Source organism: Chaetodon trifascialis, chromosome 4 (assembly GCF_039877785.1).
Source record: "Chaetodon trifascialis isolate fChaTrf1 chromosome 4, fChaTrf1.hap1, whole genome shotgun sequence".
In the NCBI taxonomy this organism is placed as follows: Eukaryota; Metazoa; Chordata; class Actinopteri; order Chaetodontiformes; family Chaetodontidae; genus Chaetodon; species Chaetodon trifascialis.
Window position 1 is genome coordinate 17,574,173 of NC_092059.1, and position 125,474 is coordinate 17,699,646.

At 41.2% G+C, this 125,474-nt stretch overlaps 4 protein-coding genes across 9 annotated transcripts; 3 read left to right on the forward strand and 1 right to left on the reverse strand.

The window, feature by feature from the left end:
- Window positions 1-1,493: 1,493 nt before the first annotated feature.
- Window positions 1,494-8,380, forward strand: LOC139330476 (GTP cyclohydrolase 1-like). Its single transcript, XM_070961397.1, has 6 exons — window positions 1,494-1,764; window positions 2,075-2,184; window positions 7,551-7,606; window positions 7,766-7,797; window positions 7,895-7,979; window positions 8,251-8,380. The coding sequence occupies exons 1-6, from the start codon at window positions 1,494-1,496 to the stop codon at window positions 8,378-8,380; spliced, it is 684 nt and encodes a 227-aa protein (XP_070817498.1).
- A 3,857-nt stretch (window positions 8,381-12,237) lies between these two features.
- LOC139330104 (phosphatidylinositol 3-kinase regulatory subunit gamma-like) lies at window positions 12,238-25,593 on the forward strand. 2 transcript variants are annotated; one of them, XM_070960840.1, is made up of 12 exons: window positions 12,238-12,832; window positions 16,112-16,865; window positions 19,142-19,294; window positions 19,728-19,833; window positions 20,065-20,163; window positions 21,416-21,596; window positions 22,073-22,198; window positions 22,374-22,516; window positions 22,685-22,861; window positions 24,452-24,523; window positions 24,907-25,068; window positions 25,222-25,593. In XM_070960840.1, exons 2-12 carry the CDS (start codon window positions 16,613-16,615, stop codon window positions 25,409-25,411), a joined length of 1,662 nt encoding a protein of 553 aa, XP_070816941.1. In that variant the 5' UTR covers window positions 12,238-12,832; window positions 16,112-16,612; the 3' UTR covers window positions 25,412-25,593. The 2 variants fall into 2 exon arrangements, with proteins under 2 accessions (XP_070816941.1, XP_070816942.1); XM_070960841.1 differs by having other exon boundaries at window positions 12,780-12,836.
- An 8,668-nt stretch (window positions 25,594-34,261) lies between these two features.
- On the forward strand, window positions 34,262-37,809 carry ifi30b (IFI30 lysosomal thiol reductase b). The gene is made up of 7 exons (XM_070961196.1): window positions 34,262-34,503; window positions 35,662-35,850; window positions 35,976-36,047; window positions 36,136-36,225; window positions 36,422-36,574; window positions 37,356-37,424; window positions 37,693-37,809. The coding sequence occupies exons 1-7, from the start codon at window positions 34,363-34,365 to the stop codon at window positions 37,750-37,752; spliced, it is 774 nt and encodes a 257-aa protein (XP_070817297.1). The 5' UTR covers window positions 34,262-34,362; the 3' UTR covers window positions 37,753-37,809.
- A 208-nt stretch (window positions 37,810-38,017) lies between these two features.
- Window positions 38,018-110,303, reverse strand: pde4cb (phosphodiesterase 4C, cAMP-specific b). 5 transcript variants are annotated; one of them, XM_070961880.1, is made up of 16 exons: window positions 109,863-110,303; window positions 56,243-56,434; window positions 55,334-55,375; window positions 54,026-54,062; window positions 53,187-53,260; window positions 53,058-53,107; window positions 52,665-52,777; window positions 49,505-49,598; window positions 45,175-45,347; window positions 44,988-45,086; window positions 44,599-44,763; window positions 44,310-44,409; window positions 43,762-43,916; window positions 43,409-43,531; window positions 42,854-43,036; window positions 38,018-42,298 (listed from the first exon to the last, which is right to left on the reverse strand). In XM_070961880.1, the coding sequence occupies exons 1-16, from the start codon at window positions 110,063-110,065 to the stop codon at window positions 41,711-41,713; spliced, it is 2,391 nt and encodes a 796-aa protein (XP_070817981.1). In that variant the 5' UTR covers window positions 110,066-110,303; the 3' UTR covers window positions 38,018-41,710. The 5 variants fall into 5 exon arrangements, with proteins under 5 accessions (XP_070817981.1, XP_070817985.1, XP_070817984.1 ...); XM_070961884.1 differs by lacking the exon at window positions 109,863-110,303 and adding an exon at window positions 78,230-78,818; XM_070961883.1 differs by lacking the exon at window positions 109,863-110,303 and adding an exon at window positions 69,916-70,367.
- Between the last annotated feature and the right edge of the window lie 15,171 nt (window positions 110,304-125,474).

Consider the following 125,474-nt stretch of genomic DNA (forward strand, 5'->3'; position numbering starts at 1 on the left):
GGCAGGTGGTTTGTCTCTGGCTCAAAGTCTAGAAGAATTCAATGAATTTTCAGATACTTACTTTAAGTATGTTCAAGTCCCTGGAATGGTCAATCTGTTTGCGTAATTACCACAACAGCAGTTTATGGATCTGTGTTTTTTATAATCTCAACACAGTGTGGACAGACATCTTCAAAATTGTGTTTCTCATCAGTTTTCAAATTCTATGAAGCAACAGAGGTGACAAAAACAAAACGAACAAAAAGAACAAAAAGCACAAGCACAAACCCATGTTAATCCATGGAAAACGAGTATGCAAAATACATTCTTTTCGGTCACAACACCACAAGATACAAACAAAGACCTGAGCTTATACTCCTAATGCTATCATGGAGCATCTCTGTTCCATTTGCCTCTCTGCGTCAGAGAAACTTGTGATTGTTCAACTTCCAAGTATTACTGCACATAAGCTCAATGTGATGTTTAATATGTCTAGCGAGGTCATGAATGTAACTGCCAGGACGAGTACAAAATTTCAGCTGCATTGATCCCAACTGGGTATATAGTCCGTCCATCTTCTTTAGGCGTTCATACAGATCAAGGCTGAAGCAGATTACATTCAGGCAAACACTCAAATTCAAACCTCAAATCCAACCAGCAGGGTCAGGTTTAAAACCCAAGACCTTCTTACTCTGAGGTGATCGTAATGAACAGGTCTAGAAAATTGTGAACAAAAGACATAGACAGATGACAAAATAAAATGGTTAATTCCTTAAAAATGCATATTCCTACTTCAAAACAGCTCAGTATTTTGTGGAGCATTCTGTCAAATATGACACTAACTGACTTTGCATTGTAAACCAAGACTCTTGGGTAAAGGATCAACACTGAGAAGGCAGTTTAATGTATTTTCTATGGCCAGCTGACACACACAGACACACAACACTAAGTCGACAGTGATAGATATCAAGCAGTTTACAATATCTGACAATGTTATATTGGCCTATAATCATTTTCTAATATAAACACAAACGTTAAGCACACGCGTCTATTATTGTTGCGAATTATCTGCTAAATCTCAATCCACGACATCTCACTGCCCCATAAAGACAAAGGCTTCAAAAGCATGTAAAGGCTTGCATGTGAGCAGTGGTTGTTCCAAGTACTCAAGATGTGGTCTGTGATCTGATTTCAGAACACAAGACTTCTAGGTATTTCCACTCAAATCACAGGATCAGTCAAATGCTGGCATTTGATGCAAGGGAATTTGAAATTGATTTGTATGGTGACGTTGTCAGTGTGGAAGCTTAAGCCTACTCAAGAGACAAAATCAGACAATTATTCACATGTAATCATGTCCTGCATGGGTGTCTTGAGGCTCCTGTGACACTGTAGCCTGGGGGCCCCAGATCAGGCTTTAAAAACCAGCGGACCACAGAGCCAACAGCGTACCACTGGCCTTGTTTCATTGTGTCCTGCAGCATCTTTCACGAAACGTAGAGCAAAGAGACAGAATGGAGAACCACCAAGCTTCAGAGCTGATTGGGGTAGTTGCTGAGCATCCGAACATGTGCGTCAAGTCTAAACATAGTGTTTTGTGCAGAGAAGAGAAGGATTCCAAGGATGCTGCAAATGCTGACAAGCAGTCTCACATAGAGAAATCTTACACCACCATACTGAGTGAGCTTGGAGAGGATGTCAACCGAGAGGGACTTCTGCGTACACCACTGCGTGCTGCCAAAGCCATGCAGTTCTTCACTAAAGGCTACAAAGAAACAACCCAAGGTGAGGATAGACTGGTGCTAACTTGATTCAAATCTCAACACTTTCACATGTAAAGACTTTCCATATTAGTTTTGAAGAGAACATTTTGACATGCCTAGGAGACATTTTACACCTACAGCCCCACCATATGTTTAAGGCTTGTTGTCTTGGTCTCATTTCTGATTTATGAAATATTGAATGTTTGTAAAAAAACAAAAAAAAAAACACAAACATTTATTGCTAAATGATATGTCTTGGAAAAATGGATAATTTGTCCGTCACTCTGTCACTTTTGATTTCATTCTTTGCTTCACTGACATCTAATCCACAGATATCTTAAACGATGCAATCTTTGATGAAAACCATGAGGGGATGGTGATTGTCAAGGATATCGAGCTGTTTTCTCTCTGTGAACATCACCTGGTGCCTTTCTTTGGCAAGGTAATTATTCAGGGTCACTAAATTGTGTACTGGTGAGAACCCAAAATCCCAATAATGGATTTTTGAAATGTACTGGCTAATCTTTCTTTCTTAATATAAAGATACATCAATACCTTTGTTTTGGCTGTTCAAGAATTGTGACCAAACTATTAAGTAAGCCAGACATTTTACAGTCAAAAGTCTTTGAGATTTTCTACTGCAGTTGTTTGTTAGTCAAGAAATCAGAAAAAGCTTTATTGCCAAGTATGATTTTACAACTGACATCTAAAAAATATCAATTCCAACAAATCTGTAAGAAGCTTGAATCAATCTGACCTTCACAGACATGCTTATTCTGATCTGACATGTATCACAGAGAGTATTTTAATATATACTGTGTTAAATAGCATGTTACCTGGCTAACATGTGGCATCTGAAATGAGTGATGGTGTGCTGCTGTGATGTGTTATCAGTGGCAGGGAAAACTGCCACATTACCTCCCCCCTCTTCTGGCGCAGCCATGGTGGTCAACCGAGACAGGTAGTCTGCCAACAAGTTGCTCTTGCCTGATTTGTGCCTGATCCTGAAATTGAAAGGTTGCAAATCAAGATACCATCGTGTGATCCTAGCATTGCGATCCTTCATTGTGTTGATCCACGATAGAGCTCTGTGGTCTGTCTGTAAGTCAAACTGAAAGTCAGGACTACAGAGGATAGGTGGGGAACACATGGCATTCTTGAGAGCAGTAAAAGACTGCTCACATTTTGGGCCCATCTTACCGGGTTAGGTTCTCCTTTTTGAGTCAGATTAGTCAGGGGACTGGCCAGAGTGGAGTAGTGGGGAATGAAGTGAGAATACCACCCTACAAGGCCTACGAATGACCTCACCTGCTTCTTGGTGCGTGGGCGCTGGGCTTTATGAATGGCTTTGACCTTGTCCACAAGAGGGCAGATGTGACCTCCTCCTAGCTGGAACCCCAGATATTGGACTTCACCCTTGACCCACTCACACTTCTGAGCATTGAGGGTCAAGCCAGCCCTCTCAATGCAGGTCAGGATCTGTCACAGATGTTGGAGATGGTCCTCCCAGGGATGGCTGAAGATGACAATGTCATCAAGATAGGCAGCACTGAAGGATTCATACCCTGTGAGAACAGCATCCATCAACCTTTGGAACGTCGCAGGTGCTCCGTGCAGTCCAAATGGCATTACTGTAAACTGGTACATCCTGATGGTGCACGGAAAGCGGTGTACTGCTTTGAGGTCTCCTCCAGTGGGATCTGCCAATACCCTTTGCAAAGGTCCAGTGTGGTTATGTACTGGGCAGTCACAACACACTCCACCAGGTCATCTATGCGAAGCATGGGATAAGCAGGAGACAGCATTAACCTTCCTGAAGTCAACACAGGGCCGTTGAGAGCCATCCTTCTTGGGCACCATTACCATGGGACTGGACCACTCACTCTTAGATGGCTCTTCTGGACCTCATCCCTCAGGGGCCCCACCAATCGTGTGCTGGATCAGTGTTGTTTGCCCTGGACCATCTCGGAACAGCCCCGGAATCTCCCGAAACAGCATTTTCAACTTCTGTTGGTGTTGTGAGGGCAGGTGCTCCAGATGAGGGGTCCATGGCTGGAGGAGATGTTGCAGGTTAGAGTCAGACTCACCATCTTCCTCCTTGACCTGAAATACCAGTAACACCTTGGCAGGTTCACGCTACTTCCACTCTTTGAGCAGGTTGATGGACTGGACTTGAGCCTCTTCATGGTACTTCTCAAGGCGTTCCCGCATTTGGACTACGTAGGACAGGATACCTTCTGCTGCAGGCTTCTTAGTTGCCTCCCACTCCTTCCTCAGGAGATCTAGTGGCACAGGCCATCCATAAAGGAGCTCAAATGGGGAGAAACCAGTTGATGCCTGAGGCACCTCCCTGTAGGCAAACAAGACAAAAGGTAACCACTTATCCCAATCACGGCCAGTATCAGAGACAAACTTACGCAGCATCTGCTTCAGTGTTTGGTTGAATCGCTCAACCAGACCATCAGTCTGGGGATGGTAGGGAGTTGTCTGTATGCCTTTGATGCCCAGTTCCTTCTGCAGCTGTTTCATCGTGCCAGAAGTGAAGTTTGTAGCTTGGTCCGTGATGATCTCATCTGGCACCCCTACACGTGAAAGGAGCTGGACAAAGGCACCAATTTTTTTTGATGTCTTTATGCTTTGGAGAGCAAAAGCCTCTGGGAATCGTGTGGCATAGTCACAGATCACCAATATGTATTGGTAACCAGCACTACTCTTCTCCAGTGGACCAACCACATCCATGGCTATGTGCCGGAAAGGGGTACTGATGACAGGTAATGGGTGTAATGGAACCTGCTTGGCTTTGATGTGTGTGGTAACCTGACACTCTGGGCATGTGGTGCAAAAATGTTTCACATCGTTAAACATTGTTGGCCAGTAAAACTGTGACCCCAACCTCATGTAGGTTTTCTGCAGCCCTAGATGGCCTGCCCATGGTACTGTGTGTGCTAGATGTAAGACAAGAGGCCTACAACTGGTTGGCACCACTAAGCGTTTACCTGCATCCCCCATTGCATACAGAATGTCATTTTCAATCATAACCCTTGGACTAGAGTCTTGTTTCTCCTCCCCATCCTCAACCTGCTTGTACAAGAAAGACAGAGTAGGATCAGACATTTGCAACTGGCTTATGTCATTGGGAATGTCCCAGTTGACACTTACAGGCTCAGGATAGTTTTCTACCTTAGTGGGAGTGCCTTGCATTTTCTCAATGCAACGACGTTGCCGTGATTTTCTCGGGCCTTTGGAACCACCCTCACACAGATCACCATCAAGATCTGGGAGGGGCTCCAGGCCAGCTTTAACGTGGGACCTTGTTACCATTGCACACTTTTCGGCGTTCTGTCTTTTTCCTGCAATTAGGTCTCGCAGGATTGGCAAATCTCTCCCCAGAATGCAGTCAACAGACAGATGATCAATAACCCCCACTTGTAGCAAAAATGCCTGTCCATCTACAACTATGGTCACCTCAGCTGTGGGGTAGGGTTTCTGGTCCCCATGAACACATTCAATGTCAGCTTTCTTCCCATAGTCAATACCACTGTCTGTCAGATAGCATTTCTTAATAAGTGACATGGTACTCCCATTGTCTAACAAAGCCAAAAGCTGTACCATTGACAGTAACTGCATGAAATGAGTCATCTTCTGAGCACAGGTTACCTGATTCTCTAGACACCTCTTTGTGGGGGATATAACAGTAACCAGACAGTTTAGGCTTTTTGAGAGGGCAGTCTGAGGCCTTACGGCCAGGCTGCTGGCAGTAGAAACAAATGATTTCCCCACGACTGGTACTAGCCTGCCGTCCACCTCTGCTGAACCCCACATTCCCCTTAGTCTCATAGTTGATACACTTCTGACCTTCTTGTCGGCTGTCCCCTTGTCTTCTGTTGGGCTGGTGCTGGTCAGTACTGGCCTTCGGGCGTTGACATACTGGGTTGCAAGATTCGCTGACGCTAAGCTGGTGGTGGGCTCTCACTCTTTGACCCATGTGCGGATGACGAGGGGAAACACCCTCAGCAGCTGCTCCAACATGATGGCTTCCCCGATGTCCTCCACGCTGCACTGATCTGGCTTGATCCAACGTCAATACAGTCCTCTCAAGCGTTGGTAGGTCTCAGTCGGTGCCTCTCCCAGGGGTACAGCTGGATCTCTGAAGCGCTGGCGATAAATCTCAGGGGAAATGTCAAACTTGGCCAGCAGGGCTTGTTTAAGGTCTGGATAGAAGTCAGACTGCTCTTCTTCCATGGCAGAATAGGCCTCCAATGCCTTTCCTGTCAGTAAAGGCACAAGTCTGTAGGCCCACTCAGTCTGGGGCACGCCCAAGTTCTGGCAATCTGCTCAAAGCGGGGGAGGTAGTTTTCAATATCTTCACCAAACTGGAATGGAAGCAACTTGGGGTCCTTCCGTGGAGCTGGTACTGGTAGTGGTTGCTGCTGTAGTGCTGGTGATGGCTGCTGCAGGGTATGAAGAGTTGCTTCAGACTGAGCCCGTACTCGAGGTTGTGGTGTGGGGAGTCCTATTAGGGAGACGTCGCCCCTGACTAAAACAAGCTGCTGGTGTAGGCAGCTGACTGCCAGCTTGGATGACTGACCGTAGATCTTGGAGTTCCCCCAAGAGGGCTTCTTCCCTGTCCCTCTGAGCACCCATAAACTGGCATAGCAACACGACCATCTGCTTGTGTGGCGTAGCTGCATGAAAAAGCTGGGATGAGGGCCCCTCCTCATCCTCATCCGTCTCCCATTCATCACCCTCTGTAACTGGTTCAGCTGGTTCAGGATCTCTTTTAAATTTGGCTGTCTTGCACCTGGTTTGTATTTTCCGTTGGCCCCCCATGGGGACCTTTCGGGTGGCCATCCCACCACGGCCACCAAATGTCACGTTCTGACCTAGAATGGGGGTAGTCTGGCAAAAAGCTGACTGGAAAAAGTGTAATTTATTCTCCAAACTCAACAAAAGGTAGCAAGACAGAGTCTGTTTGATGAAAACAAATAAAGTGTTTTGTTGCCCGTTTAAGACAGTCCATGAAAAATGGGGCAAATAACAGAACAAAATGTAGCAAAAAAACAAAACAAAACAACTACTTACAAAGAATCACTGCCAGGTCTACACAGCACCACAGCCCTTCTCTAACTGCTTAGGCAGTGTAGATCCCTCCATTTAAAGGCTAGGCCCCTCCCACTGGACCATACCATCTTTAATTGGAATCAATCAATTCAACCCCAGATCATCTTCCATATTAGAACCCATTTCCCACATCTATTTACATTTATTTACCCTACACCAAAGGAGTCAAAGCATCCCCATAATGCCTGATTTAACACTCCCATCAAGTAGTAAGGTGCAGAACAATGGACTGAGCATTCTCCCTACTTTATACTCAGGCACTATAAAAGACAGCCTGAAACTATGCTCAGGTCTTTTGTCCCTGCCAGGAACCAGGAAGCACTGTGGTAAGAAAAGAACATAATAAGCTACAAACAAACTCATAATCCACAATCTTTAAATAATAAAAAGTACATTCAAATGATAATTATGGTCTTGTGTGTGTCTCTATAGAAGAGACATTCTTTGTGTGTTTCTCTATAGAAGAGACATTTTTTGTTCTTATGAGAACAAAAAATATAGCACAGGAAACTTACTGAGTTGTTAAATACGGCTCAGTGTGTGCACCCAACAAACTATTAGTAGCATGTTACCTGGCTAACATGTGGCATCTGAAATGAGTGATGGTGTGGTGTGCTGGTGTGATGTGTTATCAGTGGCAGGGAAAACAGCCACATGCATTAATAATACTTTGTTGAAATATTCCAGGCTCACATAGCATACTTCCCAATCAAGAAAGTGGTTGGCCTCAGCAAGCTTGCTAGGTAGGTGACTGACACACACACACACACACACACACACACACACACACACACACACACACACACACACACACACACACACACACACACACACACACACACACACACACACACAAGCTTGCAAGCAAAGACATTTGATTGTCGTCATTTTTGGTTTTTCAGAATTGTTGAGATCTACTGCAGGAGGCTTCAAGGTAAAACAACTGCTATAATACTTTTAAGCCATGTCTTCTGCTGTAATCTTATTTTTCTTTTAATTTCATGGTGTGTGTGACATTTTATGTGTCACAGTTCAGGAGCGTCTCACCAAACAGATTGCTTCGGCCATCTCTGAGGCATTGGAACCTGCTGGAGTGGCTGTGGTAATTGAGGCTGTGTGAGTATTTGCTTTTTTCATTCATATTTGACTTGGCTCAAAGCTGTTTTCTGGTGATCTCTTTAATTTTATGTGCAAGTATTAAACTCTGTCATGGCTACTTGGATATTGGTAGGTGCATTCACAAGCAGGGTGCCAAAAGATGATAGTGTGGACAGCACCCAGATTTATGTTTTAATTCTCATTTTTAACTAATGGGTTCGGTGCAAATCAGTAACTTATTCTTTGGAATTTCACAGGAATTTTAAACACCTTCCTTTGTCTTTTTCAGCCACATGTGTATGGTGATGAGAGGTGTGCAGAAGATTAACGCCAGTACTGTTACAAGTGCCATGCTGGGAAGATTTCACGATGATCCCAAGACCAGGAAAGAGTTCCTTGGCCTCACAATGAGGAAGTGAATAGCTTTTGGTTCAGCAGGCAGTTCAAATGTGGGAACTGCTATAACAAGCAACACTTGCTGATTTGTGTACCTCTGCCAGTTTTACTTTCAATAAATATCTGTCTTTGGTGGTGACTGTTCTCAATCTGATATTTTGTGTGTATCCATCTTGTTTAAATGTGAGATACAAGGAGCGTCTTACCAAACACTGGAATGTAAAATCACAGAGTGGCAAATTAACAGCTGCTGGTAATATATAATTAATGCAATGGTTACATGGTGCTACAAGAACAACTGCCAATGAAAATGTACATTGATTGTTCTTATTTTCTTCTATGCTTATCCTTACTCTATGTTTTAAAAGGACAATCTTTTCATTCCAGGTGGTGCTGCATGCCCTTCATGCTGTCATACAATGATGAAAGTGGTAGAAATAAATGTGATCCTGTGCATTGTAGAGTGTGATCTTACAATATTTGTTTTTTGCAATGGATGATAGTTAAAATAAATGGATCAACAATCAAAACCAGAACAAGACCCATTTTGAAAATGTAAAAAAGTCCTTCACTGCACCAGTCGCCACGTCTCAGAGGTACAACCATACAGGTTGAACATGCAGGTTTTGGTAGGATTCATCTATCTTTACCTTTATAAATATGGTTTCTCATCATTGCCTGACATGCAAGTACCTTTATGCTGGCAAATATACAGTATGACCAGCACTGGAAAATCATGACACACAAAGTAACATCAGAGTCATTTTAAGGCAATGAGAGTCTCTCATATACAGGCAGTAAACGCTGAACAGCTAGACCTTCACATAATGAATATGAAGAATGTATCTACATGTAGAAACACAATATTTCTAACCACTTTCCATCTTATTATCATGCAATTAAACTTGATGCCAAAGTCACCATCATATTCGGATCACTTGCTCAACAGCTGTTGAAGACCAGCAAATCATCTTTGAACAAAATCAGCAATTATGAGATTACCAAAGACACAAGCTGTTACAAATAGTAACAGATAATGTGATGTGGTATATTTCCATTACTTCTGCTTCAGCCCAAATAAACTCCTTACTTAAAAAAAAAAAATATCCTGCAGGAATTTCAATCAGGCTTTAGAACTGCTCTGACTAAAAGAATCAGTGACTGCAGACTAAATTCTGATTCTGGTCCATTGTTGCTATTAGTCCATTATCATTATTATTATCTCTGACTACACATGCTGCCACTTGGTAACATCATTAGAGAGCACAATACATGTTTCCATCGTTATGTGGATGATACAAAACTACATCTGTGCTGAGACAAATGATGCTGCAGTTATGGACTCCATTGCTCCATTGCCAACAGTCTTTTTGGCTAACTAAATGTATAAGAAATAATTTCTTGAAGTTAATCAAGGATAAAACTGAAATCCTACTAGTCTGCCCATAAACAAAAGCAGAAATGCTGTTTAATAATCTGGGGAGATAAACTCGCTGGATTAAATCTGAGGTTACAATGCTTGGTGTTATCCTAAATTCAGATCTAAACTTGAAGTCCCACATCACCAAGGTGATGAAAACTTCATTTTCCTCCTTACAAACATAGCTAGTGGGACCATTTATAATTTAAAAACATGCTGAAAACCTGATTCATGCCTTTCCGGAAAGCTGAATTGCTTAGTATATCACACAATTTACTAGCCTCCTGAACAAAAAACAAAACCACGGAGATTTCAGCTCATTCAAAACTTCACTATTAACTGGAAGCAAGAGGAGAGGGCACATTAGTCCAGCTTTAGCTACTCTGCACCGGCTTCCTGTAACATTCAGGATTGATTTTAAGGTCTCCTGCTCATATACAAAGCCCTTAATGAGCTCAGACCAAGCTACATTGCTAACTCCCTCATTCATTATTTGCCTTCAAGAACACTGTGATCATCTGCTGCTGGTTTACTGGAGGTTTCCAGTAACAGCTGAAAGAAAACTGGGGATGCAGCCTTTGTCCATTGCTTCCCAAAGCTCTGAAACACTCTATCTACAGATATCAGAGAAGCAGCTCGCAAAATATTAAAACTTTATGTCTTGACTTTAGGCATTAACTAGCTATGACCTTACTGCTAACATGCCTGAAACTTCTGTGCTTTGCCTCACACTTATGTACTGCTGCCCTTCTTTTAAAATGTGTTAGGCACTTAATTCCTGTTTTTATGTGTCTTTATTATTTTTAGTATTATTATCAAGTATTATTTTATTTTAATTTTTATGTTCATGTTATGTCCTTAAGCACTTTCAGCTGCATGTCTTGTATGAAAGATGCTATACAAATAGTATTATTATTATTATTATTATTATTGTTAGTATAACATATTGAAACCACATGATCCATCCACTGGAGCTGACACTGATTTTAATAGGGTGGAAAATTTAATTCTCTACTTTTCTTTGTATGTTTTACACCAAATACTGAATTGTCAAGATTCAGATTTGATTGGAAATTAGGGCAGAGCAGAAAACATTACATAATATTATCCTTTTGATAATGTTTTTGTGATTTCAGAATGTTTTTCTAAATGTCTGAATAGAATTAAAAATCTAATGACAAACCCTTTATAATTTGTGGATTACGGACAGTAAAATTTGAATTTGATTAGCTGTATAATGTGCAGATTATTTAGTGTAGGCTTTGTTTTGTTTATGTTTTCTTTTAACATTTATGTGAGGCTGTCTTCACAGACGTGGAGATGATTTTCCAAGATATTTGTTCTGATTGTGTCTCAATAATCACATAATAGATTAATAAAGTTAGACATGACAATCAAATTCAACATCCAACGAGTAATCAATGCAAGCTAATCAAGAGTTGAGATACACTAAAATCACAACCATCCTAACCTGCATTGCCTAACAGCCTTACCAGCAAGACTTATGAGCAGATATTTAGGAACTACATGCATTTTAGGACAGGATTTATCATTCCTTATTCCAGTAAGAGCCACAGAAGAATCTAGGAACACAAACATGTAGTGGATGACAATTATGACAATAATAATTTTGCCTTTTCCATGAAAGTTGCATACATCTATTGGGAACCATGATATCGCTTTTTGGGTTCTGTGAAAGCAGTTATTACAGCATAAGAGCATGATAATAATAACATGCAGATGATAATGTATAACAGAATATTATGCATAAAACATAACAAATGCATTCGTCAGCAAAGGAATAGCCAGCATGCTTTAAAAATGTCTTTTTTCTTTGCTCACTTGTCGCAATTCGTTTAATTTTTAATGCAGGGACCTAGTTTATTATAGCAGAACCTGGTAGTATAACATCACTAGAAACAGGCTGTGTTCATGAGCTACATTTCACCTAAATAACAAAAAAATATTTCAGTAAATTGTCCAGGGAACCTAAATGCAGTGAAATCACAACATGTATCTGTATTTCATCAACATCAGAAATCCAAACAGACGATGTGCTTTCCTCCATCTCTGTCTGTTTGTAACTGTACTGGCTGGGATATCATGGAGGGAGTAGGGTTGGTGGGGGGCTGTGTCTGCTGTTTTGTCTACAGTGCCGTAACATTTTTTTAACCAGTTACTTCCACACCACTTCTTTCATTATGCTGATCTGTGAAGTGGAACGTAACGCTGGCGGAGTTGAGAGGTCAGGGGCTCCCGCTGCCTAGATACATACAGTCTAATATTAGAACATTTCCTTGATTTGTTAGCAGCATCTCTGCTGACTCCCGAGCACATGGCAACAGGCCGGCCAATAGGATTTCAGGAGACCACTAAGCCCCCTGCTCTGTATAGCAACAGTGGCATCCTTCCCTTATTTATTTATATAGGAGTTTTTTTTTCCCACCGACTCATTCTCATGCCTCTGTCCCCCCACTGTGCAGCCACACTGTGCTCTCAAACTGTGAAAAAGAGTTGGGGTGTGAAGAGTAGTCCTGCTCATTTACTTTTGCCAGTCCTTTACCTGCATAAGATCTAAAACCTACGTCATTTTTTTTAGATTTTTTTCATACTTACATATATTTTTATAGGTTTGTTTTATACTGCACCCCACGGATTGGTGGAGTTTTTTCCTATATATTGGATGAAAAAGTAAAAACAAAGTGGGAAATGTCTTGGAAAAAGCCTGATTTTCATGAAGACAGGAGCTATAATCGAAGAACAGGAGAGGGAATACCCAGAGGAATGGCATCGTGGGAAAATGTGGCACTCAGAGGGGACGGACAACAACCAAATGGAGAGGATCTTTAAAAGATGGAGGACACGGGGAGAAGCAGTACGGGATAAGAGGGGTGGGGGGTGGGGGGTGGAGGGACATAGGATGGCGTGAGGACCGAGGCCTGTGGTTGGTTTGATCTGAGCCACGTGTGCGTCCAGCCACGTCTCTTCGCCGCTACACGGATGTCGTTGAAACTCTGGCTTCCCCTGCTGCGCGGTCCCTTCTGCCTTGGCCCAGGTAGGTGCGTACTGTCCCGTCCTGCTGAGTTTCCTGATGATGTTTCATTTTTTCAAGCTGTTATCTACATCAGAAGTTGCCATTTTGAAAGTTCTGTGCATGTTCAGTCTTCATATCTCTTCATCATTACAAGCTCAGGAACAGGACGATGGAGAGCTTAAAGGTGTTGGGGAAATATGGCGTACATCAGCCGTCCCGTTTTTGGGATACATGAGGATTGATAAAAGACTATGGCCAAATATTTAACAAACGCCACGTTCAGATGATTGTCATCATCGGTAAACGATATACCTTTATCTGTAGGATGGTGGACTGACGATTTTAATTGCCTCACACTCTGTGGAAGTATGTGACATTTCAGCAGAGTGCTGCTGTAAAACACAACATACGAAAAGAGATTTTTATGACTCCAACTTTGCTTCTCACCAACGCTCTACCTAATGCATCCACCAATGCATTAACAGTGCATGAGCCAAGCAAACACCACTCACTTTGCTTTGATTAGGTCGCCATTAAAACACAACTGAGTTTGAGACAGCACATTTTTCTGACTTAAAAACAAACATAGCACCACATATTGATACCAAAAAAAGATTAGAAATGACTCCCGTTGAGAAATAAACAAGCTGTCTGTTGTCCCAGATGGACGAGACAGATTTTTAGGGACATAAGTATTATAAACATGAGAAAATGGGCTTAGGTGATAAGGATAGCAGGACTTTCTCCAAAATTATGTGCATTTTTTCGCATCGTCTCAACAGGAACTGGACACAATGTACCATGAACATCGAGCCGTGAAGACTTCATGGCTGCGTACCATTCTAAGTATTTTGATGCTGACGCCATTTCCAATGCTTCGACTTTTGATCTGCAATGCTGCATCAGTCACTCAATTTTGATGCTACTGTGTAGTTCTTTTATACTGTAGAAACACAATGCAGTCTAAGTCATCTGTCAATTAACAATGCTAATACAGATAAATTTGAACTGTCTCGTAACCCGTATTTTCAAAGCTTTTCAATACGTCTGACACCTAAAATCAATGCTGACAGTATAAAGTTGTTCAGATTTAGAAATAAAAAATTGTCATGTCTCACTTTTCGGTTAAAACCTTACCCATTGTGATCGGATCAGATCAATCGTCGACAAAAATAAAAAAAATAAAAAAATTAATGAATTAAATAAAACAAAATCTGACCTCTCATTACAATATATTTTGACTGAAATAGTTTCCTCTTGTAGAGCAGCAAGGTGATACCCCCACTTCTCACCCCTTCAATAGGATATCACATTGTAAAGGGTATAGGAGGATAATAAACTGCTGACTAATCCCAGATGCTTTAAAGAGGATTTGGCCACAGTCCCATTGAATTCTTTACCATGTAATGGGTTTTATGATATAACAGTTATTATATAAAAAAAAAATAGTCAACAGACTTGCCAAAAAGCAAAATCCCATGAAATGAAATTCCAAAAGGCAAAATCCTATACTCCCTATGCTCCCTCCCTAGACATGCAAAGACTGTCTTTGCCTTTTACTTTGTAGGGCGAGACCTGTGAAGTTAAAATGAATATCTTAAGTGAAAGATACACTTGAGGTGTCGTCTTTGGTAAAGCAAGAAATCACTCTGAGAGAATTTATTTTAAGGCTGTAAAATGTTGATTCTGAGAAACATATAAGGTTCATTGCTGAAGCAATGTGATTTTCATTGGAACATATCATCTGCTTCACTTATATTCCCAGTTATTCTATTACAGCATATTTTGTTGCTATTTGCTGGCAAATCAACGGAGAAACTGTTAAGGAACAAATAATCTGACAGGAATGTCCATTACTTATAAATCAAGTGAATTGCATGACAAATCAACAAATTTCATCATGTAGAAATCATTTAAAAACACAATACTGTCATTAAGCAGTCACACTCATTTATTTGAAGCATTGCCCACGATGATCTGATAAAGACAGATTTGTAAATGTATATGGAACACAGCACGACGTGAGGGAAAAATCTCTGATTGACAAATTTTTACTGTCTTAAAACTTATGGTGTTGGATCATTTCAGAGCATGCACTTGTCAGTAACCGCAGTGATTGAGTTTGTGGGAAGCCCCAACAAGTAATGAGACTGACAATGCCAGAGGTTAAATTTAAAAATTTCTGGGCATCAACACACTGGGCAGCAAGTCTAGAAGGGGCAATAAATAAATGCCCTTTTCAAATAGAGGTCCCACAATAATACTGTTAAAGACGACTCAGAACCAAACAATGCTGAAATAATGCTGTCCCAGTGCATGATTTTAGATTGCATGCCAGCACTTCAGAAGCAAAAAAGGCATGATGTGCAACACAGCATCTAGTGGCTCTGACTCCCCCATTTTACACAGATATCAATTTGGCTCTGTTACTACCTCCGCTGTCAGCTTAACGGCAGAATAACCATGGCCCCAATTTTGTGTTTGTACATCTTATACAGAACGGAAAGCCGGAATAATGACAGGACATTCCTGCCTTCAAGAGGCTGCATAAAAAGGGCTGTCCCAAATAGCAAAATAACAGTAATATATCAGTATAGGGCAGTGATTGCCTACTGGTGGACCATGGGCCACATGCGGCACACCAAAGCTTCCTATAGGCCACAGAGTGAATTCAGAAAACACATGTGGAGGAGGCTATGTTGCTCCTGAGGGTGACTGTTGATTAACTTGCCAAACCCTGGGAATACGCTGGAAAGTCCACAACTCATAGTTCACCTGTTCTATAGATCTGGATTATTTTCCAATGCCATCTTCTCTACTCTGTAGACCCACCATCAAACCGCCCCGCTCCCAGGCTGCTGGCGATTCCCTGACAGCTGACAGCAACGCACTGGCAGAACTGTGGGAGTTAACGCCGGAGTTGTCGTAGAATCACTAAGCTTGTTAGACACGAGGCATTGCTTGGGTTTATTTTTGTTGGTCAACTGTTGTATTGAGTCCCAAACTGAGTATTTTTGTTTGCTTCCTTGGATCCCAAAGGGGAGCTTTTTGTTGAGATAAGAACTTATTCATAGTTGAACTATGGGTTTGTATTGAGCACTGACTGCCACCTTGGCAGAGGCGTGACAGCATTTTCCAGTTCAGTGTCTGCTTATCATGATGGATTTTCCATTTTTTTAGGAGTCTGTACACACTGGTGTAGGCTTATAAAATAACCTAAATTAACCTAAAAATTAAAAAAACACTTATTTTCCCATTCTACGGTACTAAGTGTTAAACTTTGTGCCTTTTTTGTTTTAGGTTTTCTGATGTGAAATGACGCTCGAGTCCTTGAGGGAGGAATCAGACAGTCATGCTTCAGTCTGTCACTCTCCAGTGGGTTTACAGCTCAATAACTAGTGTCAACGTATCTATGAAGCAGCTAATCAGCTGTACAGTAAACAGCTGAGCTTGTTCTGGGTAGCTCCCAGGTATGAATCCCTTTAAGCAAATGACTGTGATGCAGAACAGTGCTTGACTATAGAAAACTCCCACTGAGTATACAAAAGTGAAAACACAGTATCCACTGGCAATGTCATCGCTCTGCTCTATGATGAGGTTAAACCGGGGGTTCAGGCTGAAGAACATGGTTTACCTCCACAACACTGGGCAGCCTTGAACTCACTGCTACCCTCTCTATCCTCAGCCATGAGTGTAACTATAAGCAGATAGTATGTGATCAACAGCACTGTGGCATCTACCATCCTGCTGCTTCACCACCTCAATAAAACGTAGCTGGACTATTCAGTCTGTTTTGTGAAAATGGCAGAAGAGGGTTTCCAGCTCAGAGCAGAGGACAACGAGCTCCAGGTGGCTGATTTCCCAACGTCATCACTAGCATCCCTCCATCTCAGGGACGAGGCTGTGGTCATCAACGAGAGCACCAACCATATGGTGGATAATCCTGAGCCCCATTCTGTATTTCCCGTGATGATGTCAACACTGTTTAACCAATCACGACAGCAGACAGACATATCCATGGCAACTAGGTCTGAGCCTTCACCAGCAGTTCAAGGTAAGATTGAAGTGCTATAGTAAGCATTTTAAGTATACACCAATATAGGTTTTAATAATAATGGTAATTATGATGCACTTAAACAATTCTAGTGAAAAGATGAGAAAATGTTGCAGAAACAATCTCATAACAGAGGTTTTGGTTTGATAAAGTGTCTTTTCATAATTTTTTGTGTAACAAAGTAGAAGATTTTCAAACCAAACTAGTGCTGCATTTAATGAGCCTTTAGCATGTCTTTAGACATTCTGTAAGGAAATGTATCTGATGCTAATTTCTTCATGTCGTTTGGGTTAATATGCGTAACTGTTAATGCACCGTGTGACAGTATCACTTACGGTAATTACTCTGCTATTTCAGTCTTAGTGAGAGATGGTAATCATACATTTACAAAGTGAGGTGAAGTTATTTCATCGGTGCTAAACCAAAACTTTGGCGAACCTACGTAATACATTCAACAGTTTGAATCACTGTGGCATTGTTTAGTTTTGAATGAATTCAATTTAATATGAGGCATTACTTTCTTAATTCTTTATGACTGCAAAGATATAGATGTATCCATTTGCTACAGGTCTGATTGGCCCCTCTTGATGGCACTGTTGCCACTGAAACTGTCACTGAGACTCACTAATCACTAAAAGTCTGAATAGACTGTTATGCTGCGACTGACAACTGTTTTCCCTTTTACCCTTCTCTCATGCTGTCCTCCAGTTTAAATAAGTTCCCCAAAATCCCTGCATTTACCTTCTTTTAAAAGGTTAATGGTTGACTGTCTATTTGATGCGTTTGTTACATTCTCCTCCAGTAAAGCAGGTGGCAGTATGTAGAACATTTGGTGTGACATCTATTGATGAGGAGTAATTCAGGTGAACCACTCACAAAGCAAGAAGAAGAAAAAGAGAATGAACACAAGATGGAAGGAGTACCGGCCAAAAAGGCCAATAGTTTGTGCAAGTATCTCACCAAATGGGTGGAGACTTACCTGTACCTAAAGAAGAGCAACGCCATGCTTTTTGTAAAATAAGCCACAGATTTTAATGGATCACACAGAGGGAAAAGTGACAAATCTGCCAAGCATAAGTGGGGCCAAGAGCTGCAGAAACATGCTACACAAATGACTGTATTCATACTTTGTCATCCATTTTCATAATCACCGTCTCCTACCAACTGTCTCTCTTGTCAGTAGCCTCTCTCAAAATCACAAGTGAAGCATAGTGTGTAAGTGATGTGTACATATCCTAAAAGTATTACATAAATAAACTAAGTGCTGAATTTATCTGCCCTTTTGTGTTTTCATTAATATAATACAGGGATGTTCACAGCTTTTCACTTTCAACCAGAGTCTAGTTCTGACTACCTAATTGTAATCACTTAATGTAGGAACTAGTAAACACGATCCTTGTTGCTCTGATATTTTAAAGCAAGTGGCGGCTAGTGCTGATTTTAGAATTCACTGTGTGTACCCCTGTCTAAATGTAAGGGGTATGTGGACAGTGTGATATGAATATCTAATCATTTCAGATTTATTAGATGCAGCTTTTATTAGGTTTGTATGCCAGGCAAGTTTTGACAGAGCGTCACCATTTGTGGGACCTAGGTTAATGAGTTTATGTCCATTCTAATTTTACGACAGCATTCGTATGACTCCTCTAACATACAGCTGTCTGCAACAGCGATTTAATGCATCTCCAGGCATGCCATCACAAGTGCTGAAGGGATGATTTACATCAACTGCTAGCGGCACGCCTCTCACAACACACATGTATCAACATATGTGTGCATACCCACATACTGGTGAATACAAAAAAAATCACAAATAAATGTAATGCTTTCAGGAAATGTCTGACAGACAGCTTCTCACCTTTCCCTGCTTCCCTAACACCACATTAACACACACATGGACAATAAACAAAAACAGACACAGTGGCACATCAGCTCCAGTCCTTCAGGCCAATATGACATCTCGGCGAAGACAGCTGTTGTTTGTTAGGCGAGGTGGGGCGAGGTCGAGCACTAACCAGCGCTGAGTCTGGCCGAGTGTGCCCGAGTGTTGAGGAGTGCCCGTTCTGGTATTTTAGGCAGTCAGACAGTGTCACCTGTCAGCAGACTAGTCTGGACAGAGTCTCCCACATGGTGCAAGACTAAGCAACACAACGATATCTCCCTCTGGAGTCCTTGTCAGTGGGCCAGCAGTGTGTGCTGAACAGCCACAAAGTGCAGATAGCCACATACAGACTGGACTCAACTGACATCAGAAGTAACACTGGGTCGCTGTACAGTTGATGTTGCAGAGTTCTTGGAGCCTGAGATGGGCCAAAACGACAGTGAGGCTCAGTCTCACACCCTGACAGCGTTCCTGCAGGACCTTTCCTCCCCTGTTGATCATGATGATGTGTTTCCTGCCCTAAGAACCAACATTGCCAAGGAAGGAGGTACTCTCCAGCATCTCTTTGTTGTGCTTGCTAGAAGTGTAACAGGTCTTTCGTAGCATATTTGATCACTTTGTTCCAAAATAAGGGGACATAACATATGGTCTAGCATGAGAAATGTTAGCACAAAGTGCTGTAGCTTTTATTCCAAATACAAGCATCCTTCATCTTTCTAGCTCATTTACTGCCTCTATTGTTTTGTAGGATTGTCATTTTAAAAATCAAAACTTTAACCCTGGAAACTATCTGCTGTTGATCAATAAGAAGAGTGAGCGAAAAAAGGATGTAGATTATGATGGATTATCTTTTTTGAAAGTAATTCTTATACTTAAGAATGAATGGAAGCAAAAGGCATCTTTGAAACAAAACTAGGCCCTGTTTTTTGTGCTTGTAATTCTGTGTCTGTAACCAAAATCTTTATTGCCTTTGTGGTCAGAACTTCAGCCCAAGACCAACATAACCAAAGCAATGGCAGCATGTTACTCCAGTTCTGATGACAACTGTCTGTCTGATGCAGAGTGGTACTGGGGAACTATCTCAAGGTACTGAGTACTCTCACATGGCATGTTGATGATTTGGATGTATCACCTGGTAACGTAATACAGAACATTAGTCAAATTCTCTTTGATGCTAATTTGTTCACAATTGGCAGAAATTGCAGAACTTTGAATATATCAGTTGGAGGCTTTTGAAACAAATGTTGGCGGTGAGTTGATTTCCTAAAAATCAGACAAGAACTCACTGAAATCTTAATGCCCTTTGTACTTGTCCAGAGAGGAAGTAAATGACATGATGAGAAACACTCCTGATGGCACATTCCTGGTCCGAGATGCTTCCAGTAAGGTTAAGGGGGAATATACTCTCACACTAAGGTAACTACTTTTAAAATCTATGTTGTGACACAAACTTTATTAACGGTTTTCATGTGTTCATCACATGATGAAACTTACATTTTATGACGTGAAACTGGCTGTCTAATACAGTGTTTTAGCCTATGAGCTGCTAATATTATAATCATTATCAGTGCTCTGTATCTCGTGGGAAGGCTATGTTCACCCCAAATCCAATAGGCGTATTTGGAGGTCAGTTAATATTTCCTGCTCTCAAAGTCTAACTTTAGTTTTCTGGGTTTCACAGTCTTAATTTAGTTTTAGTGGTTTTAAAATGAAACTTTATACAGTTCCTGGTTTCTGTCCAATTTTAGTTGAATCAGGACAGACTAGGTTTCAGATATAAAGCTTTGTTGACTAGAGCTTGGCGCAGACTCCGGTGGTCAGCAACATAACACCCTGTCTACAGATGATGCCTTTCAGTCGTGTTTTTCCAGTCATCAGTCACATTTGTCTGAAGGAACAGACATGCTCCAGCTTTAGTCAATGCTGTCTACGCTGTCTACCTCACACTGCTTCATAGACATAACTGTGACCCAAAGCTTTTCTTAGGCTTTAATTCTATACTTTGCTCATTTGCAGGCAAATGTCCATACACTGTTTATTGGGCTGTGCAAGTTAACACTCCACAACAGTACTGTGGCTGAACAGATCCACATTAGACGTAATGGAGGAGTAAAGTTGCCAATCTGCTGGCTTCACTCTGCTGTCAATGTAGAAAATGCGTTCCTTTGGTCAGTAAGATGACATTGTTGGTTGGATGTTGGCATCCAGAGGTCAGTGCAAGACTACAGTTGGGTATTGAATACAATGCATTTACATCAGTGGGTTAAGCCCAATAAGAAACGGCTCTCATATTTCCATATTTGAAATTCATCCCACACTGCTCCCACAAGTATGATGCTGACCGGCTGCTCCTGTCTGCTTTAGAGTAAATATATCTCACACCAGCAACACTTGTGCGAGAGTTCTACAGGGCCTGAGAAATTTTTGGATCACGCAACAGGCACGTGAAATTTTCACTTGCCAAAGTGTTTAAAGAAACCAGAATATTTGCCAAGCTCCGTTCTTTCTCATTTATTTCTAACTGCTACTTGCTGCACCATCAGATATTTGCTTTGATGGGGTGGGTAGGTGGTTGCATAAAGCTTTCCTCTGTAAACAGAAAGTACAGCAGTGCTTTCAAAGGGAGTATTGGCATCTCTGCATGACAGTCATGCTTTGACTTTTGCAGAAAAGATGGCTCCAACAGACTAATAAAGATCTTCCATCAAGAAGGGAGGTACGGCTTTTCTGAGCCACTGGCATTTCCCTCTATGGTGGACCTGATCCAGTATTACCAGAACAAGTCTCTGGCCCAGTACAATTGTAAACTGGACACAAGACTACTTTATCCTATATCCCGGTACCAGCAGGTGAGTTTGAGACCTCGAGCTGTGAATGTACGCTGTCTTATATTACAACAACAATTATTTTGCACTTCTGTGATTTTTTATTTGTACAATTACCAAATATAAAAACAAAATCTTTTTCAGTTTTTTAGGCTTATTGTTATTGTTCAATTCAATTCAATTCAATTCAATTCAATATACCTTTATTAGTCCCACGAGGGGAAATTCCAAATTCCATTGTTGCGGTTTTACCTGAAATTCTGTTGACCTCCGTGTGGTTTTGGCAGCATTAGAACTAGTGAAAGGGAAAATGAACATGAAAGCAGTTCATTTCAAGGATGTTTTAAAATTGTAAAAAAATTTTAGTAATATTGGAAAAAAACATGATGTGTTAGAGTTTGAAACCTTCAGTAAAGTTATTTCAGATCAGACTAATTGCATCATAGGAGCTTTAAAAATGGACCTGGCCCTAAATATCTTTTACATTCTTGTTTGTATAGCAGCAGGTTGTGATGGAAGTTGACATTGATGCAGTTGGAGAACAGCTGAGGATATTTCAGGAGCAATACAAAGAGAAGAGCAAAGAGTATGACCGTCTGTTTGAGACGTTTAATAAAACCTCTCAGGTACAACAGCATCGTAATCATCAAGACTTCATTTTACTAAATAAATCTGTGGTTTTATTGGTTAAAAGTAATACATTTGGAATAAATGTTTTTCTTCTGAATGCTTTACCACAACAGAGCTCTGACTGTAAAGCCTCGACTGTAAAAGTAAAGATTTGTTTCCACTCCTCTCCAGGAGCTGCAGAGCAAACGGACAGCCATAGAGGCTTTCGGGGAAATCATTCGGATCTTTGAGGAGGAGTGTGAAACTCAGGAACGCTACAGCAAGGAATACATCGACATGTTCCTCACATTAGACAGCAGTACAGAGACTGACAAGTATGCTTCAAAACACAAACCCTTTTTTCCAATTCCAAAATACCGCATTTTGTGTAACTCAAAATATCTACTGCTGGCCATGCTCCTTCGCCATGCTCACAGCAAACAAGCAGACTCTGAACTCAAGTTGTTCCTTCTCTTCTTCCTCCACCTCCTTCCTTCTCCAAGGATTCAAAGCAATTCAGACGAGCTGCAGTCGAGGGTGGAGGAGATCCACAGCAGCAAAAAGAAGTTGGAGGAAGAGCTGAGGGGAAAGGCTCTGGCTCACATGGAGGTCGACAGGAAAATGAACAGTCTGAAGCCTGACCTTATGCAGCTGAGGAAGATCAGAGATCAATACCTGCTGTAAGTTCAACCCTTCAGCACCTCATGTTTCAATATTTTCTGTTTAATATCTATACATTAAAAGCAGTGCAGCAAGTTCACAAAAAGGTTTTGTGCACAGCATGTACCACAGAGCAAGATGTACTAGCAACTGCAAGACAAATGTAAAGTCAAAATAAATTAACCACAAGTGATAGTGGCCACACTCCTCTGGATGCACTGTATCAAGCAGGTATATCAGTCTTAGAACTGTCTCATAAATCTGTCTGCAAATCAGGTGACCTCACATGGGATCCCAAACACCAGTACAAATTAGGTGCGTTAACATAATTAGCTGACAAGCAATCATGAGATGAAATCCATCTGCGATATCACCGATAACATGTTTAGTTCCAAACAGTCTGTCACATACCAATGACACAGCTGAGCTGTAAACATAGAAAAGGCAATCAGCTGTTCTCACCAATGTTACCACAGCTGTGGATCTCCAGGATGCCCAGCAATTCACCTTATCATGACCTTTAAAAAAGCTGACTCTTGTTCTTCTCTGTCTTCAGTAAATTCAAATAAGCAGATTATGACTAGGCCAACTATTCAGGTTATGATAGGCTGTGAATGACAAGCAGTGTCTTTACACAGATGGATGCAATTACTTTCAAATGGAGGAAGACCTGAGGTCTGATAGAGCTGCTGACATTATTACTTTGCATTAATAACTCTTAATGGTAGAAATTTCACTGTGCCCTCATTTCATACAAGTGTGTCGTGGCAATGTATAATGTGACTGCTGCACTTTCAAAGCAATACAATGGACAGACACTGATGTGAACTGCTTCCAATGTCCCAAACCAATGGGAGAAATTCTGTTCAAATGTCTGATTATGGAGCCTATTTTCCCATGTTTCTGTGTCTAACAGGGACAACAATTTTTTAAAGTGGTCCAGTATTGAGTGAGAATTCTGTAATGTAATCCCTTCAGGCACCTGTGCACCGTCAATGTATGCCCACTAAAAGTGTTTGTTTTTGCAACTGACAGGCTCTGTGTCTGACATTATGACAAGGATCCCTACAGAGGAAGACCTTTTTGTAAGAGTAAGATCCTTTAACCAGAAACGACCGTTATAACGCTCTCACCAACTCCACCAGACTTCATTTATAAAAACAGTAGTTTTCTAATCATAAAACACACTTTATTCAAACTCATCAGAAATAAGCTGAACACATGAAGCTAAACAAAACCATCTTGGTTAATCCTTACACTATTACAACTGTCACCACCAACTAGGATTCTGTCAAAATAAACGCTTAATTCATGACCGAATTAGCTCTTTGAATCCCTTGCCCTAAACCACACTGATTAGCAGCATGTGGGTCTCAATCATACGGCACACTAACAGGGCCTCTGATCAGACAGCCTCACACCGTGTGTATGCAAATTTACCTATAGACGGACACGTGTAACCGGTCAAAAAAGATTCTCGTGGTAACCTTAACAATTAACCATTAGCATCCCTAATGATGAAACAGAACTGATAGGGTAAATCTTACAGAATGTAAGCATGTCATTTTCACACATTACAGCCTTTTTACTGTGTGTTGTCCATGTTTCAGTTGGCTCACCCAACAAGGCACGACACAAAGTCAGATTAATGACTGGCTGGGCATCAGGAATGAAGAGGAAGAGTGAGTATCCTCATTTATCCAGGCCAACTGAACTTACAGTTTTTTAATTAAAACAGAAGTGTCTTTTGTTATTTCTATTTGTTTCTACCTCAAAAATAAATGGCATGAATACATTCAAACACAAGGTACATAATTTTTTCACTTATTCACGTAGTCACCAATGCTTATGCGCATCCAACATTATCCAACATTTTTGTCCTCACACTAACCAATTTGCATCAGGTAAAAAGCCCAGGTTCAGTTGCTCACGTTTGTTTAAATGACAGTTCATGACATTCACCTGTCAAAGCGTCAGGGAAAAGACTATATTGATAGCTGGGAGGTTTGAATTGTAATATATTTCCTACCTAATCCAACTCTACCACCTCCCCATCACCCCTCAGCCCATACACCCTGGCAGACAATTCCCACCAAGAGGAGAGGAGCTGGTATGTTGGCAGTATGAGACGAAAGGAGGCAGAGGAGCTGCTGAAGGGGAGGAGGGACGGGACCTTCCTCATCAGAGACAGCCAAACTCAGAGAGGCTCTTTTGCCTGCTCAGTTGTGTGAGTACCATCAGATTTGCATATCATTGCCTGTTTTGGATTTAAGGGTCCAAACTACCCTAACAAAATCCATATCATTATTATTATTGTTGTTATATGTTTTGTTGTAAATGTTCACTGTGCATAAAGAGTGATGGATTTCCTCTCATGCAGGGTGGATGGGGATGTGAAGCACTGTGTGATCTACAGGACATCCACAGGGTATGGCTTCGCTGAGCCCTACAACCTGTATTCATCACTGCGAGAGCTGGTCCTCCACTATCGGCACACATCCCTGATCCAGCACAACCAGCAGCTGAATGTAACCCTGGCCTGGCCCGCTCTCAGCCAGCAGCCCAGCTGAGACACACCAGCATGCCACCCTGATGGCATTTTCCCAAAGCTTCACTGTATTAGCACTGAGGACGCACCCATATGGACACTGTTACCAGCCTGTAACGGAGCACCGGTTAGTGTTTTCAGCATATGAGAAATGACGCTCAGTTTTGGATATCTAAAAATCCTACACTGGTAAGATGTCACTGTAAAAAAAACAAAAAAAAAAAAAACAAAAAAACACACACACACACAAAAAACCCACTACTGAACATCAGTCAGTGAAATTGCTTTGAAACACATTTTGAACAGCTTTTCCACAGTAGTTTTAAAGGTTATTAACAGCTTTGTCATTTAAACACAGTTACATACAGAATGTAGCTCCTGACAGATTGCAACTCTGTTCTAATTGTCTACTTTCTTTAATGCCATTATTACGAATATTAAATATCCCATTTACTCGCCATCTGCACATACAGCTTGCAAAACACAATCAGGATTAAGTACTTAGCGTTTAACACTGAACTAAAACTGTTGCAGCAGTATTGAGGGAGTACTGAATTATTACACCAGTTCTGGTATCAGCGAATTTCCGAAATCTGTGCTATATTAAAGCTTTCAATACTGCTTGCTTTTATAAGGAGAACAATCAGAGAGATATAATTTAGCTGTCTGAATATAAAAAGGATGAAAATTTCCCTGGTGAAGAGAAATTCATGTCAATTATCCACTTTCTTTTCCAGAAGGGCAAGTACACGAAATCCTAAACATTTAAGAAGCAAATATTAAGTTTCACACAGTATCCAAGTCACGGTCTCTAGATTTGGCCAATCTTGCCTCAAACATTTAGAAAATATTCTTGTCCAACAATCCAAATGAACGCTCCTTATCATGCTACAGTATGCCTGGCATCAGCCAGCACGTAGTGCTACAAGCCAAATTCACTTCTTAAGCTTTGAAAAACTGAATTTGTTGCATCCATCGACAGTCTCTTAAATCCATATAATCAGTGCAGTTGCAGAGTTAGGTGCTTTTGGGGAACTGAGCTCAGGATGGGACTCTGCACTACCCAGCACACATGTATTATGGGTAGCGTAGAAACTGCAGAGACACACAAGCACTTTATCCAAAACAAGACAACCAGAACACACACACACACACACACACACACACACACACACACACACACACACACACACACACACACACACACACACACACACACACACACACACACACACACACACACACACAGAAGTGACAGATGTGCGTTCTACCACTGATTTCACATATTATTGGTGGTTGAAAAATTTGATCAGGAATTTAAAAGTTATTTTCTTACTGAGATCTGTGAATCTAGCAGTTTTCACATTGAGATTTTCGAGAGTGAAAGCACTCAATACTTATGTCCTGTCTTCATTGTGTACATTTCTTCAGTATCTTCAGCACATTACAAGCGAGACAATAGAAATTCATGGATTCTACCTCTGGGATGTATTTATGCTTTATAGCATTGTCATTATAGCATCTTTAAAATTATTCTGAAGGAAGATGTTGATTTTTGTTTGTTAAAAAATGGGACAATCAGGGTAAAGTTTGTGGAATCTATGTTCGCTTGTTAACACTTTGAAGTGTTACTAATAAAATATGAGTGGGTATTTACTGTGAAGCAGCAGACACGAAGCACAGGCGAATACTGAAAGCATTTCCGTGTGTTACGTACATGTAAATGTACAGTTACTTAAGTATTGTATATGTGAGATATCAGTCTGGTTCAGGTCAATCTTTGAGGAGTCAGGCTTTGTTTTATATTTCTTTACCTTTTGTGAGATTTTGTTTGGAATCAGTGATCCAAGAGCTTTAACAAGTCTCTGGAGCCTGAAGTAGATTGATAATACAAGTCTTTCAGATTTTTGGTTCTGGTTGAAAAGTGCCCTTAAGTGTTTCTGTTCCAGCCGCCATAATTTCCTTTGTGTTACTCTCAGGACAGATGTCTTGTCCCGTACATAAGTACAATGATGGGTGTAAACAACAATGTTATGATGAACCGAACACTGAGGTTGTATCTAGCTGAATACAAGGCTACAATAGTACCCTGGAGTACCTCAAAGAGAGTATTATTATCAAACTTAGTTATTTTCCTACAACTGACTGCTTTTAAGCATCACATTTGAATAACTCTGTTTTAATTATTTTGTAAAAGTGAGTGTCTAAAAGACCTTATTCCCCTAGTAGTTGCCACACTGAATTTACATCACACTTGGTATGAGATGAGATGACATGAAATAGGCCTATATGCCCATTGTTTAAAGTTTCTGTAAAGTTTCTACACAGTATTTAAAAATGGCTGTTAAGAACAACTGTTACTTCAACACATAAAGACTTAATATGTCATACTGACTGACCAAACAGTTGTAAAATTATCACCATGACTGACTGAAATTTGCAGGTTTTTTAGTTAGCTTTTCTGGTTAATTAGCTACTAGATAACAAGGTATGATTCCAGCTATAGTAGCGGACCAAACAGGTATGTTACCAAACGTGATGAAATCATCATATTGGATTTCACTTATTTGATAAATGTTGCCACACAGTTCTCCTTAAGTGTGAGGTTAATTCAAAATGGTAATGGAAAACCACATCTATAATGAAAAACCTCTCATTTATATTAACAACTGTTTACATTTCAGGCTTATGCAGGTCCCTCTAGCCCTGAATTGGTAACAGGGACTCCTTTCAGAATATTTTTTGAGAGTGGAAATGAAATGGCGCTTATGGGTTACAGTGAATCATTCAAACTATTTTTATAGGGGATTAAATACAGCATAGTTGCTTTGGGTTGCCCATTAATTTCAAGCATATACAAATAGTAAATTTGGTCACAGGCTTGATTACAATATTTCATTTTTGTACACATTTTTTCGTGATTAATGGGTCACCTTAAATGCGCTTCTCTGTTTGCGGTTGTTAGTAAAACACATGCTTGATGTTTGTTGCGTACATACATCGGATCAGTTTACTGACATGAATGGAGTTGGAAAAATTGTGTCCGATTGCTACATTGTGGCGGTAAAAAGGTGTAAATGTTTGATTTTGCATGCCACCGTTGTGCAAAGGATTACTTAGATATTATATGTATTTACTAATCATAATATGGACATTACGGCTGGGTACTGTTTGGATACCAGCTCTGGTACTACAGGTTCACCACCGGCTCTAAAAGATGTGCTTTGTTACCCTTCTTTGATGGGTTAGCCATATTCTGTGAAGTTTTTTTTTTTTTTTAATTTTTTGCTTTGTCTCCATCATTGGGTGGTCAGCAGTCATTGCTGTAATTGTCTTTAAACGCATCTCTCCAAGATCACCTGTCAGTTATACAGTATGAGAAATTTCTTCTTTCTCAAAGTCTTTGAAAAGCCTTCATGTTGGGTGTTGTCTCTTGAGCTTGCCACCACATGGATTTGAGATAAAGTGTTGCACACTAGTAACAAAGTGCTGCTTTGCACAGATTGTGGACAGAGTGTGCCACAACCACTAGATGGCAGTGAAAGCAGGACTTTAAACCTGTGTGTAGTTACTCTCTCTGGTCAGCTGTTCATGCTTTTTTGTAAAACCCTGTGCTTATTGAAGAGCAGTACTACACTGTGTAAAAAACAACTATCTGTGGTGTCGTCTAAAAGCAAAAAGAGGAAATACTACTACGTGATTCATGCCAGCTGTCATCAGACTGTTGAGCTTTCGTCTTTGTTGAATTTCCTGTCTTACAGGATGTTAATTAAAATGCCATTTTTTTTCATCTCATAGCAACTTGTTACACAGTAAACATGGATGGAAGCACCTAAAAGACAGTTATTACGTAGGCATGTAGGTTGCACGTCTGGCATGTGAAACGAAATAGTAGGCATCGGTCTCTTGTCAGTTAAGATATCTGTATTTTTTGACTTTTTGCACACTGAACAGATTGAGTGTTAAACTAAGTCCATAACTTAAAATACAAGTGTATGTAACATTGTGAACTCTAAAAGAGAAACTTTACATATCCCAGTAAATGTTTGTAGCAGAAATACAGAAAAGGTATCGAGCATATGTGCACAAAGATGGACTATACCACCACTCTGTGGGGTTTTGATTTAAAGCATAGCGTTTGCACACAAGTATCTCATGTGAGGTGGAGATACTATGACTGTCTTCATGTACATCCACTTGAAGCAGGTGGACATGTGGTGGTGCTAAATATGGACAAGTTGCTGATGAGATTGATGTATCATAGCACTGATAAAGCACTAATAGGAGTTGAAAAGAATTCTGTCTGTAATGAGCTGACTACTTTGTAGTGATTAGTTCTAAAAAGTCAAGACATATTTGTATGTGCACAATTTGGTCTTTTTCTGTTGTTGCTGTCTCTTTTTATAACTTTACTGTTTTATCATTGTGCAAACAAATATTAAATAGAGATATACCCAAAATGGTTACGGTTTCATAGGGGAAAAATTGGTGTCTCATAAAATGTGTGTCATGATGTAATTTCAGATAAAATCACGTTTAGTTCTCTGTCCAACCAATATTTATCTCAATAGGTATCCAGGTACTAGCTATCTTGGTAAGCTAATTAGCTAACTTGCAAACCTTTCAACATCATAAATGCCATGTTTATGACTAAATCAGAGGATAAATAAGTGATTATTTATTTTCTTATTTTCAGACTCCTGTCTTCTTTATTTGAATTTGCCAGTACAGTAGCATATGCTCCATAAAACCTTCCACCAAGAAGGCTTCAAATCAACAAGATTTGGTCATACTCCTGAAATGTTGTGCTACATACAATGGATTTATGGCATGGAAGACAAAAATGGAAAGTCTGCCTAACTGGTGCATGGTGTAGTAACGACAGCTATAAACCTTTGATTTTAAACAAATAAGACCCAGTTGGATGCCTTCAGGAAGGACTTCCTGTTTTGTTCAGCAAGTCAGTTTTTTGGGTTGATGAGATTGACTGAAGGGCTCATTATTAGAAGTGAGAAGTAGGATATGACTGAATGACAACAATGGTGTATGTGTGAGAAAAGGAAATAACCTGAAAGCTGGGATTGTGGATTTGCTTTTAAAAGGTTCAATTTTGATACAGGAGACCAGGGTCTGCAACTTGTCTCAAAACAATAATTGCTTTTTGTTTTTGTTTATTCAACCATGAAAACTATCCTCCCCCAAACTTACTGAAGTAGCTTTACTTGCCTAACTTTAATCTTACTGTTATTGGCTGACACTAATATTTTAGGAATAACTCATTAGAAACTGTTTGTGTTGAATGTTCCAAAAATATTTGATGGGAATGAAATTTTGAGTCTTTTGCAGAACTGGTCAAGATCAGTGGTGAATGTGTTGTTATACTGAGATGGTTTTGCTTAGATACACAGATAGATACAGTTAAGTGAAGGAACTAGTCATGTAGGCACAGTATAAGTAGTATAAGATGGGTTTGGAATTATGTTGGAGATACGTTTTGTAAGCATAGGAATAGTTATGTAACTTTGATGTGGAGATGCATAAAGTAAAGAGGACAGAAGTGGTACTTGGCTATCATTCAAAGGTTTGTCTATTTCCATCATCTTTCTTCCATGCCATAAACAGTGGGATCTAGTAGTAATATTTGTCAAACAGAAACAACAAAACTTTGGGAGATTAGTTTGTTTTCACCTCACCTGGATTTAAATGGGAAGCTCTGAAGTTTTTTTTTTTTAATGTCTGAAATTTTGAGCTGTGGATATGATCAAATACCTCTTCTTCTCTCTGCATCACATTCAATGTAGTACTTGTTAAGATGATGTTTCTGTAACTTTGACTTTTAATTTTTCCATTGTGGCTATATGGATGTGTCTTTCTGCTTTGATCTAAACCATTAGCTGTGAGAAAATACTGCTATTGTAAATGTTCATTTACTGTACTGATTATGCAATAACATTCAGCTTTACTGAAATAGCTTGTGTTTTCTTTAGAAGTCCTATCTGAGGAAAATTGATGGTTTCAAACATTTTTTGTTGGTGTAAAACCTGACTTTACCCACTTCAGAACATCATTGTTCATGTATGCACTTTCAGATCCCCAAATAAATTTGAAATGATGGTTTAATGATTTGTGAGTATTATTTGACATGACGGCCTGGATTAACAAAGTATAACCAATATACATGTGAAATACCGTTTACTGTTTAGATAATAAGCCTAGAGAAATATTCATTTAAAGCCTTGAGACACCACATACTGTACCACAGGAGGACACAGTGTTTGCCTTCCACTCCTCTCTAAAATATACAGTGATGGTATGTTTCTGTGAAGCCTCCAAGCACATACAGTACTATATACAATTGCCAGTTTATTAGGTACACCAGGCTAAAAGTAGTGCAGTTTAACAGTTGTTCAATAAATACTCCCTTCATGACGGGTATTATGTTCAGTTTTCATTGTTTAGAGGCGTTGATTTAACTGAGATTAATTTGGAGAACATAGAAAGCTGTTTCTGACAGTTGCATACCTCGTTGCTTTTTGGATCCTTTGTGAATAACTGGCTTGTGAGGTCATCAAAGTCAGCATCCCATGGGTTCACATGTCAGCTCTTCAACAGAGGAACGTATGTCAAACAAATGGCAATAATTAATTAATTAATTAATTTGGGGCAAATGTCTTACTTTGTTGCATGGCAAAAGTTAATACAACAACACTATAGTTTGCTAGATTGGTTACATTAAACACATAGTTTAAACATTTACTGCACATATTATTAGGTTAAAATGCCATAGATTTAAAGTATTTTGTTAGACAAAATCCTGAACTCCACATACGTACATCCCGTGAGCACTGTTTTAACATTAAAAATTATGGTTCATTGTACAGACATACAACATCATCATGTGCCAATGATGATGGGTGCACCGCGGGCCTGTCAAACTGCATTAGACACAGCTGTGATGACAATCATCTCACGCACATTGAAGTTGTGTAATCACAGTGAGATCAATCTGAAATGATTGTTGCAGTCCATCACTACTTCAGCACCTTCAACAGGGGCTCAGTAGATGGAGCGGTTGTCCACCAATCAGAGGATCCCCAGCCTTGCCTTGAAACTGAACCCAATATTGCTCCTGAAGCTGAGCCACTGGTGTGTGAGTGAATGATTATTGCTCCTGATGAACAGGTGGCACCTTGCATCTCTGCCACCACTGTACGAATACGTGTGTGAATGCGGCCTTGTGTGCATGGTAAGCCTAAAAAAAAGCATTATGTAAAAACAGTGCATTATATAAATGTAGTCCACTCAACAAAACAGCATCGACCTGCCATTATCCTGTTTCAACCATTAGCAAAGAGCAATGACAGGCTGCCAAACACTGAGCACCATAATGATGAAATATAACCACGTAAACCACACATGAGCGTCAGAAACTGAAGTGTGAGGGAAGCTGTATTCCTCGCCTGTTAGCTAACCACACAGATAATCCAGGACAGAGTCTTCCAAGCCCTCTCTTAGCAAACTGAGCTAAAAGTGAAACTCACCACATCATCAGACAGCCAGCTGAAGGTCATGATATTCTCCAGTCACAGAAAGAAGCCCGCTGGTTATAAACTCTTTCAGCAGACCCAAACTGCTAATGGCGAGTAAATAATCCATTCTTTTGAAGCAGTTTGGTCCAGAAGTAGCAGTGCAACAGGTGCTTGGTCAGAAAGTCAGGACTGTGTTCTGGGGAATAGTTATGTCGATAGCCAGGCTGAGGCTGATAAGTCCCCATTCCCTGTTTTCGGAGTAGCTTCCATCCCGCCATTTCAGTTAGCATGGAGCCCCTGCTGCTCACGCTCTTCGGCAGCGCGTCGTGGACCGTGGAGTCCCCCCAGCGTCGCCGAAGAAACACTCGCTCCTTCCCATGTGGACAACTTCTCTGCCATCGATAAAACATTCGCTCGGCTTCGACCAAACATCTGCTGGCGAACGTTACAGGACGTGAGGTTAACGGATCCTGGACGCTTTCTGAGCGACGCAGCAAACATTTTGGTTTTGCTAATTCGGTGAATATTGAAAATTAAAACCAAGCGACTAAGTTGTTGAACTTCATGTAAACAATTCAAGAGATTTCGAATCGATTCATACGTTTATAATGTTACAGTAACGAAATCCCAACTGGCTAAACCAGCCCACAGGTGAATTCAGTTATATACGCTTTAAGAATCCTACGTCCAAAATGGCGTCATTTCTTCCCTGCTCAGTAAGCCGCTCATCTCGTCGACGTTTTCTTTATTCTTTCAGAGAAAAAAATATATATTTCATGGGTTTTTGTATCCGTAATCTTAGTTAAACCTGAGTCTACTATAATACTGACTTGGAATTTTTTCACCATCCTTTTGTTTTGAAGCAAAGAACAACATTTTCCATTACTATTCAATAACTACAGTTCCCATAAGGCCTTGCTCTTCTCTAGAATTAGGGGTTAAAGTACACACACATTTTTGTCTTTATCTGCTCATCTAATTTTACGGGAATTATGAGTGTGTATCCTTGTAAACCCTGTTCTGCTCATGTGGGACCACTAGAGGGAGGCCAATCACCATAACAAAAACCCAAAATACACAGGATGTCAGGTGGTGCCTTTATGCCGTTTTCAGTGGTCATAATGCTGCTAAAAGTTAACTATTTTTGTATATCATCATGCTTATTTGTCGGATTTGTCACTAATACCAATACTTTGTTTTCCACTCTTTAACTACTAGTATTGAACTATTTAATCAATCCCACTTTTGAACAGCCACAAATTATTGTTTTTTTCCCCCCTATTTACGGAATCAGAAGTAGTCTGAGGATCCGTGAAGGCAGCAGCAATCAATCACACCCGGTGTCACTCAGCTGATGATGGGACTAGTTAAATGCGTCTCATGGGAGGAGCAACTTCAGTCATCTATCCTCGGTGACTGAGTGGACTTTCTCCTAAATCACATCATGAAGCTGTCAGGAGTGTTTGTTGTGTTTTTGCTCCTCCGTGTTGACCGGGGAGGCTCCGTGATGTCTCATCCCAAACCGTCCTGCCGCTATCCTCCATCTCAGTGGTGCCGATCCCTGCAGATAGCGATAGAGTGTAAGGTGAGTAGAATAAACTGTTTACGAGATCACGGCAGAAAATGCTCAACTGTTCACATTAAATAAAGCTGAATGGCCCCAGAAGATGACAACAGTATTATTTTTATGAGATAATAATGTGGAAGCAAAACAAATGCAATTAAAACTAAAAGTAGGGAGAGATTGCATTTTGAAATTTTTATTGTGCTTCACTCAGTATTTCCTAATATGTTTTTGATATGATAGAAATATGAAGTGTTTTATACAGCCAAATACTGAAAGATACTTTCAATTTCCTTTCCACTTGGCCTATTTTATTATAAGCTGTTTGATTCTTATTCTAATGAGGTTTTAAAACAGTCATTTAATGTCCCCGTCAATGTATGAAATCCCAAAAAGTTATTTTTATTCATAACTACTGAGCACAATAATATTGTTATTGTCCCAGGCAGGAAATGTGGAGTTCAAGTCTGACTGGTCCAGGTTTAAATGAGAGTCATGCTTCAGAAATTGAACACCAGTGGTTCTTCATGTGACCGGCTGGAAAATGAACAGTATAGTTTGTTTTGCCTTCAGTGTGGAGGCTTCATAATCATACTTTAATTGATTAATTAGATGCTGAAACTTGAGTTTTTCATTTATACTTAAATCCAATGAGTATAAAATGCCCACTGGGAAGACTCCAGAGCCTGAAGTGATGTCTTAAAAATGCCTGTTTGACACCACCAAAGTTTACAATGAAGCCAAAGACAAGCTGTAATCAGTGACTCAAAGCTGTGTTAAAACTGAATTCATGGTCCCCGAGGACAAAAACAGGATCTGCTCCACTCTTACTGACATTGCATACAAGATAACCCCCCCTCTTCATGACACACTTGTGTTACTGTGTTTATTTTGTAACATGATTCTACAAACTTTTACTCAGTAAGCAGTCGGTGTAATGAGTGATCCTGCCTCAAGTAGTTTTTTGTTTATTTTCTCAAGAATCCCCTTTATTGTCCTGAAAGAACATGTTATTGTTACCAAACTAGAAAATGTGTGAAGATTTAAAAAGCCTTTTGCTACATATTATACAGCGTTCATATAGTTTAGCTCACAACAAGGACCATGACTTGAATCTCTTTTAGAAACTTATATGAGAACATATTTTTACAAGAAGTTGCTGTCCTGTCTCTCGTGTAGGTTCAGAAGCAGTGTATGGAGGTGAATGCTATCAGACCAAACCAGTCTGTCGTTCCAGTTTCTGTCACACTGTACTATGAGAGTCTGTGTCCAGCCTGCAGAGTCTTCATCGGCCAGCAGCTCTTCCCCACCTGGACCATGCTGCAGGACATCATGACTGTGACTCTGGTCCCCTATGGGAACGCGAAGGTGCGCTGATCCTCATGAGAGTCTCTGAAAGTGGAGAAATCTCTGTTATCAGAGGAAATCTTTGTCTCAATTTTTGTCCACATTTGGACTGTAAAAATCTAAATATCATCATCGTTCTGTTGTAGGAGCTTCCATCAGCGAACTCACCCTTCACCTGTCAGCATGGAGAGCCTGAATGTAGAGGAAACATGATTGAGGTTTGCATGTTTCATCACCTGCACTGCACCGCTGTCATATTTTAATGAATGCAGAAACATGATGTCTTTGATGGATGCTGTCCCTCAGGCCTGTATCATCCATTTAACGGGACACTCAGCGTTTCAGATCATCTCCTGCATGGAGACGGCTGCAGATGTTCTCAATGCTGCCCAACCTGTGAGTATCTACAGAGTATTTGCAGAGCTCCGTGACTCCTCTTCTGAAAAAAAGATAAGTTAAAGTGAAATGTTGTGTAAGACTTACAAAACATATGACAAAATATAAATGCATCAAAGTGAACAATGACCAGTGATGAGGTGTCTGAAGAGTTAAAAACATGTACTGTTGCTGATGCTCTGTCCTGTTGTCTCAGTGTCTCCAGCTGTACGCTCCCTCTGTCCCCTGGTCCAGTGTTGACTCCTGTCTGAACGGAAGTCTGGGAAACCAGCTGATGCACGCCAACGCTGCCATGACCAGAGCGCTGAACCCCGCCCACACGCACGTTCCATGGGTTACCTTCAACGGGGTAAAACAGTGATGGCACACAGGAGTAATTTAGATAGATAGATAGATAGATAGATAGATAGATAGATAGATAGATAGATAGATAGATAGATAGATAGATAGATAGATAGATAGATAGATAGATAGATGAATTTGATGCCAGCAACACTTTTCAAACAAGGTGGGACAGGACCAGCAAAAGACTGAGAAAGTCTAAGCAGGAAAATGCACAAGTATAAAAAAGTGAATGTACTTGGTGCTTGGTCCCCTGTAACTGTTAGGATATTATATATTATGATTTACTGATTGTTACACTTGCATTAGTTATAATTTCACTGTTGTAGCTGGACTGCAGATTCTGAAAACTCTGGTTAATTGTGACAGATTTGTTTTCAGTTGTCATCAGTTTATTAACAGAGGAAAATAATCAGCAGATCAATCCACAACAAAAATGATCATTAGATCAGAGAATTTTCTTCATGATCATTTTGTAGCAGAAAGGGCGTGAAAGCTTGAGGTGTTTGCATACTGTCGCACTGTAAACTGCACGCTGAGGTTTAACTGTACAAATGTGTCTTTGGACCTATATTATCTCAATCGAATGAGATGAAAACAGTCTTCAGGGCTCAGACTGAAAGTTCAAAAGTAAACAACAAACTCTTTGTGAAGGTCAAATAATTAATTAATCTCAAGCAGTCTCAGAATCATCCTGAAAATGTAGTTAGGGATTCAGCTGGACAAGACGAAGCTCTGTACTACTGACAGTCATGTTGACTAAATTCATCAAAACTGTTGTCTTTCAGGAATACACAGAAGAGAATGAGGACATGGCGATGTCGTCTCTTTTCCATTTGGTTTGCCGCCTCTATAAGGTGAAGACTTGCCTGGTTTTCTTTTTGTAGTTACTGTAACTCTGCTTTGGGATATTTGAGGTATTAGTACCACTAGAAATACATGAAGGAATCTTCTGACACACTAATAATTAAAGGTAGCCTTAGGGAGAAAGACTATATATGTTTGTTCTATACATTTGTCCATCAATGCTAACATGCAGGAGTGTGCCTTGTCTCAGCGAGCAATGTCTTCTTTGAATGAAGTGACTGTAACTGTGTGTGTGTGCGTGTGTGTGTGTGTCCTCAGGGGGTGAAGCCTCCAGCCTGCACTGGAGCCCCCGTCAGACTGAACAGAGGCTTCTGCTGAAGAGCTTGAAACCACAGGAAAACGACTCGTCATAACACACATACAGTAATGTAGCAGATAACACCATCACGGTTTTTGTGGGAGTAGTTGATAGAAACAAGGATGTGAAATCCATTTTCTATGTGCCTCCTGTTCTTTGATGGGACCAAAGTGGAATAAATCCATCTGGTTTTATACAAAGCTGTTGACTGACATTATTCCCATTTAAAAACCTGTTTTATCAAGTCGATCTAACAAAGAAAGAAATAACAAACACAGCCAGTCAAATTTCCATATAATTTATTGGCATTTTCCATTTGAAACACCCTGAACTCCCAAGACTCTTTTGGCTTAAAAGAAGAACAAAATATTGTTGTTTCCTTTGACAGAACATTGGAGTGACAGATGTGTACATACTTGTAAAGGATACTTGATTTTTAGGCTCCAGAACATAAAATCAAAAGTCCTATTTTACAGTACTTTGTCTCAACAGACACGTTTGAAGAATAAATATCTTTTATAGAAGTTTGCACGACACAGAGGCTGAGAAAACGAGACAGCATGAACATTAATGGTGGCAGTATCAGCGCAACACAATAACGGAGCGACAGCAGGGACCCTGCTGCTCGCCAACACATTTAACACTGTATGGCACTGATGTCTTCCTGTAAAGAGCCACAGCGCTGTGTTTAACATGCCCATGTGACGCCTCAGATCACTGAGCTACAAACGGTACATTCAGCTGACTGCAAACTGAAATCAGTTGTCGTCAAATGTTTCAAATCCACAGAAATCCCACATGATGAAAATGCCGTGTTGAACAAGGAAAGTGACACGTTGTATAATGAGAGCTTCGAGTGATTAACATGTATGTGATTTTCTGCTCACGGTGGCTGTCACCGTAACTACACAGTCATGACTTCCTGTGTCACAGGACAGCAGCAGACTGGATCACTGCTGTGTGACAGCTGTCACAGAGAAAGAAGCACAAATTTTTATTTAGATAACAAATAAAAGATCTTTATGTTTTCTCTGCTTTTCTGATAGAAATTGTACCAAGACCATACATCCTGAATACACTGATCTTAAGAAGCAGTGGTGGTGATAATCTTTGAATGACTGTGGATCAGTATTTTTAGATATAATACAAAGTCCTGACATCTAAGTGCCTGTCTGAGGAAGGAGGCCTGAACTGGAGGAAATGTGCTTTTTAACCAGTGTTATGCAGGGGCTGTGTTACTGGTCAATTCCCCAACTTTTCAGAAAGAGACTAAAAGTTTAAATCCCCGCTAGGCTGCAATCTTCATTACATAAGAGAGTGCTTAAAGTAAAACAAAAATAACAGTGAAGGTTTTTTTAAAGGTTTACTGTCAGGATGACTCTGAAGAAAAGGTCATGATGGTCAGAAAAGCTAAAGTGTTCAGCTGCTCTCAAAGCAATCTGACATTTCTTGTGCATAAACTTTGGCCTGTTGCTGGCACTAGACATCAAGTCTGGGAATTAAGAGTGTATTAAAAAGTGAAGCTGCTGAGGTTTAAATGACATTTCCATTGTGGAGGGATTTCAACACTGAAAGCTAAACATAGTGCGTAATCAACGGAACGTTGCATAATGTTTTACGTTTTTTTTCTTAATTTCTCAGATTATCACTTGATTCACAGCAAATCATATTTCTTCTGTCAAAATGATGCACTGACAACAAGGATACAGTCAGAAATGGAAAGTTTTCTGTTTGTATCCTGATTCTTGGCAGTTCCCATTTTTAAAGCCTGGAAATGAGCATCATCTTACTTTTCCAGTCTTTCAGAACTGTAGACGTGTCAAATGACGCTGTGAGGATCGGCATGTTAAGAACAGCATAATGGTCCTTTAACAGTAGGCTCCAACCACTCTATCACACGTAAGGCTGATCAATAAAGCTTACTAGCTGAGTTAATGAATACTGTTAGACTAGTGTTTTCTACTACTGTCTGACCAGGAAGTGCATCATATCTTGTGCAATGCTCGTTTGCTTCCTGGTCTTTCTACCTCAGTCACGGCGACAAACACTGCTCTAGACTGAACGTGGACTTGGTACAGAAAGGGTACGCCTGAAACTACACACATTCTCCAGTCTCAGCTATCTGGTTAGGAAAGGGCTGAACAGACTGATCATAAGTTGCACAAAATCTAATAAATTGTATGCTTTAAATACTGTTAACATTCATAAAAACTAACACTATAAAGTCATTGACTTCGATACAATCATCAGGTTAAAATCTCTAGTGTAAAAATGTACAGCACCGTAGGCTGGCAGGTGTTCGTGTGTTTACAACACTTATGGCACACAGTTATCCCAGTCGAGCACTATCTACCAAATAAGACTGATCATCTGATGAACACAATCTGCTCAGTCTGAACTACAGGCCATTAAACTGTGCTCCCTCTGATCTCCACAATCTGTCGGCAGGAAAGCAACTCTACGGTGACTTATTTGGATCCTCACTGATTCAGGGAAAGTATATTTCAAATGACAATTTCGAGCAGAAGTAGAAAAGGAACAATCAGACTCATTCATCTTTGGGCATAAATAAACGGAATGAAGCCAACATTCAGGGAACTTTGCAGTCCTAAATTTGCCTTAAAGAGGAAAGTGCAGATTTGTTTTTGAGCTGACAGAATTGGCTGCACCTGTTTTTGATAATAATGGCGGCATCAGTTAGCAATAAAAACTAAAACAAAAAACACAAGGAGTCTTGTAATTCCAGTATTATCTTACCACCAGAATGCTGAATTTTGGTGGCCATCAGATCCTCTGTTAACAATGTGGAAGTTAGTTTGTGAAATCCTGAATCCACCGACCAGTTACTCTCCTGCCCGGCCTTCCAGTACCTCGAGCCTGACGACCTGTACTGAGTTTGTGTGATCAGTAGGCCTACAGTGGGTGAAGCCCTTTGTGTGACTGAATAGAAGAGCTGAAGGGCAGAGGCGGTAAAGTGCTACTGTGGACCGGAGGCACCCTGATAAAAAAAATGCTTTTCAAGCACATAGACACAGACGAGACCAGCAGATGTACAACAACGGAACGGTTCAAAAATCAAAACCTAAAACAATGATACCGTTTCAAATCATCTCAGGTAAAAAAATAATTATATAGGTGGTGTCCTGTATTTTCAACAGGTGAGACTGGGGCTCAGTCTTCTTCAGTGTTCAATCTCTGCGGTGCTACGAGCTGGTTTAAATATATATTATTTGATTGCTTCGGTTGCCAAATTTTCTATTAAAGGGTTGTCATGAAATGTAGAGACACGCAGGTTAAACAAAGTCTCAGTTGTCTATGGAGGTAAATCAAACAGGAAAGACGGTTTGGGGTCGGGGGTCACATCAGGGGTACCCACTACATCCGTGCTACATTAGATTTATGTTTCTCTTCATACCCTGAGGTTTAGATCCATCGATCTTTCACTGCTCATCTACATCCTGTATTTGGTAAAATGATTCATCGCTCACATCATTCTTGAGCAATGAATCCACACTCACTTAATCCGACCAAACTCTGTAATTTCAAATCCTAAATTAAAAATATGGTGCAAAATCATTTCAGAGACCCTGTCAAACCACAGCGATCCTCGTTCGCTGCTCGTGTCTGAATGTCACAAACAGTTATTTTGGAGGAAGACGTTTCCTTTACCTTTTGTTCTTGTTAAGAGTATCACACCTTGGCTGCACTCTTCCTCCCAGTTAAAATGCAGCAGTCTTTGTCTGGGACACTCCGAACTGAAGCTACAACAAAGCAGGACGGGACACAACGGCCAATCAGGCGATTCTTCTTGTTAAAAGATGAAATAAAACAGAGGGGGGAACGTCCCTCTGTTCTCTAGAGAGGGTGACTCCAGTGTAAAGGGACTGTTGTGATTTTACAGACTTTATTGAAGAAGGCCTGCCCTGCCTCCGTCCTCCAGGACTCATGTCTGTCAGGCGGGGCAGGTTGTGCTGGTTGTTACGTGCCCATTCGCAGGCAGGCCACCCCGTCGCCCTCCTGGCTCAGTTCTCTGTCGGCCCCCTCCCGTCCCGGGGAGGCCAGTGTCCTGTGGGGGCTCCTCACTGACATGGCAGCCAGATTCAGGGTCCGAGACGGGTGAGGCGAGGGAGGGCGGTACCTGCTGCTCCGGGGGTCTGGGGACAAAGAGTGGGAGGAGGAGGAGGAGTCCCGGTGCCGCTCCACACCCAACTGGGACTCCTCCTCTAGGGGGCTCTCTAGGTCAGACTCCACCTCCTCATCTTCCTCCTCCTCTTCCTCCAGAGTTAGTTCAAACTGGAACTTGTCTCCTCCTCCTCCTCCTCCTCCTCCTACTCCTCCGCCTTCTCCTCCTCCTGAAGGGACGGCCCCGCCTGCTCCCACAACTTCTCCTGGCCCCACCTCAGTACTGTGCTCCTCGGGGCTGCAGGGCGACGGGCTGCGGGGGATCATACTCTGGTACCATTCCCTGTTGTCCTCCAGCGTGTCCAGGATGTCCTGGGCGTCAGGGTGCACCAAGTCTGCCCATGTCTCCCACAGAGGGTGGACAATGTAGTCGATAAATCCCACCTAGACATAAAAAGAATATTAATAATAAACAGCTGAAGTAACCTGGACCATAAACCCTGTCTGTGCTGACAGCTTTCTGCTCTTACTGCAGTTGTTCAGCTTGGATTTGTATGTTGATGTATCTGCAGACATTGATAATAAAGTAAATACGCGACCGTGAAACCAAAACAACAGACTGCAGGGTATACAAACAGTAATGAAGATTTTGCCCGTTTTCACAGAAAACATGCAGAACTCATCACACCAGACTGCGTACGTGATTAAAAAAAGTTGATACACAGACATGCTTTGTGCAGCCAAAAGTGCCAAGGATACAGTGTCAGTGCTACATGTCAGAGTGATGCAAAGGTTGACTTCAAATCTGAAGCTGAATTTCTGAGTCACGTTGGAATCAGATTTTGAGCCCCCTATGAAAGTATTTTACATCTGACATATTTGTGTCTTTGTTGCTCTGAAAATAACCTTAAACTCCTTGAAGTTTATAACATTTCTCTTTCCTCTACCTCTGTTATATCTCTGCTTCCCTCTTCATCCCTGTGTGTCAGCAGGCGTTACCTGGGTCTTCTCTATGGAAGCGTTGTGTTTGTCACACATGGGACTGATCTCCATGCCTTTGTCCCGCTCTCGGTCTCCCTGGGTGAAGAACTCCACCATGATGCGGTCCGTCCACCGCCGGTAAAGCTCTAGTGGTTTGGTTGGGTTGCTCAGGTCGGCACAGTGGACCATGTTCTGCAAAACCTGGAGGAGTCATATACAGTCAGATACAGTAGATATTTTTTAACCCTGTCCTGACTGCCAATATGAAAACGATGCACAGTGTGGAACAGTTCAGCTCTATACAGGTGCAATGACTGCATTCTTCCAGCAGGTAGCAGCACTTTCACATTATCTTTCAGTTTGTTGCCAGTGAAGGAAAAGTTAGTGCTGCTGCCAATTTCTGGAATCTACACAGCCAACACAGTAATCACACACTGAACCTCACTCTGTTCACTGATGCTGCAACATAATATGAAACTGAATTGTGTGAAATAGCTCCAGTATATTTATCTTTTTTGTTGAACTGTACTTTTATTTAGCATGTCTGTTGTTCAGTATAAGCAGTGTTCTCACCTGGATGCGGTCAGAGTAGTTGTCTAGCAGCAGGACTCCCAGACTGGTCACCTTCTTGGTCTCTACCATCGTCTTCATGTCCGCCAAGAAGTTCATGTGTTTGGACATATCTGTGGCGAGCACCTAATGACATAAAAACAAAAAAAGGAGATTCAACACATCTGCAGTCAACAAGTGTCTCTTGATATTGTGCTACCAGCCAGTAGACTGTCTGTCTAAACAAATAGATAAAGCTGCTGTATCAGCAGTCTCTTACTGTACACAAAAAAAGTAAAAAAAAACACTGTGAAGTTCAGGTACAGTACAGATTAAGTGGTAATCAGTAAGTCGTGTAAAAAGTGCAGCAGTCTCACCATGTCGATCACCATCTTGCGGAGGGAGTCCCTCTGTTTCTTGCTGAGGTTTTGGAAGATGTCACAGTTGTCTTCTTGGAGCAGTTTGAAGCCCACAGCCAGGTGGTGATTCTCCAGCACCGAGGCATCGTTATACATCAGTGCCAGCTCTGAACCTAAAACCACAAAACAGGACGCAACAGACAAGACAATGTGCTCTAAAGAAGGTTGACCAGACGCAGCTCAGGTGCACCTTAAGTAGAAAGAGGCCCACATGCATGACCAATTACTGAAGCACAAAGCAGTCAAAACTGTTCTTAATTATCTTAAAGCCTTTGCCAAATGACTGTTGTAGTGTTTTAACGTAAACCCTGTAAAACGTTTTAACTTTCCGATCTTAAAAATGTACTGAGGTAATCTGTATTTTACAACATTTCATTTTGTCTAAAAAAAAAAAAGAAAAAATCGGTCAGACGAATTTTAAATTCCTCAGCTGTATAAAATGTTGATGTTTTTGTTGACTTTGCAGTCTGTTATGGTATTTGTGTACAGAGACAGGGGGAACCTACTGGTGTTTATTAGGAACTGGTTGGTGACTCCAGGGTGGTCGACATCATGGATGGCACTAGCAAACAAAGCAGCCATGATCTCCAGGTCTGTGAACACGGCCTGGGATCAACAAAGAACACAAAGCACATTCATTTAGAACCATAAGCTGATATCATATTGTAACTACGACTTACTTTGAGCAAAAACTCAAGTGTTCTGTCCACTGACTGCTAGTGGTCTGCTGCAGAGAGAGAGCCTGGAGCTGTTTATGATTATTAGCTGTGTCCCAAAATCTGACCAGAGGCACACCTCTAAAGCAGGGGTGGACAGGAGGACGTGGGTGGACTGCACCACGTCAGCTGCATGAATGTTGTTGTGATAAGCCACGTCTGCATGGTAGTGGTCCTCCAAGGTCATCATGAAGGTGACGAAAGTGTCGTTTGGAATCTTAAAGGTTTTCAAAAGGTCTCGCTCCTAGCAGGGAGAGGAGGAAGAGGAGACAACCAGAGGGATGTTAGCAACAAACAGTTTTCCTCCTCTGTGGCGCTGATTCATACAGCTGGAAAAGTTTGCCTGCAACCAGTGGATTGTTGATTAATCCAACCTGGTGGGTCAGAGTGTAACATGCACTCTAGAGGCAACTTTACTGATCCTCATGTGAAAAAACCTGAGTGAGTAGAGCTGAGGGATCCTCCTACCTGGAAGACGGAGTACATGATCACCGTCAGAGGGCGGTTTCCAGAAAATTCTGCTATCTTGAATATATCCAGACCCCAACGATTAATGTCCTCGATCTCCTGGAGAAGTAAAACGGGACATCTGTAGGACACAGTATGTTTGTGTGTGTGTGTTTCTGTTTGTGTGCAAACATGTGCGTGGACCAACCTTGGCCAGCAGACTCTCTTGTGGCGTGCTGACTCCAAAGCGAGGGATGCAGGTGGGTGCTAAGCTCGGGCTCTGCGTGGCCTTTTTCACACCACTGATCTGTGACATCGGCCTCTTCTTCTTCTCCTTCTCCTTAGAAGGTGGGGACAGGATTTCCACATCATGTTGCTTCTCTGCATTGAGTACAAACAGACATGGACGCATACTGTTAAATATATACATCTGAAATGTTCAGACTTTACTTGATTTTTGTCAGCGTGATATTATCAGTCAGGATGAGGTCCACACAGGTCCAGGTACTCTGACACAAGTACAGCAAATTCAGAATATATGACCATCTCTTAAATTGAATGAACCTTAATTTTGGGTAAGAGGAGTGCAGGTTCTAATGCACACATGTTTTGAAAATATGATCTGACTGATTTTATGTGCACCTTGGTATAGAGTAACCAAGCTAACATAAATCATATGATGTGTCTTTTAGCTATTAGACACTTTCTTTCTTTTCCTCCTGTTCTTTGTCTCACCTCAATGTTGTCCAGTGTTGGTGGACAGATTCAATAACTCTAACTGTAACTGTCTGTGTAGGGGAACTGTCCTTTTGTTTTTTTTGCATTTTGTTGGAAATATGCAGACTGAAGATTACACTATTACATATTAGTAGCAAACCGCATGATGTCTGATTTGTATAATGTCCAAGTAATTGTTCTTTTTAACATGTCTAATCCTACGTGTCTAACTTTGTTTTACAAAGTTAAGAGAGCCATGTGAAAGTCAAACCTGATGTTGCCTCACACATGAAAGAACGATCCATCTATATGGCATACAACTTGTTCATCAAACACTGATGCTGGATCGATTCTCACTAATTCAGGTACTGGAAATGCACTTGAACTGAAAAAAAGTGGATCGTTGCAATCACATCTTCTATCATCAGCTACTCGACTATTACTACTACCACTATTTATTTCATTATCACTACAGCTCAGATTATTATGCTGTCAGTATTTTAGAAATGATAGCAGTATGCAAGCACAATTACTACTGCTGGTGACAAATGACAGCAACAGTTAATACAAATTCTGCTACGAATGCTACAGCTGCTACTACTGACAATACTGCCGCTGCTAACAAAACAGCATGAACTACCATTACTATTAGTACAAGTTTAAGAGGTGTTACAGCAGTTACTACTAGCACTACTGAACTTCTACCATTACAACGGTACCTCAACTGTTACTACTACAATCACTACAACTGCTACGAACATGGTACAACTATACTTCACAATGCCCATAAGTAGTACTTGAAAATTGTATGTAGACATACAGCTCGTAAGCACCACTGTACGTACACGTCTCACATGAAGTGTGTAACAACATTAAGCCTGTCCTCTCCTCAATAAACAAACTATCAGTGAGGAACTGGACAGAGTAGACAAACGTGTCATTTCACTATATCAACACAACAGTGTGTCTAATTTGGACAAGCATGCATTTGTGCTTCTTCTCAGCATAACAGAACCTGACCTTGGAGGTTTCCTTGCTCCTGTGATCACATTTGGTATACTGTATATCAGCATTTTTGAGGCAATATATTAGACAGAGGCAGTATATAACGTGTGTAAAATCTTAGTGCCATGTAAAAATAGAATTCTAAATAGATTTAACTGCAGCAATATGTTGTTGTGTACAGTTTATACTGTATATAGACAATGGTTTAAAGGTGGGTTGACAAACAGGAATGTCAACAGGTATAATTAAGTCCACTTCCTGACTTCTATAGTCATGTGTGTGACTGGACTGTATGGCAGTACAGAATACCAGAGGTCGAAAGCTAAGGATGATGGGTGAAACCTGTCAGGAGCTCAACGTTGACTTGAGCCTGAGCTTGATGACGAAGCGCCTCTCGTGTTTTTCCAAATGTGAGTTTGAAAAGGCTTCATCACGTCTACAGGTTGGAGATATTTTTTAAACCACAGCGGAGCTTGTAATCCTTTACGCAAAAACACACGGAAATCATGAAAACAAGGTTTCCACCAACAATATCCACATAATCTCCATATGATTTGTTGACACCAAAGTGCTGTCCCAGCAGACACGATGGTGTTGAAAATGACTCATCCTTATTTGTAAAAACCAAGGAAATAATGATCCCACTTTGACATCAGAGACAGCCTGTTTTACTTCATGTCCACATATCCACGTTCTTTATTGGCACGGCTGGAGTGACTGCTTGAACAATATCCAGATCTGAGCCCAGATACAAGCAGACGCCACCATAAGGATGCAGAGCGACCTGAGTGACAGCGTCACATGAGGCGCTGTCTGGCCTCTCTCACCTCTCTCACAGTGCTTCCTCTTCCTCACACCCAAAACCATGGTATTCATTTCCAAATGCAGCCGGGCTTAACGTAGAGGCACTCATATCAAAACGGCAGCTAATGGATGGCTCCATCCTCATTCGGCTGGACCTCCATCCCACCGGCAGGGCTGTTGAAGACTGAGCCTCCTATTGATGCACACGCCGCCTAATAATATTGCACCCGGTTGCTACGACAACGCCACACAATGTGTCCGGGAATGCTGTCTGTCGCCGCGCCTCCTTCTCTTTTAGGGAAGGAAAAATCCTCACCTTCTCCATCCATCCCTATTAACACACAGTCCTCTGCTCTCTTCATGTTTTCATTTAAAAAAATCTTACGGTCTTAAATATTCCTCCCTCCTTTTTTCTTTCCTTGTCTTTAAAATGCTGAAATTCTCCTCTCCCTGTTTCTTTGTGAATCCTCCTCCTTCCTTCAATATTCACTTTTCTTTTTCCTTTACTTCCTTTACATTGCCTCTTCCATTCCGCCCTTTTTAAAATCAGTCTCTCCTCATCTTGCCTGTACTTGAACTAGAATTAGCACCTGGTGGTTGTCTGCCTCCACTGCTGCTGTCCAGACTCATACAATACGTGTAGTGAAGACTTAGCAGAAATTTAATAGACATGCTGTATTCAAGGAGAGACTATTTTTCCAGAGGAGGACAGAGGACTGATAGAGAGCTTCATCACATGGTGCAACAACAATCACCTGAAGCTCAACATCAGGAGAACCAATGAGCTTGTGGTCGACTACAATACTACAAATATGGATGTTGCTGCAAAGAAGCTACAAACTAAAACGTGGACACTTCACACACATCTTCAATCCGGCAGCACAGAAGATCCAAACAACCAGCACAGTTTGAAGGTGAACAAACAAGGTCTGTGTCACCAATTCAGTATCTGACCAAATGTGAAATATGGTCACAGTCTCTCCTTCTGTTCTTGAGTTATGGTGTTGAATAATGGCCAGAAAAGTGTTTTTGCTGAACATTATGACGTCACAGTGAAGCTAAACTTTGACCCCTTGGATCTAAAATCTCATCACTACTTTATTTTATCCTATGAGACATTTATGTGAAATTTTGTCATAATTAGCGTATTGATTCTTGAGCTGTGGTTGAATGGTTGTTATGTGACCACCAAAATCTAACCAGTCCATCCTTGAGAGCATGAGAATGAGACGGATGCACGGATGGACGGATGAATGGACGGATGGACGGGCAGGCAACCTGACAACATGCCTCCGGCCATTATGCCTGTCGCTGGCACTGAGGTATCAAAGTCCTTCCTCTCTCACTGGTTTACTTTTAAAGCCCCCTTCCTGCTCTCCTCTTTCCTGCCCTTTTAAAGCTTTTCTCTGCTAAAAAAAAACCATCTTTCTTCTTTGCTCCAGCAAAACATAAGTAAACTATTAGCCATCCTTTAAAGATCTCCTTTCCTTCTTCATATACACCAGGCTGGATGACGTGTCATCATTTACAGTACATGTGCTGAACAGCAACATATGGTGTAATGCTCATGTAATACAGCTGACAGCAGAACGGTCGACGAAGCTCTGTGATGCAATTATGCAAACTGTTATGCAGCACCAGAGTCACACCTCACGGACATGTTATGAAGCACAAAATATATTTTAAGATATTTTGTCCTCCACCAAATTTTAAATCAAATGAATGTAGACTAATAATTTGAGGCACCTCTCCGTATAAGGTAATATAATAAAACAGCATCACAAACAACAATCTTCAAAATTGTTGAATTAAGTTGAATTAACATTTCTCTACAATTCTAACTGAATGAATATAGAATTTGTGGCAGGGCTGTTGTATTAGCGTGCATCAGTTTCAGTTAAATGGACCTAATAAACTAGCAGTTGAGTACATATTTGTATTTTAAGGCCCAGGCTTTGCCTTCCTCAAAGTGAGGGTCTTTTCATTCATGCATATAACGTACTAAAACTCACCCAGGAAGGTGTTGGCGATGAACTCTGACACCTGATTCCCTGAGCGGCTTGTCTCTGAGAGCTGCGTCAGCTCGCGGTTCAGCATCCTCTTAAACTGTGCAGACACAACAAAACCATAAACAAAAAACGTGGTTAGTCCAGTTACACTGCAAATAAAAATGTTCAAACACGTGCACAGACAAGGTGCATGTGTAGCATGGTTAACATCGCTATAGCAGGAAACCTAATTCTGATACTTTTATGCAATGATACATGGAAGAGTACTGTGTTTAAATAAAGAAAGATCACGTTTCCTTCTGTTCTTCTTGTCCCCCTTTCCCTTTCTTGAAGAGGGTAACTATTTTGCAAGGGATTTTCCCTTTTCACTCCTTTCACCATCTGTCTTCAAATCAGGAAATCTGCTGTTAAAACTCACCTCTACAGACAATATATGCATATTGCATGTTATGATTCACATTCAGTCATTACTTTGCTTTTGCCTGAGTTTGTGCTCATCATTTTTGTTGTGAACTTGTAAGATATTTCATCTCTTTGTCAGGGCATTTTTAAAAAGCAATATACATAAATGATTATGCTGTGAGTGTGGAATAAAGTGCAGTTAGATGTAATATCATATAGTTTGAAACAACATAAAAAACATGTACGCATAATGAAATGGATGGAAGTGCGGACACACTGTAGGTTGGAACCATGGCAAATAATGTGTTTTGCTGTACATATAATAATATACTATAATACATAGAAACGTTGACCAAGTTGGTCAGGCTGCACAAAACTACATTTTCACAGAAACAAGCTGACACAATTTCATAGAGACAAGATGCTCCATTGTCTGTGCTGTGGTTTGAACATTGAACAACATCACGGAGGGGAACTCCGCGATTGCAGCTCACGCAGACTGATGCTCACAGAACCGCTGTCATTTCAGCACTTTTATTTCTGTCTATACAGCCCGCAGTCTATGAGGAGCCCTTTAGAAATGCACTCATGTTTTTCTTAAACATGTATTTGCTCTTCTTTTAAAATAATACAGGACAAGCTGTAATCTCTCTAACTATGTTGTTTGTTGGCAGACACCGGGCAGATACCTGCATTGTTGGCAATAAAAAAAACCCCAAAACACTTGTGATATATTCAGGAGAAAAAGTTTTTAAAAACAAAAGTGTTCATGTTTTCAGTTTTCATTGAGTTTTATTGCAGCGGTAGCTTCCACACTGATTATGTAACAGCTCTGGCATGTGGTGGCTGAGGGAGGAGGGAGGGGATCGGTGTGAGAGAGAGATGCTGCAGTGGTTACACGGTTACTATGTGACACACATATGGACGCACACAAAAACATACACACTGACATGGAAGACAAACCTGTAGCTTTAACCAAAATGTGTCTGTTTAGCATTTGGCTGACTGTAGCCTCTCAACACAACTGCTCCCACTTTTGCTGAAGCTCTCTGCACACCATTTTTCACACACAGTCACATGCATGTTTACAAATGACATGCAACATATTCCTGCTGCTGTAAACCAAGCCACTGCTCTTAAGAATCACTTTTACATTACAAAATCATGACAGCTCTTTCAACATGTCTTTAGTCTTTTCCTCTCTATTTACACTCATGCATACATGCATAGACAGACACACAATCTCAACATTCAGCCCGTTTGTAGATCCAGTCCTGTGTCAGATCTGACACACTCAGCGTTCAGCCCCCTGCAAAGTCTGCACCGCTGATCAATAGATCCTGATGTAAACAGGGCAAGCCAGCAGCACTCTCTTTCGCTCACCTGTCTGAGTCTCCAGCACAGACAAACGCAGAGAGCCGACACAAGCATGTCAACCCACGCATGTTGATGTTAAAGGTCGCTAAAATCCACAACGGCAGGCAGACAAGTTTGCTTGCTAAGTGACAGGCTGTAATCTGCTCAGTCAGCTCTGCTCCACGCTCAGCAGGGACGGTCTGAGCATGCAAAGAAGTCCGTTTGGAAATAAAAGTTCCCACAGTCCCATGTGCTGTCCTGGGGCTGGGGGTAGGAGTGGGGGGTGGGGGGGAGTCCCAGGGGAAAGGTGGTGTGGGGTGGGGTAGGGGAGGCTGGGGATGTGGTCTACAATCGGGGGAGAAAGGGTGTGACTGCAGTCGCCCATCCAACTACTGTCACACAGTGTCAATGAGAAACATGAAGAGGGAGAGAGAGAGAGAGAGGGCTGAGAGGAACCCTCCTCCCCTGCCCTGCACGCAGTTCCCTCCACTCTGTCCAATCACATTCATCCGGCTTTAGGGGCTGGGTGGAGGAGTGGGACCTGATTGGCCGAGTGGGAAATGGGGGAGGTCTGAGAGTAGCCGCCAGATGGAGGAGAAAAGCAGGAAGGAGGGAATTGAGGAGATGCTGATTAACTCTTTCAGCGGAGAGAGACGCCATTCCTGAACTCTGTTTTTTTTTGGCCGTGCTCACAGTGCAGCTGCATGTGTCACAATACCTGATTTTTTCCCCTCATGTGTGACACAGATCTATTTTCCTAACAAGTATGAAAAGGAAAAAGCTGAGAGGACTTGATATTTGTCAGTGCTCTGCACACTAAGACACACTGATTCTGTTTTCTGCTGTTGAAACATCAAAGCATATTGTGCTTATTTACTTAAGGTATACTTAAGGTATATTATAGTTCAGCCTCTCATACAGTGCAGAACAACTTCAATATAACTTCACATTTCAACAGTTGTTCTTTATCTGGTTTCAGCTGCCTTGACATTTATCCAGTTACATGTGTGGGTGTCTGACAAGAGGAAGGGAGAGGAAGCGTCAGTTATTAGAGAATGAGTGAATGTGTGACATGTAAATAGTTTACTGGAGTATTAAAACAGCTGAATAAACTATTGCATTAATAGGGACCATTGCAGGACTCTGCATCTCAGTGCAGGTGTGATTTGCTTCGTCTAAAAACAAGCTAAATGTTGTTTGATGGAGGACCAGGTTTCAACCACCTAATTGTGATACACTTGCTTACACTTAACTTGCACAAACCGATTCAAGCACCTCAAAGAAGCTTTTTTTTTTTTTTATAAGAAAGGCTCGAGATATGCGATGACATGTTAGGAGACAACTTCATTGACCCACTGAGGGTTTTCAAAGAGTCTCTCTGAAGTCTGGTCAAATGTCACCTCACCTTGTTGGATGCCATCTCGCTGACTGAGTGTCTCGTCTGCAGCGTCTCCAGCTGGTCCAGGCACCAGTCCAGCTCTTCCAGCGTCTCCACTGCCAGCTTCTGGTAGGGCTCCTCTGAAAAGGTCAGAGGTCACACAAACACATGTTACAGGTCAGTTGTGGGGCTGCTGTGAAAACATGCATGCTCAAGTGATTCAGAGGTGTGGCATTGCTACTGTGAGAAGCTGCTTCCTTAACTAAGAAATGTTGATTGGCTTGTCAACAGAGTCACAGGAAGTGATGTGCTTAACACCATGTCTGCACTTTGATGCACCAAAAACAACGCTATGAAAATATTTGCAGTTTTTATGTGGGAAATCTCAGTGTCCCGCCATACGGGGATATTAACACTGACCTGTAAGACATGGCTTACACGTGGATGGCTGGTTGCTGCTCGTCGGCCGCCTGGAACAAGGAACAGATGAGGTGTTAGTAGAATAGGAATGCAGGCAGTCAGTCATCCAGTCTGTTTATTTGCTCTTACTTGTTTGCCACACGATCTTGAAGATGTGTCAGAGCAGCAAAGTTGCTTCTCACTGTTCGTAGACTGGCAAGAACCTAAAAAGGGAAAAAAGGAGGAGTGAGCGAGATCTCGATGGAGACACCTGCAACATGCCCCCCTTAATATCTGGAGAAGCCCGCCACACAAATCATTTCAGCGGCTAACAAGTAGTTTCTTTACTTAGTTGACTCTTTTAGAAGCACAGCTGAGTTTCACTGAAGCACATTTTGAGTTACTTTGACACACACAGAAACACAGACACCAGTTATTGAACTTTTTTGAACGTCTAGTCTGATGGCAGTACATGTAAATCAGCCATTAACTACCAGCAGTGGTTATTTTCTCAGCTATTCGGCACTGGACTCTGAAACATCACATGATGGAACTTCACTTTTGATGCTTTCTTCTAATGTGGCTTTGAAAACATTAGCATTAGTAAGTTTGTACTGTATTTTTGTGGCTGATAAAGTTTCTCAAATTATTTTAATAACCAGCTGCAGGTGGGCCAAACTAAACTTTAGATATCAGTTTGGAAATATAACATGTGCACAGATTGTGTTAACGGGCAAACACTGAAGAGCACACACACACACATAAAGACTCAGAACAAGCTGTTCAGTACAAAGAGAATGTGTGTGGGTGTTTTCTGTGAAAAATGAACCATCACTTATTTCTCAAAGCGGTGAGTAAGGGCCAGAGAGGAGCTGTGTGAATGGTCTGGACAGAGCCACACTTACAGTTGGACAGTGTTAGTTTGAATGGAAACACTGTATGTTAGAATTTAATCTGTTCAAGAAGAGCTCATACACAATGCTACTAACCTGTGCAAATGGAGTCACTATCATGTCTTCTCCATGCCTGTAAAAACCACAGACAAACACAGACAGACATCTGGTGAAAATGTGTGAGAAGCACTGGGACAAAGGGGAAACATCATGCAATTAAAAAAAAAAAAAAAAAAAAACTCCAAAGACAAACACACAAATAATGAGAACAAATATGTTTGTTTGTTGTCATCATCTTACTGTGAGGAAGGCTACAGTTGGCTCCAACTCATAGCTGGTCTCAAATATCACACTGGATATAAGGAGTGGAGGTTGTTACAAATATTTCTTAGAGGCAAAGATGCAGATTGGAGTAAAACCTCAGTGGGCAGAGCTATAGAACCACTGCTTCACATCAGTTCAATATGACTCAAACAATTATCTACCCATTGATGTTTAAATGAACCATTTACAATAAACCTGCATTAAGTGATATTTTTAGGATACCTGCCACAGAAATCCACCGGCAGATGTGTCAAAAAAAACAAAAAGACAAATTAAATGATTGCTAAAATTGCACCGTCGCATTTAGCAGCTAAATGCATCTAAAAGGCAAGTGAAGATTGAAATTATCTTCAGAAACTTGTCTCCAGTAGGATGCTAATGGTGCTCTGTGTCTCGATGTGTAAGTAGGCAATTATTTGTTAATAAGTCACACATGACAACTTAACACAATATCAGGTCTGTGTCTCTACGAAGGTCTAAAATCACTTAATGCACATTTCATTCTGCTCTAACAGGTATGCCTCTAAGATACATATTTGTTTAGCTGGAACTATGTGCAAGTGAGGAGCTGTGTTCATGCATTGGGTGCTGGGAAAGCCAACTTTTGGAGAGATAGAGCCTTCTGGAAGCTTTTGGGTCACAACATGCACCTCATAACCATTAATACTGCAGGATGCTGCCAGTGAAAAGTCCAGTGTCAAGTCAGCCTGCACATCACTGTCCAGCAAACATTTTGACACTGAAATCAAGGCCTAAACATCAGAAAAACACTCTGATGTGGTTTTTACTGTGCCTCACATGCAAACTGGTAAATGTTTGTACTCCCTTGGGTTCACTGCACATGGATGATACCAGATCAACATCTGTCAAATGTTTGCTGGACCTTTTTCAAAAACTTTGCAAGGGTGATAATTCTGGAGATAAGTGTCCAAGTTATGCTGTAAAGGTTGTGGCCAGGGAAAGATGGCGTGTAAGTGGGGGGTTGGGGGGGGGGTGGAAGAGGTGGCAGTTTTGACTCATAACAACATGGCAAAGCACAGAGAGGCAGAAAACCGCAGCAGTCTTCACACTTTGTCTCACCGAGGTAGCCAATTGACTTCCCAATGCTTCAATCCCTCCTCCCTTCAAAACAAAGGAGCGACAGCTATTGGTGGTTGAGGCCCCATTTAAACTCTGGCTTCAAACAGACTGCTAGCTGCACAGAGAAATCTTTAGCTGTATAAACAGGCAGAAACTGGGTGAAAATCTACATCTGAGCTAAGAGTATAACTTTGTGGTACGTTCCAATTAAACTAACCGCTCTGCTGTTTACACTGACAAATATGGGCTTTGCTACCAAAAGCCTCTTTAAAGCCAGATGCCAAAAGTGCACTTTTCAGAGTGTAAATAAGGCCTTAGGGGTTTACAGAAATACATATTGACAATAAATTGCAGTGTTTTAATAGCAGCTCTACTGTAACTGTATCAATGCATGTGATCTGATGCTATGTACTGTAGATATATTGTATACATGGATCCCGACTGAAAGAGCCACAATATTTTCAAAATATGTTCTAAAAATGTACTAAATGTATCCCATATTGGTAACAACAACTGAATGATTTATTAAATAATTCATTATTGACATTATTTTTCATTGTGGAGGCAAACTATTAATGAGTGAAACACAGAGATTAAGTGATTTCTTGGTATTCGGCAGCACCTATTCTGGATCCTGATGAGAAAATAAATAATTAACCTTACACACACATCTTTAACAACAATATGTCATCATCAAATTAATAGGCACTTGCAAGCCTTCCATCACCTGCTGTTTGAAGCTGTTTCTTCGTGAAGGGTCTTCCAGAAGAAAGAGCTTCAAACCTAAATTCAAAATTTCTCTTCAAATCCAGCTCAGCAACACCACGATGTAAAGATCAGCATGAAGTGGGGCTGAAGGCTAGTTTATTGGTGTTAAAATGATACAGAGAGTATCTTTCAAATACTCACAGGTCGCTGGCAGTCGATGAGTTGCGGGACATGGTTTTGGGCGAAAGGTCAAAGTCTGAGTCGGAGCGGTAGAGGAAAGACTCGCGGCGCTGACTGTGGGGGAAGTTGGCCTGAAGTACCAGACCAGAACCTGGGCTAGTCTGAGAGTCCAGTGGACTGCGACCCACCGACAGGCCATTCTCCACATCAAAACTACAGAGAGTGCGAGAGAGAGAGAAGAAATACATAAATAATACTGTTATACTTTGTGTTATTTCCATCTGAAAATTAGCCTGCAAGTCAGACTGAAGTCTTATTTTGTTTCACTTTAAAGGTTGTCTGGAACCAGGCTACCTGTTTAAACAGCATCATGACTAATGTTGCCACGATTACTACTGCTAATGTTATTAGTACTATCACTATTGCTCCTCCTAATGCTGCTGCTGCTCTTACTAATACTACAGTTCAGAAACTACGACTGCAGCTACTACTACTGCTGCCAATAACAATAAACTTCATTTGCATACAATATTATCAGTGTTACAATGTGCCATAACAAAAGCAGCCATCAAGCTGAGAAAGAAATCAGAACAATAACTGACTTAATCACACATCACGCACATCACGTAAATGAACAGAAGTGCATCTGTGCACATGGAGGCAGAAAAGAGAAAGCTAAGATAAGGATAAGATAAGGCTAAGACAAGCTTCTGCAGAGTGAGTGGAGCTGGAAGTGCAGTATGTTGAAGGGTGTGTGTCCAAATATCAAAGGTTTTTCAATTATAGTTTCTGACATCAAAAGCATCCCAAATAATCACAATGAAGACAGTTAAACATGTAAAGGAACACATGAACAGTATGTGTGCATATTCATGTGACTATAGGAAAAACAAGCACACAAAGCAGCGTCTCCTTGATGCTGGCTACATTCAAACCTTCTGAATTGACCGCAAGCGTCTTTTTAAGCAGGTGACCTTGTGATTACTTGCTTTTCGCAACCAAATGCACACATTCCCTGCACTACCTCTGTATGACGTCAACACTGACTTCATGCAGGGTACGTCAGTAGAGCTACTTGCCCATACAGCCGCCCCCACCACTCCCACTTTCGCCCCATCGCAGCCACCACACACCGACAGGCACTCCTATTGTACTTAATGTCTATGAGCATCATTTTAAAAAGGGGATTTTATTGGTATTTTCAAAAACGCTCCCATTTGCCAGCTGGATTTAGTCCAACTCCTGGAACCAAACAGTGTCACAGCTCAACTTGGCCCTGATTCAATCCTTTTGAAATCCTTCTAATCATGATGCTGGGTCTGAATTACAGGGTTCAGTATTGGAAAGATTCACTCACCAAATTCCCTTTCACGCAAAATGTCCTTTAAGCCAAACTAGATTTTTTTTTATACACTGTGCAACCACAAAACAGTAAATATAGAAACACAGAAAAAACAGGGACAGAGGAGAACTTGACTTTGATTTTGTCTGAGTACACAGAAGGAATTGATTTGGTAGTGGAGGCTTAAAGCTTATCGGCATGCAAATAATTCCTCTATGCTGATCTCCATGCACTTTTTTCTGCCACACTATGGTCCACATTCCCTCAGTGGGACTGTGCCTTGCTCAAGGACACGCAGACTGGACTGATCAGGGGGTATCATTCCTCTGACAAGACTGAAACCAGTGACCTTTTTGGTTGCAACTATTCACTCTTCTCTGACCCAAATTCCACCACCAATGCCCTCTCCATTATTAGACAGTAAGAAGTCATTGTTCCATGATTTAAATGAGATTTTAAAGCACCATTAAGTAGAGACCTGAGTGGACGTCTTAATGCATTTTTAGTTGGATTCATTGTGTCCTGTTCCTGTTATAGCCCTCCCTCCCCTTCCCTGTTCATAACAATAGCATACGGAGCACAAATAGAGCAATGGCAGGTTGCTTCTGTGTCTATTTTTAGCTCAGCGTGCCTCCAGCGCTCCAGCAATAGCAGTGCCTGATAAATGAAGGATGGCTATTATGCAATCGATGCTGAATGAAAAGCCCAGTTCACAGAAGCAGAGAGAGAGAGAGAGAGAGAGAGAGAGAGAGAGAGAGAGAGAGAGAGAGAGAGAGAGAGAGAGAGAGAGAGAAGAGACTGAGACTGAGGAGAAGGAGAAGGAGGAGGAGGAGAGGTGGAGGAGAAGGAGGAGGGGGTGGGGGTGATCAGGAGGGCTGTTTCCAGCACAGTGATGTGGCTCAGCTTCTCACACCTGATTGGTGTGACGTGGCAGAGAGGGGCAGTGCTGCATCAGGGTTTACCTCAATGACAACACCCCCACACCACCACCACTACTCCTCACCCAACCCAAACCCCACTTTTACACCCCACCCTCCCCCTGGCTCAGTGTAGTCGGCCGTGACGAGGCTCCATCAGAGGAGACCAATGACGTCAGAGGCTATAAATAGATCTGCCTGCCAGGAAAGAGGGGAACGGGGAGGCTTGTGATGGAGCTGATGTAGATAACCCCCCCACCCCTACCCAACACCACCACCACCCCAGGCATGATTTCTCCCCTCCTCATGAATACATATATAAAGGATTTTCCGTTTATCTAAAGTTTTGATTGGTTGATGTTTAAGTGCTTCGAGGTTAAGTAGAAATACACTGTTTTTCCTCCATTCTTACACTCCATCTTATTATTCAGCACAATCTCTGAATGAGCAGGTGGGGCATTGAAGCATGTTGCTCAAGGACACGTTGACTGTGCATGGCCGCTGCCAAGACTGAATGCGGTCAACTGGTACAGTGGTTTGTCCTTTAGGTAAATCATTGGATTACATAAAAAATTACACGACAGTTGTGAATTTAAACTATCTCTGTCGCAAAGGCAGTTTACATTTTCATTGATCTGTCATGTCTGCAGTTTTTACAGCCTCACCAGTAAAATTTGACCTCCTTTTTCCTTCACATTTTTTTCTCATCAGTGTGGGACAGACTATTACGACAGTCATGGGACACTAAATCTTTCCTCTGAAACCCAGACTTATGGCATAAATTTTGGTGTGAGCAGCTTTTTACGGCAAGGTGACCCACCACCTCCAATTACCGGCTTTAAATGGAGAATTAACCTATGAATATATTTTCAAACATTGACATGAGTCACAGCTTTGCTCAGAGGTGGATGACACTGACTGGATGCAGCAGCTCTTTAAGACCACAACAATGAATTCATGTGAAGAAAAGAAAAGCAGGTGAACTAATTGTGATTTTTGGTGGCAGAAGATTTTTGCACATTCAGACAATTTTACAACCCACACACTCACAATCCTCATTGAGCTCTCCAGCAGCTGCACTTCACCACAGCTTGCTGCTGTTCTCATTCCCATTGAGAAGTCACAGAAACCAACAGGCCTCTTGTTGGGAGCCAGCTCCCACTACTGAGGAAAGTACGGTACTGCAACGTCTGTCGCCAATGCATGAGTCCTGCTCTAATACAAGAATCTTTTGTTCGCAAAAAAAGAGAATCAATTTAGAATGACACACAAGTACCTAAACCCCAACACATTTCCAGACCTGTGTAGTAAACATATGACCTAATAAAATCAGATTTCTACCTTTCTCTAAAATCTCTACCCATAAACAAGGCTCTGCTCAACTCTTGTCTTTAGTATCCTAATCTGACCAGACCTGTGTCTAGATCATGTGAGCTTATTTATTAATTTAATATTATTCTATGATATTTTGTTTGCAATTTTCATTTCCACTCCAGCAGGGCTGAACCAGCCAATGCAATAAATATGTCAAATAAGTTGGAACATACAGTCATTACATGATTCTTCTGTATAGTAATACAATTGTACTGTGTGCTTTAATTTCCTCCAATCACTAGTAAAATAGAGCAGTATTGGACAGACAATGCCTGATATGGCTCCTTGCGGCCATATTAAGTCTCTGCTGCAGAAAGGAAAAGAGTGTAAGTTGTAAAACAAATGTAAAGGATATTAAGGAAACTAAAGAAAGCCAGAAAGAAAAGCTGGAAAATTGCAGTTTAAGTCATTTAAAGGCTGTCATAGAGAGTATAAACTACGCCGTAGATGGAGCCCAACCAGTCTGGGTTTTTAAGGCCAATACGATTATTTCCAGATTGAAGCTCCAGTTTTCGTGGAATACTCTGCATTATGTCTGCGTATTTTTATTTTCAGTGTTTCACCTTGTCGGGGGGGAAAAAATCCTATTTAACATCTAGACCATCATAAGACAGTGAAGGTTGCACATCCCCCCTATAAACCGACAGACAGACAGACAAGCGAGCAGGCTGGCGTCTTGTTCAGCTGCAGCATACAGTGCATAACACGTTGACCTTGGACTGTCTCCTGCCTCCAGCATTGTTCTCCATCTCTCTGACGTAAAACACAGCTCCCCTTTCTCTCTTTAACTCTGTTTTACTAAACTTTTCTCACACTCACACGCACACACATGCACACACCCACCCACCCACACACACACACATCCCTCAACACATTCTAAACTCTGCGTTTGTTCCCAGGATGTTTAGCTTGATCATCATCATCATCACCATTCGGAAGAAGAGGAATAAAAAACAAAAGAGTGTATTTTAAAAGTGGAACTCAACAAAGTTTCCCTTCCATTATTACTTGGGATACGTGTGGCATTTGTCTTTGCTGGAAACTGGGTGATGACATTGATTAAAGATGAAACAATTGGCCAATTAATTGATTAGCCAGCAAACACAAGTTATTCTGATACTTGATTAATCACAAGTCATCTTTTGAGCAGAAACATTCCCTACTTTGTGCTTCTCAGCTGTGAGGATCTGCTGCATTTCTTTATCTTATGTGACAGTAAATATTTTGGGGTTTTGGACTGTCATTTCAAGAGTCACAAAGGGCTTCAGAATGGACTCTTTCCACCTTTAGAGATCATATGTTCATTTTAAAACGTCACTATACAAATGCTCCTCATTGAACAAGCTGTTGAACAAAGGACTTTGATGTTAGGCCATGCCCAAAGCTATCTTCAGTTAGTTTTAAAGGGTTTTCTTGGGGTTAGCCTCCTCACTAACCTCAGGATGGGAAATGCAAAGCACGACCAGTTCCAGTGCCTGCGTGTTTGTGCTCATGGGATCCAGGGCCGAGGGGTTTAAGGAACTTTTTGTTATGTGTGTGAGAGTGATACAGAAAACAACCGTCATGGCCAGATGTTATTTGATTGCCGATGACACAGGCCCAGGGTCAAAGGGCAATCCACACACACACATACACAAATACTCCCTCCTGTTTTCTTCCCTCGCAGCGTGGGAATTGGCCGAGGGGCCTAAAACATCACACCAGGAAGGAGGCGAGAGGTGAGGAGGAGAAGAGGAAAACAGACCCGGGAACAGTTTCTGAATGTGTGTGTGTGTGTGTGTGTGTGTGTGTGTGTGTGTGTGTGTGTGTGTGTGTGTCCGTGTCTGTGTGTGTGTGTCTGTGTGTGTGTGTGAGAGAGAGAGAGAGAGAGAGAGAGAGAGAGAGAGAGAGAGAAAATGGCTAAAATGGATTCATGTTCGTGTCAATGTGTGCGTGTGTGTGTGTGGGAGTGAGAAAGTTCAGGGAGTAAAGGGGGTTTGTTTGCTTTACACCTCAAGCCTATTGTACATTTGATCTGAAAGAAGCAGAAAAACAACCTGCTTCCCCCTCATCCAGCCCCGTGCCAAACAGTTCTTTCCTTTCACTGTCTCTGTATGTGGTATGTACACTCTGTACATTGTGTGTGTGTGTGTGTGTGTGTGTGTGTGTGTGTGTGTGTGTGTGTGTGTGTGTGTGTGTGTGTGAGTGTGTGAGTGTGTGGTTTGTGCACTCTGTGTGTGCCTATATACTCATGGCAGCACACTGGGAGGAGATGTTGGGCAGCAGGGCAGGACAAGAACAAGCAAGAAAATGACTTACGCAGAGTGAGATCTGTGCAAATCAAGGGAAATGAAAGACAAGTAAAGACTCATATCCAAGCTATCCACTCTCTGTTTGAGAGTTAATCACAAACACACCCTCTTCAATGTCTCCAAAAAAGCTTAACAACAACAGCAAAAAGTGCTCTTGGGCAAGTCACTCTTGGGAAAGGTGGCCAGCTGTTTTTCAGGAGGAATAATGACACACTGTACACGATAATACAGGAAATAATATCGCAGAAACGGTTAGGCGGCAAATATCTCGAAGATATCTCTGCAGCCACAAAGGCCTGAAGATGCTGGAGCTAACATTAATGACAACTGATAAGATAAATGTAGACAGAGGCCACACACCAGTGACGGTGAGGAAGCAGAAGAAAAGGGATAAAAGCTGCTAGTTTTAGCACATTAAGTCAAAGATGTTTAGAAATGGCTCACTGCACTTTTCACCTCACGTTTCCTTATTTTAACAAAACAGGAAAGACGACAGAAGGCAACACAAAAGAAAGTGTCCAGTAAAGCACTGTGTTTTCTGGTGTGCTGGATGTTCACTTTCACTCAGAGCACTTTCATTTTCTGGACCCTACATCCTAAAGAATTATGCAGTATGTATGAGACATAAAAGATTTTTTTTTTATATTTTCATACATTAACTGTTGTTACAGCTGCTTCTTGTTGTTGAGACCCTGCACTATTAGAATGACTGCAGCCTTATTATACGTCTACTGCACAGAGAAGAAAAGTGAACATTTCATTATATGCACAGATCATGAAATACTGCTCTTCCTTTAAGAAAAACTATTTCCACTGTCACATACACCCATACTGGACTGACGCTGTGCCACACCTCCGTGACGAGCCAGTTGCTCTTTCCAGCCACCTGACCAGCCACTGTGGATCTCTGTCCAAACAGACTGAGCACTCTGTGTCCAACATTAACATCTGATCTCAGAGCAGCTCACGTCTCTCTAAATATAGCCACGGGGAGGGAAAGGTTGCACCGAGTCAAACCAGCTGCTGTGTTTATTATTTTTCTGTGTGACCTTTGACCTACCGGCAGAGGAAGCACTTGTGCCTTTGAAAACAGCAGACCTCTGACCTCTGATTGCAAGCACAAGAAAGAAAAGAAGAAATGATACTGTCAGCTCCCTGAACATTATCATTATATCAGACAGAAGACTAGCAGTTCCAACTTTGGTGTGTCTTGTACACTTGGCAGGGTGGAGGTTGGCCAGACCTGCAGTGATTCAGTGTTTGCTCAAAGGCACGTGTGCAGGGTAGCTGTTAGCTGTCTGTGGTGCTGCATTTAAAAGGCCGTCTACCTGTGCAACAAACGCACAAAAAACAACATGGCCTGTTTAGCTGACTGGCCCTTTAAATATGAATGCAACTGGTTCAGTGGTGAAGTGGTTAAGTTTTTGGAGTGCAGGGCGCCTCAAAGGTTGATTCACTCCTCCGGACGGGTATTGATCATGGAGTCTATGTGCAGTGATTAGTTCTGTCCGTCCAGCTGGGGAGAAATCCATACAGTGGCTGATCAGCATTAACATCATTAGAAACTGGTTAGGAGGGTAGCACACTGGGCCAGAACCACCCAGAACCACACAACACACACACACACGCACGCACAGGCAGTGTGTGATTATGGCCCCAGCAGTAGAGATCTAGATTTGGCTCCAAAATCGACCTGAAAATCGAACAACCTTACATCACACTGGTGCGCAACTGGACAGGCTGGTTAAGGGCACACGCACACACACACGCACACACACACACACACTCAAACACTCAGTCTCTCTCTCTTTCTCTTTGCCCAGCAACAGGCCATGCTGAGTGCTCCTCTAATCATGTTCATACAGCACTAATTGGTGCCTTTTGGTATTCTGTGATTAAGTCCAGCGGTAAGGCAGGAGTGTGCCACTTCCTCTTCTAATTAGCTGAGGGCAACTCAGGAGCAGCCAATCACAGTGCTGATCAGCGGGACACAACAAGATGGAGACAACAGAAGAGCAGTGTTTTCTCCGAGTCGTTCTCTGCCGTTTTTGTCTTGATTGTTTTTAGGTGCTGAGAAGCACTCTGAATCTTATTTATTGTTACCATTACAAATAGTAAGAGGAGTTACTATTATGGAATAGAATAAAATACATTCTACAAAAAGCACTGTTTTTCAAAACTGTTTTTGCTGTCAGTTAAATTCATTCAGCCACAGTGGAGCATCCACTCAGGTTTTAGTGCTACACAATTTCCCTGCCTAATGTTACATAACATAAAAATGATTCCGATGAGTCCGTCGCAGTGACGCATACAAATAAATTTGTACATCTGCGAAAATAAAAGAGCACTGGTATCAGATCAATACTCAGTATGAGCAGATCCTCTGAGCTGAGGTGCTGGTACTGAAAGAGAAAAAGTTGGATCAATGCATTCCTACATTTTACATAAATGATTAATCATGCTTAACTATTTTTAGCATAAATAAGCTGACACGAGCTTCCTAAACAGACAACACTAAATGATATCAGGTGTCCCAGATATTCAATGCATTGATACTTGATAACTGCAGATACTCGCAATGGTATTGATTTCTCAAATCTGAAGCAGAACCTGAGCCTGAGTTATTTTCTGTTCACATTTTCCATTTTTCGACATTATCGTTCATATCCCTGCATAAACTGATGACAGCATGTTAGAAGAAGTGACACTCTGATGCACCATCATGTCATGGTGCCGATGTCTTCTCTCTCACAAAATAAAGTTGTAGAAAGTGCCGTCCAACACGCAGCCTTTCCCTACCTGGCATCCAGTTGTGTAGGCAGAGCCGTGAAGTCTCTGTAGGTGATTGAGTTCACCTGGGACAAACAGCGGGGGAGCAGGCTGCATGTGGATGCCTTATTTCCTCAGTCCATCAACCACACTATTGTCTAATCCTGCCACAAAATAATGGAACAGAGCCTCTTTGTGAAGTGCCCATCTGTCCTTAAGTTGATCATCATTCCTGGAGTCGCAGAGATGTCAGGATAACACTCAGTCCACTATTCTAGCAGGGATACTCCGCAAACGTACACACACACACACAGTGTCACACGAACGCAGTAACACTTGTCTGTTGACGTCAGTAGTGGTTTCATGGCTGTCACTGCAATGCCGATCGACCAGCTCTCAGGCCTGCAATTATTCCCGACCCAACGCTCTGTGCGCTGCAGTTCTGTTTTTCCACCAAATAAGAGACTAGAACAAAAAGGATGCTGTGAAACACCCTAAAACGATACAAGCCGGAAAACAGCTGGCTGAGCTTGTGGACGCGGTGGGACTGCTGTTGAGGAGTGTTTGTTGTAGGAACGGAGAGGAGTGACTCCAGAGACTCAGGGCAGAGGCGTCCTGCGGTCCAGAGGGTTGAGGCATCAGAGGTGAACTGGCAACGATTTGGGATCCAGTCCAGTGAACTGCCACTGTCAATATTTCCCATCAGTCCTCACCAAGGGTCAGGACTCTCTGCCACAAGATTCCAGTCAAATGTATTGTAATATATGTATATAATAAAGAACTGGAAGAACCTATGACATCATCATGACATCACATATCACAGCTGTGAGGAACATTGCAGTATATTTGTCAAATGGCAGGACGCTGGACACGAACAGCTGTCTGTAAACATCAGACCACAACCAATCGACTGGGAACAGTGCCAACCATCTGTGAGATGAGAGCGTCTGTGACCTCCCGTTCATATACGACACACACGACACAAGTTCCACACTACTGACGACAACTGAGCAAACTCCACCCTCTGAGGAGGACTGTGAGATGTGGTTGAAAGCTCGGCTAAAAGCTAGTGAGTGGACCTTGAGTTAAGGTTTTTCTTATTTTGGCCAGTAAAATCTTTTCATCCTTTGGTAGGTGAGCATGGTCTGTTCTACATAATATCTTTAAAACAACTTCATTCTACTGTGTTTACAATCCCATTTCTCCTTTAAACCGAAGATGAGGATAATTTGAATTCTTTCTCTGCCACCATACTCAAGCAACGTACAAAAACTGCAGCAACACTTGCAGTATAAATAACACTACAAGTTCTTTATACTACAAGTATTCCTGGAGATTTGTGCTCTTCAGACTGCTTCCCATCTCTGCACGTCATCTCCAAGTGCTGAGGGGAAAAACTTCAAATTAAGGATGCAGTCCAATTTATTGTACAAACTGTTTTAGGGGGCGGATATGTAATGCTCAGCAAGATATCACAGAGATATGGGAAGCAGAGTGCAAGAGCTGCCTGTGATGAACATGGAAATAAATTAGAACAGAGGGAGGTGGAGTCTGCGGAGGTAGAAATCCATCAGTACAGGTGAGTAAAAAATGTTTTATTGAACATGTGTTTTGATTTACGCTGATGAGTGCTGGGAGGATACCATTAATCCTTCAACCCATCACTCTATCACTCATTATGACTTCCCATGAGGCAGCTGTGTTGCTTTGATCTTACAGTGCTGAGTAACTTGGTGGCTGATGAACTGATTTAAACAAACAGCTTCATTATCATTGTTATTATTATTACAAGAATGATGAGCTGCTAGCTCCTCTTTCCACTGCGTGAGTCAGTGTCTAGTTGACAGCAGTGATCCCTGCTGGGAGCTAAACCATGATGAGTGAGTCAGAGTCTGACATCATCTTCATCCCAGAGGTTACAAGTCTACTGATGAAAAGAGCAATAATAGACAAGATAGGCCAAGACAGAAGTGGTTCATATGAAGAAATGTAGTTTTGTATGGAAAAACTAATATTGATAACCTGAAATGATTGTATGTTTGACACAGAGAGTTACCTTACTAATCAAGATGACATTAAAGCCAAAATAATATAAAAATCTGAATTGCTATAAAGCACTTTAAAGTACTTCAGGGCTGCAAGTAAAGATATATATATATATATATATATATATATACACAGTATATTTAAATTTTTTTTAAAAAATCATTATTTTTTCAAAAGATTGTGAAACATGTTCATCCCACTTTCCCAGAATCCAAAGCGAGGTCTTCTGACCAACATTCAAAACCAGAAGGTATCAGATTGACAAATATGAAACAGAGAAAAGCACCGAATGCTCACATTAGAGAAACTTTATAATGTTTGGATTTTTTTCAAGAATTAACCAATTTTCTGTAGATCGACTGGTCACTCCATCGAAATATTTTTGTCCTGCCCCCAAAACATGCAACAGTGGCCACAATGGGCTAATACACACAGAGATAATATAAATGTTATGGCAAAATTTCAGAGTGGGACAAAACATTTTACTACAAGGTGTAAATGGCCTATATGACAGGACAAGCACAGGGGAGGGGGGACACAGTACATCAGGACATGATGGGGTCAGGGAAGGGAAAAATGTGACAAGACAGGAGAGGGTTTGAGGACGGGACAGAAAGTGAAATGACAAGACAGAATATGGCACAATGAGTAAGTGAGTCATATTACACAACTGAACTTAGAAGAGATAACAGTAAGTCCTCAGCATTTCACATACAGTAAAATCCTGCCTCATCATAAGCCTGAAGGCAGAAGCTAAATGTCCACACTGATGGACACAAATCTCTGCCAAAGCTAACTGTAAAGGCTCAAACTTTACGAGGTAAAGTGATGATGATGAAAGCAGTATGTTTCCATCTAGGAATTAATGGAAACTACACAGGGTGCCGGGTTAAAGCGATGGTTATAGTGTGCACTCTACTTCTCTCTGCTGCTTTCTGACTGTGTTATTACACACATGTGGTTGATCCATCAGGCCTATAAAAATGTCTGACTCTGCGTTCATTAGCAGTGTCCCTTTGAAGGTTTTTTATTGGTGGGTTGACATTTTAAAGACACTTTGATCCCCCTCCCCGCTCGACAAGGCTGACGTCGTCGTGACTTTCTGAAAAGCCGACTGCAAAATTAGTCACATTTCCTTCTGTGACTCTTCAGGCAGCAGACACTTTCAGGTATACTCATCTGGTGTGTGTGTGTGTGTGTGTGTGTGTGTGTGTGTGTGTGTGTGTGTGTGTGTGTGTGTGTGTGTGTGTGTGTGTGCTCATGTATTACTCATCTATTTACACAGTCACATGTGGGGACAAAATACAGGTCCCCACAAGTATAACCATTACATTTTAGGGTGCAGACTGAGGATAGGGTTATGGGTTAGGTAAAGTTAGGTTAGGTTTAGGGTTAGGAATATGCAAATAGTGGTTATGGTTATGGTTAGGGTCAGGGTAAGTCTCCAGGAAATGAATGTAAATCTGTGTAATGTCCCCACAAGTGATGAAAATCCCCTTTTTCACTATTGCATTTGCAATAAGAGTTAACACAATCAGATCGAGAATTATGAGAATTCCCTTTGTACATTTTTCACAGCATTAGCTTAAAAATGGGCACAGCAAATTTAGGTTTCTATGTGCGTGTATGTGTGTACATTCTTCCTCTGGGAAAGGTGATTTCAGCAACAGGCAAAACATATATACTGTACATAAGAGTATAAATATAAGCAAATGTGTTTTGCTGCAAATTATGAGGCAACTCTTTCTGTTGATTTTGACATCAGGGACTAAAATTATTTAGTTCTGATTGCAGACTCTGACTCTTGACCTTCTTACACCAGATTGTGTGTAATTTTGGCAAGAAAAAGAAGCTGAATGTTCTTTCCGATCTCACTATTGTCAATCAGTCTGGAAGAGTCTGCACAATCACTCATATTTAGTGGCGTGAAGTAACTCTGGTCGCTTGCGACAAAATTATCATGAAGGGTGACAGTAAGGATATGAGGATGATATTTCAGGAGATTAAATGAAAATATCATCAAATATCAAGTACACTGAGGTCACTTTAACTTAGAGTAGTACAGACTCACTGCCCTATGAGTCAAGTAGGAATGATAGGAATATCATAAGGAGATACAAATGGAAGGCCACCATTAATTACATACTGAGCAACACTGAAGCACTCTGCATCTCACTGGGAAAATTACAGGAGTGTTTTAGAGGCAGTTACAGGAGTGTTTTAGAGGCAGTTACAGGAGTGTTTTAGAGATTCCAGACAACTAGCCACACCAGGAACGGGTCATTACAAGAATGTTAAAGAGCAACCACACTGTGGAAGGCAGACATTTCTTTTGAATAATAAAATAATGATGACATTAATAATTTAGGTAACATCCACATAAGTGCTGAGTAGCCCTGACAAAATACAAACCCCTGTAGTGATATTGTAAAAAATACTATAGTCATAAATACAATCTACTGTTGGCCAGCCGACAATGCGACGATAGCAAAGATAAGTGCTACAGATATTGCAAAAGCGGTCGGTACAATGTCAGGAAACCCTTAAAATAAAATAACTTTATTATAATAATACTTTACCTGATATGGTAGAATATATAACAAAAAATAGAGATGGGTTTTCCTAGGATATACACAGTATATATTTCATATATAAGCTGTATATAGTGTAAATGTATATTTAATAGCGTTTCTTGATGTTGTGACCACCCATCTTGTAGAAATCCTATCACTGGAGATAAAGATTATTAATCATTATTAAAAACAGATAACTCACTTTTGGACGCCACACAATAAAAGTCCCTTTACGAATTTAATCTAATTAATATCACAGTAAAATTACAGTGATTTTATCAAAAGTAAATGTTTGTCAAAGGAAAGATTGTGAAACTAAAGACAGCAGTGTGTTTAGAGTTGTGTAACAACAGCATCTGGATTAAAACCACATCTGGCCTACCGCCTGCGTTTCTGCACGATGTCGATGGGCCGGTTGACGGCGCACGGCGACCCACAGATATTCCCATTCCTCACTTTGAAGTAGCGATCCTGGACCGAGGGGGCCAGATACACACAGTTAGTTGGTAAACTCATGCTTGTGGTTGAGTTCGTTTTCCTTCTGTTTTGTTCTCCACTAATCTTCCTCTTCCTCCTCCTCCAGGCACTCCTCTATTCCTCGGCTCTTGTGCGCTCTCTCCTCTCCCTTCTCACCACACCAGGTTTCCATTGACGCGCAGACAGACAGAGGAAAGCCCTCCTCAGTGTGTTCCAGCATCATGTCTCCAGTCCAAAACAAGTAGAGGTTGAAGAAAGGAAGGGGGATCAAAGCAGTGTGGCTTTGAGAGTCATTTCCTCAGTAACACTCCTGTTTCATGCGGCTTGGAGAGCTGAACGAGTGCGGTGAACTCAGGCTGCTGGTCTCAGATCCACATTGAGGAGTTGGGAGCTGAGCTTTCTCTCTTCTCTGGAGATACACTCCTCCCTCTCTCCCTCCCCCCTTCCTCCCTCTCCCCCTCCCTCTGTCTCTCTATGGCTCTCTCTGTCTGTCTCCTCCAGCACATGGAGTCTTTAAAAAAGACATGAACTATGTGCGGTGTGTATGTGCAGTGTGGATGTACGTGTGTGAGTGAGGGATATAGAGGGGGTCTGTGGTTGTAGTAGTTGCATCACGTGTATGTGGGGGTGTGTGTGTGTGTGTGTGTGTGTTTGTGTGTGTGTGTGTGTGTGTTTGTGTGTGTGTGTGTGTGTGTGTGTGTGTGTGTTTGTGTGTGTGTGTGTGTGTGTGTGTGTGTGTGTGTGTGTGTGTGAAGTGAATTTGTGCAGGGTGTATGTGTGAGTGTGTGTGCGTGCATGCGTGTGGTAATGCATATGCACAGTATGTGGTAAATGTGTGGTGTATGTGTGCAGTGTGTGTTTGAAATACCAGCACACTGAGGGGGGAAACTCTCTGAGGCAGTATGCCTCCTGTGGATATTTTAACTGTTTACAGGCTCAGCACACACACACACACACACACACACACACATGCATTTGCACACATACACAGACACATCATAGTTGAATTTCTTTGGAATAAAAAATGTTCAAGGTTTTTCAGAATACAATCCATCACATCTAAATTGTAATGTGTTAGTGATCGCTGTCTTTTCATGGACGTGAATGAAGTGCATGCAGAAGCAAGTACAAACTCATTCATGTACGTCTATTATTTTCTATTATTCAATACGTTCTTATTTTCTTGGTGTGTTTTTAGAACTTCACCATATACAGTCCATTTCCAACTACATCAGCAGGTACGGTTGTACCTACCTACGTCTGAGCTCCAACCTACAGTGAGCTCCAGCAGAAGAGCACCAGTCAGTCCCACCACAGGGAGTCAATGGACTTACTGGACCTGATGATTTCACCAACTGACCGTCCGCTGCTGTCGACACTGTGGGCAAATATTTGTCTTTTGAGACACAGGGCAGACGGCCGAGTTGGACGTGTTGGCAGGCGCGTGGAGAAAAAACTGAGTTGCTAAAGGCTGAGTAAAAATGGTGACATGGTGAATCAGATGTTTTCTCAACCTACAGCAGAACTGACCAGGTTCAAGTGAAAGCTACTGTCTGAACTTTCTCCACTCTAGCTCTGGTTATCAGTCATGATTTAGGCTAATTAAAGAGGTGTATTTTTATGGAAAATTTCTATACTGTATAGTTCTTGCCTGGAAACTTATTGATTGATTTTCACTCAAGACTTTAGTTTCATTTCACCAAATTCAGGCCTTTACCCAACACCCTGTATATACTTGCTTAATTTGATTGAAACGTCACGCTTATGCTCCTGTAAGCTGCCATATTATGCAGGTTGGTATTGGATGATATCGGCTGTGTTCTCATATTATTTCATTCACACACTGGGTGAAGTTGAGTGCCTGACCTGGGACTAAACAGATGGCTCAGTTGTTCAGAAATATGAAAACAATGCAAGGCCATCAGGCAAAGACTTCCCTGCATTTTGTGGAGACAGAAGCTCCCTGTCTAGCTCAAATGGAATTAGGGGCCCAGAATTCATCATCAGAACTGCTTGACAGATGGTCAGATATCTTTAGAAACCACTCTCTCAATACCTTTCAGGTGTGTGGGGGCTTTGCCTGACCACTTCAAAAGAGCCAAAGATTGAGCTTCTCTCTCAAGATCTCTTTTTCATTCTTGGCGTAATATTTTCTCTTTTTTCATGTGGACAACCAGCTGAAGCTGAGCCAGTCCATTGTGCATAAACAAAACCCTGGGACACCTGAACATTTTCACCTGGGGGGAGCAATGTGCTCCCAAGCCAAAGGGGGAATCCATGTTTTTTTGGCCTCACATTCGGAGGTGCTGACCCTCATGTGAATCACCTCACAGTCAGCTACAAACTGCCCCTGTGCATGCTGTCAGTGATGCTGTCCCCAGTACACTGTATTCCTGTTGCAAAGCCAAAGACACCCTGATGGACATGATAACAAAGCAAAGTAAGGGAGACCCTTACAGGAGTTAAGGCCACACATACAAACCCCTCCACTGATAAGGTGGTGATCTGTTCAAATCTCACTTTGAAGATTGCTTCTTGTGAACTTTCCGAGATCTGCGCTGACTTAGCCATGCAAAGGAATAAAAGCTACATTTGAACCACTGCAACAACCTCAACAGGACTGAATGCAGACAGACAGAGGAAGCATGGACGTACAACAGCTCACTTACTGTACATCCAAAACCACACAGCCTACTCCTGATTTTTGTCTTAGTGAAACTAAACTAAAACACTGAACCCCTCCCATCAATGCTCCCCTCCCTCCTCTTGCAACGTGCTTGTGAAACATGTTGAACCTTGAAAACAGATGCAGGGGTGGAGGTTTGCTGAGAGCGAGGAGCTTGTGAGGCCGCTGTGTAACCAAATCCTCCAGCCAAATGACTCGTACGGTCCAGCTGGCTGCTGCCTCCTATGACAACATTACCACTGGTAATGAGAATAAGCTGTGAGGGGGAAGTGTCATATATCTGTGTGCATGAATGTGTCTGGGAGTGTGACAAAGCACACATGCAAGTGTTTGTGTGTGTGTACAGTATTAATACAGTATTAATTATTAATTATATTGACCTTTTTCTAAAATGTCAGATATTCTCTGCACATGTGCATGTTGTGTTTACTGCAGTGAATTTGTGACAGCAGAGAAGATACAGACTTGCACCACCTTGTGGAGAAATCTTTAAGGTGACGCATTGATTTGCATGCATAGAGCAGTGACTTCCCACCATGTAGTCTGTAATTTTTGTGGTTAATTTCAATGTTTAACATCCCTTTCACCCGGCAGGAGGTTATCAGAGAACTGCTGTAGTGTTCAGTGTTCAGAAAATCTGCATTCATCATGCATTGGCCATAGGTCACCAATTAAAATCACAGTGCAAACAGAAACAATCACAGAAAGAATCCTTCTGATTTATGGCAATGTGACCCCAAGCCCAATCCTTCTAATCAGAACATGTGAAGCTTTTATCTCTCCATTCTTTTAATTGATTGAAATGCAGCATTTGCAGTGAACTAAGGCCCTGTGTTAATGTAGCCTCAGTCAGTCTACTGGCATATACGTCAGTCATGGTGGTTGCTGCTTAGTTCATATTTACGTCCTCCTGTAGGACTGAAGTCACGCCGTTTCTCCTACGCCTCCCACAAAACAAACAACCTGCAGCTGCCACTGACCAGGCTGTGTTATTTCAGAGGGTAGTGTCTGTATATTTTGTCACTTTTTGCTTTTAATCTTTATTTTTCCAAGATAAGTTGACCAAGCATGATTCAGCATTATCAGACCTGCAAACTAAGAGCAGGTAGGGGAGTCCGGGGCCATTCTCTCCTAGAAGAAAAGTTTACTGATTTTTATGTGCTAACAAGGCCTTTTGGAGCAAAGTACCAAAAGTAAAAGTACACATTATACAGAACGACTTGACAGAGCAATATATATTATACTTGGACTACGATTAATGGTGCATTAATGTGTTTATTGTTTTAATGTGAAGTGAAGGTGGAGCTCATTTTAATTTATTTATATATAGTTTATATCTTACTTTACATACTGCTGATAGCTTGTATTGTTTGGTAGCATGCAGTGGAGTGGCAGTAGAAGTAACAAAAAATAGAAATACTCAACTAGAAGTATCTCAAATTAGTATGTAAATACTCGAGTAAATGTGCACCCCCTCCACCCAACCACATTTTAAAAACAACTCTCCAGATATACAGGAATCGCGTGAATGGCCTGGTTGACATTAAAAATGACTGCCGCCACCCAACATCCAAATTCAGTTCACACAGATGGATTCATCTGATTCATCAGAGAATGCTGATATTAAGCCAATATGTGAGTATCGTCTGGGCGCTGCTGAGGCAGTCTGCTGAAGGAGGACTGTCTATCCAGTAGAGGTCACTCTGTACCTAGAAACTAGAGTATGTTCACATATAGGAGCAAAACAAACACACGCATGCAGACACTCTAAACACAAACACAGAAAGAAGGCAAGTACTTATTACCACAGTTAACAATAGAAACTCACAGTTGGGTCACTATCATCACACCTACTGTTTTCTTGTGTTACACTGACAAGATGATATTGAAACAGTCAGAAGGGGATAATGTGAGAGCTGAAATGTTTCACTTCTAAAATTGAAAACAAAACTGGCTCAAGCCTTCATAAACCTCTCTCAACTGAATTTCCACTGCTGGTAAAACACAACACCTAACTTGCCAATGCGACCTCAAAGTACAGCAACTCTCTGCTGGAACAATCAATATGGATTTTGGGATGGGTGGTTGTAGCAGGGTGCAGTGTGTGTGTGTGTGTGTGCGTGCGTGCGTGCGTGCGTGCGTGCGTGCGTGCGTGCGTGCGTGCGTGCGTGCGTGCGTGCGTGCGTGCGTGTGTGTGTGTGTGTGTACACGAGAAATGAGAAACACATGTCACATTCACGTGTCATGTGCAGCCAGGCTGGCGGAGCAAAGCCAACTATTCCAAGCTCGGGGGTTTTATTTTGGGGGTCTGTTGTGTTATTGTTGTCCCCCCTTACTGTATCACTCCTGCTCTGCTTGGACTCAGCTGTGGCTGCACTGGGTCAGAAAAAGTCTTCTCCTGGGAATGCACTGCATGATAATAAGCTGGGACCAATATGGACATGACCAAGCTGCTTAAGAGAAGGCGATCTGAGAGCCTTAGGCCTGTTTTGCACACTTTAACCTATAAATGATCTGGCTATTTTATACGTTTCTGTCATGTGTTTATTTAAGAAGAAGAAAAAAAACTACTACTAAACCACTATTGACAGGCGAGTCTAGTTTCACAGATAAGATGCCAGATAAGACCGTTAAGATTTTACACACCACAGCGTCTTTGAAATGTAACATGAAACCCAAAAGATGCTCACTTCAAGAAAGCATGGGCTGTGGTCAGGTGGTTGCTGTGGCCTGTGCGTCAGTTCGACAAGACTCAAGAGGATGACAGTATCTGAAACAATAGATTCTGCTTGCAGCTGGGAAGCAAACTTCTCCTCTTTGGCAACAAAGACATTTGTTTGTCATATCTGATATATGGTAATCAGCACAGCAAGGAAATGTGCAACCTTAAAACATCCTTTTAATCACACTCTTAGCTGGCAGGTTTGAGTTTGAATGGGATGAGCGACTGTAGGATGCTGCTACCATAAACAATGCTGCACCATATTGTTTGAGCTATACTAAAAGGTGCACTCCAATAATAATCAATCAGTGATGAACAACCACAAGTGTGAAGGAGCGGTATCACAGGTCATTCCTTCCTGCAGCTGTCAGACTACACAACAAGAACTGCTGAAAGTAATTTGTTGCTAATTTATCTGTAAATCATCTATAAATTACCTGTACTATAATCTGGGAAATAACTGGTGCAATAATCTGTGCAATTCATCCTGTGCATAACAGTCTGCAAATACAATTTATAATTTAAGATAATGTGTATTTTTATTACACTCTTTTGTATATGCTTGCTGTTTTTTTTACCTAATTCTATCTTTTACTGATGCTGCTGTAAATTGGAATTTCCCCTTGTGGGAAAAATAAAGGTATATTGAATTGAAATGAAATGAAATGAATTGAATTGAATTGAATTGAATTGAATTGAATTGAATTGAATTGAATTGAATTGAGATACACTTTGTCTTACACACGTGACTTCACCTTAGGGCTTTCAAATCCACACCTACTGTGTTTTTCTTTAGTCAGGCGGCATAGTTTGATGTACAATTGCAAGCAGCAGTAATTATTTTGGGGGGTTTTCAAAGGTCAAACATCTTGTTTCTATAGTTTATATTTCAATTCATGAAAAGGACAACCACAGGTGCTACGAGCAACATATACAGTAAAGTCTACTTCTGCACCAAGGCCAGTTCTGTCAGAGAAAATGAATGTTAGAATTCTTAGTTTCCCTCTTCTTTAACTGTATGGTTCTGGCTCTGGATGATGGCAGTGAAGGTGTGGCATGTGTTTGTGGTCGTGCTGGGTTGTGATATGGGAGGCTGATTCAACCACTGACCCAGCAGCAGAGTGGAGAGCTGGGCGGTGCCCTCCAATCCCAGCCCAGCTTAACCTTACCAGGACTCAGGACAGGAACAGGCATGAACACACAAGCATGAAGACACACAAAACACAACACACTGACACGCATAAAAATATGTGACGCACACATGCACAGACACACAGGAGGCAGTGTGTGTTTGTTATCAGTGTAACATGAGTCCATCCCCATTGCAGATCAACAGGCGGGGCTATCTACCCACCAACAGCCTCCCCTCTGCACACAGACTGACAACTGTGTAGAAGACACACTGACAACACACACTCACATACATGCAGTGTCAGAGAAAAATGCATTATTCACAAATAGCATAGAAGATAGAAGCATATGTACTTATAATAATGTAAACTCATCCTGCATGTGCAACTTCCTTTAAAAGGCTCCAACACAAACATCTCCAGATGGTCCAACACTCACGTCCGTGCTCTGTGTTCAATCAGCAACATTTGTCTCAGGGTCATCCAGCAGAAAAAATGTCTCTGGAAGTCTTTCAGCAAAAACAGGAAGTATGCCGAATGAAACTTGCCACAAACAAAACTAGCTTCCTCTCAAAAGAGGTTGAGTAAAATGCCAGCAAATAGAAAAACAGTGCAGCTTAACACCTTCAAGTCATACACTTGGCCTCAATACTGAGGGCACTGAGCAACACACATCCTGCTACATGAAGCCACACAGCCCTTTCTGCAGGTCACAGACTGCATTAACTTTTCTCTAAAATACACATGATGAAAGTTCCTGTGTTTCCCCATCAGATCTTCTACTCTTAGGTCTCATCACTCCGATGAACACATTACAGTTTATGAACACACTGGCAAACCTTAACCTGCCTTTTCCATTTCTGCTGCAGTGAATAGGTGGCATGTTACAGCTACTTGACAAAGCAAAGTCACTGGACTCATCCTGTGATTTGTTTCTCACTGGTTAATAGAGTTCCAACATTGAAGTTGTAAACTTTCTGAAAACTCCCATAATCCAGCTTGGAGCTTAATAAAACTAAAGTCCCTGAAAACCAAACCAAAATGAATATGGCTTGTATCAAAGTCTGTCATGCCAGTACAGTACTTAAACCCAAGTTTAAAGGACATGAAGCCACACTGTCAGTAATTTTAAACTGCAGCAGACAAAGTCAATACACCCGTCTTGAGTTGTCTGATGATGTGAACATGCTGTCAGAGGCTACCTAAATTTCACAGAATACTTTGCAGATATACAGAACGAAAATGATAGTGATACTAGGACCAGGAAGCAAAGGTGTCTGGATGAGTAGAAAGACAGTTACTGCAAACTCAATCTGCATTCTGGTCTCTCATCTACCACTGAGCGTGCAGAAATTGATTTATGTGCCTCAACAGACTTCTTGTGAATGCCAAAGCACCTTTAAACTAAAGCAGCTGCTCTGGACTGACACCAAAACCTGATATTTACAGTTGATGTTTTTTTTGTATTATTTTCTATTTAGAATTTTAAACATCACATTACTAGAGAATTAGAGTCTGTACGAACACAGCTGAGGTTTTAAGAAGATGAATATCCAATTATCCATCTTCCTTACTTTCTCATGTCACTGTGTAGTGTGTTTAGCACAGCAGCTTGTATGAACATTCCTTCTCCTGAATATGAGCGCCTAATGGATGCAGGATGGATAGTTTAGGAACGTACCCCAAGCACGAGTGTCTCCGACCGTGTCCGAAACCAGTCGGTGTCCCTTTCCTTGCCAATCGGAGATCTTTGTTCATTGTCCCTTGAGGTCCTGACTCATATGAGTCACTCTGGGCTGTAAAGAAAATAACCTGAACATCTGAATCAAGCCTCTTGTGTAGATTCTTGACTTTAGTCAAGGCAGTCTGTTACTTTTCTCCCATGAACCACTGGGTGGTTCAGGAGTGCATCCATGAAGTTTTGTGCTGCAATAAACTAAAACAGAGCAAAATTCCAGATGAGACACGAAAACAAAGCTGATGCAGTCAGACGGAGGACAAATCTGATTAATCCTCTGCGCCTCAGGATTCAAGAAAAATTGTTGAGGAATGTTGTAGAGTTCTCCACTGAGGTTGCAGGCAAGCCTCAACAAGGCTGACTGGAGTGTGATATTCAATTAGTCTCTCCAGAAGAAAGAAGAAAAACGGAGCTGTTGTCACTGAGGACTCAGCAACATTGAAGTATTTCCCTCAGTTATCTCTTCTCTCACTGGCTTTCTGTTGTAACAACAACAAACATTGTGACATTGACTACATAGCTGAAAAGGTCTTCAGTAGCACAGCTCCAAATTGTCCAGGGGAAAACTGATGATCTGGACAGAAGTCTGAAATCCTTTCAAGTGGCTTTGTTACTCGACTTCTCTGTCAGTCACTCACTCAGTTTGCAGGAAAGGGGAAGGGTTGAGTTGTTGCTGAGAGCAATGACACTCGCGTCAGTGCAGGCTGACCTCTTCCTCCAGCAGTGTGAGAGCTTGCAGAGTCCCCTGAGGTTGTTGAAGACAGCCCACCAAAAACTCAGGAGCTGTCAAGGAGTCTGTTTTGTACAGGATATCCAATGGCAAGAGAAATATGCAAGAACTCAGATTAACTGTTCTGGCATCAAGTTACAGGTTGATCCTCTTTTAAGCAATATTTTCAGATACTCAAGGAAAAGCCAAGGCACTGAGTGCTGACCCTTTATGAGATTTGAGACTGAAAATACTCCTACATTACAGTTACAGAGGAACATTTTGGTGTGTCCCAGCTAGTGAAAGAGGGCTCTGACTCCGCTGCGTGGCTGGCGGGTGTTTTTTGTCTGGCAGAGCTGGCTCGGCTCAGCCTTCGTTGACACGTGAGCTCAAAGGGCCGCCTGACCCGACATCCCTCTTCGGCTTCCCTGCAGCTACATAATTACAGGGGGATATTGTTAGAGTTGGTGCCGGGCAGGGTGGCAAGGGGGGGTGGGTGGTGGTTGAAGGGCATGAAAGGATGCACAGCAAAACCTGTTTCACAAAAGTGCTACACAAACACAATCTCACTCCTTAAAAAAGTATAAACAGTTGATTATATTTTCAATTAATCAATTAATTGTTTAGTCTACAAAATGATGAAAAATAGTCAAGAAATACCCATTACAACTTTCTACTGCCCAAGACGACCTCTTTAAATGTCTTATTTTGTTTGATTAAAAGCCCAAAACTTAAAGATTTCCAATGATATAAGACAAAGAAAAGCAACAAATCCCCCAGAGAATGTTTGACATTTTTCACTAGTTAGCTTAAAAAATGACTGAAACCATAAATCATCATCAAAATACAGCAGTTTTTTTCTATCATTCTTCTGTCATTCCTCAGCTTGATGTTGTGGAGGAAGACTACATATTGAAAACAATAACCAACCAGTCCTAATACACAAGACAATTTTTCAAGATCCTGCTCACAGGGGGACATCCTGGGGGATCCACGGGGGTATGTTGCTGCTACTTCCCAAACCCTACATGAAAAGCAGAACTCAGGAAGTAAAAATCCATCTACAGTACCACTTAAAGAGTCTGCCAGAGTGAGAAGGGTAGAAGAGGGGTGTGAAGATATATTTCACAACTTCTCTACACTCATTAACTTTTCACACATTATGTGATAGTACAGTAGATGCTAAACCATGAGATGGTGCTCCAACCAATAGACTACTGGCGCAGAGGTGAGACGACACCAGTGCTTGTGCACACATTCACGTCCTCCATCTGGAACCTGACAACAAATTCCCAGAAATAACGTTTTAACCTACGGGACACAGCAGTGAGATCTCACCAATACAGAGGTGTTAATATCCTGTGTTTGAAATCAAGTCTTTTTGTTGGTGTTGGTACGAATGGCACAGAAGTAGACACGCGAGCCATAATACAGAGTCACAGTAAAACCAACACTTAGCTTTAGATTGAATCAACAATGAGAGTGATTCATCAAAACGTGGCCCAAACGATATATATCTTTTATGTGTTTTTAATTTTTATTTCCACATGGCTTTCAGTAGAGAGCACTGGCCATTGGCAGCAGTGACGGCAGGGCCCGTGTATCTAGGTGCTGGCAATTAAACATTTCAGACATTTCAGCTTCTGATAGATGGACGCTCGTTGCATGGCAGCAGTCAAAGCCACCACAACCACTTCCCTAAGCACTGTGTGAACACTGCAGACTAAAAAGAGGATGCTGTACAGAGAAACATGACGATCTTCTAACTGTGGAGTGACTTATTTGTCATCTGGTCAGCACATTTATTGTCTCATAACAATAACTAGTTAATAACTAACTAACTATGCAAAGATAAATAAACTGACAAAAGAGCCTGATTTTCCCTTACAGTGCATTTTTACTCATTTAAACATCTCAAATGAAACAGCTGCTCAACTACTGGATATTGATAAAGAGGTGTAAACCACTCATCATCACTTTCATGTATTGCATACCGGGGAGATTTCCAGTTCTAAAATAATTGCTTGATTTTACTCTCTGACAGCTAGTGAAATTTGGTCGCCTTCAATTACTTTTCTCTGAAAACAGGCTGTCAATTAAACAGGCAAGGGAGTGCTTCTCGTTAGATTTTAATAAGAAATGTGTTGCCGAAACAGGCTTGAACATTAACTGGATTAATGAAGAGTAATGAGAGGGAGCTTAAGTGCTGTGGCAGGCTCTGTGCATGTGACCAAAATAATTCCAATGAGACTGCCACACTGAACACATTATAATATCAATATTCCGCTGGGTTTTCCATGGTTCATAAAGAACTAGATCATTTCTTTTCATTATTTTTTTAATAATAATCTTCTGTGTGGCACAAGGGGGAAAAACCACAAGGAAACCACCAACACTGCTGTTACAAACAGTTTGCAGCCACATAAAGGAGGTCTTCTCTTTCTCATTGAGACAGCATGTCAATAATATGAAATGACTGAATAATATGAAATAACAGCTGTGGGACATGCTGTTATTTGTCTCTATATAAGTCCTCTTGAAATGAAACAGCTGAATGTAAGAGCAACAATTCAGATCATAAAGCAACACTGTGAGTGATTGCAAAAATAGACCATAATAATGTTAAAGGTCAGTCAGAATTTTCTACAAATAATTGAATTTAACAGTTGCTTACACCAGCCTATGGTCTAAACTTCAACTGTCATGGCCCTAGAAGTAGCTTTTACTGTCTGATTTTCACTCATGCAGCATTCCCCATGTTTCCTCAAATTACCTACAGGTCATGGTTGTGTACTTTCGGAATCTATTTCCTATGTCACTCCCGATCAACACTCCCTTTTCCATAATTAATTTGTATTTTAAAACGCAGAAATTTACTTCATAAAGGCTCTCTGATACCTATACTCAACATTCTGATCTGAAAGGGCTGATAACAACCATTAATCACAATACATACTGAACTTCAACAGATATTCTTTACATAACATTTATGCTATCTGAGACATGAAACACCAATTTAGACAATGTCACAAGAACATTTAATCTGTTCCATCTGTTCTGACGTACAAGAAACACATGCCGCCTGTCTTCAGTCATGAGGAATGAGTGAATAAATGATGGTACAGCATGATGCGTCAGCTTTGTGTTTACTGTGGCGAGGTGTTCCTCATCCCACTGAACTTACTTTGTCTCTGCTAAACAGAAACCTCACGTCACAGATATGATCAATCAGCATTTTCTCCTCATGCATTTGACCTGTTGCGGGCCTGCTGAATGCAGCACTGAATACCTCAGGCACAAAACAAGACACTCTCTTTCATTACAAGAACAACTAGGTTCATTGAGATGACACCGGTGCCGACGTCAACAAAATCATGATTTCCCACAGTTACCTTCTCATCAGACAATGGGGCTTTTTTTGCCACAGCGAACCCATGACATAGATTTTGATGACATGAAAAAGCAACCCTACTTCTTACAGTATCAAACGCACGTAGCTTATTCAGCTAATTAAAGTTCAGCTGGATCACATTGTCAAAAAGACTCTGAAGGTGACTCTCAACCTGTGAGGTTGTACTCTGTGTGGGACTCATATATGCATCTATCAAATTTGACGTTTTCTGTCCGGTTTGATGTATTTGTGTACTCTGAGGTTGTACAGAAGTTGGAAACAATTTTCCTTGCAGAAGGACAAACACCTCTAAATCTAATTTCAAACTGCTTCAATCTTAACCAAGTACAAAGTAGCTCCTCTAGACAAAGGCCTGTAAATCCTGACCACAAAAGCCTCCTAGTCATTAACACTACCTGGGTGTGTGAGCCAAGGTGAGGCGCCTCTGCAGTGCAGTGCTACAGTTCATGAGGAGCTTCATGAGCAGAGGAGAGAGGAGTTTCAGGGAAAACCACAGGGGGACATCCTTGGGGATGCACGGAGCAAGCCAGATGTTGACTGCGGTTTCAGATGGATGGGCTGAGGGCTGCTGAGTGGGAAGGAACCAGCCTCCCCAGAGCTTTGCCAGAGGGCCTCACTCATGCTGCCATGTAAGGGTTTAACAAAACCTGGTCTCTTATACTAATCTCTTGCTCAGCCCTGACAGGTGGTTCAGGTCATGCATCTCAAAGCAGTATTCTTCAAAGGAAATCATAAAACAACTCTAGATACCGTCTTGCGATGATGCTCTTCATACTCAGAGACACTTGTGGGAGTCTCTAAACTTTTCAAATCCACTCTTACTTTACAGCTTGAGAATCTTCATTATCTTTTCTCAGCAGAGCTATCTGCAAGCACAGTTGATGGACATGGACATGAGTGCAGGAGTGAGCCCTCCCCTCAGCAGTAAGCCCTGTTTACATAGCACTGAGGCCTGCCTAAATATGGCCAGGCCTGATTATAGCATTGTCAGCTTGCACCATAGGTGAACTAGCTGTATCTAGCACTCCATTCATGCAGGAGTAAACTGGCAACCGCCAAGCACACCAGTTTACATCTGTTTCTTTCCTCAGTGCACAAACATTAACCCTCTGCCTTTGTAGAAACATGCCAGAGCTGTGTTGAAGCGCGAGGCTACAGCCTGCTGGTTGTGCTGGTCAGTGGGGCTGCTAAAAACAGAGCTCGCTTGAGATAAAAGATAACAGGCACCCTGGAAATGTCACTTAAACTCTTAGTTGTATCTATAGTGCTTTCCCAACAAGGCTGTGGGGTGATGGAAAAACAGAGATCAAGCAGAGTTTCATCTCTGACCCACAGACAGCCAGTGAACCAAACCTCCTCTACCCAAAACAAAGCCTTGCAAATGCAGCCAAAATACACAAACTGAAGTCTGCTTGTACCTAAACATTTCCCTTGATAAGAAGCATGCTGTACATATTGCTCCTTCCTTACATGCAGTTCAGTTCAGTCAGTCAATACTCTGAGTACACCTCACATGTAACTTGCAGAACATTCTTTGTCTGTTTCTACCAAACACTAGACAGGTTCACACCGTGTTCAGTTACAGGGATCCGCATCGTAAAGGTTGCCAATTGTTGGCTGTGTGTCAAGGTTCAGCTGCATATGGGTGACAGCAGAATTTTTCCTGATGCTTATCACTGATGTGCTCAACATGGCAGCAGACAAAAGCAAATATGACCCTTACACTGGAATATTTTGACTGTAATTATGATTGGAGAAGGCATGCTTTTGTAAGAGCTTGTTAAATTAAGTACATTTCAGTCTCAGCTCTACAACTCCCACATCAGAAAATAGATCAAGATAATGGGACTCTAAATCATATGCTGAATTTCAAATCTTTCTAACTGCTTCATCCATTATGCAGTGCTTCAACGACTTTATGCAAGATCATCTTTCTTTTCACGCACTTTTATGCCTTCTTTGTTATTAAGATGTTCATTGATAAACCATCTCTGCACTGCAATTATCATAGATCACCTGTCAATCAAACAGTAGGACTACAATGTCTTTATGCTCAGGTTTTACTTGATTGGCTGATGAAATCTGCGTTTCTGTGGGTCGTGCTCTTTCCTTTGTCTGCTCTATCACAGAAACATGAGAGCTGCACACACTAAGCACTGGCAGCAAATGTTGAAGCTCTTGTTAAATATCTATAGGTCAAATTACTGTTATTAATAGCCATAGATGTGCCATAGTAGGCTGAGTGGTGTGATTAATCCTGAAAACTTAGAATTATTGCCTTTAGTCATGCCTCTAAAGTACCTAAAGAGCATTAACATCTTTATGGCAAATCAGAAAAAGAGTGGAATATTTATTATTCACTTTGTCATTATATCTCTTTGTCACTCATCCATTTTAATGAAGTATTAAAACTCTGAGATAGAAGGGCTCTTGAGCCTGAGGGGCTGACTGCCAAAGTACTGATTTAACTCAGGAGGGGTCAGGAGGGGTCACTGCAATGAGCTCACTAACAAAAACACAGCTGTTGTATGAAGTGCTGCCAAATGTGACCAGCAGATGGTGCCCACGCACAAACTGATGCAAACAAATGCACTAATAAGGAAAAACCCACATGGCATGAACTCAGTACAAAATATCAAGTCATCCTGAGGGATTTTGACTTGGAAAAATTCAACTTATTCTGTGATTTCTGGAATTTGGGGAAATGTTTATCCAACTTACAGCATCACAACTGTATCACCAGTATGGCCACAGCGTGCTGTCTACCACTACACCTGTGACTGAGCGAGGGGCTGACTGAGTGGGAGAAAAGCATTCAAAACGTAAAAAACTACAGACAGCGTGGGCTCAGTCAATCAAACGGTTGCCATCATGAGTCAGTTGAGAAAAGACGAGGAGCTGAAACCCATGTCTTTTCTTGAAGTGACTAATGCCGGGATATGTGGAATTATTTATTCGACTGAGTCACAAACCCTTCCTCCTCCCACCGCCAACTCCAGATCAAACACACACAAATGCACAGCCAGGGCTGGTTGATCTGACACACACACACACACACACACACACACACACACACACACACACACACATACATACATACATACACGCTTAGTTAACGTCATTTGTGGGGACATGACAGACTAAATTTAATTTCCTGACGACTTAAACTAACCTGACCACTACTTAACATAACTAAACAAACATAAACATAAACATAACCCTAAGCTTAACCCATGTCTTCACCCAAAAATTTAATGATTCATGGGGTCCAGTACTGTTTTCCCAACAAAGTTGTGAGTGGGCTCTTCTGGTGTTGGAAACCCATCCATCCATTAAGCTCCAATATCTGTAGGTGTAACTACATCATACTGCCCCTCACATACTTGAAATATTTTTAATAAAAAGGGATGGAAACAACCTCACTACATAAACAAAATTTCATTTCATCGACAGACCTCTCTCTGCTTAAGCCAGCAGCAGCTCCAGTTGAAAGCTTCTTTCTCAAGGCTATGTTTTTAATAAAAAAGAGATTTCCTCTAAAACGTGTGTATTTTCAGCAGTTAAGCTTCCATAATGAATGACTCTTCAGGTGCTTTGTTGCAGTGCGGTGAAGGAGACAGACAGAGACCCAGTCTTTCACAGTAGGCGACAGGAGATTTGGAGCTTATTTGGTTGCAAATGGTGTAGAACAGCTCTACACAGAAACTCACTAATTCTACAACTGTTTCCAAGGACTAAATCTTATCTGATGTAAACAACAAAAAAGTCACAATCAACTGCACATTTTTCTTATAGCTCTTCAGTGATTCTCTGGACACTTTAGCATGCAAACCCTTTTTAATGAGGGAAGCACATGGTTGTCTGTAGGGTCTGTGTGCTACAGGCATCCAATTGACACCCATTAAAGAATGTAGTGTGACCTCACACAGCCGTTTGATGCACTTTGATGAGATTTTTAATCTTTAAAAGTATCTACTGATGTTGTGTGCAGCTCAGACTAAATGCAATAGTGTGTGTGTAGGCAGTTTAATGACTGACGATAGTTGATCAAGGTGACTGACAAGTGCTAGAGTGGGAACTCGACAAGCTGAAAGGGAAGGAGGGCTGAAAGACTAATGCATTCACTCCATCAAGGAGAAAAACTGCATATTTGTATCTCTTGAAGAAGAATAACTTGATTTCAGCATCCTTCAGTCACTTACAAAACTAACCATCAAATTAATCTTTTCCACTGTGAAGGTTTATCTTCAGTATTCTTTATTTAAATTTTCCTCCAGGGAAAAATTTCATGACTGGTGATAAAATATATATATTAAAAAAAATCTGAACAAGACTTTCATTGAGAGGCTGTGGCTCAATTTAAGGGCACCCCTAGAAGGTGGAATACTGCACGACAGTACACAGACACACAGACACACACACAATCCTCTGTTACATTTAAGAACAAGCCAGAATACACAGATACACAGATACACAGACACACACACACACACACACACACACATACACATACACACAGCCATTCCCCTCAACTGAACCTGGGTGAAAAATTGATGAAAAGATGAACACTATGTTCTAAATATCAACTATTGCCAACTCACAGTCATGAGCTTCAAGATGTTGCCTGTAACTGAGTGCTATGAAATCAGTAAGAAGCTAGGATTACCACCAACCAGTCAAGGTGCAGTTTACATCCATGTCTGTCCAGACTCATATAATATATGTAGTAAAGAATTTAATAAAATGTATTAAGTGTATTTTTTGGTGAAATGGAAGTTATCACGGGGCTGCACCGTGGTGCAGCAGTTAGTGCGCGTGCCTCACAGCAAGAAGGTTGCCGATTTGATTCCCGGGTCGGGCCTTTCTGTGTGAAGTTTGCATGTTCTTCCCGTGCAGGCGTGGATTCTCTCCGGGCACTCCGGCTTCCTCCCACAGACCAAAAACATGCTCATTAGGTTGACTGGTGACTCTAAATTGCCCCTAGGTGTGAGTGTGAGTGTGAATGGTTGTGTGTTTGGCGACCGGTCCAGGGTGTACCCCGCCTCTCACCCGTTGACAGCCGAGATAGGCTCCAGCCCCCCCGCGACCCCGAAAGGGATAAGCGGCATAGAAAATGGATGGATGGAAGTTATCACTATATTGCCATGTATGATTCCAGAGAATAATTTCCAGTGAGAAACACACTGTCTTCACTTAGAGATTATTTTTCCAGGAGGACAGAGGACTGATAGAGAGCTTCATCACATGGTGCAACAACAATCACCTGAAGCTCAATATGAGCAGAACCAATGAGCTTGTGGTCGACTACAATGCTTCAAATATGGATGTTGCTGCAAAGAAGCTAAAAACTGTAAAACGTGGATGCTTCACACATATCTTCAACCCGGCAGCACAGAAGATCTAAACAATCACCACAGTTTGAAGGTGGACAAACAAGATCAGTGTCACCAACTCACCATTTGACCAAATGTGAAATATGGTCACAGTCTCCCCTTCTGTTCCTGAGTTACAGTGTTGAATAATGGCCAGAAAAGCTGACTCTTGACCTTTTGGATACAAAATGTCATCACTTCATCATTTTATCCTATGAGACATAAATGTGAAATTTTGTATAATTAGCATATGAATGCTTGACTTATGGCCAAAAACGTGGTTTGTGTGGTCACAGTGACCTTTGACCACCGAACTCTAAAAATTTCACCTTTGAGGCCAAGTGGACATTCATGCCAAATTGGAAGAAATTCCCTCAAGGTGTTCCTGGGATATCGTGTTCATGAGAAAGGGATGGAAGGACGTATGGACTAACAATCCAAATACATGATGCCTCAGGCCCCAGCTGTCACAGAGGCATAATTACAATCCCTGGACATTTCCCTGAATCTCATTATACGCAGACTAACACTGTCAACACACCAACCACATATCCAAAAACAGTTACAGCATGTGCTGCACTCAACTGTGATACACTGATTAATTGGAATCAAAAACTAAACCATGATGTTCCATCAACACCAAGCAAAACTGGTTAAGAATTAAACTCCCTCCAAATGACTGAGAATAACCTGCATCAAAAAGAAATAAAGAAAGGTGTCGAGAGAAACATGCGGAGCTCTTTCTTAACTCAGACACTAAAAGAAATCTGCGGTCACTCCAAAGATGAGATGATTGCTTGGTAGGCAGCAGCAGCAGCAGCAGCAGCAATAGTAACACTAGTTATGATTATAATGAATATAAATATCTATTTATTTGGTCCAGAAATGCACCTCAGGCACACAAGAGGGAGAGTCACTGACTGCTATGCTCTCATATTGTCAGAAGAGACAGACTTTCTCCATAGCACTAAAAGGATAACTTTGGAAAAACCAAAAAAGACCAATAATGTGTTAGTCCTTCTCTTAATCCCCAAGCCCATTTGTTCCTACTGCAGATGTGAATCTTTAAGAAGCAAGAGCCACAAATATATAGTTTAATTTCTTTCAAGAAAGGCCAAATAATTTCCAGAATAGATGGGCACTGTAGTCAATAGTTGCTGTTTAGTGTTGTTGGGGACTACTTTAAACTGTAAATGTGGTATACTGCTGAGTATTTACAGAGGCAGAAGAGTGTATGTGGGATGGATGCAAGATAAATCACAGTCCCCACATTCATCGTAAAGAAGAAAAATGTATTTATGTGCAACAGAGTGGCTGATTAATTTGTTTCAGCAGAACAATAATGGTGCTGTATGCACGGAGGAATAAGTGCTGAAAATATTTTTTGTTAGGATCAATTCATTGTTGGCTTCTGTCTTTTTATGTGCTTTGTTGACAGAAAGACAACTACAGAATATCACCTTTGTTCCATCTACTGTGAGTAATTATTGCACGTCTTCTGTTCATGCTCAAGGTTTAAGTTTAATCTGCTGTTGAAGTGCTATTAAGTTACTTAGTATGCCTAAAATGTAATGCAAAGGTAAAAGGGTGAAAAACAGATCCAGTCACAGAGTGAAGAGAGATGCACAGAGCAGTGTGGTAAGCTTGTCCAGATGGAATCATCGAGTCCCAGCCAGCTCCTGGGGAGGAAGAGCCAGGAACACGAAGAGGCTCATTCTGGACAACTTCCTCTGGAAAGGGCCAAGAGCTGGGATCAAAGCCAGCATCCTATGTTGTAGAGTCTCTCACCAGGGTTTTAGCACATTCCCGCTGATCAAACGACCACAGATCACATCTCCCCATTTGTATCTGCCGGTGTCCAAGTTCAAATGTTACATGTTTGCTTTCATGGCTGGTTGTGGAGCACCAAGTAAGCCTTGTTTTGGTCTCCAATTGATAGCCTGTACGGCTGGAAATAACACCACAAAGTCATGACATTAAACACACTTAACACATTCTAGAAACCTTTATAGAACACATTTCTCACAGCAGACCAAGATGGTCTTTTTTTTGTCTTTCATACCTTCAATTCATTATTTTTGGAAGATTTATTTTTGTTAAATATAAATATTGTACTAAATATATTCAAATTCAGGATGAGTCATTCATTAATTTAGGACAGTTGTTGCTTAAGGTTCCTAATTATTCAAAATGACTCATTCATCATATTTTGCAGCCGGCGCTCTGTGTTGGGAGGCAATTATGATGCTAAAGATAATGACATACCAGCAAAAAACACGGTGCTGAATGTTTAGTGTTGGTGGTGATATAAACAAAACCCTCCTGAAAAATTCAGTTGATTCATCAGTTAGTCGATGAACAAAATAATTCAGAACAATTTTGCTAAATGACTAATCATTAAAGTGATTTATCAGGCAAAAATATTCATTGGTGAAATATATTAAACACTGTGTGAGAAGTGGTGGCTTTTCTATGTTTTATATCATTTTAAATTGATTATATCTTGGTTTTATAATGGTAGTTGGACAAAACAAGCATTTGGATAGTGACCTTGGGCCTCTGGCAGATATTTTTGTGATTAACCGAATAATTGACAAACTGATCAATAAGAGCACTGTAGGATTTTGTTCTCCCAAACCTCATTAAACCTGCCTTCAGTAAAGGATTTGCATTACGCTTCTCAACACAAGGACAATATTAAAAACATTTAAAGAAAAAAACTACAGTAACATTCCTGCCCATCAGCATCACAAAGGTTTCCACATAAGTACATATCTTCAGTCACTTCTGGGAGCCAAGCGCAACTAATCTGAGCTATAAGCCTGAAGTGCAGCACTTCTCAACTAACAATAGTCCACAACATGACACAAATCCATCACTTATAAGGACTGTCCATATGTCTTGTGAAACCTTGTTGGCAGGCTGTCAGCTTTGTTGTCTTAGCGGTTATCATCTGGAGCCTATCCCAGCTGTCAACGGGCGAGAGGTGGGGTACACCCTGGACCGGTCGATATTTGACCCAACTTGTGTATATTACAACAAAGGCTGTGTCTTGCTCTTCTACCTGTTTATCTGACCTTAACTTTGGGGTAAAGTGAGGTGACTCTGATGATGAATGCCTGGGCCAGACTGTCAGCTAGAAAAAGACTCAACCATCACATCTTTCATCACACGGCATCAGATCGAGCTGTCTGTCAGGGTCTGCTGCATCTCCTAGGCAACTGGGAGCCCCTCAATGGCAAACAGTGGGTTGTTATTCAAACAGGACATCTGCTGAGGCTCTACCTCCGCTTGGAGACCTTGCATGCGCCGGGGCTGCAGCCACACAGCTTGTGTAGTTAAACACTGTAGATCTGAAGATAATTGTCCAGGTGATACTGAAACACGTGATGAATAAAACTATTTTCATCATGTCATTGATTATATCTTCATCTATAAATACTGAAAGGGCTTCTATAACGTCTAACAAGTTTATTGTACTTAAATAATAAGAGGACCCAAAAGGATTCCTTGAGGAACGCCTTTGCAAAGGGTTTGTAGTAAAAAAGAAGTACATTTCTGAGGGAATCTGAAGGTGGATATGTATTTTAACTCCATATGGCTCAATCTGCTGCTGAAAGAAAAGATCAGAACAAATGCAGCAAACAGGGGCAGAAGCCCATATGGCACTTAGTTTGCTCTGCAGAGTTTGTTTTGTAAGAAACTGTTACCGCTTTGGTTTTATCAGCAAACACTCCGTGGACACACAGTTTAAACCCCCAAAGGGCAAAAGTCAATTGTAACAGTGGCTTTGAGGAAAACACAGTGCATACAGGATGTGATTTGATTACCAAAAGAAAACAGTTTCTGATTTATGTGTCTGGAGCAGGGAGCTAGCATAGGAGGGATTGTAATCAGACATATCATATTTCAGTGCAACTGAAAATTTGAAAACAAAATGTCCTGGAGAAAAGATGAAAATCATGAACAGTGAAATGTTTTTGTGGCACACTCAGGCCATTTTGCTGTCATTTGTAAAGGTTAAACAAATCAACCACTGAATGTGCAGCATCATGTAGTTGTGTCCTTGTCAACAGGATCTTGGTGATCTTTGTCAGGCTGTCTTCTAAAAGAGGCATTAGATAACTTGCAATGTTCAAGTTAAATTTCTGAATATTATTGCAATACGAAATGACAATGACACCCATGTTAACACCCCCTGTCCTGACACTCCGTCAGCCTCTCAGCAGTTCTCAGTGCTAAGAGTGTAAAAATGTTTTTTCTGCAAAGCTATACAACTTGTAAATGTAATGTTTTGTTGCCTCATTAAGCAAATTGGTTGGTGTCTTTCCTCTTATCTGTCTCTTTCCTAACCTATCTCATTTTACATCACACATTCACATTGCTGCTCCTCTCTTTTTCATGGCAGTCACGATATCCATCTGTGAATCACTGATAGGAGACTGACTTCCCACTACAATCTCCAAAGCCCTCAGGCAGCGATACAGCTCCACTCAGCTGTAGTGACACGTGGCTCCATCAAAACACATCACCTGGTGAGAAAAGACAGGCAGGGCTCCAAAAGAACAAGGACAGTCTGCACTGAAAACATCTTCATGGATAATGTTCACAATGCTTTGATTACCTCATCCTTAATCTTGGCATGAGGATGGATTCAGTGGCACAGCAGGCACATTCGAATTTTCCTGTGGTCATTTCTGAGATTTCACATGTTTACTCAGAGAGGGATTTCAATGTATATATATATTAAATGTTTAAAGGTTTGTGTTTTTGTCTATCTGTCACATATCCTACAGAGAAATTACTCAATCAATGGCTATTCTCTGTGCAATTAGCAGATTCATTGTGTGTATACCTTAGACTGTAAAACTCTTTTTAAATGTGGATGAAAAAGGTAACCTTCAGTCACAATAGTCAAACATTTATTTCAGATTGATTAAATAACAAAAAGAAGAGAATATGTTCATTGTCAAAGCATTTTTTGTCATACACCTGAGAAGCAGGCCATAATTTGTTTTTTTTTCTTTTTTCTTTTTTTCTGCTGACTTCAATTCTGTTAGATTTACTGTACTTCTATCATAATTGAGACCACTTTGGGGCACTGACTTTAATTAGAAACTACATATGTTCTTCACTGCTGGGAGGTACAATGTTTCAACACCGGATGGTGAGGAAAGTGGCACCAGAATGTGTTACTAAAGCTGAGGACTCTTCATTTACACATGTCCAATCTGCTTGTTACCATTACATTGCACTGCTTCATTTACACAACGCGTTTGCTCATCAGCAGTACTGACAGGAGGTCAAACTTCAAGGTAACTGGGAAAGTTTTCAAGGGATTGCAGCATAGCATTTATCTTACAAATGCGCAGCAGACAGGATGAAATGTCTCTTTCTTAAAAAATACAGTTTGTCTTCTCCTCGCCATTATACTGAAGTAGCTGTGAAGACAGAACAGAAGGAGGGACCAGCATAAATCTGGGGAACATGGAGAAAGCTGTATGTGGAGAAACTGAAAAAAAGAGAAGACATATGACTCATAATATCCTGGCATCATTGGAGGTGCCAGGATCTAACAACAAGGAAATCAAAAGATTACCGAGTAATAGCTGAGGCAGCTTACTTTGAGTGTGCTGCGCTGACATCTTCAACATCATAAGTGATGTTTTCACATCTATCAAATTTCATATATATTTACTATATTTTCAGTACCAACACTGTCTTTCATGAACAGTATGATATGCTCTCTGTATTATTCATAGTAATGGTCCGTTCACAAGACATGCAGGGAGGAAGAGCTAATCCAAAACAAAGGGGAACTCATGGATGAGCAAACGTTTTGACAGTCCTAAGGAGGCTGGTTCATTGATAATGTTTCAAGCAGAAGGTCACACTTAAGTCTTCTCTTCTAGATGAAGACGCTGGGTGAGACTATGAGGCTGACTGTCACCAAAAGGTCAGAATATTAGGAGGTTCTTCGCCTCATGGGAGAACAATTTATATTCCATGTGCAACTTCTCTCCCTTGAAAGTAAAGAAAGACCATGACATTTGAGGCTTGTGCCATTTTTCTTCACTTGACATCTGGAACATTAATAGGAAAAGGTTTCTACATTAATCTTATTTGGGAAATGGTATGAAACTAATATATTAGCCCTATCTGTAGTCCACATTCAAACCATTACAGAGGCACTGGAAACATTGCTGTAAAGGGTGTTAACACTTTCCTTCATCTCAGTTCCCAATGGATACAGAGTCTTTCTTTCTTGTCGTTTTCAGTTGGTTTTAATTAAAAAAAAAGGTCAAAATTTAATTTCAATCCTACCACACAGGCTAACTAACACAGCTGTTTTAATGGCCAAAATATGCTGCTGATGAAGTCAGATTTGTCCAGTTCACTGCAATCACACAGTCACAATCAAAAGACAGCAGACACTCCAAATGAACTGAATTATGTATGAAATTCATGTGTGAGCTTCACTTTACCGAAGAAAAAAAGATTTAGCAGCTTTCAGCAACGTAATCAGTGCCATGACGCAGATCTTTGTCTGTCTTGTATTCTGAAACTCAAATGACATTCCTCCTGAATAATGATTTACTTGGAAATGCCGAGTTGTAACAACTGAAACAGACAGAGCTCTGCATGCTCACCCTGACCACCCTGTGATGGCTGGAGATAATCATACAGCCCACTGTGAGACGTAAAACCCGCTCAGCGATGTGTCTGTTTATGCTGTACAGGCATGGTTTTCCCTCTAAATCAATTTCATCATACAAAATGGAACCTCCTGGCCTGAATCAAGAAAACAAAATGTTATGTTTAAACAACAATAACAGAGAATGGAAAACACACGCCAACGCAACTGTGGCCTGAATAATGTTTCAAATGAGGCCTGCTCCCTTTATAAAAAAACTGAATGCTCAATAGTGAGCAGAGAATTGAGATCAGCATTTGTGTCAGTACACATGGATGTTCACACAATCACACAACTCCATCTATAAAATGTGGAGCATGCACATGCCATGAACATGACTTTTTTCCATTGCATTGTGGAATATTCTTAGGTGCACCATAGTGAGTGCAAAAATATATAAAGAATAATGACTCTGTGCTTTTTGCTGGGGTCTGTAACAAACTAGCGTGTTCCCTTACATCTGGACAAGATGATTTGTAGGCCAGGGGATTTATTCATTAATGGTATGTTGTGGCAGATTTTATCTACATAAAAAAAAAGCAACTGTACTTGGCCATTTTGCAGCAAAATGGAAACATTTCTCCCCCTGTAACAGCTTTTTCATTGTTTGTCAGTATGCAATCGCAAAGTTAGCTGTCCAGGTGTTAGGTTCATATTAGGTTGTTGTTCATGACTGTAAGGCATGTGGCTTTCAGATAGCTGGCTGGTTTTAGTCAGAAGCTCCTAATGCTGCTTTAAATAAACTTGCAATCTCGCTGAAATATCAGCATTTCCCATGCAGTTTCACAACGGCATCCTCCACATTTAATCAACACGTGTGATACCGATCAACAAGGAGCATAACCACAGCTTCTACCACACCACCTACCACTGTTTGCTCATCATGAGATAGATATTCAACCATGGATTCAACATACCGGCTGTTGGCACCGCAGTTACGCAGTTTTTCCTGCCTTTGCCACTACTTAACATGCTGCCCGCTGCCATTGCCAAAAGGAACACATCCATCACAAGCTTTGTGATTTGAACAAGTGTCATGAGTTCAGAAATCAAGATTTGTGCCGTGTAGGTGTCCTTCTTTGTGGCTCAGTGTTAAAAATGTTTTTTGTGTCCAGGTTCACCTAATAACTGAGAGCGTTGGTCTGCCATGGGGATTTCAGCCAAGTGTGTGTGTGGAGTGTGAATGTGTGCAGTGTCACACCTAAAAACTTGAAAGTGTAAATCAGAGAAAATTAAGAGGAGGCCAGCAGCCATTACCTAAAAGGTTACAAACTGGAGTCATATGCTCCATTAGCTACCGGAGCTATTAGAGCTCATGATGTCCTGATCCTGTTTGTCTCAAAGCCAGTGACTCTCTCAAGTTCAGCTGCTTCTGGGCTCTGCTCAAAAATTCTGAACCTGAAATCACTGTCTGCTAAACTCACTTGAGTAAATGTGGACTCCAAAGGCCTACATTTCTTTAAGAGTGAAGACAGTGGGTAAAAACTGCAACTGTTGATTGTAATGCATACCAAGGTCCTCAGTTAGTAAAATCTGAATTTGTATTTTGCTCTTAAATCTCCTTCTGCATGTATAGGAGATGTCCCAGTGTCTCCACATGTCATGCTGAAATTTGATCAGGTCTGATCAACACCATCTCAACTGGGACATGGCCCTGCCGTCTCTTTACAGCACCAGCTTGTGATTCAGGCTGTTTAAGTGGGTGCATGTAACGTACAAATCTTGCCTCATGCAGCTTTAATTATGTTAGGAATAAATGAAAACACAAATGATTACTTTAATCAAATTATAACAATCTCTTGAGGCAGAGGGTGTCAATGTGACTGCTGTTAGTGCAGCGCAAGCATCACAGACCTGCAGTGAATTTTTGAACAAAAATCGGCTGAACATTGTGCAACATGTAACACAGCCCTTAGGTGTGTCACATTAAGTTTTTGGAATAAAGCAGCATGCAGCAGCCTCATCTTATTTCAGCACTTTGTGCGACACCATAAACGCTTCTGAACTCCATTCAATTTTCTGTGAGCCAGAACTGAACCTTGAATAAGATCGGAGAGCACCATCCACTTTGTTTTAGTCTTTTAGATATTGCAGTGAGAACTTCTTCATAATGGACTAAAAACACAAGTTATTACGTACAAAGTAACATCTTTGACATTTTTTGTCACTTTATACTATGTATAGTTATGTATAGTTAGTTAGTTATGTATAGTTTAGCCACAACACAAAGTCACTAGTTTAGTATTAATATAGTATTTCACAAACGAATTCATGACCCCTTGATTTGAAAAGACTGCTACTGATTAAGCTGATTTGACTAGATTAAACCAAACTATTCAACATTCTGCTGAATTTGCTAATTTCATATTAAAATACAATGTGTTTACATGACATTGCAAAAACAAAGTCAGAAGGGAGGCAGTTTACTGTCTCCACCACAATCTCTTTTGTTTCCGACACACTGATGTATCCCAGTTAATTTGGCTATGATATGATGATGATTAACTTGCTGTAACAGTATCATGTTTGTAACAGTATCATGTTTGTAACAGGGACAGGGAGACAACTGCTTGTTAATGTTTCCCTGCAACATGGCCAGGCCTTCCTGCTTAAACAGAGAGATTTATCCCATTGCCTCTTTGTCTCAACACACCAACAGATCTACATCGATGTGATGAATCAGAGTCATTATGCCTCCTGTTTACTTCTGGAACAGATCTGTTGTGTTTGCTTCTCATATTACCGGTCAAACTAAAGCAATTACAGCTATTGCAGATTTATTGTTTCTGTGTGAGGTGGCAAGGAGGGGGGCATGGCAAGGGATGAAGGTGACTAAGATGTTGCTAACAAGCAATCAGGCCGTGAAGCAGCAAGCCTCTTCAAAACAGCTGCATTTGAATAAACAGCTGAGGTGGCTCACAGTACCAGACATTGCTGCCAATAGTGATTGCATAGTCTTCTTTCTGTGAGCACAGTACGCTGTAGACTGTATAAGTGACTGTCTTTAGGCATGCAACAAATAGATACTGTGTAAATGCACCCCTGCAATTCAAATTAAAGGCAAAATTTTGTAGTTGTCCACAGCAGCTACCTGTCTGCTACCTGAGCATATTCAAGCAAACTATCTACAAGCTCTGATCACATGGTGTGTAATATTGTAATCACTGCAGGTAAAATACTACAGGTAAACTACATTAAACTGTTGCCATTATTGGTGTTCGGTCCTTATTTTGGGTCTGGTGGTTCGACTGCATTTTGGATCATACTTGGGTCTGTTTTGGGTTCATTCATTAGGTTTTCCATGAGTTAATTTCAAACCAGGTTCAGAATCTTTCACCTGAAAAGGCCTGTAAGCCTGCACCATAACCTATGCATAATTTACAAGGTCCTGTTCTAAAGGCGTTGTTTCTTGGATTTGATTGAGCCCCTAAAAACACATCTCTGTTTCAGAAGTTTTCAATCTGAAAAAAAATCCCATTTTGAAAATAGTGAAACTTTGCCAATACTTGCCGCAACTGGCTTCTCCTCCAATACCCCTCATTTCACTGTAACCCACCACCCCGCAAGTTGATGTGATTAAGGAGTACTGTCTGTTGTTTGAGAAGTTGGTGATGTATGAATTGTCTTGAAAGTGTACAATACTGTTACCTTCATGGTTCTTACTGTATGCTGTGTATGGGACTGTCGGGGGTATTCTGTATGTAGCCACAGCTACAAGACAAACAGACACATAGACCTGATGTGAAATTCTAAGGCGATCACTGCATGATAATGAAATCCATTTCATCCAGAAAATCTGTCTCAACAAGAACAAAGTGTAATTTTCCCTCTGACCTACCACACACAAATGAAATAAGACTCATACTTCAGCCTCTGACAAGAGCGAGGTCAGTGCAAGGGCACGGATACAAATCTCTCTTCTATTCACTGAGAACTGTTCGGTAATTCATCAAGGTTTACCCAGAGCAAATGCATTCATTTCTCTCATCTGTTATGCCTTGACTGAATCAGTGGGCATTGTTTATACATGGACAAGAAGTGCTTTACTCATCTCCTGCAGTGCTCACCAGGCTATTGCTGTTGCTGCCAGATGGACAAGAAGCCATATTTTCTGTTGTGATTGCTTGCTACTCAGAAATACATACATGGCACGTTACCCCAAAACCCACTCTGCTGCAGATGCAAAGTACAGGCTAGGTTTAGTACAGGCTAGGTTTAACAAATTACACTCCTTAATGCCCTTTAATCCTTTGACCTACCCATTTGATGTAGAGGCAGTGAATGCCACAGTATAGCAGCCAGGAACCAGCTCCAGCTAGATGACAGTGTGTTGGTGAAGCCTCTTACATAATGGACAAAGACATGAATTTTGGTATGAAACGGGACAGGGAGAGTGTGCAAAGTCCACGGCGACCTTGCTGTGAGGCGATAGTGATGCTAAGACACTTGTGCCATTTGGATATAAATGGCTTTCTTTCTGGTGTGTGGGATGCCACTGGAGAGATAATAAAAGAAATTCAGCATGTCACAGATAACCTCTGTTGTCTTATTAATATATCAAATTTCTTGTTTATCTGGTGTTCATAATTAATTGTTACAGACTGAAAGGGTTGATATTATGCAGTCTGATTGTGCGATTACACAAACTGTGCGATCACAAGGGAAAATTACTTTTACAGTTTGAGATGGGGCCCCATGTCTTCAAGGATTGTCAGTGGACTTGATGAATAAAGGGTTAGGGTTACAATGAAAAAATGAGGGTTTCAGGGAACAATTTGTTGTGTTATCCTTTGACAGTATGATATATGCAGAATGTGTTCCTTTATCGTCCATCATTTTCAAACTTCCCAAATCAAATTAAATACAGTATTACAAGGGTTTTGATCCAAATTCAACACAAAATGAATTCAAAAATGCAACATTCAAAAAATGAACACAAAATGCTACTTTTAATGACTACTGCAGTCTCAAAATTATTCGATCCCTTCATGATAAGTATCTTCAATACTTTGTAGAGCACCCTTTTGCTGTTGACCTGCTGCAAACGTGATGCATAGCCAGACACCAGCTTCTGACAATGTTCCTGAGGGATCTTAGCCCATTCCTCATGGGCAATGGCCTCCAGTTCAGTAATATTCTTGGGTGTGCGTTTTGCAACTGCCTACTTCAAATCCCACCATTTTCTATAGGGTTCAAGTCAGGCAACTGTGACGGCCACTCTAGAATCTTCCATTTCTTCTTCTGAAACCAAGCCTTGGTGGACTTTGAGGTATGCTTGGGACCACTGTCCTGCTGAAAGGTCCAATGACGCCCAAGCTTCAGCTTCCTCACAGACAGCATAACGTTTTTTTCCTAAGATTTCCTGATACTTGACTGAATCCATCATGCCCTCCACACGCTGCAGGTTTCCATGCCAGAGGCAGCAAAGCAGCCCCAGAGCATCACTGAGCCACTGCCATGCTTCACGGTAGGCAGACATACCACTGTTAGATAGGCCCGAAAAGTTCCAGTTTTGTTTAATTGCTCCACAGAATAGAATTCCAAAACTTCTGTGGCTTATTTATATGGTTTTGAGCATATTGGAGCCAACTTTTCTTGTGCTTTTGGGTCAGTAGTGGTGTATGTCTTGGAGTCTGGGCATGGAGCCCTTCAGTGTTTAGTATGCGTCTTACTGTGCAAACTGAAACCTCAGTGCCTGCTGCCACCAAGTCTTGCTGCAGGTGTTTTGCAGTCACTCGAGGGTTTTGACCACTTGCCTCCTCAGGAATCTGATGGCAGCTGCTGATAGTTTCCTCTTTCTGCCATGTCCTTTAACTTTGAACTTGCGAACAATGCTTCCAACTGTGCCTAAGTTTACACGTAGCAGGGTATTTTGGAAAACGGATATTTTGGCCCCTCCGTTTTCAAAAATAACATGGTGCACACAACATCGTTTTCAAAAATGTTGTCGTTTACAAGAGCCCAGATAAAAACGCCGTCGAGCGCATCATAACTATGCCAAACCTATGGGCGCGAGTGTAAACATAGGTCGCTCACATGACGTTAAGTATTCAGTTGCATGTTGTAACGTTTCGGAACCTAAAACGCCATTTAACCCAGTTTACACGCCGACAAATAGCTGGCGTTTTCAGAAATCTCCACTTTGGCCGGAGTTTTTAAAAATGATCGTTTTCCATGAAAAAAAAAACTCTGTTTGCTTGTAAACAAGAGGCCAAACCGCATGAAAACATATGCGCTTTTCCTAAGTGTAAACAGGGTCTAAATCTCTCGGAACATTCAGAATTTGTGCAAGGCAATGATCTCTTCTCTGAACTTTTTAGACAATTCTTTTGACTTAGCCATAGTTCTAACATGCAATCAAGCGTCAATCTCAACAAACTCGTAGCCAGTCCAGGTATTTATGTGTTCCATATCAAGCACACCTGAACTAATGAAGCCCTTGATTAGGTGCACTAAGAGTGCTTGAAACAGGGGGTTGGGTAATTTTGATTAGTTGCATCAGGTGTGCTTGAGACAGAGGGTTGAAAAATTTTGAGACTGCAGTAGTGATTAAAAGTAGTATTTTGAGTTGAATTCGGATAAAAACCATGGTGATATTAGTTTTATTATTTTTTTTCAACTGTTCTTGTCTTCTTTGTTTATTGCAAACAGCTATATTAAGCCTAATATGCAATGGGGGTTGAATAATTTTGATTGTAACTGTATCATGTTGCTACATATATTTGTGCAGTATATTGTTTTATGATAATTTAAGTTCCAATCTTTAAATATTCAGATCTGTTTGATGATTCATATCAAAGCCACACCCGTGCTGAGCACCGGAGTGTCATTTATTGTTCTTTTGCAGGGACGAAGGCAGTGACTAATGTATTCTAAAGCACCATTTAACATCATATCCTGAGTTAAATCAACAAACAAGTTTATCAAGCAGGCGGCAACAGCAGCTTCCAATAAACTCCTGACCTATTTCTGCCACAGGCGACTGGTCTGCCTGGGAAATAAGTAAACACTGTCAGTTCTGCATGAGTCTTACCGTCAGCCACAGGCAAATGCACAGAGAGCAAGAAAGCAACAAACAGCAAATGGATGTGCTTTTACTGCAGTGATGTGTCTAGTTTTCAGCTATTTTATTATGTACTATGCATCAGGCTGAAAGTTCTTGTGCATAAAATGAAATTGTGGAAGGCTCATTTGTAATAAAACATACGGAAAAAATGGCTGCACATTCATCATCTGTCATATCACTTTTGCTGGAGTCATGGCGCTCAGAAGTCCAAACAGAATGTTTTAGCTTAGCTAACACACTAAATTAAACTCTGCAGTGACCACTGGCCTGAAAAGCAGTGATCCAGACATCACATCAAAATAATGTGTGAGTTTTACATTTTTACATTTATGTTTGTGTACAGATTGAATACAGTCCAAGGAAGGTGTTCCCCCTGCTTCTAGCCTTTAAGCTAAGCTGAGTTAATCACCTCTTGGCTCCGACTCCATGCCTAACACAGAGACATGAGATAAATATCCACATTCTTATCTATTATCTGCTGTGTTTGTGTGCACCTTTGCGTGTTTGAGTACCTGCCTGTTTTTCTAGGGAAATAATTAAACCTCATCTGTCGTCAGCAAAGACAAATTGACGAAATGAGAAACAAAGTCTCTGCCGTGCTCTCTTCTCTAGGGGATACGTTACATTCATTACGCATTGAAAAAATCGTTTTGAAGGAATTCAATGAAAAATTATATTTTCATGGCCAAATACAACAGGAGGTACACCTTGATCTCTTATGACATTTTGATGCAATAGTGCCATTTTAAGTAAATCGTATCTGCCATCGCCACATGGAGACAAGAACGTCTGAAATCTTGGCCTGGTGATTCAGAGAGCTGTTGGTTTCATTCTCTCTGTATTCTTGGCAGAACTGTACATGTGTGTAGTGTATGTATATGTGTGTGTGTGTACAGTATACAAAATTGATAATAGGTTAGTGCAATTAAGCAAAAATACTGTACTTTGACACAAACTGCAACAATTAAATATGAAATATGAAGGAAATTTTCATTTTTTAAATTAATAGTCAACTTTAGAGACACTGAATGTTGACCTTTAATATGGTGGAGCCTTCATAAAGCCATATATTCTGAAAACTTTATTCAAGCTACTTGTTACTACTGCATGAGCCCGTTTGCAAAAAGTGTTGAGGTTTTTTTTAGCTTGTCTTCCACCTGCCATTTGTCTGAAAGCAGTCTCCAGTGTCCTGACTAATTGTTACTGGCTAGCAGCCATGATGAAAAACAAACTCAGAGACTGAATAGTGCCTCCCTGGACCACTGGGATTGCCTTTGGCTGACAGTGTGGAGGAAGGGTGCAGGCTGCTTCGTGCTTCTACTGTCAACTTTTCAATAAATCACAATAATAATAAATCAATGTCCCGGCAACTAGACACACATCTTCACCTTTCCAATCACCACTAACTCTTTGTCAGACCCGTCAAAAGGAGCACCAGGACTATGAGCAAAAGCATTGTGACATGAAACTATAAGGAGGGGAAAACCCATATTCAATCACAATTTCCTGTGCATTGGTTGCAGTGGTATTAAATAGTCTCTATTAATTAATGCAACATGATAAAAGCAACATCCACTGACATCTGCAGGTCAGCTCATGCAGGTATATGCTTTCAACACTTCTACATTAGCTTTCACTAACCCTCCCTCAGTGAACTACCTGCTTTTGAATCTTTTGTTAATGTGAGGTTGGTTAAATAACATTCAGTTTTTCCGTCTCGATGGCTGCTCTCCCCTCCACTGATATCCTAGTAGGGAACCCTTTATGCCATTATCCCTGGAAAACAGATGGGCTCCATAGCAACGGGTGTAATTTTTCACCATCCCCACATTAGAAGTGCTTTCGAAGCAGTCCGTTCCTGTTTGAAGTTGACCATTGGGCCAGATCACAGTTTTCTTTCTCACTACTCAGGGCCTGGGAGTGCAGCCACTTGGAATGTATGAAGACACTCCAGACCTAACAGCATGAGAACAACCTGTAGCTGAAAGGCCACCAGTTCATCTCTTTTGCGAGCCAACACGTGTGCTGTATCGTCCTTGAGCAAGATGCTAAATCTCTACTTGATAATTCATTACAATTTAGCCTGGAGAGTAGCCTTCAGCTTATACCCACTCCTGAAAGACAATTTATTTTCTGGTGTGCATTTGCCCTGTTCACTTTGCCAACAAACACTGTGACATTTAAGTGCCTGTCAGTGTGCCTCAGGATTACATATTAGCATTCGGAAATGGATGCCTGTCACGGCCGTGTTCCCACCCTCAGAATATTTCCTTGTGTTTCCCTTTGCTCCCCTGTCTGACTCTCTCTTTGTTCATGATGTGTCTTTTGGCGTGGGTGTGATCTTTCCTCGTTCTTCTGGCTCCTGGCTTTGCTCATCATACACATGTCTGCAATCAGCACATCATCCCTCCCAGTCTGCACACCTGCCTCTCATCAGTTCATCAGCTTGCTTATATCTACCCCAGCTCCTAAACCACTCTTTGTCAGATTGTTATGTCACAATTTGCAATAGTGACCATTCAAGGCCAATCAAGTTTTGTCTCAGTGACTTTGTCTCCAAGGTTCTGCACTGTCCCTGCTAGCCACACTTCCCCTTCATTCCCTTCACACTCATGCCCAGCCACACTCCTCCATCATCCTCCCTCATGCTGCAGTTGCTGGATCTCCTTCCCCACCATCATCCCCTCATCCAGATGCTCATTTACAATAAACAAAGTCTTCTCCTACCAACACTGCCTTGTCTGTGCTCTGCACTTGGGTTGCAAGTTCATCACTAGTGCCAAACAATCAACTCAAGAGCAAAAAAATAATCTTTTTAAGTACTACAAATCAAATAAAATCCATAAAAAGACAAGAGCATTGGAGTGAATGGCTGAGTCTCTGGGTAGATGCACAAGTTATAGTGGTGCTCATTGCCCTGATTTTGTAACAGAAATTAACTTTGATCCCAGATACACTGATCTCCACGACATGCCTCCAGTGAGATTCTGGCATGAACAGGAAGTTGGAGTTGTGATGGCACTGATTTCATATCGTACATCTCAATTCCTAAAGTTATGTAACAATAACTTTCCTATCCTGAGAGCTACCATGCTTCAACTAATGAGTATAATGACTGATTAATCCAACACATTCTCACTCACATGGGCACTTGGTCAGGACCCCTTGGCCTCTCTTTTTAAGGCACTGGGTAACCCATTAGCATCATTTTTCAACATGCAGGATTCTACGATCAAGTCTATGTGCTAAAACTACTTGGGTATGTTTTAGAAAAGACCATGGTTTGGCTTACTATAAGTATATTACTTATGTTACTTATGTGCATTAAGTTACATTATGTTACTTCATTCACAAAAGATATCAACCTTCACTTTTGGTATCACATGGGACACAAACCCCAGTCTCATGTGTGAAAGTCTTGTGCTTGACCCTTCCAACCACCCCACCTTCCTCCAAATATGGACAGTGGATCTGTGGTATACTGACTCAGGTCATATTATACAGCTAATTTTGAAATAAATGTCAACATTTTGGCTTATGCTCAGAAAGAATTGCTACAGTATCAATTCGAAGAAAATAACAGTTTAAGATAAGGATTGCATGTCTTTGGTAACAAAGACATCTTTTCCTCCATCATGTATGCTGGCCATAACCAGGTATCATAATAACCATGCAATGACATAAAACAGAGGTGGCTTCATAACCATTCATGTTTTATATTGGGCCTCATAAATCATCGCCCCACCTGTATTGAGGGTGTTTTATATTTAAAACTGATCTGAGTCATCTGGAATGATGCACAATCAGAATTATTCTGGGACAAAAAGGAAAGATGTATTCTGTGAAGAATAAAGGCAGTGCCAGAGGTGGCTATAAAGCTGGCTGAGTCATTGCTTTTACTCCTACCTACAGCTCAACCTGTTTGTATTTCCACCGTCATCATTTACTGTTTGATAGTCAGCGCAGACGGCATTCACACTGGCAGGATTCAAGAAACTGTCGGGAGATAACTGAAGCAATATAGTCAAGGTAACGTGATGACAGTGAGGGAAAGCCTTGTCAGCGCAGCCAAGGTACCATGACAGCAGGTTTTAATGCTCATTGAACAGAGAAGGATGTCAGTGAATTCAGACCATCTATTTGCAATTCTATTGAGAATTTGTTTAGACGCAGTGACACACAGACACATGCCAACACACACATACTGCATCATATATATGTATGTGTGTGTGTATATATATATATACACACACACACACACACACACACACACACACACACACACACACACACACACACACACACACACCTAATCAAATTGATGTGGCTGTATTGAGAACATTCTTTATATTGAATATTATTGAATCTTTATCAACTTCATTATGTTTACATCACTTCTGGATGAGACTGGGACCCTCACGGATGCAGCTTGCATCCATTTTTATACTGCAATTTCAATCTAAAGAGCAAATACTGAGAAGCTTTTGCTCCATCTCTACCTTGTCATCTTTTACCTTACCATGCTAAAATAAAGTGGGTTTAGGCTGTGCTCATTTCAAACTTTAACTCTCCATTTAAATGTTTTGGCCAGATCTGATCTTTTATCTGGACTGTTTACATTCATGTTATGAAGTGACCCACATCAGTGTGAAAAAAACCCAGTCCTGAAGTCATACATCTACAAATTTAAAGCAACAAAAAATGCTTTGTGTATGACCTGTGTGCAGACATTCAAACAAAGGAAAATTTACTTTCAGTGACACATACAGTCACAGAAACGAATGACATAACAGCATAAGTGTTTGTTAATTATTATGAACTGCTGGGGGTTGATGACAATTATTCCAGAGGGTTAATGGTGACAAAGATACAGTGCAGAGATATACTGTATGAGAGCTGAAAGCATGCTGTGTGACAAAAACAAAGTGTTTATCTATTCTCATTGTAACTGTTTGCATTGCAGCTGTGTGAAACAGAAATGTATCAGACCTTTGTCCCTCCTACAAAAGGTTAAATGCAGAGAACAGATACACAGTGTTGTAGGCTAATTGGCATTTTTTCTTGTCAAAGACATAACCTTTGCAAATCCAAGAATGTCACTCACACACACACACACACACACACACACACACACACACACACACACACACACACACACACACAAAGAAAAGAAACAAAACACACTTAAAGTGTTGCATTGTGCTGCATTATTCCAGGTTGGAATAAAAAAAACTAGACAAAATATGTAAGCCACTGGCAGCCTGATGTTTAAGGCTCAAACCACATAACCACAATGTCCAGGGTTCAATTCAACCTCTGTTTCACGCAAACCCCTGTCTCCCCCTGTGTTTCCTGCCTCTCTACACTTCACTAGTTAAAAATAAGGCAGAAAGACCAACGAAAAAAAACTCTCTCACATGCGTGAACCAAAGATGCATTTAAGATCTGCCAAGTCAGTCGCAGATGAGGATGGTAAACACACATTGGACGACGAAAAACAATTGTTGGGAACAAGCCACAGGTGAGGTGTTTACTCTCTGTTTTAAAGCATGTATAAATTACAAGATGAAGTGAAGGAGAAATTTCCTGGTGTAACCCTAAAACACATAGTGTCAAGTGTCAACATAATGCAGGTTAATTCATTATGCATAATGCTAATGAAAACATAATTCTAAATATCATATTCAATCTCTGCTAATGAATCTCCTGAAATCATACTCGCTGGTCATTTAAATAACTAAATGCACAAACCAAATAATGTACAAGACACACGTTAATGCCAGGGTCTTAATACAAAGAGCACCAGACTGCAGAGCCCATGCTTCACTGGTGTCGAGACGTAAACAGAATCCTCTTCCTTTTACAATCTGGTGACGATCTTCTCGGTGCAGTATCAGGGGACAAAAACAGCACTTCAGCTTGTGTGTGAAAATCCTTTGAGGTGCAACGAGTCATGGCATTGGATGTTGACAGCAAGCAGTGTCTAGAGAGCAGAACTAAACTGACAGCGGTTTTCATAGCTCTTCAACTCTGCTGCAGCCGATCACAGTGATCTTTTGTATTCAACCTTTTCTCTTTCTTGTAGGGAACACAGAGACACTGTCCAAATGTGGAGGGTCAGTGTTTGCGGTTAATAAGTTCTTCACAGCGTGAAGATGGGTAGTGTTTCACTTGTTAAGATGGAAAGAGACTGAATCTGAGTAAAATCTCTACTCCTTTCATCTATTTCTTTCTCTTTCCCCCATTTCCAAAATAATAAATCCCAAAAGCAAGGCTGTTTTGTCAAACTAAAAATTGCAAAATATCACAAAAACAGGTGAGGCACAAACAGCAGCCATCAATCTCTTCTCTGGCAGTGCTTGGGTATGAAAGAGTAAGGAATGACACTCTGAAGCAGAGGGAGTCAGAGCCCTCCGTCAGCCTGACTGATGAGGTTTACAGAGCAGTTTACTGTTAGCTAAACCATGGCTCACATCTCCTCCATCATCCCTTAAAGTGCAACGAGTACGACATAAAGCCCGGCACAGGTAGCCAGCCTCAGCTAGAGACACCACTTAACCACAGTGCATTATTTCATGGGATTTTAATCCTGCCAATATCAAACACTCCAAGGCTCCAAGAAGTCAGTGAAAATGAATGGCTCTTCAACACCGCAGACATTTTTGCCGATACAACAATGGAAATTTTATTGTGCAGACAAGTAAGTGTAAGTGTCAAATAGGTTTTCACAGATACCAAACAGGGACATGTGTAAAGAATGATGAACAATGCATTTATAATGTGCTAGTGGATGTCTTAGTTCAGGAATAAAAAAAATATATATATAAAATTGATGCCTTTGATTTCACTGTGACATTAAACATGTGACATGCAGCAGCACAGGCAGATACAGACTGTATAGCCTATGATGCCAACATGTTTGCTCTGATTTGAAATCTATTTTAAGCAACATTTAAGGAGAATATTGGGAACATGAGGGTTAATATGATTTGCACTCCACTAGATATGCAACAATTAATTGATTAGTTGTCAACTATTAAATTATTTGCCAACTATTTTGATAATCGATTAATAATTTAGAGTATTTCTTTACGAAAAAAAGTAAATTCTCTGATTCAAGCATCTTAAATGTAAATATTTTCCGCTCCTCTTTGACAGTAAACCTAATATCTTTGGGTTGTGGACAAAACAAGACATTTGAGGGCATCATCTTTGGGACACACTGATCAACATTTTTCAAAATTGTCTGACTTTTTATGGACCAGACAACTAATCAATTGAGAAAATAGTGGGCAGATTATTTAACAATGAAAATAATCACTGGTTGCAGCTCTGTGCTCCACTGTAAAAGAGTGGTTCGCACATTTTAAACGTTTGCTTCAGAGAACACATTCCTCACCATCTGAAATCAATCATTCCTCCTATTGTGTTCCATTCAAATAGAGAGAAATCTCAGCTGTTATGGTCTAATTTGCTGCATTTCCAGAGAAAAACCAGGACAGAAAGCTGGAGAGCTATAAGATTTTAGCAAACTTGCATGAGGATTCAGTGATTCAGCATAATGACATTTATGAGAGTATGCAGATCCCTGATAATTGTGGGACTCCGTTGTTACAGCCTATCTGATAATTAATTACCTGGTATCTTAACAGTCAGTGCTTCACTAATCCCCTGATATTCATCATCTGCATTTTTGTGCCAGCAGGGTTAAAGGTCTTGGCAGCAAGCAACACAGAGGAGGCAGAGAATTCTTCATCACAACAGCCAGCACAGACTGATAACCCAGGATACATCTTGTAGGTAAACATGAAAATAATAACTCAGAGACAGTCGTCTATTGCTGCTCCAGTTCATCTCCTGGAAGTTTATGTCACCTAATCTGGGTGTACAGAGGTAGACCGCTAATGTTCGGTGGTTATTTATACAGTTTTAAGTGTGGTGGTTGTTGCAAATTAAGTACAAAGCCCAAACTAAAACGACCATTTTTTACTATGTGGTGGCAGACTTATCAAATCTTACCAGTCTATCAGAATTTGCCATAGCTTTGGTTTATTCTCTCTATCTACGCTGATAAATAATCACATTGATTCATACCGAAGATAACAGTGCTCGTGAGAGACAAATAAACTGGGAGTAGTCCCGGTGAGCTCCATCTATCAGCGCTGCCTAATAAAACTGTCAGCCATCAATCATTGCTCCGGTTGGTTCGGTAGCCCGTTGGAAGTTTGGGACTTTTTCTTTAGAAAGCTAACTTAGTTTAAGTGAAAAATGAAGCCGATGAACCTGTGGTGAGTTAAGACACTTCACAGGTGAAAGAGGTTACCGTTTCACCGTGGAGGGCCAGGACATGCGGGGTTTTTTCAGCCCGGGTCGCAGCTTCTCCAGTGTCCGGTTGCGGCACAGGTAGCGCTCGGTGTCCGAGTTGAAGCGCTGTTTGATCCGGATGTGAGTCCTGGGCTGCCGCCACAGATGTTTGGGCGGCTTGGCGAGCCCTGCTCCCTCTCGGCTCAGCGTGGTACACTCCATTTTCTACTTCAGCTGCTTCACTGAATTTCTACAACCGCGTTTTAAACGTGAACGTTAACGTACGCGGAAAACGCTGGGAGGAAGAAAACGCGCTTCAAACCGTTAACGGAAAAAAAGCGGAGCGCGCGGCAAAGTGGAGCATGGTGCTGCTGTCCACGAGCCGGAGTGCTGAAACGACTCTCAGCCTCTAAGTTATTATGAACTCTCACTCCCTCCTTCACTCTTTATCTCTCTCTTTCTGTCCGTTCTTTCTTTCTCCTCTGCTCTGCTTACCTAGTCTCGGTTTATCTCCTTTTATTGCTCTCTCTCTCTCTCTCTCTCTCTCTCTCTCTCTCTCTCTCTCTCTCTCTCTCTCTCTCTCTCTCTCTCTCTCTCATCTATGCCAACTGCCAATCATCAGTATTCAGCAAAAATCAACAGGAACATGTACAAATGTAGATTCAGTACTTCATCTGCAAGCTGGTTGTGTTGTCTTTCTTCTGGCATTAATAGACAACCATTTTGATATTCTATTGATCTTTCAAGTCAGTTATTAAAGAAAACCTTATATATTTGCTGACTGTAGTTTCAGGATTTGCTATTCCATATTATTGGGTTTGGGTTTGGGACCAGACAAGTTGGGCTCTGGGAAATCCAACTATATATACTCTTTTTCACCAGGATTATCCCCTCAGTATTTTCAATAGAGTCCAGAGTCAATGTATTAAAACAAAAAAATCAAACAACATTAAACAGTAGGACCTGTCTGCACACAAGTATCCAGATTTCCATTTATGTTAAAGCCTATTGGCTAGTTTGTGGCCTTGTAAACCTGTATAATTGATTTCAAATAGTGTCATAACACTAAGGGCTTAATGGCTACAGGGATGTGGATAGCACCTCTCACAAGTCATGCTGTACGACCATTCAGGGCTGATAATGGAGATCATTTTAATATTTCTGTCATGCACTGAAGGGCAGACTCGTACACACAACTTGATTAATCATAAAATAACTCAAAAATAAAAATAATCATTATTTGCAGCCCTAATTGTAATTTATGCACATAATCTGTGGAAATTAGACTTTATTTGGGCAAAAAAATTGGCAAATTAGCATTTAACTATAAGACAAAAACTGTAGTTATGCTGAGTATTTAATCATTTAGGCCAGTTTTGATTAAAATTATGGTAAATTATTTAACAGGTTACTGTAAATTTAATTCAGTGGGTAGCCTACACTTCTGTCATTAATTCCTGGTAGACTTGGCTGCATGCCATACTTTCAAATAAATTCAGCTTTATTAGCACGGCAGGAAAGCAACAGACTGCAAATTACTGGATGTCACCAGACCCACTTGTGTTTATCAGTCTTAAGAAAAAATATGGGCATATTCCTTTGTCATTAAAAAAATATGATTATTACGTTATAGAGTCCATCTATCATTAATGTCTAAACAGCAGACACATACACAATGTTTCTGAATGTTTGAGTGTGAGTATGCAAACTGAGAAAGAAGAGATCGAGTAACGTAGACGTCAGGGAAAGGCAAGCGCGCGCGCACACACACACGCACACGCGTGCGTGCACCTATGACTTTTCCTGTTACTGCAATTACCAGGCATTTGGTGTCAGGAAGAGGCCTTTCAGTATCACCTGAAACCACAAACCACATTCCACCCTTCTTCCTGTGTGTCCGCTTGTGCATGTGTGTGTGTGTGTGTGTGTGTGTGTGTGTGTGTGTGTGTGTGTGTGTGTGTGCAGACCTGTTCTCCACTGTCACTCAGAAAGCTTCAGATTCTTCAGACAGAAACCCTGCTGTTTCCTCAGTGTCCAGCTGGACTCAACCCAACTCATACAACAACATACAAGACAGAGACTCAGAGCTAATGAGCTGAGAAAGAAAAATAGAAGAAAGAAAGACAGAATGAAAGACAGTGGGTGAGTCACTGACCTGTGCTCATCATGACTGGCCAGTGCCCGGCTGTACAGCACTTCCAGTCGGTCCAGCGGCAGAGAGTGCCCTGCTGACGCCCACCGGGTGTCACATGGGTGCTCCTGGCAGGAGTGTCTCCTCCACAGAGGAGGTAGCAGCAGTGGCCCAGAGAAACGCCGCCGCACAATCTGGTGGACCCCAGGCAGAGACTCTCGATGACCCTGCACCCGAAGAGAGATGGAGAAAGACCATGAGTGATTAAAACGTCAGTGTCCTCAGTGAAATGCTGCAGCCTTAAAATGTATGAGTAATGGCATGACAGAGCATCAATGAAACACTGGAAGCAAGCTGATATAGTCTAACCCTTCAACCAACCAATCCAGCTTTAATAAGGTTGCAAAGTGTTTGTTGAAACTATTTTAAAGAGGTGTTGATTCAACATAACGGCCCTTTTGTTCATAGTGCTGTTGAATTATATTGCACCATACTGAGAAGTGTTTCTACCCTGATTTATGTCAATACTGTACACTAAATATTAGGAATCCCTCTCAGGATAATGCAATACAATTAAATGGCACTACAAATTTATATTACGTATAAATATATTTAACAGTCCAAACGAGAATTCTCAGAGTCCTGTCATAACAAACTAAATTAAATTATTGCAAATTACTGTTCAACCCATTACATAGTGAATCAATAACGAATCTACACAGACATGTTGCATCTGCCTGATCTTTCCTGCGGGTATTGCAGGCGAAGCACAAACACTTCATCTGACACCACATAAGCAGTTTGTTTGTCTTATTCCTGACCATTACATTTTATTTCTTCTTCTTTTTTTTTTTTTGCATGTTCTCCCTGCTAACCCATTCCAATATCCAATATCCAATGAAGCCCTGTAATGCACTGCAGCAGTGAAAGACATCAGGAGGAGCAACTGTGTCTGGTTGACAAATAACAGTTTGTGTGAGTGTGTGTTTGTGTAAAAAGCACATAACTAAAATGACTTCTCTCCACTAAAAACTGTCAAATGAGATTGACAAAGCCGAGAAAACACATAAAGTGAAAAATCCATGCCTATTTTGGCCCAGCCTCAGGCCGCTCAGAGCCTCTGTTTCTATGTAATTTGTGCTTCAGTTCACCAGCTGGTTCAGAGAGAGGTGATGAGAGGTGGATATTGATCACCCATACTGCAGTGCAAGTTTTAGTTCCCTGCTTGGTGACTAACAGGCCTGTCGTCCATCTCAGGCTACAATACACAACTGTCATCTCAAACAGTCTTTGTCTCTATTGTCCACTATTGGATATCGATCCAAACAAATGACTTTTACCAATGCATTGGATATAAAGCTCCACAAAGTTGGACTTTATGACTTGAAATGAATGGTTTTAAGACTCGGGTTGTGCTCGAAAAGAAGCAGTTAATATGATGTGCTGTCTGAATCAAAAATCTTAATACCTGATGAATGGCCACCCTTGAAGGCGCGATAAACGCTGGCCATCACAGAGGGGGGAGACATAATATCGTTTAAATGTGGGAATATGGTGCACATTTCCAGACAGTCTCTCCTGGAAGACATTCAGTCTGGGATGTTCACTTGAAAACTGACAGAAATGCAGTCATTGTGTAAAGAATGTAAAACAAGAGCTTGAGAGAGAAGTTCAAACTCTCCTTACTTTCTCACACACACAGCTGGCCAACCCAGCTGGAGTGAAATGGGTGTCAAAGTGTTGACTTGAAAAAGTTCATCAGGAAAGTGAGAGGAGAGGAGGTTTCCAAAACTAATCAACCATCCAACAAGCAGCTCCGATGAAACACACGAGCAGCTTAAATGTTCCTGGCTGTGCACCTGATGCTGCATCTAAAATTCACTCTCAGAAGACTGTGCTCTCCAACTACTGAGTGCACAGATATATCAGACCTCAGTTCAGTGGGATTTACACTTGTGATTGCTGAACAAGCCAGTAAGTGGACTTTGAGCTGAGATCGTTTGTCAGCTGTTGTTTCAAAAGAGAAGCATAATTGAAATATTAAACATGTACAGTTCTCATCTGCTTCTCCTACTGGTGAAGGCTGTGTGCTAAGGTCAAAGCTCCAAAACAGGTTAGTTATGGCCAATGACTAATAGTCAAGTTCATCATCAAGCAAGCTGAAGAATCCTTTTCAGTCACAATAACAACAATAAAAATAATAAGCTTTGTTTCTAAAGCGCTGTTCCAAAAGGATTTATAGAGTGCTTCACAAAATACAACACCATACAATACATAGGTGCAAGGATAGTGAATCACAGAGAAATAAAAGAAAAACAAATTTAAATAGCATCATACACAGAATAGGCGATAACAACAGAGATATCAAACAGTGGTCAAAGAAGTCAAAAACACATACAAGACCAACAGTGAAATATTTAAATAGACATGACACTAACAGCGGGCTGCACAGTGGCGCAGCAGGTAGTGTGCGTGCCTCACAGCAAGAAGGTCGCAGGTTCGATTCCCAGGTCGGGCCTTTCTATGTGAAGTTTGCATGTTCTTCCCGTGCATGTGTGGGTTCTCTCCGGGCACTCCGGCTTCCTCCCACAGACCAAAAACATGCTCATTAGGTTGATTGGTGACTCTTAATTGCCCCTAGGTGTGAATGGTGTGTGTATGTGCCCTGCGATCGGCTGGCGACCCGTCCAGGGTGTACCCTGCCTCTCGCCCGTTGACAGCCGAGATAGGCTCCAGCCCCCCCGCGACCCCAAAAGGGATAAGTGGCATAGAAAATGGATGGATGGATGACACTGACAGCAGCCTAAGATAACGTCATTTACAGCAGCACTGTCCTGGTTTGCTTCAACACGTCGCTGATTTCTTTAGCTGGATGACAAATTTTCCTTCAGCCAAACAGCAGCAGAGGAAACAGCTGGCTGTGTTCTCACCTGGCTGATCTCCAGCCATGCCACACACAGGGAGTGAGAATGAGATGGAGGCAGGACGGCTGGTGTGTGATCAGATGGGACGGCGGGTGCTCTGCCTCTAAAAAGCAATGAGCTGACGGGACTGGTCCTCGCCATGTTTCTCCATTAATCAGCAGTACGACGCTGTGTCATTACTTTCTCACACAGTGAACCTAGACACAGTGGTCACACAGAGTGAAAGCCCAAACCTCAGCTGTACCAGTGTTCAAGATAAATGTGTAATGGAACAGAAACATCAATAACATAGTCATTACTCAAACCTTGAAGTATGCCGCAGCCGCATTTGATTCTGGTGTGAGTAAAATAATCTCTATGCCTCTTCTATGAATGCTTTCTCCTTTTATGATTTTTACTATTGTGCCATTATTAGGTCAAAATTTGTATTTGTCCAATTCTTTCCTGACTAATGACATTCCCATCAACCTCAGCTGTGCTCTGTGTTAGATGATAATTAGCAAATATTAGCGTGCTAACAAACTAAACTAAGGCAGTAAGCATGGTAAAATTTATACTTGCTTATCAATGTGTTAGCATTGTCATTGTGAGCATGCTGACATTAGCATTTAGCACCGCTGGGTGTTAGCAAGTTGGCGATGATAAATATACAACATCCAGTTAGCAACACATGGTTACACTTTAAAAGTATTTGCCCTTTTCAAACAACATTGTGAAACTGTCTTAATTTGGTTAGATTTAGGCACCAAAACGATTTGGTTATGTTTAAGAAAAGATCATGGCTTGGCTTAAAATAAATACCTAAGTTACATATGTTACCTAACGTACATTAAGTTACTTAGATCACTTCACTTCACAGGTGGAAGTCCTGTTCTTGTGCCATTCAACCAGCCCACCTTTCTCCAAATACAGACTATTCTTTTTGTACAACCTTGTTTGATGCATTGGGAGTGAGAAATCTATCACAGTATCCTGCACTTGATGATGCCAAAGGGGTATGCAGTGTCTTAAAAAGTGATGCCAAGGGCTCCTGATTAAGTGTCATATTGGATTCATTGTACTTGTAACAACACCTGACAGTGATGTCACGGCACCTTCTACAGTACACCTCTACATCACTGCTGCAAGGTGAAGAAGCTGAGCTGCTGGAGGCCAGCAAAAACAAGATTTTCAGCTAGATCTTGAGATTAAGATAATCATCCTTATTTATCATTATCATATGGAAACACACTGCTGCCATTCCGTCATTGCAGCATTGATGACGTGATGGCAGCATTAAATTATGCTCTGTCCAGGTGGTAAAACAATCCAACAGAAGCCAGTGCAGTTTTAGTTCAGATGTAGCTTCTCTAGCAAGTCTTAATTTTCTTTTCTTTTATCACAGTTTTATTTTTATTCATTTGTTTTTTCATCTTGGACATCTGAGCTCTGCTGATACTGTCTTCCTCTCTAATTCTCTATCTTGCTCTTTCTCATTCTCTCTTTCTAGGACTCATTTTTGCCAATCAGCTGATTATCCTATTGTGTAAATGTGGCAATTTGCCCTCAACTGCAGTTAATCAAAGCTCCTCTGTCACTAAACAGATCCTTGACACCTTCCACTAATTCTAATCATTTTCTTGCAGATATACAGAAAATTGCTTTCATAATTCAGCCTTTTGTGCTCAGAATAACCAACCAGATGGATGTCAGGAGAGCTAAGTGCTTAATATTTAGGATCTGTATGTTGTGTGTTACCAATGGGGCTAATAGCTCTGAAGTCTGCCTGCTCCCCACAGTTTGTTTTTTTCCCTCTACAATCAGGCGGCCTTGTCAAAGTTAAAAAAAAAAAAAAAAAAAAAAAGGAAACTAATATTGATTGGATTTCTGCTGAATTCAAGTAGGAAGCATCAAACACTCAGGCTGTGTTGGTGTGTGTTTTGAATGTTAACAGCGGCAGACACCTTGCTGCTCTGACCACCATCTAACATGCATCCAAGGTTAAGGACCACAGGTATCCCACAATCCACTGGGCTCCCATCTGCCATGCACAGCATGGACACACTCGTCTATACACTCTATTCAATATTGCATAAAACACAGGTGTACATGCATACTGTATGCTTACATAAAAAATACAGTGCACACATAGTACAGGACTGCTACACTACACTATACACACAGACAGACATACAGACAGACAGACAGACAGACAGACAGACAGACACACACACACACACACACACACACACACACACACACACACACACACACACACACACACACACACACACACACACACACACATACACACATCCAGATAAGCAGATAAGACATTCAGAGGTGATTAGAGTATTTCGTGAGGACACATTGATCCTTCATGAACTCACGACGGCAATCGAATGAGTCACTGTTCTCCTAATTAGAAAAATTAATATCAATTCATCATAATTGTGAGAGGAGCTGAGCAGGACAAACCTTCCCACTGTGCGAGTGACATGTGTGAGTGTTTCACAGCCAGAGCAAGCCTGTTCCTCTGATGCAAAGCTCAAAACATTCACCTGTATATATAATGACATGCGGGGGTGCAAAGGGTATGACTATCATCACTCCATAAATAGAGCCAGTCTCCAATCAACCCTCTCCTTCTTGATCCCCCTCTACATGTCTCTGTAGGTGTGTGTGCTCCATGATTAACACTGCAGGCAGACTGAAACAGAACATTTTCATGAAAGCTTTCCAGGAAGTTGAACACACCACTGTAACTTTTGGACCCTCTCTGGTTAAGGTTATTTAAGAGGAAGATCAAATTCATAATCACCAGTATGCCCTTGAAAATGTATTTGCTTCCCAGTTAGCACATCTATCTGATGAATTCATCAAAGCAGTCTGTAGTGTAGAGGAATAATTGCAAGCCATTTTGCAGCGATTATCGCTTTTCAACTGACGTGACTGACTAGTTCATTATCAGTCATTCTTCGTTTGTGTGTGTGTGTGTGTGTGTGTGTGTGTGTGTGTGTGTGTGTGTGTGTGTGTGTGTGTGTGTGTGTGTGTCATGTCCCCTGTGTCTTCATTAACTGCGGACAAAGCCTAGGAATACAGGTAAAATACAGGTAAATTGACCATGAGGTAATCCAAGTCCAAACACAGTCATCAGACAGAGAGACACGACATGATGCACAGCTGCAGAGTCAGACTGAGGTTTGGATCTTACATAGACCTTTTCACATACGTCAGTGTAGTGTGTGTAAGAGGGGAAGCCATGAATCATATTTACCTCGAGCCGTGACATTGCCACTGGTTAGTTGTTGGAGCAGCAAGACCGCAGCTGAACCAAAGAAAAAGCAGAGGTGGTTTTAATTTAACATTCATCACTCTTAGTAATACAGTTTTGTCAAAACACATACCACTTTAAAGATGAACAGAAACTGTCTGGTATTGATCACTGGCAAATGAATCATTCACCACTTCATTTCTGCCATTCAAAATGAATTTTCCTGAAAACCTGAATCACATTAAACCTTGACTTTCACCAAGTTATGGTTTGCTCTCATCAATCACATTCAACATGAGAAAAGTACAAAATAAGTAGCATAGGAACACGTATGTCTAATACATGTAAAGAAGAAAAATGAAAGTGTAAGTGGCCTTTAAAAACTACACATTAATGAGGACCCTCATCTACGAATTATTCATATGACTCATCAACACCACCTGTCATTACCATGTGCTCAGTGATGGCGGATCTATCTGTGAGTATGCCAGAGGCATCACAAAGGCTAAAGAGACTCTCTGTCCAGCCAGAAAAGTTCATATCAGGGACAAGAAATTATAAAGCTGCAATTATATTGTGCTTTTAACCTGAGATCAGTACAAAGTGGTTCACAGTGCCTTAGATTCAGGCATGTAGGTCACATTAAGGACACTGAGGAACAGTCCATGTTACAACAATCCCATATTTCCCCTCCAGGATTACAATCCTGGTCAGCAGGTTCGATGTTCAGTTAAAACTGTTAATCTCCGAAGTTCTGACTCTGAGCATTTCTTCAAATAAACTGCATAATTAAATCACTCACAAGTTTAGGAAATGTTACTTCTCAGGCTAAACAAAGCATTAAAAAAGCATCTGGAATATCTGACAAACGTCACTGTTACATGCTGCTGTTTTTCTTAGCTGATGAAAAGTTGACACTTTGGAAACACAAAAGGTTTTTTAGGAACAGGACAGAGACCCTCAGAAAACTGAACAGTTAACAAAGCAAATTAAACAAAATTAAACACACAGGGTTCAGCGTCTTGCCCAAGGAAACTTCAGGGTCAAGATGTCTGGACTTTAAGCTCTTACTGTGCAAGTCAAGCTCAAATATCACTGAATCCTGCACTTCCCATAGTGCAACTCAGTCTGAGGTCTTTTATTAGACAACCCTGCGTCTAAAATGTCTAACTCCAGTTTGTAATGCAGGCTTTGTGCGAAAAAGGTGAAGTCTCAGGTCCAAGTCGAGACAACCCTGATGGCAGAGGAGCTCTTGAGTGCTTTAGTTGCATTCATGAATGTTAAAGAAGTTTGCACAGAGCACAGAGCAGATCTGTGTCAGCTCCTGTAAGATTATTGTTTTCTGCTGACCAAATTTGATTTTATTTCTGTAAATTGCTGTCAGGCAACAGAAGCTGATGAAAGTCATGAATTATTAAACTTCCCTTTGGGCCATAACTACTCAATTCAATCTACCAGTCACTTTCGTTTTTCTTCAAAACACAATAAAACACAACACAAAAACATTCACAATAAATGTTTTATTCATGTTCAGCCTCCAAACGGTCAGCTATATCAAGCTATCAGACATCTTCAGATTTACACTTCCACCGTCTTCATGTTTCACTTAACAGTTGTGATTTTAATGTGAGGATCAACCGTGCTTTTGCATAGTTTAACCCTTTAACACACAGCGGACATTCCTCAACATCAGGGCTGCAACTGATTACTTTCTCAATTAGGCGATTGATTGTTTTGTCTCTAAAATAAATACTGAATAATACTAACTAATCATAAATATTTCGGGAGTGAGTGGAGGCTGAGAGGATGAAGTTTAGGTAAAAAATAAGCTGAAGGATGGGATCTATTGTAGAATGCTACAGAGTTCTTTCAACTATCTTCCAGTAACATACACACAGCTGCCAGTTCATCAGATACACTAAAACTAATGCAGTTAAACGCAGCATCAATGCAGCATCACTCGTTTCAGCAAGTGTCCTAAAAAACATGTGTTTAAGTTCCATCCATCCATCCATTTTCTACGCAGCTTATCTATTTCGGGGTCGCGGGGGGGGCCGGAGCCTATCTCGGCTGCCAACGGGCGGGAGGCGGGGTACACCCTGGACGGGTCGCCAGCCGATCGCAGGGCACATACACACAACCATTCACACTCACACTCACACCTAGGGGCAATTTAGAGTCACCTAATGAGCATGTTTTTGGTCTGTGGGAGGAAGCCGGAGTGCCCGGAGAGAACCCACGCATGCACGGGAAGAACATGCAAACTTCACACAGAAAGGCCCGACCCGGGAATCGAACCTGTGACCTTCTTGCTGTGAGGCACGTGCACTACCTGCTGCTCCACCGTGCAGCCCTGTTCCAGTGAGAAGCTTTCCAGAGGCTGAAGTAATCACGTCAGGAGTACAGGAGGACATCAGGTGACTAGTTTTCAGCAGTGCTTTCTGTGATGCAGAAATGAAGAAAGAGTATTCCTTTTATATCAGTGAGATTAGACTGTTTTAATTTTATTTTACCCCTTTGAGGATGGTAAATGGAAAAAAAAACTAACAGCAGCGTCTCTCAACCCATTTAGCGTTAAACGTGTGGATGGAAAACAGGCATCTGTGCTTGCAGACAATTTATTTTATTCTATGTTACTCTCATTTGACTTTTGAAAAAAATCCATATACACGCAACTGTATAGCTCTCATGTTAGAGTGCATATGTACAGTAAATTTGTTCTTTTGCGTGAATACAGAGTTTTAGTCATGAGCCGACAGAATTTGATTAATCTGACCTCTCTAGTCTCAGACTTATGATATGATCAGATGATCTGTTTCCTGAAATCTCTTACCACATTTTAGTCCCTGCCTACATTACAGAAGGTACTCTTCATCTTGGCAGCTTTATCCTCACAAACAAAATCACATTATGGCAGGTTTATCAGTTTTATTAAAGCCGTGTGATGTTTTTGTCGTTTCCTTACTCCACGTACAGTCAGCACGCGGGCCTTTGCCGCTCATCACTTTGCTGCTGCCTCCTGAAGAAAACATGGACGAAAAGCAGACGGTGCTGTTCACCGAGCCCGACAGTAAACAAGACCTGCTGTTTACATACTGGAGGCTGATCCCAGCCTGCACATTCAAGGCTTTTTGTGAGTGAAATGTGGAATTACCCATTAAATGTAAAAAGGATATGGTGTTTACATGCACAATCACAGAAATGAGAGTGACGGGAAAGCACAGAAATAATCTGCATCCAGGCTACAACAGCCTATTAATCAGAACGATCAACAGGAAACTAGTTGTGTGTCACAGTTTTGTGTTTGCACCAATAAACTGAATTCTTGTCATTATTCACACTTGTATTGAAATGCACAATAAAAATTTTTTTATCAACCTTTTCCCTGCAGACGTTGTGAAATGTCCCAATAGGGAAAGCACACGTGTAAGTAAAAAAATCAATGAGGGCAAAAGTCAGAGGCTCAAATCAAAGTGCTAGTGAAGACAAAACAATTTGTTCGTTGTTTCAAATTGTGAACGAAACACGGAGCCACAGATGCCGGGTGAATCCAAAAATTCCCCAGAATCCAAAAGTAAATTCTTTTCAGCTGCAGAATTTGGTTTCAGTTTTCTAAAAGCGTCATCTTTAGCTCCGACACGAAACAGAATTTCAAGCTCTGTGATTGGACTATTCTTACCAAAATGCACCTCACGAGTCATTGCTATATTTTCCCCCAAAGTTCTTGACCTGATTGTCAACTTTTTATCAAAAGACCAGATATTTTCAAATGTAGTTGTTAATGTTTCAGTCTCATGATTCAGCCTAAACGGCACCCCTCACCCTGCATCTATATCACAGGTCCTCTAATTGAAATGTAACAGGGGAATGTTTGCAGCCTTGACAGAAGCATGAACTCTCTCTCTCGTACACGAATCCTTCCTCATTAGTCTACGAGTTGTGCTGCTGTATTCTCTATTTCTTTTGCCTCTAACAAAAAGAAAAGCTCAGATTTCATGCTTTCTACCCCCCGACACGCTCCACGACTCCACTTCTGCGAGACCTTTTTTGATCGCAGTTCCCAGTTCCAAGATGCCTTTCTGACAGTATCAGCTGCAGCGCTTTGAAACTTTGGTCAGTTTGTCTGTAAGGCAATCTTTCCCTTCTCAGAGCAACAACAGTCTGTCTCCTCTTTGCCGTGAGCTGACATTTATAGCTCAAAGGTGAAGAGTTTCCTGCTCCACCAAGGAGCCATGATTGATGTTGTTAGTGCCATGTGTGTTTTTTTCTGCAATGACAACTTACCTGCTGTGTGAAAGGTCTATTTAAGGGCCAAACTGGCAAGCTCTCAGATACTAATGAGTCTTCTAATTAGTGCTTTATTACAGGCAGGTGCATTAGGAAGGTCAACCACTTCAGTCTTCGTGATAATACACGTAAACAGTGCTCAGTTCAAAGATAAATACGCAGCATATTTTCTGCTATAGCTGTTTACAGTGACAAAAATCTGTATTTCTCTGTTCACTTGAGTATATTCAGTGCAAATATTTCACATTTTAGAGCAGTGACAGTGAATTTATGATATGTAACGCATACCGTGTCATGGTGCAACAAAAGCTCACAGTGTGTGTACTGTAGGACTGTAATGATTAACTATCTCAGCAGCAGGTCTTTGTCTTAAGTTCTACAGTCAGCCATCATAAAGTGAACCACCAAGGCGTCCTGTGATGCCTGTCATGATGACGCACAGCAGATAGGCTTGTTAAAATTAAGCTGATAAGGCTAAAGAGTCTGTGCAACATTAAAGAGCTTCACTGTGCAATGAGATATCTACTGAGGGACAGCGTGAGTCACACACCAACCCCCTCCAGTGGTGGAGTGGAACTGCATGTACACAAGTACAATAGAATAATTTTATGCAACTTTACTTTACTTTACTTCTACTCCACTACATCTCAGAGACAAATATTGTACTTTTACTCCACTACATGTACACATGATGTCATTTCGTTGCACATACTAGTTTTTACTAATTTTGTTAATTTCTATTACACAGTCTTGGACCACAGCAGTGTAACATTTTACTACACACTGTACTTGAATAATGATGTCACAAATGAGCATTAATCTGACAAATGGTATAAATGGATAGATATAAAATACTCCATGACATAGAATTTAGATTTTGGAGAAAGATGTTTGAATTCACTGGAGCCAAATTTCTTTGTATTTTACTCCCTTGTTATACAGGAAGGAGCTAAGCTAAACCCACGTATTGGTTTCCAACTCAAACAGTGGCTTACTGTTACTCACTGAGAGGCCAAACTCATGCAAATAGGATATAATGACTGCAATCACTGAGGGACAAGAGCGAGTCATCGTCATAATCGATCGACATTTAGGTTTTTTCTACTCTGTTTCTATGTTTTTTATTCTGTTTTGCTCTCTGCTGCAGACTGATTTCAACTGGATCAGCACAGTGTCGTCTCATCTTCAGTTTCAAACCAGCAACTCTGCTTTTATCAAACACAGCAGTTCTGACAAATGACAACATTTCTGCACCATATCCTCAACCAGCATTCAACGACAGTAATTATACAAAACTGCTGCTGTGACAAACGTGAAAACTGACAAGGTCTGACTTTTAGTCACCTGCCAATAAAAGTTGCCACTCCGTCTCACCAGTGATTTCTGGGGAAGCAACATGATAAATGCCTCTTTTCTGTCAAATTACCAGTGAACCATGCAGACAGACAAAAGCAGATTTAGGCAGTGGCTCTGCAAATGTTTGCAGATCAAACAGTTTCAGATGGTGATGAATGATAAGTGCAGATGGAGGCAACTCAGTGCTGGAGCAGGGTGCCATCTAATGGACACAGTGAGGAGAGTCATGGCTGATTTTCTGTGTTTCTTGTTGAATTGATGACATTGACAGATTCCAAAGGTTTCCAGTGTCAGAGGAACAGGTCTTGCAGAACACATTTAACTCTGAGGAGACCATGCAAGATTATGTAACTACACTGTAAGTGTGAAGGTGAGCAGAGCAGGTACAGTAAAAAGACAGCCTTATACAGTATATCTCACTGCATATTACTCCCCAAAACTGGTGGAGAACAATTAAAACAAGGCTGGCATTTTGAAGAGAGATGAGGAATTCAGACAAAGTTTTAGTGTTTTAACCAATTAACTCTTTAACTTTTTTTTAAAAGTTGTCAACTGTTATTCATTTAGACATGAGAACAATAATATCGGGAACAGTACAACAATAACAGAAAATGAACTATTACAATAATCCAGCTGTATTTTGAAACAAAACTTTGAAATCAAACTTCTTTCCTTTGCTTTTTCCAAATGTTGCTGGTTTTAATCCACAGACTGACTGGAAAAGCTGAATGAGGAACACTCTCTTCATTCTACTAATACTTTTGAGCAAGGCACTGAACAAGAGCAATGGACCAGTCCGAGAGAGCGGTTAAAGTAAAGCCAACTGCTTAGATTAGAATAACACAGTGACTAACTGAGAGAAGGCTAAAAATGATCCCAGCTAGAGAGTGAATGGAAAAAAACAAAAACATTTTTTTCCTCCCACACTGTTTCCCATTCTGAAAATGTTAGTGTGTGAAAGTGGCTGAGATAAAACAACAAAACAAAAGAAACAGTGGTAGAATGAATGAGAAGTTTTAGCTAAAGCTTTTGCTCATCCTCTGAATAAGAGAAGAAGGAGCGAGACAGAATGAAAGAAAAAAGGACAAAAGAAAGAAAGTGTGTGTGTGTGTGTGTGGGGGGGGGGGTTATAGAGACAGAATGTAGGAAGCAGATATGGAGGAAGGAAGGAGATAAAGACAGGAGGAGCGCATAAATATTTTAGGGAAATACATTCCATGTTGGTTTGCTCATGAAGCCGAATTATTCCACCAGCTCATCTGACAAGTGCTGCTTACAATACAATACAACACAATACAACTGTGACTGGAAACTACTGCTACTCATACTACTGATCACACGATAGACACTATGGAAAATGTTAAGCAAATGTTATTGTGAGACAGGTCCATGTGGGACTATTGCAAAGATACATGAATACAATGGCAAACTTCCATTGAAATGTTTCATGTTTCTACGAGAATATCAAGGGAGTATTAAAGAAAACATGCGGTAAAGCAACACAAATGCACCATTAAACACAATGAGAATAATATGTAGATTAGATATTATATTAATTAAGGTAATATCAGTCTAAAATCGCCGTTGAGTATCACAAACAACCTTTATGTCCTTGTATGTAGTCTAAAGGACTAGTACAAGACTCCCATTGTGAAAGCAGTGATTTTTCAGAATTTTCGG

What these genes read in the sequence shown, in the direction of transcription:
- ifi30b (XM_070961196.1), top strand. Translation starts at nt 34,363, where the DNA reads ATGAAGCTGTCAGGAGTGTTTGTTGTGTTTTTGCTCCTCCGTGTTGAC. An exon ending in GTAGAGGAAACATGATTGAG is followed by an intron (nt 36,048 to 36,135) that starts GTTTGCATGTTT and finishes GCTGTCCCTCAG; the next exon opens with GCCTGTATCATCCATTTAAC. An exon ending in TTCTCAATGCTGCCCAACCT is followed by an intron (nt 36,226 to 36,421) that starts GTGAGTATCTAC and finishes CTGTTGTCTCAG; the next exon opens with TGTCTCCAGCTGTACGCTCC.
- pde4cb (XM_070961880.1), bottom strand. Translation starts at nt 110,065, where the DNA reads ATGGAGTGTACCACGCTGAGCCGAGAGGGAGCAGGGCTCGCCAAGCCG. An exon ending in GCGAGATGGCATCCAACAAG is followed by an intron (nt 49,599 to 52,664) that starts GTGAGGTGACAT and finishes GTGTCTGCACAG; the next exon opens with TTTAAGAGGATGCTGAACCG. An exon ending in CTTCCATAGAGAAGACCCAG is followed by an intron (nt 42,299 to 42,853) that starts GTAACGCCTGCT and finishes TTTTATGTCTAG; the next exon opens with GTGGGATTTATCGACTACAT.
- LOC139330476 (XM_070961397.1), top strand. Translation starts at nt 1,494, where the DNA reads ATGGAGAACCACCAAGCTTCAGAGCTGATTGGGGTAGTTGCTGAGCAT. An exon ending in CTACAAAGAAACAACCCAAG is followed by an intron (nt 1,765 to 2,074) that starts GTGAGGATAGAC and finishes TCTAATCCACAG; the next exon opens with ATATCTTAAACGATGCAATC. An exon ending in GGCCTCAGCAAGCTTGCTAG is followed by an intron (nt 7,607 to 7,765) that starts GTAGGTGACTGA and finishes TTGGTTTTTCAG; the next exon opens with AATTGTTGAGATCTACTGCA.
- LOC139330104 (XM_070960840.1), top strand. Translation starts at nt 16,613, where the DNA reads ATGGCAGAAGAGGGTTTCCAGCTCAGAGCAGAGGACAACGAGCTCCAG. An exon ending in TACTGGGGAACTATCTCAAG is followed by an intron (nt 19,834 to 20,064) that starts GTACTGAGTACT and finishes GTACTTGTCCAG; the next exon opens with AGAGGAAGTAAATGACATGA. An exon ending in CTATATCCCGGTACCAGCAG is followed by an intron (nt 21,597 to 22,072) that starts GTGAGTTTGAGA and finishes TTGTTTGTATAG; the next exon opens with CAGCAGGTTGTGATGGAAGT.